The sequence below is a fragment of the Schistocerca serialis genome, chromosome 9 (genome assembly GCF_023864345.2).
Source record: "Schistocerca serialis cubense isolate TAMUIC-IGC-003099 chromosome 9, iqSchSeri2.2, whole genome shotgun sequence".
Classification (NCBI taxonomy): domain Eukaryota; kingdom Metazoa; phylum Arthropoda; class Insecta; order Orthoptera; family Acrididae; genus Schistocerca; species Schistocerca serialis.
The window spans coordinates 513423983-513568161 of record NC_064646.1 but is presented as its reverse complement, the minus strand read 5'-3'; the positions used below and the strand labels follow the sequence as shown (position 1 = coordinate 513568161).

Below are 144179 nucleotides of genomic sequence, written 5' to 3'. Positions count from 1 at the left end.
AATTGCATCGGAATTAAATACTAAATGCACAATGCCGACTAAAGAAGAAGAAGACTGACTCTTCTTACCGTCTATGTTTTGAACCTCTCCTGCGAGACAGGTTTTAGATTCCGATGCTTCACTTCTGGTTTACTCTATCCCTTGGTCCTTCGTATTGACGATAAAACACAGAAACAGCATCGGAATTATATACAAAATGCACAATGCCGACTTAATTACAAGAGGACTGACTTTTCTTACAGTTAATAATTAGAGCCTTTCCTGTGAGACCAGTTTTAGATATCGATGCTTCAATTCAGGTTTACTGTATCCCTTGGACCTTCTTATTAACGATGAAACACAGAAATTGCATAGGAATTAATAACAAAAGGCACAATGCCGACTTAAGTACAAGAGGACTGGCTCTTCTCACTTTCTATGGTTTGAGCCTTTCCTGTGAGACCAGATTTAGATATCGATGCTTCACTTCAGGTTTACTCTATCCCTCTGACTTTCTTATTGACGATCAAACACAGAAATTGCATCGGAATTAAATTCCAAAGGCACAATGCCGACTTAAGTACAAGATGCCTGACTCTCCTTACTGTCTATGTTTTGAACATTTCCTGTGGGACCAGTTTTAGATTCCGATGCTTCACTTCAGGTTTACTGTATCCCTTGGACCTTCTTTTTGACGATGAAACTCAGAAATTGCATCGGAATTAAATACAAAAGGCACAATGCCGACTTAAGTACAAGAGGACTCACTCTTCTTACATTCTATGATTTGAACCTTTCCGGTGAGACCGGATTTAGATATCGATGCTTCACTTCAGGTTAACTGTATCCCTCTGATTTTCTTATTGACGATAAAACACTGAAATTGCATCGGAATTAAATTCCAAAGCCACAATGCCGACTTAAGTACAGGATGCCTGACTCTCCTTACTGTCTATGCTATGAACGTTTCCTGTGGGACCAGTTTTAGATTCCGATGCTGCACTTCAGGTTTACTGTATCCCTTGGACCTTCTTATTGACGATGAAACACAGAAATTGCATCGGAATTAAATACAAAATGCACAATGCCAACTTAAGAAGAAGAAGACTGACTCTTCTTACCGTCTATGTTTTGAACCTCTCCTGTAAGACAGGTTTTAGATTCCTATGCTTCACTGTATCCCTTGATCCTTCTTATTGACGATGAAACACAGAAATTGCATCAGAATTAAATACAAAATGCACAATGCCAACTTAAGGGCAAGAGGACTGACTTTTCTTACAGTTAATAATTAAAGCCTTTCCTGTGAGACCAGTTTTAGATATCGATGCTTCACTTCAGGTTTACTCTATCCCTCTGACTTTCTTATTGACGATCAAACACAGAAATTGCATCGGAATTAAGTACAAAAGGTATAATGCCGACTTAAGTATAAGAAGACTGACTCTTCTTACTGTCTATGTTTTGAACCTCTCCTGTCAGACCAGTTTTAGATTCCGATGCTTCACTACAGGTTTACTGTATCCCTTGGACCTTCTTATTGACGATGAAACACAGAACTTGCATCGGTATTAAGTAGAAAAGGCACAATGCCGACTTAAATTCAAGAGGACCGACTCCTCTTACATTCTATGATTTAAGCCTTTCCTATGAGACCAGTTTTAGATACCGATCCTTCGATTCAGGTTTACTGCATCCCTTCGACCCTCTTATTGACGATGAAACACAGAAATTGCATCGGAATTAAATACAAAAGGCACATTACCGACTTAAGTACAAAAGGACTGAATCTTCTTACATTCTATGATTTGAGCATTTCCTGTGAGACCAGATTTAGATATCGATGCTTCATTTCAGGTTTACTGCATCCCTCTGACCTTCTAATTGGCAGTGAAACACAGAAATTGCATCGGAATTAAATTGCAAAGGCACAATACCGACGAAGTACAAGATAACTGACTCTACTTACTGTCTATGTTTTCAACCTTTCCTGTGAGACCGGTTTTAGATTCCGATGCTTCACTTCTGGTTTACTGTATCCCTTGGACCTTCTTAATGATGATGAAACACAGAAATTGCATCGGAATTAAATACAAAAGGCACAATGCCGACTTAAGTACAAGAGGACTGACTCTTAAAACATTCTATGATTTGAGCCTTTCCTGTGAGACCAGATGTAGATATCGATGCTTCACTTCAGGTTTACTTTATCCCTCTGACTTTCTTATTGACGATCAAACACAGAAATTGCATCGGAATTAAATTCCAAAGGCACAATGCCGACTTAAGTACAAGATGCCTGATTCTCCTTACTGCCTATGTTTTGAACCTTTACTGTGGGACGAGTTTTAGATTCCGATGATTCACTTCAGATTTACTGTATCCCTTGGACCTTCTTATTGACAACGAAACACAGAAATTGCATCGGAATTAAATGCAAAAGGCACAATGCCGACTTAAGTACAAGAGGACTGACTCATCTTACATTCTATGATTTGAGCCTTTCCTGTGAGACCAGATTTAGATATCGATGCTTCACTTCAGGTTTACTCTATCCCTCTGACTTTCTTATTGACGATCAAACACAGAAATAGCATCGGAATTAAGTACAAAATGCATAATGCCGACTTAAGTATAAGAAGACTGACTCTTCTTACTGTCTATGTTTTGAACCTTTCCTGTGAGACCAGTTTTTGATTCCGATGCTTCACTTCAGGTTTACTGTATCCCTTGGACCTTCTTATTGACGATGAAACACAGAAATTGCATCGGAATTATATAAAAAAGGCACAATGCCGACTTAAATTCAAGAGGACTGACTCCTCTTACATTCTATCATTTGAGCGTTTCCTATGAGACCAGGTTGAGATATCGATGCTTCACTGCAGGTTTACTGCATCCCTCTGACCTTGCTATGGACGATGAAAGACAGAAATTGCATCGGAATTAAATTCCAAAGGCACAATGCCGACTTAAGTATAAGATGACTGACTCTTCTTACTGTCAATGTTTTAAATCTTTCCTGTGATACGGGTTTTAGATTCCGATGCTTCACTTCTGGTTTACTGTATCCCTTGGACCTTCTTATTGACGAAGAAACACAGAAATTCCATCGGAATTAAATAGAAAAGGCACAATGCCGACCTAAGTACAAGAAGACTGACTCTTCTTACTGTCTATGATTTGAACCTTTCCTGTGAGACAAGTTTTAGATTTCGATGTTTCACTTCAGGTTTACTGTATCCCTTGGACCTTCTTATTGACGAATAAACACAGAAATTGCATCGGAATTAAATACTAAATGATCAATGTCGACTAAAGAAGAAGAAGACTGACTCTTCTTACCGTCTATGTTTTGAACCTCTCCTGTGAGACAGGTTTTAGATTCCGATGCTTCACTTTTGGTTTACTCTATCCCTTGGTCCTTCGTATTGACGATAAAACACAGAAACTGCATCGGAATTATATACAAAATGCACAATGCCGACTTAATTACAAGAGGACTGACTTTTCTTACAGTTAATAATTAGAGCCTTTCCTGTGAGACCAGTTTTAGATATCGATGCTTCAATTCAGGTTTACTGTATCCCTTGGACCTTCTTATTAACGATGAAACACAGAAATTGCATAGGAATTAATAACAAAAGGCACAATGCCGACTTAAGTACAAGAAGACTGACTCGTCTTATTGTCTATGTTTTGAACCTTTCCTGTGCGACCAGTTTAGGATTCCGATGCTTCACTTCAGGTTTACTGTATCCCTTGGACCTTCTTATTGACGACGAAACACAGAAATTGGATCGGAATTAAACACAAAAGGCACAATGCCGACTTAAGGACAAGAGGACTGACTTTTCTTTCAGTCTAGGATTAGATTTTTTCCTGTGAGACCAGTTTTAGATATCGATGTTTCAATTCAGGTTTACTTTATCCCTTGGACCTTTTATTGACGATGAAACACAGAAATCGCATCGGCATTAAATTCAAAATGCACAATGCCGACTTAGGTGCAAGAGGACTGACTCTTCTTACTGTCTATGATTTTAACCTTTCCTGTGATACCGGTTTTTGATTCCGATGCTTCACTTCTGGTTTCCTGTATCCCTTGGACCTTCTTATTGACGACGAAAGACAGAAATTGCATCGGAATTAAATTCCAAACGCAGAATGCCGACTTAAGTACAAGAAGACTGACTCTGCTTACTCTCTATCATTTGAACCTTTCCTGTGAGATCACTTTTAAATTCCGATGCTTCACTTCAAGTTTACTGTATCCCTTAGACCTTCTTATTAACGATGAAACACAGAAATTGCATCGGAATAAAATACAAAAGGCACAATGGCGACTTAAGGACAAGAGGACTGACTTTTGTTACAGTCTATGATTAGAGCCTTTCCTGTGAGACCAGTTTTAGATTTCGATGCTTCACTTCAGGTTTACTGTATCCCTTGGACCTTCTTACTGACGATGAAACACAGATATTGCATCGGCATTAAATACAAAAGGCACAATGCAGACCTAAGTACAAGAACACTGACTCTTCTTATTGTCCATGTTTTGAACCTTACCTGTGAGACCAGTTTTTTATTCCGATGCTTCACTTCTGGTTTACTGTACCCCTTGGACCTTCTTACTGACGATGAAACACAGAAATTGCATCGGAATTAAATACAAAAGGCACAATGGCGACTTAAGTACAAGAGGACTGACTCATCTTACATTCTATGATTTCAGCCTTTCATGAGAGACCAGATTTAGATATCGATGCTTCACTTCAGGTTTACTGTATCCCTCTAACCTTCTTATTGACAATGAAACACAGAAATTGCATCGCAATTAAATTCCAACGGCAAAAAGCCGACTTAAGTACAAGATGACTGACTCTTCTTACTGACTATGTTTTGAACTCTTACTGTGAGACCGGTTTTAGATTCCGATGCTTTACTTCCGGTTTATTGTATCCCTTGCACCTTCTTATTGACGACGAAACACAGAAATTGCATCGGAATAAAATACAAAAGGCACAATGGCGACTTAAGGACAAGAGGACTGACTTTTCTTACAGTCTATGATTAGAGCCAATCCTGTGAGACCAGTTTTAAATATCGAGGATTCAATTCAGGTTTACTGTATCCCTTGGACCTTCTTATTAACGTTGAACACAGAAATTGCAGCGGCATTAAATACAAACGGCACAATGACGACTTAAGTAGAAGAACACTGACTCTTCTTATTGTCTATGCTTTGAACATTTCCTGTGAGACCAGTTTTAGATTCGGATGCTTCACTTCAGGTTTACTGTATCCCTTGGACCTTCTTATTGACGATGAAACACAGAAATTGCATCGGCATTAAATACAAAATGCACAATACCGACTTAAGTACAAGAAGACTGAATCTTTATACTGTCTATGTTTCGAACCTCTCCTGTGAGACCAGTTTTAGTTTCCGATGCTTCACTTCAGGTTTACTGTATCGCTTGGACCTTCTTATTGACGATGAAACACAGAAATTGCATCGGAAATAAATGCAAAAGGCACAATGCCGACTTAAGTACAAGTGGAATCACTCTTCATACATTCTATGATTTGAGCCTTTCCTGTGAGACCAGTTTTAGATTCCGATGCTATACTTCAGGTTTACTGTATCCCTTGGACCTTCTTATTGACGATGAAACACAGAAATAGCTTCGGAATTAAGTACAAAAGGTATAATGCAGACTTAAGTACAAGAAGACCGACTCTTCTTACTGTCTATGTCTTGAACCATTATTGTTAGACCATTTTTCGATTTCGATGCTTCACTTCAGTTTTACTGTATCCCTTGGACCTTCTTATTGACGATGAAACACTGAAATTGCTTCGGAATTAAATACAAAAGGCACAATGCCGACTTAAGTACAAGTGGAATCACTCTTCATACATTCTATGATTTGAGCCTTTCCTGTGAGACCAGTTTTAGATTCCGATGCTTCACTTTAGGGGTACTGTATCCCTTGGACCTTCTTATTGACGACGAAACACAGAAATTGCATAGGAAATAAATAGAAATGGCACAATGCCGACATAAGTACAAGAAGACTGACTCCTCTTACTGTCTATGAATTGAACCTTTCCTGTGTGACCAGTTTTAGATCCCGAAGCTTCACTTCAGGTTTACTGTATCCCTTGGACCTTCTTATTGACGATGAAACACAGAAATTGCATCGGAATAAAATACAAAAGGCACAATGGTGACTTAAGTACAAGAGGACTGACTCATCTTACATTCTTTGATTTGAGCTTTTCCGGTGAGACCAGGTTAGAATATCGATGCTTCACTTCAGGTTTACTGTATCCCTCTGACCTTCTTATGGACGATTCAACAGAGAATTTGCATCGGAATTAAATTCCAAAGGCACAATGCCGACTTAAGTATAAGACGACTGACTCTTCTTACTGTCTATGATTTGAACCATTCCTGTGATACCGGTTTTTGATTCCGATGCTTCACTTCTGGTTTCCTGTATCCCTTGGACCTTCTTATTGCCGACGAAAGACAGAAATTACATCGGTTAAATTCCAAAGGCACAATGCCGACTTAAGTACAAGAAGACTGACTCTGCTTACACTCTATCATTTGAACCTTTCCTGTGAGACCACTTTTAAATTCCGATGCTTCGCTTCAAGTTTTCTGTATCCCTTAGACCTTCTTATTAACGATGAAACACAGAAACTGCATCGGAATTAAATTCAAAAGGCACAATGCCGACTTAAGGACAAGAGGACTGACTTTTCTTACAGTCTATGATTAGAGCCTTTCCTGTGAGACCAGTTTTAGATTTCGATGCTTCATTTCAGGTTTACTGTATCCCTTGGACCTTCTTACGGACGATGAAACACTGATATTGCATCGGCATTAAATACAAAAGGCACAATGGAGACCTAAGTACAAGAACACTGACTCTTCTTATTGTCTATGTTTTGAACCATTCCTGTGAGACCAGTTTTAGATTCCGATGCATTACTTCTGGCTTACTGTATCCCTTGGACCTTCTTATTCACGACGAAACACAGAAATTGCATCGGAATTACACACAAAAGGCACAATGCCAACTTAAGGACACGAGGACTGACTTTTCTTACAGTCTCTGATTAGAGCCTTTCCTGTGAGACCAGTTTTAGATATCGATGCTTCAATTCAGGTTTTCTATATCCCTTGGACCTTTAATTGACGATGAAACTCAGAAATCGCATCGGCATTAAATTCAAAAGGCACAATGCCGACTAAAGTACAAGAACACTGACTCTTCTTATCGTCTATGATTTGAATCTTTCCTGTGAGACCAGTTTTAGATTCCGATGCTTCACTTCAAGTATACTGTATCCCTTGGACCGTCTTATTGACGATGAAACACAGAAATTGCTTCGGAATTAAATACAAAATGCACAATGCCGACTTAAGTACAAGAAGACTTACTCTTCATACTGTCTATGTTTCGAACCTTTCTTGTGAGACCAGTTTTAGATTCCGATGCGTCACTTCATGTTTACTGTATCCCTTGGACCTTCTTATTGACGATGAAACACAGAAATTGCATCGGAATTAAGTTCAAAAGGCATAATGCCGACTTAAATACAAGAGGACAGACTAATCTTACATTCTATGATTTGTGCCTTTCCTGTGAGACCAGGTTTAGATATCAATGCTTCACTTGAGGTTTACTGTATGCCTCTGACCTTCTTATGGACGATTCAACAGAGAATTTGCATCGGAATTAAATTCCAAAGGCACAATGCCGACTTTAGTAAAAGACGACTGACTCTTCTTACTGTCTGTGTTATGAACCTTTCCTGTGAGACCGGTTTTAGATTCCGATGTTTCAGTTCTGGTTTACTGTATCCCTTGGACCTTCTTATTGACGATGAAACACAGCAATTGCATCGGAATTAAATACAAAAGGTACAATGCCGACTTAAGTACAAGAGGAATGACTCTTCTTACATTGTATGTTTTGAGCCTTTCCTGTGAAACCAGATTTAGATATCGGTGATTCACGTCAGGTTAAATGTATCCCTCTGACGTTCTTATTGACGATGAAACACAGATATTTCTTCAGAATTAAATTCCAAAGGCACAATGCCGACGTAACTGCAAGGTGGCTGACTCTTCTTACTGTCTATGATTTGAACCTTTCCTATGAGACCGGTATTAGTTTCCGATGCCTCCCTTCTGGTTCACTGTATCCCTTGGTCCTTCTTATTGACGACAAAACACAGAAATTGCATCGGAATTAATTAGAAAAGGCACAATGCCGACTTAAGCACAAGAAGACTGACTCTTCTTACTGTCTATGTTTTGAAGCTTTCCTATGAGACAATTTTTATATTCCGATGCTTCACTTCAGGTTTACAGTATCCCTTGGACCTTCTTATTAATGCTGAAACAAAGAAATTGCATCGGAATTAAATACAAAAGGCATAACGCCGACTTAAGTGCAAGAGGACTGACTCTTCTTACATCCTATGATTTGAGCCTTTCCTGTGAGACCAGATTTAGATATCGATGCTCACTTCAGGTTTACTGTATCCCTCTGACCTTCTTATTGACGAAGAAACACAGATATTGCATCGGAATGAAATTCCAAAGGCACAATGCCAAGTACAAGATGACTGACTCATCTTACTGTCTATGTTTTGAACCTTTCCTGTGAGACCGGTTTTTGATTCCGATGCTTCACTTCTGGTTTACTATATCCCTTGGACCTTCTTATTGACGACGACACACAGAAATTGCATCGTAATTTAAAAAAAAAAGGCACAATGCCGACGTAAGTACGGGAAGACTGACTCTTCTTACTGTCTATGTTGTGAACCTTTCCTCTGAGATTAGTTTTAGATTCCGATGCTTCACTTCTAGTTTACTGTATCCCTTGGACCTTCTTATTCACGTTGAAACACAGAAATTACAACATAATTAAATACAAAAGCCACAATGGCGACTTAAGGACAAGAGGACTGACTTTTCTTACAGTCTATGATTAGAGCCATTCCTGTGAGACCAGTTTTAAATATCGAGGCTTCAATTCAGGTTAACTGTATCCCTTGGACCTTCTTATTGACGATGAACCACAGAAATTGCAGCGGCATTAAATACAAATGGCACAATGACGAGTTAAGTACAAGAGTACTGACTCTTCTTATTGTCTATGCTTTGAACATTTCCTGTGAGACCAGTTTTAGATTCGGATGCTTTACTTCATGTTAACTGTATCCCTCTGACCTTCTTATTGACGATGAAACACAGAAATTGCATCGGAATTAAATTCCAAAGGCATAATGACAACGAAAGTAAAAGATGACTGACTCTTCTTACTGTCTATGTTTTGAACCTTTCCTGTGAGACCGATTTTAGATTCCGATGCTTCACTTCTGGTTTACTGTATGCCTTGGACCTTCTTATTGACGACGAAACACAGAAATTGCATCGGAATTAAATAGAAAAAGGACAATGCCGACTTAAGTACAAGAGCACTGACTCCTCTTACATTCTATGATTTGAGCCTGACCTGTGAGACCAGGTTTCAATATCGATGCTTCACTTCAGGTTTACTGTATCCCTCTGACCTTCTTATGGACGATGAATCAGAGAAATTGCATCGGAATTAAATTCCAAAGGCACAATGCCGACTTAAGTATAAGATGACTGACTCTTCTTACTATCTACGTTTTGAACCTTTCCTGTGATACCGGTTTTAGATTCCGATGCGTCACTTCTGGTTTACTGTATCCCTTGGACCTTCTTATTGACGACGAAACACAGAAATTGCATCAGAATGAAATAGAAAAGTCACAATGCCTACGTAAGTACAAGCAGACTGACTCTTCTTACTGTCTATGATTTGAACCTTTCCTGTGAGACCAGTTTTAGATTCCGATGCTTCACTTCAGGTTTACTGTATCCCTTGGACCTTTTTATTGACGATGAAACACTGAAATTGCTTCGGAATAAAATACAAAAGGCACAATGCCGACTTAAGTACAAGAGGACTGACTCATCTTACATTCTTTGATTTGAGCTTTTCCGGTGAGACCAGGTTAGAATATCGATGCTTCGCTTCAGGTTTACTGTATCCCTCTGACCTTCTTATGGACGATGAAACAGAGAAATTGCATCTGAATTAAATTCCAAAGGCACAATGCCGATTTAATTATAAGATGACTGACTCTTCTTACTGTCTATGATTTGAACCTTTCCTGTGGGACGAGTTTTAGATTCCGTTGCTTTACTTTAGGTTTACTGTATCCCTTGGTCCTTCTTATTGACGATGATTCACATAAATTGCATCGGCATTCAATACAAAAGGCACAATGCCGACTTAAGTACAAGAACACTGACTCTTACTATTGTCTATGTTTTGAACCTTTCCTGTGAGACCAGTTTTAGATTTCGATGCTTTACTTCAGGTTTACTGTATCCCTTGGACCTTCGTATTGACGATGAATCACAGAAATTGAATCGGAATTAAATACAAAATGCACAATGCCGACTTAAGTAAAAGAAGACTGACTCTTCTTACTGTCTATTATTCGAACCTTTCCTGTCAGACGAGTTTTAGATTCCGATGCTTCACTTCAGGTTTACTGTATCCCTTGGACCTTCTAATTGACGGTGAAACACAGGAATAGCATCGGAATTAAGTACAAAAGGCATAATGCCGACTTAAGTACAAGAAGACTGGCTCTTCTTACATTCTATGTCTTGAACCTTCCCTGTGAGACCAGTTTTAGATTCCGATGCTTCACTTCAGGTTTACTGTATCCCTTGGACCTTTTTATTGACGATGAAACACTGAAGTTGCTTCGGAATTAAATACAAAAGGCACAATGCCGACTTAAGTACAAGTGGACTCACTCTTCATACATTCTATGATTTGAGCCTATCCTGTGAGACCAGATTTAGATATCGATGCTTCACTTCCAGTTTACTGTACCCCTCTGACCTTCTTATTGACGATGAAACACTTAAATTGCAGCGGAATTAAGTTCCAAAGGCACAATGCCGACTTAAGTACAAGATGACTGACTCTTCTTACTGTCTATGTTTTGAACCTCTCCTGTGAGACAGGTTTTAGATTCCGATGCTTCACTTTTGGTTTACTCTATCCCTTGGTCCTTCGTATTGACGATAAAACACAGAAACTGCATCGGAATTATATACAAAATGCACAATGCCGACTTAATTACAAGAGGACTGACTTTTCTTACAGTTAATAATTAGAGCCTTTCCTGTGAGACCAGTTTTAGATATCGATGCTTCAATTCAGGTTTACTGTATCCCTGGGACCTTCTTATTAACGATGAAACACAGAAATTGCATAGGAATTAATAACAAAAGGCACAATGCCGACTTAAGTACAAGAAGACTGACTCGTCTTATTTTCTATGTTTTGAACCTTTCCTGTGCGACCAGTTTAGGATTCCGATGCTTCACTTCAGGTTTACTGTATCCCTTGGACCTTCTTATTGACGACGAAACACAGAAATTGGATCGGAATTAAACACAAAAGGCACAATGCCGACTTAAGGACAAGAGGACTGACTTTTCTTTCAGTCTATGATTAGAGCTTTTCCTGTGAGACCAGTTTTAGATATCGATGTTTCAATTCAGGTTTACTTTATCCCTTGGACCTTTTATTGACGATGAAACACAGAAATCGCATCGGCATTAAATTCAAAATGCACAATGCCGACTTAGGTGCAAGAGGACTAACTCTTCTTACTGTCTATGATTTTAACCTTTCCTGTGATACCGGTTTTTGATTCCGATGCTTAACTTCTGGTTTCCTGTATCCCTTGGACCTTCTTATTGACGACGAAAGACAGAAATTGCATCGGAATTAAATTCCAAAGGCAGAATGCCGACTTAAGTACAAGAAGACTGACTCTGCTTACTCTCTATCATTTGAACCTTTCCTGTGAGATCACTTTTAAATTCCGATGCTTCACTTCAAGTTTACTGTATCCCTTAGACCTTCTTATTAACGATGAAACACAGAAATTGCATCGGAATAAAATACAAAAGGCACAATGGCGACTTAAGGACAAGAGGACTAACTTTTGTTACAGTCTATGATTAGAGCCTTTCCTGTGAGACCAGTTTTAGATTTCGATGCTTCACTTCAGGTTTACTGTATCCCTTGGACCTTCTTACTGACGATGAAACACAGATATTGCATCGGCATTAAATACAAAAGGCACAATGCAGACCTAAGTACAAGAACACTGACTCTTCTTATTGTCCATGTTTTGAACCTTTCCTGTGAGACCAGTTTTTTATTCCGATGCTTCACTTCTGGTTTACTGTACCCCTTGGACCTTCTTACTGACGATGAAACACAGAAATTGCATCGGAATTAAATACAAAAGGCACAATGGCGACTTAAGTACAAGAGGACTGACTCATCTTACATTCTATGATTTCAGCCTTTCATGAGAGACCAGATTTAGATATCGATGCTTCACTTCAGGTTTACTGTATCCCTCTAACCTTCTTATTGACAATGAAACACAGAAATTGCATCGCAATTAAATTCCAACGGCAAAAAGCTGACTTAAGTACAAGATGACTGACTCTTCTTACTGACTATGTTTTGAACTCTTACTGTGAGACCGGTTTTAGATTCCGATGCTTTACTTCCGGTTTATTGTATCCCTTGCACCTTCTTATTGACGACGAAACACAGAAATTGCATCGGAATAAAATACAAAAGGCACAATGGCGACTTAAGGACAAGAGGACTGACTTTTCTTACAGTCTATGATTAGAGCCAATCCTGTGAGACCAGTTTTAAATATCGAGGCTTCAATTCAGGTTTACTGTATCCCTTGGACCTTCTTATTAACGTTGAACACAGAAATTGCAGCGGCATTAAATACAAACGGCACAATGACGACTTAAGTACCAGAACACTGACTCTTCTTATTGTCAATGCTTTGAACATTTCCTGTGAGACCAGTTTTAGATTCGGATGCTTCACTTCAGGTTTACTGTATCCCTTGGACCTTCTTATTGACGATGAAACACAGAAATTGCATCGGCATTAAATACAAAATGCACAATACCGACTTAAGTACAAGACGACTGACTCTTCTTACTGTCTATGATTTGAACCATTCCTGTGATACCGGTTTTTGATTCCGATGCTTCACTTCTGGTTTCCTGTATCCCTTGGACCTTCTTATTGACGACGAAAGACAGAAATTACATCGGTTAAATTCCAAAGGCACAATGCCGACTTAAGTACAAGAAGACTGACTCTGCTTACACTCTATCATTTGAACCTTTCCTGTGAGACCACTTTTAAATTCCGATGCTTCACTTCAAGTTTTCTGTATCCCTTAGACCTTCTTATTAACGATGAAACACAGAAACTGCATCGGAATTAAATTCAAAAGGCACAATGCCGACTTAAGGACAAGAGGACTGACTTTTCTTACAGTCTATGATTAGAGCCTTTCCTGTGAGACCAGTTTTAGATTTCGATGCTTCATTTCAGGTTTACTGTATCCCTTGGACCTTCTTACGGACGATGAAACACTGATATTGCATCGGCATTAAATACAAAAGGCACAATGGAGACCTAAGTACAAGAACACTGACTCTTCTTATCGTCTATGATTTGAATCTTTCCTGTGAGACCAGTTTTAGATTCCGATGCTTCACTTCAAGTTTACTGTATCCCTTGGACCGTCTTATTGACGATGAAACACAGAAATTGCATCGGAATTAAATACAAAATGCACAATGCCGACTTAAGTACAAGAAGACTTACTCTTCATACTGTCTATGTTTCGAACCTTTCTTGTGAGACCAGTTTTAGATTCCGATGCGTCACTTCATGTTTACTGTATCCCTTGGAGCTTCTTATTGACGATGAAACACAGAAATTGCATCGGAATTAAGTTCAAAAGGCATAATGCCGACTTAAATACAAGAGGACAGACTAATCTTACATTCTATGATTTGTGCCTTTCCTGTGAGACCAGGTTTAGATATCAATGCTTCACTTCAGGTTTACTGTATGCCTCTGACCTTCTTATGGACGATTCAACAGAGAATTTGCATCGGAATTAAATTCCAAAGGCACAATGCCGACTTTAGTAAAAGACGACTGACTCTTCTTACTGTCTGTGTTATGAACCTTTCCTGTGAGACCGGTTTTAGATTCCGATGTTTCAGTTCTGGTTTACTGTATCCCTTGGACCTTCTTATTGACGATGAAACACAGCAATTGCATCGGAATTAAATACAAAAGGTACAATGCCGACTTAAGTACAAGAGGAATGACTCTTCTTACATTGTATGTTTTGAGCCTTTCCTGTGAAACCAGATTTAGATATCGGTGATTCACGTCAGGTTAAATGTATCCCTCTGACGTTCTTATTGACGATGAAACACAGATATTTCTTCAGAATTAAATTCCAAAGGCACAATGCCGACGTAACTGCAAGGTGGCTGACTCTTCTTACTGTCTATGATTTGAACCTTTCCTATGAGACCGGTAATAGTTTCCGATGCCTCCCTTCTGGTTCACTGTATCCCTTGGTCCTTCTTATTGACGACAAAACACAGAAATTGCATCGGAATTAATTAGAAAAGGCACAATGCCGACTTAAGCACAAGAAGACTGACTCTTCTTACTGTCTATGTTTTGAAGCTTTCCTATGAGACAATTTTTATATTCCGATGCTTCACTTCAGGTTTACAGTATCCCTTGGACCTTCTTATTAATGCTGAAACAAAGAAATTGCATCGGAATTAAATACAAAAGGCATAACGCCGACTTAAGTGCAAGAGGACTGACTCTTCTTACATCCTATGATTTGAGCCTTTCCTGTGAGACCAGATTTAGATATCGATGCTCACTTCAGGTTTACTGTATCCCTCTGACCTTCTTATTGACGAAAAAACACAGATATTGCATCGGAATGAAATTCCAAAGGCACAATGCCACGTACAAGATGACTGACTCATCTTACTGTCTATGTTTTGAACCTTTCCTGTGAGACCGGTTTTTGATTCCGATGCTTCACCTCTGGTTTACTATATCCCTTGGACCTTCTTATTGACGACGACACACAGAAATTGCATCGTAATTTAAAAAAAAAGGCACAATGCCGACGTAAGTACGGGAAGACTGACTCTTCTTACTGTCTATGATGTGAACCTTTCCTCTGAGACTAGTTTTAGATTCCGATGCTTCACTTCTAGTTTACTGTATCCCTTGGACCTTCTTATTCACGTTGAAACACAGAAATTACAACATAATTAAATACAAAAGCCACAATGGCGACTTAAGGACAAGAGGACTGACTTTTCTTACAGTCTATGATTAGAGCCATTCCTGTGAGACCAGTTTTAAATATCGAGGCTTCAATTCAGGTTAACTGTATCCCTTGGACCTTCTTATTGACGATGAACCACAGAAATTGCAGCGGCATTAAATACAAATGGCACAATGACGACTTAAGTACAAGAGTACTGACTCTTCTTATTGTCTATGCTTTGAACATTTCCTGTGAGACCAGTTTTAGATTCGGATGCTTTACTTCATGTTAACTGTATCCCTCTGACCTTCTTATTGACGATGAAACACAGAAATTGCATCGGAATTAAATTCCAAAGGCATAATGACAACGAAAGTAAAAGATGACTGACTCTTCTTACTGTCTATGTTTTGAACCTTTCCTGTGAGACCGATTTTAGATTCCGATGCTTCACTTCTGGTTTACTGTATGCCTTGGACCTTCTTATTGACGACGAAACACAGAAATTGCATCGGAATTAAATAGAAAAAGAACAATGCCGACTTAAGTACAAGAGCACTGACTCCTCTTACATTCTATGATTTGAGCCTGACCTGTGAGACCAGGTTTCAATATCGATGCTTCACTTCAGGTTTACTGTATCCCTCTGACCTTCTTATGGACGATGAATCAGAGAAATTGCATCGGAATTAAATTCCAAAGGCACAATGCCGACTTAAGTATAAGATGACTGACTCTTCTTACTGTCTACGTTTTGAACCTTTCCTGTGATACCGGTTTTAGATTCCGATGTTTCACTTCTGGTATACTGTATCCCTTGGACCTTCTTATTGACGACGAAACACAGATATTGCATCGGAATTAAATAGAAAAGGCACAATGCCGACGTAAGTACAAGATGACTGACTCTTCTTACTGTCTATGATTTGAACCTTTCCTGTGAGACGAGTTTTAGATTCCGTCGCTTTACTTTAGGTTTACTGTATCCCTTGGTCCTTCTTATTGACGATGATTCACTGAAATTGCATCGGCATTCAATACAAAAGGCACAATGCCGACTTAAGAAAAAGAACACCGACTCTTCTTATTGTCTATGTTTTGAACCTTTGCTGTGAGACCAGTTTTAGATTCCGATGCTTCACTTCAAGTTTACATTACCTTTGGACCTTCTTATTGATGATGAGACGCAGATATTGCATCGGAATTAAATACAAGATGCACAATGCCGACTTAAGTACAAGAAGACTGACTCTTCTTACTGTCTACGTTTTGAACCTTTCCTGTGATACCGGTTTTAGATTCCGATGCGTCACTTCTGGTTTACTGTATCCCTTGGACCTTCTTATTGACGACGAAACACAGAAATTGCATCAGAATGAAATAGAAAAGTCACAATGCCTACGTAAGTACAAGCAGACTGACTCTTCTTACTGTCTATGATTTGAACCTTTCCTGTGAGACCAGTTTTAGATTCCGATGCTTCACTTCAGGTTTACTGTATCCCTTGGACCTTTTTATTGACGATGAAACACTGAAATTGCTTCGGAATAAAATACAAAAGGCACAATGCCGACTTAAGTACAAGAGGACTGACTCATCTAACATTCTTTGATTTGAGCTTTTCCGGTGAGACCAGGTTAGAATATCGATGCTTCGCTTCAGGTTTACTGTATCCCTCTGACCTTCTTATGGACGATGAAACAGAGAAATTGCATCTGAATTAAATTCCAAAGGCACAATGCCGATTTAATTATAAGATGACTGACTCTTCTTACTGTCTATGTTTTGAACCTTTCCTGTGAGACGGGTTTTAGATTCCGATGCTTCACATCTGAAGTACTGTATCCCTTGGACCTTCTTATTGACGACGAAACACAGAATTTGAAGCGGAATTAAATAGATAAGGCACAATGCCGACATAAGTACAAGATGACTGACTCTTCTTACTGTCTATGATTTGAACCTTTCCTGTGGGACGAGTTTTAGATTCCGTTGCTATACTTTAGGTTTACTGTATCCCTTGGTCCTTCTTATTGACGATGATTCACAGAAATTGCATCGGCATTCAATACAAAAGGCACAATGCCGACTTAAGTACAAGAAAACTGACTCTTACTATTGTCTATGTTTTGAACCTTTCCTGTGAGACCAGTTTTAGATTTCGATGCTTTCCTTCAGGTTTACTGTATCTCTTGGACCTTCGTATTGACGATGAAACACAGAAATTGCATCGGAATTAAATACAAAATGCACAATGCCGACTTAAGTAAAAGAAGACTGACTCTTCTTACTGTCTATTATTCGAACCTTTCCTGTCAGACCAGTTTTAGATTCCGATGCTTCACTTCAGGTTTACTGTATCCCTTGGACCTTCTTATTGACGATGAAACACAGGAATAGCATCGGAATTAAGTACAAAAGGCATAATGCCGACTTAAGTACAAGAAGACTGGCTCTTCTTACATTCTATGTCTTGAACCTTCCCTGTGAGACCAGTTTTAGATTCCGATGCTTCACTTCAGGTTTACTGTATCCCTTGGACCTTTTTATTGACGATGAAACACTGAAATTGCTTCGGAATTAAATACAAAAGGCACAATGCCGACTTAAGTACAAGTGGACTCACTCTTCATACATTCTATGATTTGAGCCTATCCTGTGAGACCAGATTTAGATATCGATGCTTCACTTCCAGTTTACTGTACCCCTCTGACCTTCTTATTGACGATGAAACACTTAAATTGCAGCGGAATTAAGTTCCAAAGGCACAATGCCGACTTAAGTACAAGATGACTGACTCTTCTTACTGTCTATGTTTTGAACCTTTCCTGTGAGACCGGTTTCAGATTCTGATGCTTCACTTCTGGTTTACTGTATCCCTTGGACCTTCTTATTGACGACGAAACACAGAAATTTTATAGGAAATAAATAGAAATGGCACAATGCCGAACGTAAGTACAAGATGACTGACTCTTCTTACTGTCTATGAATTGAACCTTTCCTGTGAGACCAGTTTTAAATTCCGATGCGTCACTTCAGGTTTACTGTATCCCTTGGACCTTCTTATTGACGATGAAACACAGAAATTGCATCGGAATAAAATACAAAAGGCACAATGCTGACTTAAGTACAAGAGGACTGACTCCTCTTACATTCTATGATTTGAGCTTTTCCTGTGAGACCAGGTTTAAATATCGATGCTTCGCTTCAGGTTTACTGTATCCCTATGACCTTCTTATGGACGATGAAACAGAGAAATTGCATCGGAATCAATTTCCAAAGGCACAATGCCGACTTAAGTATAAGATGACTGACTCTTTTTACTGTCTATGTTTTAACCCTTTCCTGTGAGACCGGTTTTAGATTCCGATGCTTCACTTCTGGTTTACTATATCCCTTGGACCTTCTTATTGACGACGAAACACAGAATTTGCATCGGAATTAAATAGAAAAGGCACAATGACGACTTAAGTACAAGAAGACTGACTCTTCTTACTGTCTGTGGTTTGAACCTTTCCTGTGAGACCAGTTTTAGAATCCGAAGCTTCCATTCAGGTTTACTGTACCCCTTTGTCCTTCTTATTGACGATGAAACACAGAAATAGCATCGGAATTAAGTACAAAAGGCACAATGCCGACGTAAGTACAAGATGACTGACTCTTCTCACTGTCTATGTTTTTGAACCCTTCCTGTGAGACCGATTTTAGATTCCGATGCTTCACTTCGGGTTTACTGTATCACTTGGACCTCCTTATTGACGATGAAACACAGAAATTGCATCGGAATTATATACAAAAAACAAAATGCCGACTTAAGTACAAGAGGACTGACTCTTCTTACATTCTATAATTTGAGCCTTTCCTGTGAGACCAGATTTAAATATCGATGCTTCACTTCCGGTTTACTGTATCCCTTGGACTTTCTTATAGACGATGAAACACAGAAATTGCATCGGAATTAAATACAAACGGCACATTGCCGACTTAAGGACAAGAGGACTGACTTCTCTTACAGTCTATGATTAGAGCCATTCCTGTGAGACCAGTTTTAGATATCGATGCTTCGATTCAGGTATACTGTATCCCTTGGACCATCTTATTAACGATGAAACACAGAAATTGCACCGTCATTAAGTACAAAAGGCATAATGCCGACTTAAGTACAAGAAGACTGACTCTTCTTACTGTCTATGGCTTGAACCTTTCCTGTAAGACCAATTTTAGATTCCGATGCTTCACTTCAGGTTTACTGTATCCCATGGACCTTCTTATTGACGATGAAACACAGAAATTGAATCGGAATTAAATAGAAAAGGCACAATGCCGACTAAATTACAAGAAAACTGACTCTTCTTACTGTCTATGTTTCGATCCTTTCCTGTGAGACCAGTATTGGAATCCGATGCTTCACTTCAGGTTTACTGTTTCCCTCTGACCTTCTTATTGACGATGAAACACAGAAATTGCATCGGAATAAATTCTAAAAGCACAATGCCAACGTAAGTAAAAGATGACCGACTCTTCTTACTGTCTATGTTTTGAACCTTTCCTGTGAGACCGATTTTAGATTCCGATGCTTCACTTCTGGTTTACTGTATGCTTTGGACCTTCTTATTGACGACGAAACACAGAAATTGCATCGGCATTCAATACAAGAGGCACAATGCCGACTTAAGAACAAGAACACCGACTCTTCGTATTGTCTATGTTTTGAACCTTTCCTGTGATACCGGTTTTAGATTCCGATACGTCACTACTGGTTTACTGTATCCCTTGGACCTTCTTATTGACGACGAAACACAGAAATTGCATCAGAATTAAATAGAAAAGTCACAATGCCTACGTAAGTACAAGCAGACTTACTCTTCTTACTGTCCATGATTTGAACTTTTCCTGTGAGATCAGTTTTAGATATCGATGCTTCAATTCAGGTATACTGTATCCCTTGGACCTTCTTATTGACGGTGAAACACAGAAATTGCTGCGGCATTAAATACAAAAAGCACAATGCCAACTTAAGTACAAGAAAACTGACTCTTCTTATTGTCTATTTTTTGTACCTTTCCTGTGAGACCAGTTTTAGATTCCGATGCTTCACTTCAGGTTTACTGTATCCCTTGGACCTTCTTATTGACGATGGAACACAGAAATTGCAACGGAATTTAATACAAAATGCACAATGCCGACTTAAGTACAAGAAGGCTGACTCTTCTTACTGTCTATGTTAAGAACATTTCCTGTGAGACCAGTTTTGGATTCCGATGCTTCACTTCAGGTTTACTGTATCCCTTGGACCTTCTTGTTGACGACGAAACACAGAATTTGCATCGGAATTAAACAGAAAAGGCACAATGCCGACTTAAGTACAAGAAGACTGACTCTTCTTATTGTCTGTGCTTTGAACCTTTCCTGTGAGACCAGTTTTAGAAACCGAAGCTTCAATTCAGGTTTACTGTATCCCTTTGTCCTTCTTATTGACAATGAAACACAGAAATTGCATTTGAATTAAGTACAAAAGGCACAATGCCGACGTAAGTACATGATGACTAACTCTTCTTACTGTCTATGTTATTGAACCCTTCCTGTGAGACCGATTTTAGATTCCGATGCTTCACTTCGGGTTTACTGTATCACTTGGACCTCCTTATTGACGATGAAACACAGAAATTGCATCGGAATTATATACGAAAAACAAAATGCCGACTTAAGTACAAGAGGACTGACTCTTCTTACATTCTATAATTTGAGCCTTTCCTGTGAGACTAGATTTAGATATCGATGCTTCACTTCCGGTTTACTGTATCCCTTGGACTTTCTTATTGACGATGAAACACAGAAATTGCATCGGAATTAAATACAAACGGCACATTGCCGACTTAAGGACAAGAGGACTGACTTTTCTTACAGTCTATGATTAGAGCCTTTCCTGTAAGACCAGATTTAGATATCGATGCTTCACTTCAGGTTTACTGTATCCCTCTGACCTTCTGATTGACGAATAAACACAGAAATTGCATCGGAATTAAATTCCGATGGCACAATGCCGACTTAAGTACAAGATGACTGACTCTTCTTACTGTCTACGTTTTGAACCTTTCCTGCGATACCGGTTTTAGATTCCGATGCGTCACTTCTGGTTTACTGTATCCCTTGGACCTTCTTATTGACGACGAAACACAGAAATTGCATCGGAATTAAATAGAAAAGTCACAATGCCTACGTAAGTACAAGTAGACTGACCATTCTTACTGTGTATGATTTGATCCTTTCTTGTGAGACCAGTTTTAGATTCCGTTGCTTTACTTTAGGTTTACTGTATCCCTCTGACCTTCGTATTGACGATGAAACACAGAAATTACATCGGAATTAAATTCCAAAGGCACAATGCTGACGTAAGTACAAGATCACTGACTCTTCTTACTGTCTATGTCTTCAACCTTTCCTGTGAGACCAGTTTTAGATTCCGATGCTTCACTTCAGTGTTACTGTATCCCTTGGACCTACTTATTGACGATGAAACACAGAAATTGCATCGCAATTAAATACAAAAGGCACAATGCCGACATAAGGACAAGAGGACTGACTTTTCTTACAGTCTATGATTAGAGCCTTTCCTGTGAGACCAGTTTTAGATATCGATACATCAATTCAGGCTTCATGTATCCCTTGGACCTTCGTTTTGACGATGAAACACAGAAATTGCATCGGCATTTAATACAAATGGCACAATGCCGACTTAAGTACAAGAACACTGACTCTTCTTATTGTCTATGCTTTGAACCTTTCGTGTTAGACCAGTATTAGATTCCGGTGCTTTATTTCAGGTTTACTGTATCCCTTAAACCTTCTTATCGACGATGAAACACAGAAATTGCATCGGTAATAAATACAAAAGGCACAATGCTGACTTAAGTACGAGAGGACTGACTCCTCTTACATTCTATGATTTGAGCTTTTCCTGTGAGACCAGGTTTAAATATCGATGCTTCGCTTCAGGCTTACTGTATCCCTATGACCTTCTTATGGACGATGAAACAGAGAAATTGCATCGGAATCAATTTAAAAAGGCACAATGCCGATTTAAGTATAAGATGACTGACTCTTTTTACTGTCTATGTTTTGAACCTTTCCTGTGAGACCGGTTTTAGATTCCGATCCTTCACTTCTGGTTTACTGTATCCCTTGGACCTTCTTATTGAAGACGAAACACAGAATTTGCATCGGAATTAAATAGAAAAGGCACAATGGCGACTTAAGTACAAGAAGACCGACTCTCCTTACTGTCTCTGCTTTGAACCTTTCCTGTGAGACCAGTTATAGAATCCGAAGCTTCAATTCAGGTTTACTGTATCCCTTTGTCCTTCTTATTGACGATGAAACACAGAAATAGCATCGAAATTAAGTACAAAAGGCACAATGCCGACTAAAGTACAAGAACACTGACTCTTCTTATCGTCTATGATTTGAACCTTTCCTGTGAGACCAGTTTTAGATTCCGATGCTTCACTTCAAGTTTACTGTATCCCTTGGACCGTCTTATTGACGATGAAACACAGAAATTGCATCGGAATTAAATACAAAATGCACAATGCCGACTTAAGTACAAGAAGACTTACTCTTCATACTGTCTATGTTTCGAACCTTTCTTGTGAGACGAGTTTTAGATTCCGATGCGTCACTTCATGTTTACTGTATCCCTTGGACCTTCTTATTGACGACGAAACACAGAAATTGCATCGGAATTAAATAGAAAAAGGACAATGCCGACTTAAGTACAAGAGCACTGACTCCTCTTACATTCTATGATTTGAGCCTGACCTGTGAGACCAGGTTTCAATATCGATGCTTCACTTCAGGTTTACTGTATCCCTCTGACCTTCTTATGGACGATGAATCAGAGAAATTGCATCGGAATTAAATTCCAAAGGCACAATGCCGACTTAAGTATAAGATGACTGACTCTTCTTACTGTCTACGTTTTGAACCTTTCCTGTGATACCGGTTTTAGATTCCGATGTTTCACTTCTGGTATACTGTATCCCTTGGACCTTCTTATTGACGACGAAACACAGATATTGCATCGGAATTAAATAGAAAAGGCACAATGCCGACGTAAGTACAAGATGACTGACTCTTCTTACTGTCTATGATTTGAACCTTTCCTGTGAGACGAGTTTTAGATTCCGTCGCTTTACTTTAGGTTTACTGTATCCCTTGGTCCTTCTTATTGACGATGATTCACTGAAATTGCATCGGCATTCAATACAAAAGGCACAATGCCGACTTAGGAAAAAGAACACCGACTCTTCTTATTGTCTATGATTTGAACCTATGCTGTGAGACCAGTTTTAGATTCCGATGCTTCACTTCAAGTTTACAGTACCCTTGGACCTTCTTATTGATGATGAGACGCAGATATTGCATCGGAATTAAATACAAAATGCACAATGCCGACTTAAGTACAAGAAGACTGACTCTTCTTACTGTCTACGTTTTGAACCTTTCCTGTGATACCGGTTTTAGATTCCGATGCGTCACTTCTGGTTTACTGTATCCCTTGGACCTTCTTATTGACGACGAAACACAGAAATTGCATCAGAATGAAATAGAAAAGTCACAATGCCTACGTAAGTACAAGCAGACTGACTCTTCTTACTGTCTATGATTTGAACCTTTCCTGTGAGACCAGTTTTAGATTCCGATGCTTCACTTCAGGTTTACTGTATCCCTTGGACCTTTTTATTGACGATGAAACACTGAAATTGCTTCGGAATAAAATACAAAAGGCACAATGCCGACTTAAGTACAAGAGGACTGACTCATCTTACATTCTTTGATTTGAGCTTTTCCGGTGAGACCAGGTTAGAATATCGATGCTTCGCTTCAGGTTTACTGTATCCCTCTGACCTTCTTATGGACGATGAAACAGAGAAATTGCATCTGAATTAAATTCCAAAGGCACAATGCCGATTTATTTATAAGATGACTGACTCTTCTTACTGTCTATGTTTTGAACCTTTCCTGTGAGACGGGTTTTAGATTCCGATGCTTCACATCTGAAGTACTGTATCCCTTGGACCTTCTTATTGACGACGAAACACAGAATTTGCATCGGAATTAAATAGATAAGGCACAATGCCGACATAAGTACAAGATGACTGACTCTTCTTACTGTCTATGATTTGAACCTTTCCTGTGGGACGAGTTTTAGATTCCGTTGCTATACTTTAGGTTTACTGTATCCCTTGGTCCTTCTTATTGACGATGATTCACAGAAATTGCATCGGCATTCAATACAAAAGGCACAATGCCGACTTAGGAAAAAGAACACCGACTCTTCTTATTGTCTATGATTTGAACCTATGCTGTGAGACCAGTTTTAGATTCCGATGCTTCACTTCAAGTTTACAGTACCCTTGGACCTTCTTATTGATGATGAGACGCAGATATTGCATCGGAATTAAATACAAAATGCACAATGCCGACTTAAGTACAAGAAGACTGACTCTTCTTACTGTCTACGTTTTGAACCTTTCCTGTGATACCGGTTTTAGATTCCGATGCGTCACTTCTGGTTTACTGTATCCCTTGGACCTTCTTATTGACGACGAAACACAGAAATTGCATCAGAATGAAATAGAAAAGTCACAATGCCTACGTAAGTACAAGCAGACTGACTCTTCTTACTGTCTATGATTTGAACCTTTCCTGTGAGACCAGTTTTAGATTCCGATGGTTCACTTCAGGTTTACTGTATCCCTTGGACCTTTTTATTGACGATGAAACACTGAAATTGCTTCGGAATAAAATACAAAAGGCACAATGCCGACTTAAGTACAAGAGGACTGACTCATCTTACATTCTTTGATTTGAGCTTTTCCGGTGAGACCAGGTTAGAATATCGATGCTTCGCTTCAGGTTTACTGTATCCCTCTGACCTTCTTATGGACGATGAAACAGAGAAATTGCATCTGAATTAAATTCCAAAGGCACAATGCCGATTTAATTATAAGATGACTGACTCTTCTTACTGTCTATGTTTTGAACCTTTCCTGTGAGACGGGTTTTAGATTCCGATGCTTCACATCTGAAGTACTGTATCCCTTGGACCTTCTTATTGACGACGAAACACAGAATTTGCATCGGAATTAAATAGATAAGGCACAATGCCGACATAAGTACAAGATGACTGACTCTTCTTACTGTCTATGATTTGAACCTTTCCTGTGGGACGAGTTTTAGATTCCGTTGCTATACTTTAGGTTTACTGTATCCCTTGGTCCTTCTTATTGACGATGATTCACAGAAATTGCATCGGCATTCAATACAAAAGGCACAATGCCGACTTAAGTACAAGAACACTGACTCTTACTATTGTCTATGTTTTGAACCTTTCCTGTGAGACCAGTTTTAGATTTCGATGCTTTACTACAGGTTTACTGTATCCCTTGGACCTTCGTATTGACGATGAAACACAGAAATTGCATCGGAATTAAATACAAAATGCACAATGCCGACTTAAGTAAAAGAAGACTGACTCTTCTTACTGTCTATTATTCGAACCTTTCCTGTCAGACCAGTTTTAGATTCCGATGCTTCACTTCTGGTTTACTGTATCCCTTGGACCTTCTTATTGACGATGAAACACAGGAATAGCATCGGAATTAAGTACAAAAGGCATAATGCCGACTTAAGTACAAGAAGACTGGCTCTTCTTACATTCTATGTCTTGAACCTTCCCTGTGAGACCAGTTTTAGATTCCGATGCTTCACTTCAGGTTTACTGTATCCCTTGGACCTTTTTATTGACGATGAAACACTGAAATTGCTTCGGAATTAAAAAAAAAAGGCACAATGCCGACTTAAGTACAAGTGGACTCACTCTTCATACATTCTATGATTTGAGCCTATCCTGTGAGACCAGATTTAGATATCGATGCTTCACTTCCAGTTTACTGTACCCCTCTGACCTTCTTATTGACGATGAAACACTTAAATTGCAGCGGAATTAAGTTCCAAAGGCACAATGCCGACTTAAGTACAAGATGACTGACTCTTCTTACTGTCTATGTTTTGAACCTTTCCTGTGAGACCGGTTTCAGATTCTGATGCTTCACTTCTGGTTTACTGTATCCCTTGGACCTTCTTATTGACGACGAAACACAGAAATTTTATAGGAAATAAATAGAAATGGCTCAATGCCGAAAGTAAGTACAAGAAGACTGACTCTTCTTACTGTCTATGAATTGAACCTTTCCTGTGAGACCAGTTTTAGATTCCGATGCGTCACTTCAGGTTTACTGTATCCCTTGGACCTTCTTATTGACGATGAAACACAGAAATTGCATCGGAATAAAATACAAAAGGCACAATGCTGACTTAAGTACAAGAGGACTGACTCCTCTTACATTCTATGATTTGAGCTTTCCTGTGAGACCCGGTTTAAATATCGATGCTTCGCTTCAGGTTTACTGTATCCCTATGACCTTCTTATGGACGATGAAACAGAGAAATTGCATCGGAATCAATTTCCAAAGGCACAATGCCGACTTAAGTATAAGATGACTGACTCTTTTTACTGTCTATGTTTTAACCCTTTCCTGTGAGACCGGTTTTAGATTCCGATGCTTCACTTCTGGTTTACTATATCCCTTGGACCTTCTTATTGACGACGAAACACAGAATTTGCATCGGAATTAAATAGAAAAGGCACAATGACGACTTAAGTACAAGAAGACTGACTCTTCTTACTGTCTGTGGTTTGAACCTTTCCTGTGAGACCAGTTTTAGAATCCGAAGCTTCAATTCATGTTTACTGTATCCCTTTGTCCTTCTTATTGACGATGAAACACAGAAATAGCATCGGAATTAAGTACAAAAGGCACAATGCCGACGTAAGTACAAGATGACTGACTCTTCTCACTGTCTATGTTTTTGAACCCTTCCTGTGAGACCGATTTTAGATTCCGATGCTTCACTTCGGGTTTACTGTATCACTTGGACCTCCTTATTGACGATGAAACACAGAAATTGCATCGGAATTATATACAAAAAACAAAATGCCGACTTAAGTACAAGAGGACTGACTCTTCTTACATTCTATAATTTGAGCCTTTCCTGTGAGACCAGATTTAAATATCGATGCTTCACTTCCGGTTTACTGTATCCCTTGGACTTTCTTATAGACGATGAAACACAGAAATTGCATCGGAATTAAATACAAACGGCACATTGCCGACTGAAGGACAAGAGGACTGACTTATCTTACAGTCTATGATTAGAGCCATTCCTGTGAGACCAGTTTTAGATGTCGATGCTTCGATTCAGGTATACTGTATCCCTTGGACCATCTTATTAACGATGAAACACAGAAATTGCACCGTCATTAAGTACAAAAGGCATAATGCCGACTTATGTACAAGAAGACTGACTCTTCTTACTGTCTATGGCTTGAACCTTTCCTGTAAGACCAATTTTAGATTCCGATGCTTCACTTCAGGTTTACTGTATCCCATGGACCTTCTTATTGACGATGAAACACAGAAATTGAATCGGAATTAAATAGAAAAGGCACAATGCCGACTAAATTACAAGAAAACTGACTCTTCTTACTGTCTATGTTTCGATCCTTTCCTGTGAGACCAGTATTGGAATCCGATGCTTCACTTCAGGTTTACTGTTTCCCTCTGACCTTCTTATTGACGATGAAACACAGAAATTGCATCGGAATAAATTCTAAAAGCACAATGCCAACGTAAGTAAAAGATGACCGACTCTTCTTACTGTCTATGTTTTGAACCTTTCCTGTGAGACCGATTTTAGATTCCGATGCTTCACTTCTGGTTTACTGTATGCTTTGGACCTTCTTATTGACGACGAAACACAGAAATTGCATCGGCATTCAATACAAGAGGCACAATGCCGACTTAAGAACAAGAACACCGACTCTTCGTATTGTCTATGTTTTGAACCTTTCCTGTGATACCGGTTTTAGATTCCGATACGTCACTACTGGTTTACTGTATCCCTTGGACCTTCTTATTGACGACGAAACACAGAAATTGCATCAGAATTAAATAGAAAAGTCACAATGCCTACGTAAGTACAAGCAGACTTACTCTTCTTACTGTCCATGATTTGAACTTTTCCTGTGAGATCAGTTTTAGATATCGATGCTTCAATTCAGGTATACTGTATCCCTTGGACCTTCTTATTGACGGTGAAACACAGAAATTGCTGCGGCATTAAATACAAAAAGCACAATGCCAACTTAAGTACAAGAAAACTGACTCTTCTTATTGTCTATTTTTTGTACCTTTCCTGTGAGACCAGTTTTAGATTCCGATGCTTCACTTCAGGTTTACTGTATCCCTTGGACCTTCTTATTGACGATGGAACACAGAAATTGCAACGGAATTTAATACAAAATGCACAATGCCGACTTAAGTACAAGAAGGCTGACTCTTCTTACTGTCTATGTTAAGAACATTTCCTGTGAGACCAGTTTTGGATTCCGATGCTTCACTTCAGGTTTACTGTATCCCTTGGACCTTCTTATTGACGACGAAACACAGAATTTGCATCGGAATTAAACAGAAAAGGCACAATGCCGACTTAAGTACAAGAAGACTGACTCTTCTTATTGTCTGTGCTTTGAACCTTTCCTGTGAGACCAGTTTTAGAATCCGAAGCTTCAATTCAGGTTTACTGTATCCCTTTGTCCTTCTTATTGACGATGAAACACAGAAATTGCATCGGAATTAAGTACAAAAGGCACAATGCCGACGTAAGTACATGATGACTGACTCTTCTTACTGTCTATGTTATTGAACCCTTCCTGTGAGACCGATTTTAGATTCCGATGCTTCACTTCGGGTTTACTGTATCACTTGGACCTCCTTATTGACGATGAAACACAGAAATTAAATCGGAATTATATACGAAAAACAAAATGCCGACTTAAGTACAAGAGGACTGACTCTTCTTACATTCTATAATTTGAGCCTTTCCTGTGAGACTAGATTTAGATATCGATGCTTCACTTCCGGTTTAGTGTATCCCTTGGACTTTCTTATTGACGATGAAACACAGAAATTGCATCGGAATTAAATACAAACGGCACATTGCCGACTTAAGGACAAGAGGACTGACTTTTCTTACAGTCTATGATTAGAGACTTTCCTGTAAGACCAGATTTAGATATCGATGCTTCACTTCAGGTTTACTGTATCCCTCTGACCTTCTGATTGACGAATAAAGACAGAAATTGCATCGGAATTAAATTCCGAAGGCACAATGCCGACTTAAGTACAAGATGACTGACTTTTCTTACTGTCTACGTTTTGAACCATTCCTGTGATACCGGTTTTAGATTCCGATGCGTCACTTCTGGTTTACTGTATCCCTTGGACCTTCTCATTGACGACGAATCACAAAGATTGCATCGGAATTAAATAGAAAAGGCACAATGCCGTCGTAGCTACAAGATGACTGACTCTTCTTACTGTCTATGATTTGAACCTTTCCTGTGAGACCAGTTTTAGATTCCGATGCTTCATTTCAGGTTTACTGTATCCCTTGGATTTTCTTATTGACGATGAAACACAGAAATTGCATCGGAATTAAATACAAAAGGCACAATGCCGACTTAAGTACTAGAGGACTGACTCTTCTTACATTCAATGATTTGAGTCTTTCCTGTGAGACCAGATTTAGTTATCGTTGCTTCACTTCAGGTTTACTGAATCCCTCTGACCTTCTTATTGACTATGAAACACAGAAATTGCATCGGAATTAAATTCCAAAGGCACAATGCCGACTTAAGTACGAGAGGACTGAATCTTCTTACATTCTATGATTTGAGCCTTTCCTGTTAGACCAGATTTAGATATCGATGCTTCACTTCTGGTTTACTGTATCCCTCTGATCTTCTTATTGACGATAAAACACAGAAATTGCATCGGAATTAAATTCCAAAGGCACAATGCCGACTGAAGTACAAGATGACTGACTCTTCTTACGGTCTATGTTTTGAACCTTTCCTGTGAGACCGGTTTTAGATTCCAATGCTTCACTTCTGATTTACTGTATCCCTTGGACGTTCTTATTGACGACGAAAAACAGAAAGTGCATCGGAATTAAATAGAAAAGGCACAATGCCGACATAAGTACAAGAAGACTGACTCTTCTTATTGTCTATGATTTGAACCTTTCCTGTGAGACCAGTTTTGGATTCCGAAGCTTCACCTCAGGTTTACTGTATACCATGGACCTTCTTATTGACGATGAAACACAGAAATTGCATGGGAATTAAATACAAAAAGCACAATGCCGACTTAAGTACAAGATGACTGACTCTTCTTACATTCTATGATTTGAGCCTTTCCGGTATGACCAGATTTAGATATCGACGCTTCACTCAGGTTTACTGTATCCCTCTGACCTTCTTATTGACGATGAAACACAGAAATTGCATCAGAATTAAATGCCAAAGCACAATGCCGACCTAAGTACAAGATAACTGACTCTTCTTACTGTCTATGTTTTGAACCTTTCCTGTGATACCGGTTTTAGATTCCGATGCTTCACTTCTGGTTTACTGTATCCCTCGGACCTTCTTATTGTCGAAGAAACACAGAAATTGCATCGGAATTAAATACAAAAGGCAAAATGCCGACTTAAGTACAAGAGGACTGACTCTTCTTACATTCTATGATTTGACTCTTCACTGTGAGACCAGATTTAGATATCGATGCTTCACTTCGGGATTACTCTATCCCTCTGACCTTCTTATTTACGATGAAACACAGAAATTGCATCGGAATTAAATTCCAAAAGCACAATGCCGACATAAGTACAAGATGACTGACTGTTCTTACTGTCTATGTTTTGAACCATTCGTGTGAGACCGGTTTTAGATTCCGATGCTTCACTTCTGGTTTACTGTATCCCTTGGACCTTCTTATTGACGACGAAACACAGAAATTGCATCGGAATTAAATACAAAAGGCACAATGCCGACTTAATAACAATAAGACTGACTCTTCTTACTGTCTATGTTTTGAACCATTCCTGTGAGACCAGTTTTAGATTCCGATGCTTCACTTCAGGTTTACTGTAAACCTTGGACCTTCTTATTGACGTTGAAACACTGAAATTGCATCGGAATTAAATAGAAAAGGCACAATACCGATGTAAGTACAAATGGACTGACTGTTCTTACTGTCTATGATTTGAATCTTTCCTGTGAGACCAGTTTTTAGATTCCGATGCTTCACTTCAGGTTTACTGTATCCCTTGGACCTTGTTATTAACGATGAAACACAGAAATTGCATCGGAATTAAATACAAAAAGCTCATTGCCGACATAAGTACAAGAGGACTGACTCCTCTTATTGTCTATGACTTGAACCTTTCCTCTGAGACCAGTGTTAGATATCGATGCTTCACTGCAGGTTAACTGTATCCCTCTGACTTTCTTATGGACGATGAAACAAGAAATTGCATCGGAATTAAATTCCAAAGGCACAATGCCGACTTTAGTACAAGATGACTGCCTCTCCATACTGTCTATGTTTTGAACCATTCCTGTGAGACCGGTTTTAGATTCCGATGCTTCACTTCTGGTTTACTGCATCCCTTGGACCTTCTTAATGACGACGAAACACAGAAATTGCATCGGAATTAAATAGAAAAGGCACAATGCCAACGTAAGTACAAGAAGACAGAGTCTTCTTACTGTCTATGTTTGATCCATTCCTGTGAGGCCAGTTTTAGATTCCGATGCTTCACTTCTGGTTTGCTGTATCTCTCGGACCTTCTTATTGTCGATGTAACACAGAAATTGCATCGGAATTAAATACAAAAGTCACAAGTCAAGTACAAGAGGACTGACTCTTCTTACATTCTATGATTTGACTCTTCACTGTGAGGCCAGAATTAGATATCGATGCTTCACTTCGGGTTTACTCTATCCCTCTGACCTTCTTATTTACGATGAAACACAGAAATTGCGTCGGAATAAAATTCCAAATCCACAATGCCGACCTAAGTACAAGATGACTGACTCTTCTTACTGTCTATGTTTTGAACCTTTCCTGTGGGACCGGTTTCAGATTCCGATGCTTCACTTCTGATTTACTCTACCCCTTGGACATTCTTATTGACGACCAAACACAGAAAGTGCATCGGAATTAAATAGAAAAGGCACAATGCCGACGTAAGTACAAGAAGACTGACTCTTGTTACTGTCTATGATTTGAACCTTTCCTGTGAGACCAGTTTTGGATTCCGAAGCTTCACTTCAGGTTTACTGTATCCCTCTGACCTTCTTATTGACGATGAAACACAGAAATTTTATCGGAATTAAATGCCAAAGCACAATGCCGACCTAAGTACAAGATAACTGACTCTTCTTACTGTCTATATTTTGAACCTTTCCTGTGATACCGGTTTTAGATTCCGATGCATCACTTCTGGTTTACTGTATCCCTTGGACATTCTTATTGACGACGAAACACAAAAATTGCATCGGAAATAATTAGAAAAGGCACAATGCCGACGTTAGTACAAGAAGACTGACTCTTCTTACTGTCTATGATTTGAACCTTTCCTGTGAGACCAATTTTGGATTCCGATGCTTCACTTCAGGCTTACTGTATTCTTTGGACTTTGTTATTGACGATGAAACACAGAAATTGCATCGGAATTAAATACAAAAGGCACAATGCCGACTTAAGTACAAGAGGACTGACTCTTCTTATTGTCTATGACTTGAACCTTTCCATTGAGACCAGTTTTAGATTTCGATGCTTTACTTTAGGTTTACTGTTTCCCTACGACCTTCTTATTGACGATGAAACACGGAAATTGCATCGGAATTAAATACAAAACGCACAATGCCGACTTAAGTACAAGAGGACTGACTCTTCTTACATTCTATGATTTGAGCCTTTCCTGTGAGACCAGTGTTAAATATCGGTGCTTCACAGCAGGTTAACTGTATCCCTTTGACCTTGTTATGGACGATGAAACAGAGAAATTGGATCGGAATTCAATTCCAAAGGCACAATGCCGACTTTAGTACAAGACTGTACTGCGTCTTCTTACTGTCTATGTTTTGAACCTTTCCTGTGAGACCGGTTTTAGATTCCGATGCTTCACTTCTGGTTTACTGTATCCCTTGGACCTTCTTATTGACGACGAAACACATAAATTGCATCGGAATTAAATTCCAAAGCCACAATGCCGCCCTAAGTACAAGATGACTGACTCTTCTTACTGTCTATGTTTTGAACCTTTCCTGTGAGACTGGTTTTAGATTCCGATGCTTCACTTCTGGATCACTGTATCCCATGGACCTTCTTATTGACGATGAAACACAGAAATTGCATCGGAATTAAATACAAATGCACAATGCGAACTTAAGTACAAGAGGACTGATTCTTCTTACATTCTATGATTTGAGTCTTCTTTGTGAGACGGGATTAAGATATCGATGCTTCACTTCAGGTTTACTGTATCCCTCTGACCTTCTTATGGACGATGAAACAGAGAAATTGAATCGGAATTAAATTCGAAAGGCACAATGCCGACTTTAGTACAAGATGACTGCCTCTTCATACTGTCTATGTTTTGAACGATTCCTGTGAGACCGGTTTTAGATTCCGATGCTTCACTTCTGGTTTGCTGTATCTCTCGGACCTTCTTATTGTCGATATAACACAGAAATTGCTTCGGAATTAAATACAAAAGTCACAAGTCAAGTACAAGAGGACTGACTCTTCTTACATTCTATGATTTGACTCTTCACTGTGAGACCAGAATTAGATATCGATGCTTCACTTCGGGTTTACTCTATCCCTCTGACCTTCTTATTTACGATGAAACACAGAAATTGCATCGGAATAAAATTCCAAAGCCACAATGCCGACTTAAGTACAAGATGACTGACTGTTACTACTGTCTATGTTTTGAACTTTTCCCGTGAGACCGGTTTTAAATTCCGATGCTTCACTTCTGGTTTACTGTATCCCTTGGACATTCTTATTGACGACGAAACACAAAAATTGCATCGGAATTAAATAGAAAAGGCACAATGCCGACGTTAGTACAAGAAGACTGACTCTTCTTACTGTCTATGATTTGAACCTTTCCTGTGAGACCAGTTTTGGATTCCGATGATTCACTTCAGGCTTACTGTATTCCTTGGACCTTGTTATTGACGATGAAACACAGAAATTCCATCGGAATTAAATACAAAAGGCACAATGCCGACTTAAGTACAAGAGGACTGACTTTTCTTATTGTCTATGACTTCAACCTTTCCTTGGAGACCAGTTTTAGATTTCGATGCTTTACTTTAGGTTTACTGTTTCCCTAGGACCTTCTTATTGACGATGAAACACAGAAATTGCATCGGAATTAAATACAAAACGCACAATGCCGACTTAAGTACAAGAGGACTGACTCTTCTTACATTCTATGATTTGAGCCTTTCCTGTGAGACCAGTGTTAAATATCGATGCTTCACAGCAGGTTAACTGTATCCCTCTGACCTTGTTATGGACGATGAAACAGAGAAATTGGATCGGAATTAAATTCCAAAGGCACAATGCTGACTTTAGTACAAGATGACTGCGTCTTCTTACTGTCTATGTTTTGAACCTTTCCTGTGAGACCGGTTTTAGATTCCGATGCTTCACTTCTGGTTTACTGTATCCCTTGGACCCTCTTATTGACGACGAAACACAGAAATTGCATCGGAATTAAATAGAAATGGCACAATGCCGTCTTATTAACAAGAAGACTGATTCTTCCTACTGTCTATGTTTTGAACCCCCCTCGGTGAAACCAGTTTTTGATTCCGATGCTTCACTCAAGGTTTACTGTATCTCTTGGACCTTCTTATTGACGATGAAACACAGAAATTGTATCGGAATTAAATACAAAAGGCACAATGCCGACTTAAGTACAAGGGGCTTGACTCTTCTTCCATTCTATGATTTGAGCCTTTCCTTTGAGACCACTTTTAGGTATCGATGTTTAACTGCAGGTTAAATGTATCCCTCTGACCTTCTTATGGACGATGAAACAGATTAATGGCATCGGAATTAAATTCCAAAGGCATAATGCCGATTTTAGTACAAGATGACTGCCTCTTCTTACTGTCTATGTTTTGAACCATTCCTGTGAGACCGGTTTTAGATTCCGATGCTTCACTTCTGGATCACTGTATCCCATGGACCTTCTTATTGACGATGAAACACATAAATTGCATCGGAATTAAATACAAAAGGCACAATGCCATCTTAAGTAAAATAAGACTGACTCTTCTTACTGCCTATGTTTTGAACCATTCCTGTGAGACCTGTTTTAGATTCCGATGCTTCAGTTTAGGTTTACTCGTAAACCTTGGACCTTCTTATTGACGATGAAACACTGAAATTGCATCGGAAATAAATACAAAAGGCACAATGCCGTCTTATGAACGAGAAGACTGACTCTTCCTACTGTCTATGCTTTGAACCCCCCTCGGTGAGACCAGTTTTAGATTCCGATGCTTCACTTAATGTTTACTGTATCCCTTGAACCTTCTTGTTGACGATGAAACACAGAAATTGTATCGGAATTAAATACAAAAGGCACAATGCCGACTTAAGTACAAGAGGACTGACTCTTCTTACATTCTACGATTTGACCCTTTCCTGTGAGACCAGATTTAGATATCGATGCTTCAGGTTTACTGTATCCCTCTGACCTTCTTATTGACGTCGAAACACAGAAATTGCATCGGAATTAAATAGAAATCGCACAATGCCGACTTAAGTACAAGAAGTCTGACTCTTCTTACTGTCTATGATTTGAACCTTTCCTGTGAGACCAGTTTTAGATTTTGATGCTTCACTTCAGGTTTACTGTATCCCTCGGACCTTCTTGTTGACGATGAAACACAGAAATTACATCGGAATTAAATTCAAAAGGCAAAATGCCGACTTAAGTACAAGAGGACTGATATGTCTTACATTCTATGAATAGAGCCTTTCCCGTGAGACCAGATTTAGATATCGATGCTTCACTTAAGGTTTACTGTATCCCTTTGACCTTCTTATTGACGATGAAACACAGAAATTGCATCGGAATTAAATTCCAAATGCACAATGCCGACTTAAGTACAAGATGACTGACTTATCTTACTGTCTATGTTTAGAGCCCTTCCTGTGAGACCGGTTTTAGATTCCGATGCTTCACTTCTGGTTTACTGTATCCCTTGGACCTTCTTATTGACGACGAAACACAGAAATTGCATCGGATTTAAATAGAAAAGGCACAATGCCGACGTAAGTACAAGAAGACTGACTCTTCTTACTGTCTATGAATTGAACCATTCCTGTGAGACCAGATTTAGATTCCGATGCTTCACTTCAGGTTTACTGTTTCCCTTGGACCTTCCTATTGACGATGAAACACAGAATTTGCATCGGAATTAAATAGAATAGGCACAATGCCGACTTAAGTACAAGAAGACTGATTCTTCTTACTGTCTATGTTTTGAACCATTCCTGTGAGACCAGTTTTAGATTCCGATGCTTTACTTCAGGTTTGCTGTATACCTTTTAGATTGTTATTGACGATGAAATACAGAAATTGCATCGCAATTAAATACATAAGGCACAATGCCGACTTAAGTACAAGAGAACTGACTCTTCTTACATTCTATGATCTGAGCCTTTCCTCTAACACCTGTTTTAGATACTGATGCTTTACTTTAGGTTTACCTTATCCCTTGGACCTTCTTATTGAGGATGAAACACAGATATTGCATCGGATTTAAATACAAAAGGCACAATGCTGACTGAAGGTCAAGAGGACTGACTTTCCTTACAGTCAATGAATAGAGCCTTTGCAGTGAGACCAGTTTTAGATATCGATGCTTCAATTCATGTTTAATATATGCCTATGACCATCTTATTGACGATGAAACACCGAAACTGCATCGGAATTAAATACAAAAGGCACAATGCCGACATAAGTACAAGAAGACTGACTCTTCTTATTGTCTATCTTTTGAACCTTTCCTGTGAGACCAGTTTTTGATTCCGATGCTTCACTTCAGGTTTACTGTATCCCTTGGACCTTCTTATTGACGATGAAACACAGAAATTGCATCGGAGTTAAATACAAAATGCACAATGCCGACTTAAGTACAAGAATACCGACTCTTCTTACTGTCAATGTTTTGAACCTTTCCTGTGAGACCAGTTTTAGATTCCGATGCTTCACTTAAGGTTTACTGTGTCACTTGGACCTTCTTATTGACGATGAAACACAGAAATGGCATCGGAATTAAGTACAAAAGGCATAATGCCCTCTTAAATACAAGAAGACTGACTCTTCTTACTGTCTATGTTTTGAAACCTTTCCTGTGAAACCAGTTTTAGATTCCGATGCTTCACTTCAGGTTCACTGTATCCCTTGGACCTTCTTATTGACGATGAAACACAGACATTGCATCGGAATTAAATACAAAATGCACAATGCCGACCTAAGTACAAGAAGACTGACTCTTCTTACTGTCAATGTTTTGAACCTTTCCTGTGAGACCAGTTTTAGATTCCGATGCTTCACTTAAGGTTCACTGTATCCCTTGGACCTTCTTATTGACGATGAAACACTGAAATTGCATCGGAATAAAATACAAAAGGCACAATGCCGACTAAAGTACAAGAAGACTGACTCTTCATACTCTCTATGCTTTGAACCTTTCCTGTGAGACCAGATTTAGATTCCGATGCTTCACTTCAGGTTTACTGCATCCCTTGGACCTGGTTATTGACGATGAAACACAGAAATTGCATCGGAATTAAATACAAAAGGCACAATGCCGACTTAAGAACAAGAGGACTGATTCCTCTTACATTCTATGATTTGAAACTTTCCTGTGAGACCAGATTTAGATTCCGATGCTTCGCCTCAGGCTTACTGTATCCCTTGGACCTTCTTATTGACGATGAAACACAGATATTGCATCGGAATCAAATACAAAAGGCACAATGAAGACTTAAGTACAAAACGACGGACTCCTCTTACTGCCTATGTTTTGAACCTTTCCTGCTAGACCAGTCTTAGTTTCCGATGCTTCACTTCAGGTTTACCGTATCCCTTGGACCTTCTTATTGACTTTGAAACACAGAAATTGCATCGGAATAAAATACAAAAGGCACAATGCCGACTTAAGAACAAGACTGACTCTTCTTACTGTCTACGCTTTGAACCGTTCCGGTGAGACCAGTCTTAGATTCCGATGCTTCACTTCAGGTTTACTGCATCCCTTGGACCTCGTTATTTACGATGAAACACAGAAATTGCATCGGAATTAAATACAAAATGCACAATACCGACTTAAGTACAAGACGATAGACTCTTCTTACTGTATATGTTTTGAACCTTACTTTTGAGACCCGATTTAGATTAAGATGCTTCACTTAACGTTTACTGTATCCCTTGGACTATCTTATTGACGTTGAAACACAGAAATAGCATCGGCATTAAATACAAAAGGCACAATGCCGACTTAAGTACAAGAAGGCTCATTCTTATTACTGTCTATGATTTGAACCTTTCCTGTGAGACCAGTTTTAGATTCCGATGCTTCACTTCAGGTTTACTCTATACCTTGAACCTTCTTATTGACCATGAAACACTGAAATTGCAACAGAATTAAACACATAAGGCATAATGCCGTCTTATGATCAAGAAGACTGACTCTTCCTACTGTCTATGCTTTGAACCTTTCCGGTGAGACCAGTTTTAGATTCCGATGCTTCACTTCAGGTTTACTGTATCCCTTGGAACTTCTTATTGACGATGAAACACAGAAATTGCATCGGAATGAAATACATAAGGCACAATGCCGACTTAAGTACAAGAGAACTGACACTTCTTACATTCTATGATTTGTGCCTGTCCTCTAAGACCAGTTTTAGATACTGATGCTTCACTTTAGGTTTACTGTATCCCTGGGACCTTCTTTTTGACGATTAAACACAGAAATTGGCTCGGAATTAAATAGAAAAAGCACAATGCAGACTTAAGTACAAGAGAACTGACTCTTTTTACATTCTATGGTTTGACCCTTTCCTCTGAGACCAGTTTTAGATATCGATGCTTCACTTTAGGTTTACTGAATCACTTGGACCTTCATATTGACGATGAAACACAGAAATTGCATCGAAATGAAATACAAAAGGCACAATGTCGACTTAAGGACAAGAGCACTGGCTTTTCTTACAGTCCATGATTAGAGCCTTACCTGTGAGGCCACTTTTAGATATCGATGCTTCTATTCAGGTTTACTGTATCCCTTGGACCTTCTTATTGACGATGAAGCACAGAAATTGAATCGGAATTAAATACAAAATCACAATGCTGACTTAAGTACAAGAGGACTGACTCTTCTTACATTCTATGATTTGAACCTTTCCTGTGAGACCAGATTTAGATTCCGATGCTTCACTTCAGGTTTACTGTATCCCTTGGAACTTCTTATTGACGATGAAACACAGAAATTGCATTTGAATTAAATACAAAAGTAACAATGCTGACTTAAGTACAAGAAGACTGACTCTTCTTACTTTCTATGTTTTGAACCATTCCTGTGAGACCAGTTTTGGATTCAGATGCTTCACTTCAGGTGTACTGATTCCCTGTATCTTGTTATTGACGATGAAACACATAAATTGCATCGGAATTAAAATTCAAAAGGCACAATGCCGACTTAAGTACAAGAGGACTGACTCTTCTTACTGTCTATGTTTTGAACCTTTCCTGTGAGACCAGTTTTAGATTCCGATGCTTCACTTCAGGTTTACTGTATCTCTTGGATCTTCTTATTGACGATGAGACCCAGAAATTGCATCGGAATTAAATACAAAGGCACAATGCCGACTTAAATACAAGAGGACTGACTCTTCTTATATTCTACGATTTGAACCTTTCCTGTGAGACCAGTTTTACATTCCGATGCTTAACGTCAGGTTTACTGTATCCCTTGGACCTTCTAATGACGATGAAACACAGAAATTGCATCGGATTTAAATACAAAAGGCACAATGCCGACGTAAGTACAAGAAGACTGACTCTTCTTACTGTCTATGTTTTGAACCTTTCCTGTGAGACCAGTTGTAGATTCCGATTCTTCACATCATGTTTACTGTATTCGATGGACTTTTCCATTGACGATGAATCACAGAAATTGCATCGGAATTAAATACAAAAGACTCAATGCCGACTTATATACAAGAGGACTGACTATTCTTAGTGTCTATGTTTTGAGCGTTTGCTGTGTCACCAGTTTTAGATTCCGATGCTTCACTTCAATTTAATGTGTACCTTGGACCTTCACTTTGACGATGAAACACAGAAATTGCATCGGAAATAAGTACAAACGGCACAATGCCGACTGAAGTACAAGAAGATTGAGTCTTCTTACCGTCTTTGTTTTGAGCCTTTCCTTGAGACCAGTTTTAGATTCCGATGCTTCACTTCCGGTTTACTGTACCCCTTGGAAATTCACATTGTCGATGAAACACAGAAATTGCTTCGGAATTAAATACAAAAGGCACAATGCCGACATAACTACAAGAAGACTGACTTTTCTTAGTGTCTATGCTTTGAGTCCTTCCTGTGTCACCAGTTTAAGGTTGCGATGCACAACTGTAGGTTTACTGTAACCCTTGGATGTTCACATTGACGATTAAACACAGAAATTGAACCCGAATTAAAGACAAAAGGCACGATGCAGACATAAGTACAAGAAGACTGAGTCTACACACCGTCTATGTTATGAGCCTTTCCTGTGAGACCGGTTTTAGATTCCGATGCCTCACCTCTGGTTTATTGTTTCCCTTGGACCTTCACATTGACGATGAAAGACAGAAATTGCATCGGAAATAAAATCAAAAGTCACTATGCCGACTTAAGTACAAGAAGACAAACTTTTGTTAGTGTCAATTGTTGAGCCCTTCCTCTGTCACCAGTTTTGGATTGCGATGCACACCTGCACCTTTACTGTATCCCTTGGAACTTCACATTAACGATGAAACTCTGAAATTGCATCGGAAGTAAATACAAAAGTCACAATGCCGACTTAAGTACAATAAGACTGTATCTTCTTGCTGTCTATGATTGGAGTCTTTCCTGAGAGACAGGTTTTAGATTCCGATGCACACTTCTGGTTTACTGTTTCCCTTGCACCTTCACATTGACGATGAAACACTGAAATTGCATCGGAATTAAATACAAAAGGCACAATGCCGACTTAACTACAAGAAGACTGAGTCTTCACACCGTCTATGTTTTCAGCCTTTCCTGTGAGACCGGGTTTAGATTCCGAAGCCTCACTTCAGGTTTACTGTATGGCTTTGGCCTTCACATTGACGATGATACACAGAAATTGCATCGGAGATAAATACAAAAGTCACATTGCCGACTTAAGAACAAGAAGACTCATTCTTCTTACTGTCTATAATTGGAGCTTTTCCTGTGAGACAGGTTTTAGATTCCGATGCACACTTCTGGTTTACTGTTTCCCTTGCACCTTCACATTGACGTTGAAACTTAGAAATTGCATCGGAATTAAATACAAAAGGCACAATGCCGACTTAAGTAAAAGAAGATTGAGTATTCTTACCGTCTATGTTTTGAGCCTTTCCTTGAGACCAGTTTTAGATTCCGATGCTTCATTTCTGGTTTACTGTATCCCTTGGACCTTCACATTCTCGATGAAACACAGAAATTCCATCGGAATTAAATTCAAAAGGCACAATGCCGACTTAAGTACAAGAAGGCTGAATTTTATTAGTGACAATTTTTTGAGCCTCTCCTGTGTCACCAGTTTTGGATTGCGATTCACAACTGCAGGTTTACTGTATCCCTGGGACCTCCACATTGATGATGAAACACAGAAATTGAATCGGAATCAAATACAAAAGTCACAATGCCGACTTAAGTACAAGAAGACTGATTCTTCTTACTGTCTATGATTTTAGCCTTTCCTGGGAGACAGGTTTCAGATTCCGATGCACACTTCTGGTTTACTGTATCCCTTGCACCTTCACATTGACGATGAAACACAGAAATTGCATCGGAATTAAATACAAAAGTCACAATGCCGACTTAACTACAAGAAGACTGACTTTTCTTAGTGTCTATGCTTTGAGCCTTTCCTGTGTCACCAGTTTTAGGTTGCGATGCACAACTGCAGGTTTACTGTATCCCTTGCACCTTCACATTGACGATGAAACACAGAAATTTCATCGGAATTAAATACAAAAGGCACAATGCCGACATAACTACAAGAAGACCGACATTTCTTAATGTCTATGATTTGTGCATTTCCTGTGGCAACAGTTTTAGATTGCGATGCTTCATTTCCGGTTTACTGTGTCCCTTGGACCTTCACATTGACAGTGAAACACAAAAATTGATCCGAATTAAATACAAAAGGCACAATGCCACCTTAAGTACAAGAAGACTGAGTGTTCTTACCGTCTGTGCTTTGAGCCTTTCCTGTGAAACCAGTTTTAGAATCCGATGCTTCACTTCTGCTTTACTGGATCCCTTGGACATTCCTTTGACGATGAAACACAGAAATTGCAGCGGAATTAAATACAAAAGGAACAATGCCGACTTAAGTACAAGAAGACTGAGTCTTCACACCGTCTATGTTTTCAGCCTTTCCTGTGAAACCAGTTGTAGAATCTGATGCTTCACTTCTGGTTTACTGGATCCCTTGGACCTTCCTTTGACGATGAAACACAGAAATTGCAGCGGAATTAAATACAAAAGGCACAATGCCGACTTTAGTACAAGAAGACTGAGACTTTTTACCGTCTATGTTTTGAGCCATTACACTGTCACCAGTTTTACTTTTCGATGCAGAACTACAGGTTTACTGTATCCCTTGGACATTCACATTGACGATGAATAACAGAAATTGCATCGGAATTAAATACAAAAGACACAATGCCGACTTAACTACAAGAAGACCGACATTTCTTAATGTCTATGATTTGTGCATTTCCTGGGGCAACAGTTTTAGATTGCGATGCTTCACTTCCGGTTTACTGTGTCCCTTGGACCTTCACATTGACAGTGAAACACAAAAATTGCATCGGAATGAATTACAAAAGGCACAATGCCGACTTAAGTACAAGAAGACTGAGTATAATTACTGTCTATGCTTTGAGCCTTTCCTGTGAGACCTGTTTTAGAATCCGATGCTTCACCTCTGGTTTACTGGATCCCTTGGACCTTCACATTGACGATGAAACACAGAAACTGTATCTGATTTAAGTACAAAAGGCACAAAGCCGACTTAAGTACAAGAAGACTGAGTCACCTTACCGTCTATGTTTTGAGCCTTTCCTGTGAGACCAGTTTTACATTCCGATGCATCACTTCGGGTTTACTGAATACCTTGGACCTTCACATTACGAATAAACACAGAAATTGCATCGGCATTAAATACAAAAGGCACAACGCCGACTTAAATACAGGAAGACTGAGTCTTAACACCACCTATGTTTTCAGCCTTTCCTGTGAGACAGGCTTTAGATTCCGATGAACACTTCTGGTTTCCTGTATCCCTTGCACCTTCACATTGACGATGAAACACAGGAATTGCATCGAAATTAGATGCAAATGGTACATTCCCGACATAAGTACAAGAAGACTGACCTCTCATACTGTCTATGATTTGAGCCTTTCCTGTGTCACCAGTTTTAGATTGCGATGCACAACTGCAGCTTTACTGTATCGCATGCACCTTTACAATGCCGATGAAACACAGATATTGCATCGTAATTACATAAAAAAGGCACAATGCCGACTTAAGTTCAAGAAGACTCAGACTTCTTACCGTCTATGTTTTGCGCCATTCCTGTGAAACCAGTTTTAGATTCCGATGCTTCACTTCAGGTTTACTGTGTACATTAAACCTTCATTTTGAAGATGAAACACAGAAATTGCATCGGAATTAAATACAAAAGGTACAATACCGACTTACGTACAAGAAGACTTAGTAGTCTTCCTACTGTGTATGTTCTGAGCCTTTCCTGTGAGACAGGTTTTAGATTCCGATGCACACTTCTGGTTCACTCTATCCCTTGCACCTTCACATTGAGGATGAAACAAAGAAATTGCATCGGAAATAAATACAAAAGGCACAATGCCGACTTAACTAAAAGAAGACAGACTTTTCATAGTGTCTATGCTTTGAGCCTTTCCTGTGTCACCAGTTTTAGATTGCGACGCACAATTGCAGGTTTATTGTGTCCCTTGGACCTTCACATTGACGGTGAAACACACAAATTGCATCCGAATTAATTATAAAAGACAAAATGCCGACTTAAGTACAAGAAGACTGAGTGTTCTTACTGTCTATGTTTTAATCCTTTCCTTTGAGACCAGTTTTAGAATCCGATGTTTTACTTCTGGTTTACTTTATCCCTTGGACCTTCACATTGACGATGAGACACGGATATTGTATCAGAATTATGTACAAAAGGCACAAAGGCGACATAAGTACAAGAAGACTGAGTGATCTTACCGTCTATGATTTGAGCCTTTCCTGTGATACCAGTTTTAGATTCCGATGATTCACTTCGTTTTTACTCCACCGCTTGGACCTTTACATTGACGATGAAAGACAGAAATTGCAGCGGAATTAAATACAAAGGGCACAATGCCGACTTAAGTACAAGAAGATTGAGATTTCTTACTGTTTATGATTTGAGCCGTTCCTGTGAGACCAGTTTTAGATTCCAATGCTTCACTACAGGGTTACTGTATCCCTTGGACCTTCACTTTGATGAAGAAACACAGAAATTGCATCGGAATTAAATGCAAAAGGCACAATAACCGACTTAAGTACAAAAAGACTGAGTCTTCACTTCGTCTATGTTTTGAGCCTATCCTGTGAGTTCGGTATTAGATTCCGATGCCGCACCTCTGGTTTACTGTATCCCTTGGAGCTTCACGTTGACGATGAAACTCAGAAATTGCATAGGAATTAAATACAAAAGGCACAATGCCGACTTAAGTTCAAGAAGACTGAGACTTCTTTCCGTTTTTATTTTGAGCCTTTCCTGTGATACCAGTTTTAGATTCCGATGTTTCACTTCAGGTTTACTGTATCCCTTGTACCTTCACATAGGCGATGAAACACAGATATTGCAACGAAATTAAATACAAAAGGCACAACGCCGACTTAAGTACAAGAAGGCTGAGTCCTCTTACTGTCTATGCTTTCAGTCTTTCCGGTGAGACCGGGTTTAGATTCCGAAGCCTCACTTCAGGTTTACTGTATGGCTTTGGCCTTCACATTGACGATGATACACAGAAATTGCATCGGAGATAAATACAAAAGTCACATTGCCGACTTAAGAACAAGAAGACTCATTCTTCTTACTGTCTATAATTGGAGCTTTTCCTGTGAGACAGGTTTTAGATTCCGATGCACACTTCTGGTTTACTGTTTCCCTTGCACCTTCACATTGACGTTGAAACTTAGAAATTGCATCGGAATTAAATACAAAAGGCACAATGCCGACTTAAGTAAAAGAAGATTGAGTATTCTTACCGTCTATGTTTTGAGCCTTTCCTTGAGACCAGTTTTAGATTCCGATGCTTCATTTCTGGTTTACTGTATCCCTTGGACCTTCACATTCTCGATGAAACACAGAAATTCCATCGGAATTAAATTCAAAAGGCACAATGCCGACTTAAGTACAAGAAGGCTGAATTTTATTAGTGACAATTTTTTGAGCCTCTCCTGTGTCACCAGTTTTGGATTGCGATTCACAACTGCAGGTTTACTGTATCCCTGGGACCTCCACATTGATGATGAAACACAGAAATTGAATCGGAATCAAATACAAAAGTCACAATGCCGACTTAAGTACAAGAAGACTGATTCTTCTTACTGTCTATGATTTTAGCCTTTCCTGGGAGACAGGTTTCAGATTCCGATGCACACTTCTGGTTTACTGTATCCCTTGCACCTTCACATTGACGATGAAACACAGAAATTGCATCGGAATTAAATACAAAAGTCACAATGCCGACTTAACTACAAGAAGACTGACTTTTCTTAGTGTCTATGCTTTGAGCCTTTCCTGTGTCACCAGTTTTAGGTTGCGATGCACAACTGCAGGTTTACTGTATCCCTTGCACCTTCACATTGACGATGAAACACAGAAATTTCATCGGAATTAAATACAAAAGGCACAATGCCGACATAACTACAAGAAGACCGACATTTCTTAATGTCTATGATTTGTGCATTTCCTGTGGCAACAGTTTTAGATTGCGATGCTTCATTTCCGGTTTACTGTGTCCCTTGGACCTTCACATTGACAGTGAAACACAAAAATTGATCCGAATTAAATACAAAAGGCACAATGCCACCTTAAGTACAAGAAGACTGAGTGTTCTTACCGTCTGTGCTTTGAGCCTTTCCTGTGAAACCAGTTTTAGAATCCGATGCTTCACTTCTGCTTTACTGGATCCCTTGGACATTCCTTTGACGATGAAACACAGAAATTGCAGCGGAATTAAATACAAAAGGAACAATGCCGACTTAAGTACAAGAAGACTGAGTCTTCACACCGTCTATGTTTTCAGCCTTTCCTGTGAAACCAGTTGTAGAATCTGATGCTTCACTTCTGGTTTACTGGATCCCTTGGACCTTCCTTTGACGATGAAACACAGAAATTGCAGCGGAATTAAATACAAAAGGCACAATGCCGACTTTAGTACAAGAAGACTGAGACTTTTTACCGTCTATGTTTTGAGCCATTACACTGTCACCAGTTTTACTTTTCGATGCAGAACTACAGGTTTACTGTATCCCTTGGACATTCACATTGACGATGAATAACAGAAATTGCATCGGAATTAAATACAAAAGACACAATGCCGACTTAACTACAAGAAGACCGACATTTCTTAATGTCTATGATTTGTGCATTTCCTGGGGCAACAGTTTTAGATTGCGATGCTTCACTTCCGGTTTACTGTGTCCCTTGGACCTTCACATTGACAGTGAAACACAAAAATTGCATCGGAATGAATTACAAAAGGCACAATGCCGACTTAAGTACAAGAAGACTGAGTATAATTACTGTCTATGCTTTGAGCCTTTCCTGTGAGACCTGTTTTAGAATCCGATGCTTCACCTCTGGTTTACTGGATCCCTTGGACCTTCACATTGACGATGAAACACAGAAACTGTATCTGATTTAAGTACAAAAGGCACAAAGCCGACTTAAGTACAAGAAGACTGAGTCACCTTACCGTCTATGTTTTGAGCCTTTCCTGTGAGACCAGTTTTACATTCCGATGCATCACTTCGGGTTTACTGAATACCTTGGACCTTCACATTACGAATAAACACAGAAATTGCATCGGCATTAAATACAAAAGGCACAACGCCGACTTAAATACAGGAAGACTGAGTCTTAACACCACCTATGTTTTCAGCCTTTCCTGTGAGACAGGCTTTAGATTCCGATGAACACTTCTGGTTTCCTGTATCCCTTGCACCTTCACATTGACGATGAAACACAGGAATTGCATCGAAATTAGATGCAAATGGTACATTCCCGACATAAGTACAAGAAGACTGACCTCTCATACTGTCTATGATTTGAGCCTTTCCTGTGTCACCAGTTTTAGATTGCGATGCACAACTGCAGCTTTACTGTATCGCATGCACCTTTACAATGCCGATGAAACACAGATATTGCATCGTAATTACATAAAAAAGGCACAATGCCGACTTAAGTTCAAGAAGACTCAGACTTCTTACCGTCTATGTTTTGCGCCATTCCTGTGAAACCAGTTTTAGATTCCGATGCTTCACTTCAGGTTTACTGTGTACATTAAACCTTCATTTTGAAGATGAAACACAGAAATTGCATCGGAATTAAATACAAAAGGTACAATACCGACTTACGTACAAGAAGACTTAGTAGTCTTCCTACTGTGTATGTTCTGAGCCTTTCCTGTGAGACAGGTTTTAGATTCCGATGCACACTTCTGGTTCACTCTATCCCTTGCACCTTCACATTGAGGATGAAACAAAGAAATTGCATCGGAAATAAATACAAAAGGCACAATGCCGACTTAACTAAAAGAAGACAGACTTTTCATAGTGTCTATGCTTTGAGCCTTTCCTGTGTCACCAGTTTTAGATTGCGACGCACAATTGCAGGTTTATTGTGTCCCTTGGACCTTCACATTGACGGTGAAACACACAAATTGCATCCGAATTAATTATAAAAGACAAAATGCCGACTTAAGTACAAGAAGACTGAGTGTTCTTACTGTCTATGTTTTAATCCTTTCCTTTGAGACCAGTTTTAGAATCCGATGTTTTACTTCTGGTTTACTTTATCCCTTGGACCTTCACATTGACGATGAGACACGGATATTGTATCAGAATTATGTACAAAAGGCACAAAGGCGACATAAGTACAAGAAGACTGAGTGATCTTACCGTCTATGATTTGAGCCTTTCCTGTGATACCAGTTTTAGATTCCGATGATTCACTTCGTTTTTACTCCACCGCTTGGACCTTTACATTGACGATGAAAGACAGAAATTGCAGCGGAATTAAATACAAAGGGCACAATGCCGACTTAAGTACAAGAAGATTGAGATTTCTTACTGTTTATGATTTGAGCCGTTCCTGTGAGACCAGTTTTAGATTCCAATGCTTCACTACAGGGTTACTGTATCCCTTGGACCTTCACTTTGATGAAGAAACACAGAAATTGCATCGGAATTAAATGCAAAAGGCACAATAACCGACTTAAGTACAAAAAGACTGAGTCTTCACTTCGTCTATGTTTTGAGCCTATCCTGTGAGTTCGGTATTAGATTCCGATGCCGCACCTCTGGTTTACTGTATCCCTTGGAGCTTCACGTTGACGATGAAACTCAGAAATTGCATAGGAATTAAATACAAAAGGCACAATGCCGACTTAAGTTCAAGAAGACTGAGACTTCTTTCCGTTTTTATTTTGAGCCTTTCCTGTGATACCAGTTTTAGATTCCGATGTTTCACTTCAGGTTTACTGTATCCCTTGTACCTTCACATAGGCGATGAAACACAGATATTGCAACGAAATTAAATACAAAAGGCACAACGCCGACTTAAGTACAAGAAGGCTGAGTCCTCTTACTGTCTATGCTTTCAGTCTTTCCGGTGAGAACAGTTTTAGATTCCGAGTCTCCACATCAGGTTTACTGTATACGTTGGACCTTCCCATTGACGATGAAACAAAGAAAATTCACCGGAATTAAATACAAAAGATACAATGTCGCCTTATGTACAAGAAGAACGACTTTTCTTAGTGTCTTTGTTTTGAGCCTTTTCTGTGAGACCGGTTTTAGATTCCGATGCCTGTCCTCTGGTTTTCTGTATCCCTTTGACCTTTACATTGACGATGAAACACAGATATTGCATCGCAATTAAATACAAAAGTCACAATGCCAACTTAAGTTCAAGAAGAAGGAGTGCTCTTACCGTCTATGTTTTGGCCATTTTCTGTGAGACTAGTTTTAGATTCCGATGCTCCACTTCACGTATACTGTGTCCCTTAAACCTTCACTTTGAAGATGAAACACAGAAATTGCATCGGAATTAAATACAAAAGGCACAATGTCGACATAACTAAATAAAGACTGACTTTTCTTACTGTCTATGTTTTGAGCCTTTCCTGTGTCACCAGTTTTAGATTGCGACGCTCAATTGCAGGTTTATTGCGTCCCTTGGACCTTCACATTGACGGTGATACACAAAAATTGCATCCGAATTAATTACAAAAGGCAAAATAGCCGACTTAAGTACAAGAAGACTGAGTGTTCTTACTGTCGATGTTTAAGCCTTTCCTGTGAGACCAGTTTTAGAATCCGACGTTTCACTTCTGGTTTACTTTATCCCTTGGACCTTCACATTGACGATGAGACACAGATATTGTATCGGAATTAAGTACAAAAGGCACAAAGCCGACTTAAGTAAAAGAGGACTGAGTGATCTTACCGTCTATGATTTGAGCCTTTCCTGTGATACCAGTTTTGGAATCCGATGCTTCACTTCAGGGTTACTGTATCCCTTGGACCTTCACTTTGACGATGAAACACAGAAATTGCATCGGAATTAAATGCAAAAGGCACAATAACCGACTTAAGTACAATAAGACTGAGTCTTCACACAGTCTATGTTTTGAGCCTTTCCTATGAGACCGGTATTAGATTCCGATGCTTCACATCTGGTTTACTGTATCCCTTGGACCTTCACGTTGACGATGAAACTCAGAAATTTCATCGGAATTAAATACAAAAGGCACAATGCTGACTTAAGTTCATGAAGACTGAGACTTCTTACTATCTATGTTTTGCGCCTTTCCTGTGAGACCAGTTTTTGATTCCGATGCTTCACATCACGTTTACTGTATCCCTTGGACATTCTTATTGACGACGAAGCACAAAAATTGCATCGGAATTAAATAGAAAAGGCACAATGCCGACGTTAGTACAAGAAGAGTGACTCTTCTTACATTCTATGATTTGAGCCTTTCCCGTGAGACCAGTGTTAAATATCAATGCTACACAGCAGGTTAACTGTATCCCTCTGACCTTGTTATGGACGATGAAACAGAGAAATTGGATCGGAATTAAATTCCAAAGGCACAATGCCGACTTTAGTACAAGATGACTGCGTCATCTTACTGTCTATGTTTTGAACCTTTCCTGTGAGACCGGTTTTAGATTCCGATGCTTCACTTCTGGTTTACTGTATCCCTAGGACCTTCTTATTGACGACGAAACACAGAAATTGCATCGGAATTAAATAGAATAGGCACAATGCCTACGTAAGTACAAGAAGACAGAGACTTATTACCGTCTATGATTACAACCATTCCTGTGAGACCAGTTTTAGATTCCGATGCTTCACTTCAGGTTTACTGTATCCCTTGGACCTTCTTATTGACGATGAAAAACAGAAATTGCATCGGAATTAAATACAATAGGCACAATGCCGACTTAAGTACAATAAGACTGACTCTTCTTACTGTCTATGTTTTGAACCATTCCTGTGAGAGCAGATTTAGATTCCGCTGCTTCACTGCAGGCTTACTGTAAACCTTGGACCTTCTTATTGACGATGAGACACAGAAATTGCATCGGAATTAAATACAAAAGGCACAATGCCGACATAAGTACAAGAGGACTGACTCTTCTTATTGTCTATGACTTGAACCTTTCCTGTGAGAAAAGTGTTAGATATCGATGCTTCACTGCAGGTTAACTGTATCCCTCTGACCTTCTTATGGACGATGAAACAGAGAAATTGCATCGGAATTAAATTCGAAAGGCACAATGCCGACTTTAGTACAAGATGACTGACTCTTCATACTGTCTATGTTTTGAACCATTCCTGTGAGACCGGTTTTAGATTCCGATGCTTCACTTCTGGTTTACTGTACCCCTTGGACCTTCTTATTGACGACGGAACACAGAAATTGCATCGGAATTAAATAGAAAAGGCACAATGCCAACGTAAGTACAATAAGACTGACTCTTCTTACTGTCTATGATTTGAACCTTTCCTGTGAGACCAGTTTTAGATTCCTATGCTTCACTTCAGGTTTACTGTATCTCTTGGACCTTCTTAAGGTCGATGGAACACAGAAATTGCATCGGAATTAAATACAAATGCACAATGCCAACTTAAGTACAAGAGGACTGACTCTTCCTACATTGTACGATTTGAGCCTTTCCTGTGAGACCAGATTTAGATATCGATGCTTCAGGTTTACTGTATCCCTCTGACCTCCTTATTGACGATGAATTACAGAAATTGCGTCGGAATTATATTCCAAAGGCACAATGCCGACCTAAGTACAAGATGACTGACTCTTCTTACCGTCTATGTTTTGAAACTTTCCTGTGAGACCGGTTTTAGATTCCGATGCTTCACTTCTGGTTTACTGTACCCCTTGGACCTTCTTATTGACGACGAAACACAGAAATTGCATCAGAATTAAATAGAAAAGGCACAATGCCAACGTAAGTACAAGAAGACTGACTCTTCTTACTGTCTATGATTTGAACCTTTCCGGTGAGACCAGTTTTAGATTCCTATGCTTCTCTTCAGGTTTACCTTATCCTTTGGACCTTCTTATTGTCGATGAAACACAGAAATTGCATCGGAATTAAATACAAATGCACAATGCCAACTTAAGTACAAGAGGACTGACTTTTCATATATTCTATGATTTGAGTCTTCTTTGTGAGACCAGATTTAGATATTGATGCTTCACTTCAGGTTTACTGTATCCCTCTGACCTTCTTATTGACGAGGAAACACAGAAATTGCATCGGAATTAAATTCCAAATGCACAATGCCGACTTAAGTCCAAGATGACTGACTCTTCTTACTGTCCATGTTTTGAACTTTTCCTGTGAGACCGGTTTTAGATTCCGATGCTTCACTTCTAGTTTACTGTATCCCTTGGACATTCTTATTGACGACGAAACACAAAAATTGCAACGGAATAAAATAGGAGAGGCACAATACAGACGTAAGTATAAGAAGACTGACTCTTCTTACTGTCTATGATTTGAACCTTTCCTGTGAGATCAGTTTTAGATTCCGATGCTTCACTTCAGGTTTACTGTATCCCTTGGACCTTCTTATTGACGATGAAACACAGAAATTGCATCGGAATTAAATACAAAAGGCATAATGCCGACTTAAGTGCAAGATGACTGACTCTTCTTATTGTCTATGACTTGAACCTTTCCTGTGAGACCAGTTTTAGATTCAGATGCTTTACTTTTGGTTTACTGTATCTCTTGGACTTTCTTAATGACGATGAAACACAGAAATTGCATCGGAATTAAATACAAAAGGCACAATGCCGACTTAAGTACAAGAGGCTTGACTCTTCTTACATTCTATGATTTGAGCCTTTCCTTTGAGACCACTTTTAGATATCGATGTTACACTGCAGGTTAAATGTATCCCTCTGACCTTCTTATGGACGATGAAACAGATTAATTGCATCGGAAATAAATACAAAAGGCACAATGCCGTCTTATGAACGAGAAGACTGACTCTTCCTACTGTGTATGCTTTGACCCCCCCTCGGTGACACCAGTTTTAGATTCCGATGCTTCACTTAAAGTTTAATGTATCCCTTGAACCTTCTTATTGACGATGAAACACAGAAATTGTATCGGAATTAAATACAAAAGGCACAATGCCGACTTAAGTACAAGAGGACTGACTCTTCTTAAATTCTACGATTTGAGCCTTTCCTGTGAGACCAGATTTAGATATCGATGCTTCACTTCAGGTTTACTGTATCCCTCTGACCTTCTTATTGACGATGAAACACAAAAATTTCATCGGAATTAAATTCCAAAGGCACAATGCCGACATAAGGACAAGATAGCTGACTCTTCTTACTGTCTACGTTTTGAACCTTTCCTGTGAGACCGGTTTTAGATTCCGATGCTTCACTTCTGCTTTACTGTATCCCTTGGACCTTCTTAATGACGACGAAACAATGAAATTGCATCGGAAATAAATTGAAAAGTCACAATGCCGACGTAAGTACAAGAAGACTGACTCTTCTTACTGTCTATGATTTGAACCTTTCCTGTGAGACCAGTTTTAGATTCCGATGCTTCACTTCAGGTTTACTGTATCTCTTGGATCTTCTTATTGACGATGAGACCCAGAAATTGCATCGGAATTAAATACAAAGGCACAATGCCGACTTAAATACAAGAGGACTGACTCTTCTTATATTCTACGATTTGAACCTTTCCTGTGAGACCAGTTTTACATTCCGATGCTTAACGTCAGGTTTACTGTATCCCTTGGACCTTCTAATGACGATGAAACACAGAAATTGCATCGGATTTAAATACAAAAGGCACAATGTCGACGTAAGTACAAGAAGACCGACTCTTCTTACTGTCTATGTTTTGAACCTTTCCTGTGAGACCAGTTGTAGATTCCGATTCTTCACATCTTGTTTACTCTATTCGATGGACTTTTCCATTGACGATGAAACACAGAAATTGCATCGGAATTAAATACAAAAGACTCAATGCCGACTTATATACAAGAGGACTGACTATTCTTAGTGTCTATGTTTTGAGCGTTTGCTGTGTCACCAGTTTTAGATTCCGATGCTTCACTTCAATTTACTGTGTACCTTGGACCTTCACTTTGACGATGAAACACAGAAATTGCATCGGAAATAAGTACAAACGGCACAATGCCGACTGAAGTACAAGAAGATTGAGTCTTCTTACCGTCTTTGTTTTGAGCCTTTCCTTGAGACCAGTTTTAGATTCCGATGCTTCACTTCCGGTTTACTGTACCCCTTGGAAATTCACATTGTCGATGAAACACAGAAATTGCTTCGGAATTAAATACAAAAGGCACAATGCCGACATAACTACAAGAAGACTGACTTTTCTTAGTGTCTATGCTTTGAGTCCTTCCTGTGTCACCAGTTTAAGGTTGCGATGCACAACTGTAGGTTTACTGTAACCCTTGGATGTTCACATTGACGATTAAACACAGAAATTGAACCCGAATTAAAGACAAAAGGCACGATGCAGACATAAGTACAAGAAGACTGAGTCTACACACCGTCTATGTTATGAGCCTTTCCTGTGAGACCGGTTTTAGATTCCGATGCCTCACCTCTGGTTTATTGTTTCCCTTGGACCTTCACATTGACGATGAAAGACAGAAATTGCATCGGAAATAAAATCAAAAGTCACTATGCCGACTTAAGTACAAGAAGACAAACTTTTGTTAGTGTCAATTGTTGAGCCCTTCCTCTGTCACCAGTTTTGGATTGCGATGCACACCTGCACCTTTACTGTATCCCTTGGAACTTCACATTAACGATGAAACTCTGAAATTGCATCGGAAGTAAATACAAAAGTCACAATGCCGACTTAAGTACAATAAGACTGTATCTTCTTGCTGTCTATGATTGGAGTCTTTCCTGAGAGACAGGTTTTAGATTCCGATGCACACTTCTGGTTTACTGTTTCCCTTGCACCTTCACATTGACGATGAAACACAGAAATTGCATCGGCATTAAATACAAAAGGCACAACGCCAACTTAAATACAGGAAGACTGAGTCTTAACACCACCTATGTTTTCAGCCTTTCCTGTGAGACAGGTTTTAGATTCCGATGAACACTTCTGGTTTCCTGTATCCCTTGCACCTTCACATTGACGATGAAACACAGGAAATGCATCGAAATTAGATACAAATGGCACATTCCCGACATAAGTACAAGAAGACTGACTGCTCATACTGTCTATGATTTGAGCCTTTCCTGTGTTACCAGTTTTAGATTGCGATGCACAACTGCAGCTTTACTGTATCGCATGCACCGATGAAACACAGATATTGCATCGTAATTACATAAAAAAAACACAATGCAGACTTAAGTTCAAGAAGACTCAGACTTCTTACCGTCTATGTTTTGCGCCATTCCTGTGAAACCAGTTTTAGATTCCGATGCTTCACTTCAGGTTTACTGTGTACCTTAAACCTTCATTTTGAAGATGAAACACAGAAATTGCATCGGAATTAAATACAAAAGGCACAATACCGACTTACGTACAAGAAGACTTAGTAGTCTTCCTACTGTGTATGTTCTGAGCCTTTCCTGTGAGACAGGTTTTAGATTCCGATGCACACTTCTGGTTCACTGAATCCCTTGCACCTTCACATTAAGGATGAAACAAAGAAATTGCATCGGAAATAAATACAAAAGGCACAATGCCGACTTAACTAAAAGAAGACAGACTTTTCATAGTGTCTATGCTTTGAGCCTTTCCTGTGTCACCAGTTTTAGATTGCGACGCACAATTGCTGGTTTATTGTGTCCCTTGGACCTTCACATTGACGGTGAAACACACAAATTGCATCCCAATTAATTATAAAAGGCAAAATGCCGACTTAAGTACAAGAAGACTGAGTGTTCTTACTGTCTATGTTTTAATCCTTTCCTTTGAGACCAGTTTTAGAATCCGATGTTTTACTTCTGGTTTACTTTATCCCTTGGACCTTCACATTGACGATGAGACACGGATATTGTATCAGAATTAAGTACAAAAGGCACAAAGCCGACTTAAGTACAAGAAGACTGAGTGATGTTACCGTCTATGATTTGAACCTTTCCTGTTATACCAGTTTTAGATTCCGATGATTCACTTCGTTTTTACTCTACCCCTTGGACCTTTACATTGACGATGAAAGACATAAATTGCAGCGGAATTAAATACAAAAGGCACAATGCCGACTTAAGTACAAGAAAATTGAGACTTCTTACTGTTTATGATTTGAGCCGTTCCTGTGAGACCAGTTTTAGATTCCGATGCTTCACTACAGGGTTACTGTATCCCTTGGACCTTCACTTTGATGAAGAAACACAGAAATTGCAACGGAATTAAATGCAAAAGGCACAATAACCGACTTAAGTACAAAAAGACTGAGTCTTCACTTCGTCTATGTTTTGAGCCTATCCTGTGAGTTCGGTATTAGATTCCGATGCCGCACTTCTGGTTTACAGTATCCCTTGGACCTTCACGTTGACGATGAAACTCAGAAATTGAATCGGAATTAAATACAAAAGGCATATTGCCGAGTTAAGTTCATGAAGAGTGAGACTTCTTACCATCTATGTTTTGCGCCTTTCCTGTGAGACCAGTTTTTGATTCCGATGCTTCACATCACGTTTACTGTGTCCCTTGGACCTTCCCATTAACGAAGAAACACAGAAATTGCATAGGAATTAAATACATAACGCACAATGCCGACTTAAGTTCAAGAAGACTGAGACTTCTTTCCGTTTTTATTTTGAGCCTTTCCTGTGATACCAGTTTTAGATTCCAATGTTCCACTTCAGGTTTACTGTATCCCTTGTACCTTCACATAGGCGATGAAACACAGATATTGCATCGGAATTAAATACAAAAGGTACAATGCCGACTTAAGTAAAAGAAGATTGAATTTTCTTATTGTCTATGCTTTGAGCCTTTCCTGTGTCACCAGTTTTAGATTGCGATGCACAACTGCAGGTTCACTGTATCCCTGGGACCTTCACATTGACGATTAAACACTGAAATTGCAACGAAATTAAATACAAAAGGCACAATGCCGACTTAAGTACAAGAAGATTGAGTCCTCTTACTGTCTATGTTTTGAGTCTTTCCGGTGAGAACAGTTTTAGATTCCGAGTCTCCACATCAGGTTTACTGTATACGTTGGACCTTCCCATTGACGATGAAACAAAGAAAATTCACCTGAATTAAATACAAAAGATACAATGTCGCCTTATGTACAAGAAGAACGACTTTTCTTAGTGTCTTTGTTTTGAGCCTTTTCTGTGAGACCGGTTTTAGATTCCGATGCCTGTCCTCTGGTTTACTGTATCCCTTTGACCTTTACATTGACGATGAAACACAGATATTGCATCGCAATTAAATACAAAAATCACAATGCCAACTTAAGTTCAAGAAGAAGGAGTCCTCTTACCGTCTATGTTTTGGCCATTTTCTGTGAGACTAGTTTTAGATTCCGATGCTTCACTTCACGTATACTGTGTTCCTTAAACCTTCACTTTGAAGATGAAACACAGAAATTGCATCGGAATTAAATACAAAAGGCACAATGCCGACTTAACTAAAAAAAGACTGACTTTTCTTACTGTCTATGTTTTGAGCCTTTCCTGTGTCACCAGTTTTAGATTGCGACGCTCAATTGCAGGTTTATTGTGTCCCTTGGACCTTCACATTGACGGTGAAACACAAAAATTGCATCCGGATTAATTACAAAAGGCAAAAAAGCCGACTTAAGTACAAAAAGACTGAGTGTTCTTACTGTCGATGTTTAAGCCTTTCCTGTGAGACCAGTTTTAGAATCCGACGTTTCACTTCTGGTTTAATTTATCCCTTGGACCTTCACATTGACGATGAGACAAAGATATTGTATCGGAATTAAGTACAAAAGGCACAAAGCCGACTTAAGTAAAAGAGGACTGAGTGATCTTACCGTCTATGATTTCAGCCTTTCCTGTGAGACCAGTTTTTGATTCCGATGCTTCACATCACGTTTACTGCATCCCTTGGACATTCTTATTGACGACGAAACACAAAAATTGCATCGGAATTAAATAGAAAAGGCACAATGCCGACGTTAGTACAAGAAGACTGACTCTTCTTACTGTCTATGATTTGAACCTTTCCTGTGAGACCAGTTTTGGATTCCGATGCTTCACTTCAGGCTTACTGTATTCCTTGGACCTTGTTATTGACGATGAAACACAGAAATTGCATCGGAATTAAATAGAAAACGCACAATGCCGATTTAAGTACAAGAGGACTGACTCTTCTTACATTCTATGATTTGAGCCTTTCCTGTGAGACCAGTGTTAAATATCGATGCTTCACAGCAGGTTAACTGTATCGCTCTGACCTTGTTATGGACGATGAAACAGAGAAATTGGATCGGAATTAAATTCCAAAGGCACAATGCCGACTTTAGTACAAGATGACTGCGTCATCTTACTGTCTATGTTTTGAACCTTTCCTGTGAGACCGGTTTTAGATTCCGATGCTTCACTTCTGGTTTACTGTATCCCTTGGACCTTCTTATTGACGACGAAACACAGAAATTGCATCGGAATTAAATAGAAAAGGCACAATGCCTACGTAAGTACAAGAAGACAGAGACTTCTTACCGTCTATGATTTCAACCATTCTTGTGAGACCAGTTTTAGATTCCGATGCTTCACTTCAGGTTTACTGTATCCCTTGGACCTTCTTATTGAGGATGAAAAACAGAAATTGCATCGGAATTAAATACAAAAGGCACAATGCCGACTTAAGTACAATAAGACTGACTCTTCTTACTGTCTATATTTTGAACCATTCCTGTGAGAGCAGTTTTAGATTCCGATGCTTCACTTCAGGTTTACTGTATCCCTTGGACCTTCTTATTGACGATGAAAAACAGAAATTGCATCGGAATTAAATACAAAAGGCACATTGCCGACTTAAGTACAATAAGACTGACTCTTCTTACTGTCTATGTTTTGAACCATTCCTGTGAGAGCAGTTTTTGATTCCGATGCTTCACTCAAGGTTTACTGTATCTCTTGGACCTTCTTATTGACGATGAAACACAGAAATTGTATCGGAATTAAATACAAAAGGCACAATGCCGAGTTAAGTACAAGAAGACTGACTTTTCTTACATTCTACGATTTGAGCCTTTCCTGTGAGACCAGATTAAGATATCGATGCATCACTTCAGGTTTACTGTATCCCTCTGACCTTCTTATTGACGATGAGACACAGAAATTGCATCGGAATTAAATTCCAAAGGCACAATGACGACTTAAGTCCAAGATGACTGACTCTTCTTACTGTCCATATTTTGAACTTTTCCTGTGATACCGGTTTTAGATTCCGATGCTTCACTTCTGGTTTACTGTATCCCTTGGACATTCTTATTGACGACGAAACACAGAAATTGCATCGGAATTAAATCGAAAAGGCACAATACCGACGTAAGTACAAGGAGACTGACTCTTCTTACTGTCTATGATTTGAACCTTTCCTGTGAGACCAGTTTATAGATTCCGATGCTTCACTTCAGGTTTACTGTATCCCTTGGATCTTGTTATTAACGATGAAACACTGAAATTGCATCGTAATTAAATACAAAAGGCACAATGCCGACATAAGTACAAGAGGACTGACTCTTCTTATTGTCTATGACTTGAACCTTTCCTGTGAGACCAGTGTTAGATATCGATGCTTCACTGCAGGTTAACTGTATCCCTCTGACCTTCTTATGGACGATGAAACAGAGAAATTGCATCGGAATTAAATTCGAAAGGCACAATGCCGACTTTAGTACAACATGACTGCCTCTTCATACTGTCTTTGTTTTGACCATTCCTGTGAGACCGGATTTAGATTCCGATGCTTCACTTCTGATATACTGTACCCCTTGGACCTTCTTATTGACGACGGAACACAGAAATTGCATCGGAATTAAATAGAAAAGGCACAATGCCAACGTAAGTACAAGAAGACTGACTCTTCTTACTGTCTATGATTTGAACCTTTCCTGTGAGAGCAGTTTTAGATTCCTATGCTTCACTTCAGGTTTACTGTATCTCTTGGACCTTCTTAAGGTCGATGAAACACAGAAATTGCATCGGAATTAAATACAAATGCACAATGCCAACTTAAGTACAAGAGGACTGACTCTTCCTACATTCTACGATTTGAGACTTTCCTGTGAGACCAGATTTAGATATCGATGCTTCAGGTTTACTGTATCCCTCTGCCTTTCTTATTGACGATGAATTACAGAAATTGCGTCGGAATTATATTCCAAAGGCACAATGCCGACCTAAGTACAAGATGACTGACTCTTCTTACCGTCTATGTTTTGAAACTTTCCTGTGAGACCGGTGTTAGATTCCGATGCTTCACTTCTGGTTTACTGTATCCCTTGGACATTCTTATTGACGACGAAACACAGAAATTCCATCGGAATTAAATAGAAAAGTCACAATGCCAACGTAAGTACAAGAAGACTGACTCTTCTTACTGTCTATGATTTGAACCTTTCCTGTGAGACCAGTTTTAGATTCCTATGCTTCACTTCAGGTTTACTGTATCCTTTGGACCTTCTTATTGTCGATGAAACACATAAATTGCATCGGATTCAAATATAAAAGGCACAATGCCAACTTAAGTACAATAAGACTGACTCTTCTTACTGCCTATGTTTTGAACCATTCCTGTGAGACCTGTTTTAGATTCCGATGCTTCAGTTTAGGTTTACTCGTAAACCTTGGACCTTCTTATTGACGATGAAACACACAAATTGCATCGGAAATAAATACAAAAGGCACAATGCCGTCTTATGAACGTGAAGACTGACTCTTCCTACTGTGTATGCTTTGACCCCCCCTCGGTGAGACCAGTTTTAGATTCCGATGCTTCACTTAATGTTTAATGTATCCCTTGAACCTTCTTATTGACGATGAAACACAGAAATTGTATCGGAATTAAATACAAAAGCCACAATGCCGACTTAAGTACAATATGACTGACTCTTCTTACTGCCTATGTTTTGAACCATTCCTGTGAGACCTGTTTTAGATCCCGATGCTTCAGTTTAGGTTTACTCGTAAACCTTGGACCTTCTTATTGACGATGAAACACAGAAATTGCATCGGAAATAAATACAAAAGGCACAATGCCGTCTTATGACGTGAAGACTGACTCTTCCTACTGTGTATGCTTTGACCCCCCCTCGGTGAGACCAGTTTTAGGTTCCGATGCTTCACTTAATGTTTAATGTATCCCTTGGACCTTCTTATTGACGACGAAACAATGAAATTGCATCGAAAATAAATTGAAAAGTCACAATGCCGACGTACGTACAAGAAGACTGACTCTTCTTACTGTCTATGATTTGAACCTTTCCTGCGAGACCAATTTTAGATTCCGATGCTTCACTTCAGGTTTACTGTATCCCTTGGACCTTCTTATTGACGATGAAACACACAAATTGCTTCGCAATTAAATACAAAAGGCACAATGGCGACTTAAGTACAAGAGGACTGCCTCTTCTTACATTCTATGATTTGAGCCTTTCCTGTGAGACCAGTTTTAGGAATCGATGCTTCACTTCAGGTTTACTGTATCCCTCGGACCATCTTGTTGACGATGAAACACAGAAATTGCATCGGAATTAAATTCAAAAGGCAAAATGCAGACTTAAGTACAAGAGGACTGATATGTCTTACATTCTATGAATAGAGCCTTTCCCGTGAGACCAGATTTTGATATCGATGCTTCACTTAAGGTTTACTGTATCCCTCTGACCTTCTTATTGACGATGAAACACAGATATTGCATCGGAATTAAATTCCAAAGGCACAATGCCGACTTAAGTACAAGATGACTGACTTATCTTACTGTCTATGTTTAGAGCCCTTCCTGTGAGACCGGTTTTATATTCCGATGCTTCACTTCTGGTTTACTGTATCCCTTGGACCTTCTTATTGAGACGAAACACAGAAATTGCATCGGATTTAAATAGAAAAGGCACAATGCCGACGTAGGTACAAGAAGACTGACTCTTCTTACTGTCTATGAATTGAACCATTCCTGTGAGACCAGTTTTAGATTCCGATGCTTCACTTCAGGTTTACTGTATCCCTTGGACCTTCCTATTGACGATGAAACACAGAAATTGCATCGGAATTAAATACAATAGGCACAATGCCGACTTAAGTACAAGAAGACTGATTCTTCTTACTGTCTATGTTTTGAACCATTCCTGTGAGACCAGTTTTAGATTCCGATGCTTCACTTCAGGTTTACTGTATCCCTTGGACCTTCCTATTGACGATGAAACACCGAAATTGCATCGGAATTAAATACAAAAGGCACAATGCCGACATAAGTACAAGAAGACTGACTCTTCTTATTGTCTATCTTTTGAACCTTTCCTGTGAGACCAGTTTTTGATTCCGATGCTTCACTGCAGGTTTACTGTATCCCTTGGGCCTTCTTATTGATGATGAAACACAGAAATTGCATCGGAGTTAAATACAAAATGCACAATGCCGACTTAAGTACTAGAATACTGACTCTTCTTACTGTCAATGTTTTGAACCTTTCCTGTGAGACCAGTTTTAGATTCCGATGCTTCACTTAAGGTTTACTGTGTCACTTGGACCTTCTTATTGACGATGAAACACAGAAATTGCATCGGAATTAAGTACAAAAGGCATAATGCCCACTTAAATACAAGAAGACTGACTCTTCTTACTGTCTATGTTTTGAAACCTTTCCTGTGAGACCAGTTTTAGATTCCGATGCTTCACTTCAGGTTCACTGTATCCCTTGGACCTTCTTATTGACGATGAAACACAGACATTGCATCGGAATTAAATACAAAATGCACAATGCCGACCTAAGTACAAGAAGACTGACTCTTCTTACTGTCAATGTTTTGAACCTTTCCTGTGAGACCAGTTTTAGATTCCGATGCTTCACTTCAGGTTTACTCTATACCTTGAACCTTCTTATTGACGATGAAACACTGAAATTGAAACAGAATTAAACACATAAGGCATAATGCCGTCTTATGAACAAGAAGACTGACTCTTCCTACTGTCTATGCTTTGAACCTTTCCGGTGAGACCAGTTTTAGATTCCGATGCTTCACTTCAGGTTTACTGTATCCCTTGGAACTTCTTATTGACGATGAAACACAGAAATTGCATCGGAATGAAATACATAAGGCACAATGCCGACTTAAGTACAAGAGAACTGACTCTTCTTACATTCTATGATTTGTGCCTTTCCTCTAAGACCAGTTTTAGATACTGATGCTTCACTTTAGGTTTACTGTATCCCTGGGACCTTCTTTTTGACGATTAAACACAGAAATTGGCTCGGAATTAAATAGAAAAGGCACAATGCAGACTTAAGTACAAGAGAACTGACTCTTTTTACATTCTATGGTTTGACCCGTTCCTCTGAGACCAGTTTTGGATATCGATGCTTCACTTTAGGTTTACTGTATCACTTGGACCTTCATATTGACGATGAAACACAGAAATTGCATCGAAATGAAATACAAAAGGCACAATGTCGACTTAAGGACAAGAGCACTGGCTTTTCTTACAGTCTATGATTAGAGCCATACCTGTGAGACCACTTTTAGATATCGATGCTTCTATTCAGGTTTACTGTATCCCTTGGACCTTCTTATTGACGATGAAGCACAGAAATTGCATCGGAATTAAATACAAAATCACAATGCTGACTTAAGTACAAGAGGACTGACTCTTCTTACATTCTATGATTTGAACCTTTCCTGTGAGACCAGATTTAGATTCCGATGCTTCACTTCAGGGTTACTGTATCCCTTGGAACTTCTTATTGACGATGAAACACAGAAATTGCATTAGAATTAAATACAAAAGTCACAATGCTGACATAAGTACAAGAAGACTGACTCTTCTTACTTTCTATGTTTTGAACCATTCCTGTGAGACCAGTTTGGGATTCAGATGCTTCACTTCAGGTTTACTGTATCCCTTGGACCTTCTTGTTGACGATGAAAGACCGAAATTGCATCTCAATTAAATACAAAATGCACAATGCCGACTAAAGTACAAGAAGACTGATTCTTCTTACTGTCTATGTTTTGAACCATTCCTGTGAGACCAGTTTTACATTCCGATGCTTAACGTCAGGTTTACTGTATCCCTTGGACCTTCTAATGACGATGAAACACAGAAATTGCATCGGATTTAAATACAAAAGGCACAATGCCGACGTAAGTACAAGAAGACTGACTCTTCTTGCTGTCTATGTTTTGAATCTTTCCTGTGAGACCAGTTGTAGATTCTGATTCTTCACATCATGTTTACTGTATTCGATGGACCTTTCCATTGATGATGAAACAATGAAATTCCATCGGAATTAAATACAAAAGACTCAATGCCGACTTATATACAAGAGGACTGACTATTCTTAGTGTCTATGTTTTGAGCGTTTGCTGTGTCACCAGTTTTAGATTCCGATGCTTCACTTCAATTTACTGTGTACCTTGGACCTTCGCTTGGACGATGAAACACAGAAATTGCATCGGAAATAAGTACAAAAGGCACAATGCCGACTGAAGTACAAGAAGATTGAGTCTTCTTACCGTCTTTGTTTTGAGCCTTTCCTTGAGACCAGTTTTAGATTCCGATGCTTCACTTCCGGTTTACTGTACCCCTTGGAAATTCACATTGTCGATGAAACACAGAAATTGCTTCGGAATTAAATACAAAAGGCACAATGCCGACATAACTACAAGAAGACTGACTTTTCTTAGTGTCTATGCTTTGAGCCTTTCCTGTGTCACCAGTTTAAGGTTGCGATGCACAACTGTAGGTTTACTGTATCCCTTGGATGTTCACATTGACGATTAAACACAGACATTGAACCGGAATTAAAGACAAAAGGCACGATGCAGACATAAGTACAAGAAGACTGAGTCTTCACACTGTCTATGTTATGAGCCTTTCCTGTGAGACCGGTTTTAGATTCCGATGCCTCACCTCTGGTTTATTGTTTCCCTTGGACCTTCACATTGACGATGAAACACAGAAATTGCATCGGAAATAAAATCAAAAGTCACTATGCCGACTTAAGTACAAGAAGAAAGACTTTTGCTAGTTTCAATTGTTGAACCCTTCCTCTGTCACCAGTTTTGGATTGCGATGCACACCTGCACCTTTACTGTATCCCTTGGAACTTCACATTAACGATGAAACTCTGAAATTGCATCGGAAATAAATACAAAAATCACAATGCCGACTTAAGTACAATAAGACTGTATCTTCTTGCTGTCTATGATTGGAGTCTTTCCTGAGAGACAGGTTTTAGATTCCGATGCACACTTCTGGTTTACTGTTTCCCTTGCACCTTCACATTGACGATGAAACACGGAAATTGCATCGGAATTAAATACAAAAGGCACAATGCCGACTTAACTACAAGAAGACTGAATCTTCACACCGTCTATGTTTTCAGCCTTTCCTGTGAGACCGGGTTTAGATTCCGAAGCCTCACCTCAGGTTTACTGTATCCCTTTGGCCTTCACATTGACGATGAAACACAGAAATTGCATCGGAGATAAATACAAAAGTCACATTGCCGACTTAAGTACAGGAAGACTGATTCTTCTTACTGTCTATGATTGGAGCTTTTCCTGTGAGACAGGTTTTAGATTCCGATGCGCACTTCTGGTTTACTGTTTCCCTTGGACCTTCACATTGACGATGAAACTTAGAAATTGCATCGGAATTAAATACAAAAGGCACAATGCCGACTTAAGTAAAAGAAGATTGAGTATTCTTACCGTCTATGTTTTGAGCCTTTCCTTGAGACCAGTTTTAGATTCCGATGCTTCATTTCTGGTTTACTGTATCCCTTGGACCTTCACATTCTCGATGAAACACAGCAATTCCATCGGAATTAAATTCAAAAGGCACAATGCCGACTTAAGTACAAGAAGGCTGATTCTTCTTACTGTCTATGATTTTAGCCTTTCCTGGGAGACAGGTTTCAGATTACGATGCACACTTCTGGTTTACTGTATCCCTTGCACCTTCACATTGACGATGTAACACAGAAATTGCGTCGGAATTAAATACAAAAGTCACAATGCCGACTTAACTACAAGAAGACTGACTTTTCTTAGTGTCTATGCTTTGAGCCTTTCCTGTGTCACCAGTTTAAGGTTGCGATGTACAACTGCAGGTTTACTGTATCCCTTGCACCTTCACATTGACGATGAAACACAGAAATTGCATCGGAATTAAATACAAAAGGCACAATGCCGACATAACTACAAGAAGACCGACATTTCTTAATGTCTATGATTTGTGCATTTCCTGTGGCAACAGTTTTAGATTGCGATGCTTCATTTCCGGTTTACTGTGTCCCTTGGACCTTCACATTGACAGTGAAACACAAAAATTGATCCGAATTAAATACAAAAGGCACAATGCCGACTTTAGTACAAGAAGACTGAGACTTTTTACCGTCTATGTTTTGAGCCTTTACAGTGTCACCAGTTTTACTTTTCGATGCAGAACTACAGGTTTACTGTATCCCTTGGACATTCACATTGACGATGAATAACGGAAATTGAATCGGAATTAAATACAAAAGCACGATGCCGACTTAAGTACAAGAAGATTGAGTCTTCTTACCGTCTATGTTTTGAGACTTTCCTGTGAGACCAGTTTTAGTGTCCGATGCTTCACTTCAGGTTTACTGTGTCCCTTGGACCTGCACTTCGACGATAAAACACAGAAATTGCATCGAAATTAAATACAAGAGGCACAATGCCGACTTTAGTAAAAGAAGACTGGGACTTCTTACCGTCTATGATTTGAGCCATTACAGTGTCACCAGTTTTACTTTTCGATGCAGCACTACAGGTTTACTGTATCCCTTGGACATTCACATTGAAGATGAAAAACAGAAATTGCATTGGAATTAAATACAAAAGACACAATGCCGACTTAACTACAAGAAGACCGACATTTCATAATGTCTATGATTTGTGCATTTCCTGGGGCAACAGTTTTAGATTGCGATGCTTCACTTCCAGTTTACTGTGTCCCTTGGACCTTCACATTGACAGTGAAACACAAAAATTGCATCGGAATGAATTACAAAAGGCACAATACCGACTTAGGTACAAGAAGACTGAGTATTATTAATGTCTATGCTTTGAGCCTTTCCTGTGAGACCTGTTTTAGAATCCGATGCTTCACCTCTGGTTTACTGGATCCCTTGGACCTTCACATTGACGATGAAACACAGAAACTGTATCTGAATTAAGTACAAAAGGCATAAAGCCGACTTAAGTACAAGAAGACTGAGTCACCTTACCGCCTATGTTTTGAGCCTTTCCTGTGAGACCAGTTTTACATTCCGATGCATCACTTTGGGTTTACTGAATCCCTTGGACCTTCACATTGACGAAGAAACACAGAAATTGCATCGGAATTAAATACAAAAGGCACAACGCCGACTTAAATACAGGAAGACTGAGTCTTAACACCACCTATGTTTTCAGCCTTTCCTGTGAGACAGGTTTTAGATTCCGATGAACACTTCTGGTTTCCTGTTTCCCTTGCACCTTCACATTGACGATGAAACACAGGAATTGCATCGAAATTAGATACAAATGGCACATTCCCGACATAAGTACAAGAAGACTGACTTCTCATACTGTCTATGATTTGAGCCTTCCTGTGTCGCCAGTTTTAGATTGCGATGCACAACTGCAGCTTTACTGTATCGCATGCACCTTTACAATGCCGATGAAACACAGATATTGCATCGTAATTACATAAAAAAGGCACAATGAAGACTTAAGTTCAAGAAGACTCAGACTTCTTACTGTCTATGTTTTGCGCCATTCCTGTGAAACCAGTTTTAGATTCCGATGCTTCACTTCAGGTTTGCTGTGTCCCTTAAACCTTCACTTTGAAGATGAAACACAGAAATTGCATCGGAATTAAATACAAAAGGCACAATACACACTTACGTACAAGAAGACTTAGTAGTCTTCCTACTGTGTATGTTCTGAGCCTTTCCTGTGAGACAGGTTTTAGATTCCGATGCACACTTCTGGTTCACTGTATCCCTTGCACCTTCACATTGAGGATGAAACAAAGAAATTGCATCGGAAATAAATACAAAAGGCACAATGCCGACTTAACTAAAAGAAGACAGACTTTTCATAGTGTCTATGCTTTGAGCCTTTCCTGTGTCACCAGTTTTAGATTGCGACGCACAATTGCAGGTTTATTGTGTCCCTTGGACCTTCACATTGACGGTGAAACACACAAATTGTATCCCAATTAATTATAAAAGGCAAAATGCCGACTTAAGTAGAAGAAGACTGAGTGTTCTTACTGTCTATGTTTTAAGCCTTTCCTGTGAGACCAATTTTAGAATCCGATGTTTTACTTCTGGTTTACTTTATCCCTTGGACCTTCACATTGACGATGAGACACGGATATTGTATCAGAATTAAGTACAAAAGGCACAAAGCCGACTTAAGTACAAGAAGACTGAGTGATCTTACCGTCTATGATTTGAGCCTTTCCTGTGAGACCAATTTTAGATTCCGATGATTCACTTCGTTTTTACTCTACCCCTTGGACCTTTACATTGACGATGAAAGACAGAAATTGCAGCCGAATTAAATACAAAAGGCACAATGCCGACTTAAGTACAAGAAGATTGAGACTTCTTACTGTTTATGATTTGAGCCGTTCCTGTGAGACCAGTTTTAGATTCCGATGCTTCACTACAGGGTTACTATATCCCTTGGACCTTCACTTTGATGAAGAAACACAGAAATTGCATCGGAATTAAATGCAAAAGGCACAATAACCGACTTAAGTACAAAAAGACTGAGTCTTCACATCGTCTATGTTATGAGCCTATCCTGTGAGTTCGGTATTAGATTCCGATGCCGCACCTCTGGTTTACTGTATCTCTTGGACCTTCACGTTGACGATGAAACTCAGAAATTGAATCGGAATTAAATACAAAAGGCACAATGCCGAGTTAAGTTCATGAAGAGTGAGACTTCTTACCATCTATGTTTTGCGCCTTTCCTGTGAGACCAGTTTTTGATTCCGATGCTTCACATCACGTTTACTGTGTCCCTTGGACCTTCCCATTAACGAAGAAACACAGAAATTGCATAGGAATTAAATACAAAAGGCACAATGCCGACTTAAGTTCAAGAAGACTGAGACTTCTTTCCGTTTTTATTTTGAGCCTTTCCTGTGATACCAGTTTTAGATTCCGATGTTTCACTTCAGGTTTACTGTATCCCTTGTACCTTCACATAGGCGATGAAACACAGATATTGCATCGGAATTAAATGCAAAAGGCACAATAACCGACTTAAGTACAATAAGACTGAGTCTTCACACAGTCTATGTTTTGAGCCTTTCCTATGAGACTGGTATTAGATTCCGATGCCTCACATCTGGTTTACTGTATCCCTTGGACCTTCACGTTGACGATGAAACTCAGAAATTGCATCGGAATTAAATACAAAAGGCACAATGCTGACTTAAGTACAAGAAGACTGAGACTTCTTACCGTCTATGTTTTGCGCCTTTCCTGTGAGACCACTTTTAGATTCCGATGCTTCACTTCAGGTTTACTGTGTCCCCTAGACCTTCACTTTGACGATGAAACACAGAAATTGCATCGGAATTAAATACAAAATGCACAATCCCGACTTAAGTACAAGAAGACTGAGCCTTCTTACTGTCTATGATTTGAGCCTTTCCTGTGAGACAGGTTTTATTTTCCGATGGACACGTCTAGTTTCCTGTTTCCCCTGCACCTTCACATTGACGATGAAACACAGAAATTGCATCCGAATTAAATACAAATGGCCCAATGCCGACCTAAGTACAAGAAGACTGAGTGTTCTTACTGTCTATGCTTTGAGCCTTTCCTGTAAGACCAGTTTTAGAATCCTATTCTTCACGTCTGGTTTACTGTATCCCTTGGACCTTCACATTGACGATGAAACACAGATATTGCATCCGAATTAAATGCAAAAGGCACAATGCTAACTTAAGCACAAAAAGACTGGTTCTTCTTGCTTTCTATGCTTTGAAAATTCCCTTTGTGACCACTTTTAGATTCCGATGCTTCACTTGAGGTTTACTGTATCCTTTGTACCTTCACATTGGCGATGAAACACAGATATTGCATCGGAATTAAATACAAAAGGCACAATTCCGACTTAAGTCAAGAAGACTGGGTCTTCTTACTGTCTATGTTGTGATCCTTTCCTGTGAGACCAGTTTTAGATTCCAATGCTTTCTCTTCAGGTTTACTGTACCACCTGGACCTTAACATTGACGATGAAACACAGAAATTGCATCGGAATTAAATGCAAAAGGTACAATGCCGTCTTAAGTAAAAGAAGACTGAATTTTCTTAGTGTCTATGCTTTGAGCCTTTCATGTGTCACCAGTTTTAGATTGCGACGCACAATTGCAGGTTTATTGTGTCCCTTGGACCTTCACATTGACGGTGAAACACCAAAATTGCATCCGAATTAATTACAAAAGGCAAAATGCCGACTTAAGTACAAGAAGTCTGAGTGTTCTTACTGTCTATGTTGTAAGCCTTTCCTGTGAGACCAGTTTTAGAATCCGATGTTTCACTTCTGGTTTACTTTATCCCTTGGACCTTCACATTGACGATGAAAGACAGAAATTGCATCGGAATTAAATACAAAAGGCACAATGCCGACTTAAGTACAAGAAGACTGAGACTTCTTACTGTTTATGATTTGAGCCTTTCCTGTGAGACCATTTTGGATTCCGATGCTTCACTTCAGGGTTACTGTATCCCTTGGACCTTCACTTTGACGAAGAAACACAGAAATTGCATCGGAATTAAATGCAAAAGGCACAATAACCGACTTAAGTACAAAAAGACTGAGTCTTCACACCGTCTATGTTTTGAGCCTTTCCTGTGAGACCGGTATTAGATTCCCATGCCTCACCTCTGGTTTACGGTATCCCTTGGACCTTCACGTTGACGATGAAACTCAGAAATTGCATCAGAATTAAATACAAAAGGCACAATGCCGACTTAAGTTCATGAAGACTGAGACTACTTACCATCTATGTTTTGCGCCTTTCCTGTGACACCAGTTTTTGATTCCGATGCTTCACATCACGTTTACTGTGTCCCTTGGACCTTCCCATTGACGAAGAAACACAGAAATTGCATTGGAATTAAATACAAAAGGCACATTGCCGAATTAAGTACAAGAAGACTGAGTGTTCTTACTGTCTATACTTTGAGCCTTTCCTGTTAGCCCAGTTTTAAATCCGATGCTTCACTTCTGGTTTAGTGTATCCCTGGGACTTTCACATTGACGATGAAACACAGAAATTGCACCAGAATTAAATACAAAAGGCACAATGCCCACTTAAGTAGAAGAAGACTGACTTTTCTTAGTGTCTATGTTTTGTGCTTTTCCTGTGTCACCAGTTTTAGATTGCGATGCTTCACTTCTGGTTTACTGTATCCCTTGGACCTTTACTTTGAAGAATAAACACTGAAATTGCATCGGAATTATATGCAAAAGGCACAATGCCGACTTAAGCAAAAGATGTCTGACACTTCTTACTGTTTATGATTTGAGCCTTTCCTGTGAGACCAGTTTTAGATTCCTATGCTTCTTTTCAGGGTTACTGTATCCCTTGGACCTTCACTTTGACGAAGAAATAAAGAAATTGCATCGGAATTGAATACAAATGGCACAAAGCCAATTTTAGTACAAGAAGACTGAGACTTCTTACTGTTTATGATTTGAGCCTTTCCTGTGAGACCAGTTTTAGGATCCTATTATTCACTTCTGGTTTACTGTATGCCTTGGACTTTCACATTGACGATGAAACACAGAAATTGTATCGGAATTAAGTACAAAAGGAAGAAAGCCGACTTAAGTACAAGAAGACTGACTTTTCTTAGTGTCTATGCTTTGAGCCTTTCCTGTGTCACCAGTTTTTGATTGCGACGAACAACTGCAGGTTCACTGCATCCCGTGGACCATCACATTGACGATTAAACACAGAAATTGCACCGGAATTAAATACAAGAGGCACAATGCCGACTTAGGTACAAGAAGACTGACTTTTCTTAGTGTCTATGTTTTGAGCCTTTAATGTGAGACCAGTTTTAGATTCCGAGGCTTCACTTCTGGTTTACAGTATCCCTTGGACCTTCACATTGTCGATGAAACACAGATATTGCATCGGAATTAAATACAAGAGGAACAATGCCGACTTAAGTAGAAATAGACTGAGTCCTCTTACCGTCTACGTTTTCAGACATTCCTGTGAGATCAGTTTTAGATTCCGATTTTCACATCATGTTTACTGTATCCGTTGGACGTTCCCATTGACGATGAAACACACAAATTGCACCGGAATTAAATACAAAAGGCACAATGCCGACTTAAGTACCAGATACTGACTTTTCTTAGTGTCCATGTTTTGAGCCTTTCCTGTGTCACCAGTTTTAGATTTCGATGCACAACTGCAGGTTTACTGTGTCCCATTGACCTTCACATTGACGGTGAAGCACAAAAAATGCATCTGAACTAAATACAAAAGGCACAATGCCGAATTAAGTACAAGAAGTCTGAGTGTTCTTACTGTCTATTCTTTGAGCCTTTCCAGTTAGCCCAGTTTTAAATCCGATGCTTCACTTCCGGTTTAGGGTATCACTTGGACCTTCACATTGACGATGAAACACAGAAATCAACCCGAATTAAATACGAAAGGCACAATGCCGACTTAAGTACAAGTAGACTGCCTTTTCTTAGTGTCTATGCTTTTGAGCCTCTCCTGTGAGACCAGTTTTGGATTCCAATGCTTCACTTCAGGTATACGGTATCCCTTGGACCTTTACATTGACGATGAAACACAGAAATTGCGTCGGAATTATTTACAAAAGGAACAATGCCGACTTAAGTTCAAGAAGACTGAAACTTCTTACCGTCTATGTTTTGCGCCGTTTTTGTGGTACCAATATGAGATTCCGATGCTTCACTTCAGGTTTACTGTGTCCCTTGGACCTTCACTTTGACGATGAAACACAGAAATTGCATTGGAATTAAATTCAAAAGGCACAATGCCGACTTCAGTACAAGAAGTTTGAGTGTTCTTACGGTCTATGTTTTGAGCCTTTCCTGTGAGACCTGTTTTCGATTCTGATGCTTCACTGCTGGTATACTGTATCCCTTGGACCTTCACATTGACGATGAAACACAGAAATTGCATCGGAATAAATACAAAAGGCACAATGCCTACTTAAGTACAACAAGATTGAGTCTTCTTACCGTCTATGTTTTGAGCCTTCCTTTGACACCTGTTTTCGATTCCGATGCTTCACTACTGGTTTAATGTATCCCTTGGACCTTCACATTGTCGATGAAACACAGAAATTGCATCGGAATTAAATTCAAAAGGCACAATGCAGACCTCAGTACAAGAAGACTGACTTTTGTCAGTGTCAAATTTTTGAGTGTTTCCTGTGTCAACAGTTTTGGATTGCGATGCACAACTGCAGGTTTACTGTATCCCTTGGACCTTCACATTGACGATAAAACACAAAAATTGCATCGGAATTAAATATAAAAGTCACAATACCGACTTAAGTACAAGAAGACTGACTCTTATTACTGTCTATGATTTGAGCCTTTCCTGTGAGACAGGTTTTAGATTCCGATACTCACATCTGGTTTTGCTGTATCCCTTGAACCTTCACATTGACGATGAAAGACAGAAATTGCATCGGAATTAAATAAAAAAGGCACAATGCCGACATAAGTACAAGAAGACTGACTTCCTTAGTGTCTATGATTTGAGCTTTTCTTGTGTCACCAGTTTTAGAGTGCGATGCACAACTGATGGCTTACTGTATTCCTTGGACCTCCAGATTGACGATCAAACACAACAATTGCATCAGAATGAAATACAAAAGGCACAATGCCGTCTTAAGTACAAGAAGACTGACCGTTCTTAGTGTCTATAATTTGAGCCTTTCCTGTGTCACCAGTTTTAGATTGCGATTCACAACTGCAGGTTTGCTGTATCCCTTGGACCTTCACATTGGCGATGATACACAGATATTGCATAGGAATTAAATACAAAAGGCACAATGCCGATTTAAGATCAAGAAGACTGAGACTTCCTACCGCCTATGTTTTGCTCCATTCCTGAGAGACCAGATTTTGATTCAAATGCTTCACTTCTTGTTTACTGTATTCGTTGGACCATCACATTGACGATGAAACACAGAAATTGCATCGGAATAAAATGCAAATGCACAATGCCTACTTATGTACAAGAAGACTGACTTTTTTAGAGTATATGTTTTGAGCCTATCCTGTTCACCAGTTTTAGATTGCAATGCACAACTGCAGGTTTACTGTATCCCTTGGACCTTCACATTGTCGATGAAACACAGAAATACAAGGAGACTGTGTCTTCTTACCGTCAATGATTTGAGCCTTTCCTGTGCGACTAGTTTCAGATTCTGATGCTTCACTTCAGGTTAACTGTATCCCCTGCACCCTCACTTTGACGATGAAGCACAGAAATTGCATCGGAATTAAATTCAAAAGTCACAATGCCAACATAAGTACAAGAGGACTGAGCCTTCTTACCGTCTATTTTTGAGCCTTTCCTGTGTCACTACTTTTACATTTCAATGCAAAACTGCAGGATTACTGTATCCCTTGGACCCTCACATTGACGATGAAACACAAAAATTGCATCAGAGTTAAATACAAAAGGCCCAATTCCGACTTAAGTACAAGAAGACTGAGTCTTACTACCGTCTATTCTTTGAGCCTTTCCTGTGAGACCAGTTTTAGATTCCGATGCTTTCGTTCAGATTTACTGTATCCCTTAGACCTTCACATTGTCGATGAAACACAGAAACTGCATCGGAATGAAATACAAAAGGCACAAAGCAGACTTAAGTACATGAAGACTGAATCATCTTACCGTCTATGTTTTTGTGCCTTTCCTGTGATACCAGTTTTAGATTCCGATGCTTTACTACAGGTTTACTCTATCCCTTAGACCTTCACATTGACATTGAAACACAGAAATTGCATCGGAATTATATACAAAAGGCACAATGCCGACATATGTACAGGAAGAATGCGACTTCTTATCGTCTATATTTTGAGCCTTTCCTGTGTCACCAGTTTTACATTTCGATGCAAAACTGCTGGTTTATGTATCCCTTGGACCTTCACATTGACGATGAAACACAGAAATTGCATCGGGATTAAATACAAAAGCCAGAATGCCGACTTATGTACAAGAAGCCCGACTTTTGTTAGTGTCAATTTCTTGAGCCTTTCCTGTGTCACCAGTTTTAGATTGCGATGCACAACTGCAGGTTTACTGTATCCCTTGGACCTTCACATTGTCGATGAAACACAGAAATTGCATCGGAATAAAATACATTAGGCACAATGCCGGCTTAAGTACAAAGAGACTGTGTCTTCTTACTGTCTATGATTTGAGCCTTTCCTGTGAGACCTGTTTTAGATTCCGATGCACACTTCTCGTTTACTGTATCCCTTGTACCTTCACATTGACGATGTAACACAGATATTGCATCGGAATCAAATACAAAAGGCACAATGCTGACTGAACTACAAGTAGACTGACTTTTCTTAGTGTATATGTTTTGAGTCTTCCTGTGTCACCAGATTTAGATTGCGATGCACAACTGTAGGTTTACTTATCCCTTGGACCTTCTCATTGACGTTGCAACAAGGAAATTGCGTCGGAATTAAATACAAGAGGAACAATGCTGGCTTCAGTACATGAAGACTGAGTGTTCTTACTGTCTATGTTTTGAGCCTTTCCTCTGAGAGCAGTTTTAGATTCGGATGCTTCACATCTCGTTTACTGTATTCCTTGGACCATCACATTGACGATGAAATGCAGAAATTGCATCGGAATAAAATACAAATGCACAATGCCGACTTATGTAAGAGAAGACTGATATTGGTTAGTGTCAATTTTTTGAGCCTTTCCTGTGTCACCAGTTTTAGATTGCGATGCACAACTGTAGGTTTACAGTATCTCTTGCATTGACGACGAAACACAGAAATTGCATCGGAATTAAATTCAAAAGGCACAATGCCGACTTCAGTACAAGAAGTTTGAGTCTTCTTACGGTCTATGTTTTGAGCCTTTCCTGTGAGACCTGTTTTCGATTCTGATGCTTCACTGCTGGTATACTGTATCCCTTGGACCTTCACATTGACGATGAAACACAGAAATTGCATCGGAATAAATACAAAAGGCACAATGCCTACTTAAGTACAACAAGATTGAGTCTTCTTACCGTCTATGTTTTGAGCCTTTCCTGTGACACCTGTTTTCGATTCCGATGCTTCACTACTGGTTTAATGTATCCCTTGGACCTTCACATTGTCGATGAAACACAGAAATTGCATCGGAATTAAATTCAAAAGGCACAATGCAGACCTCAGTACAAGAAGACTGACTTTTGTCAGTGTCAATTTTTTGAGTGTTTCCTGTGTCAACAGTTTTGGATTGCGATGCACAACTGCAGGTTTACTGTATCCCTTGGACCTTCACATTGACGATAAAACACAAAAATTGCATCGGAATTAAATATAAAAGTCACAATACCGACTTAAGTACAAGAAGACTGACTCTTATTACTGTCTATGATTTGAGCCTTTCCTGTGAGACAGGTTTTAGATTCCGATACTCACATCTGGTTTTGCTGTATCCCTTGAACCTTCACATTGACGATGAAAGACAGAAATTGCATCGGAATTAAATAAAAAAGGCACAATGCCGACATAAGTACAAGAAGACTGACTTCCTTAGTGTCTATGATTTGAGCTTTTCTTGTGTCACCAGTTTTAGAGTGCGATGCACAACTGATGGCTTACTGTATTCCTTGGACCTCCAGATTGACGATCAAACACAACAATTGCATCAGAATGAAATACAAAAGGCACAATGCCGTCTTAAGTACAAGAAGACTGACCGTTCTTAGTGTCTATAATTTGAGCCTTTCCTGTGTCACCAGTTTTAGATTGCGATTCACAACTGCAGGTTTGCTGTATCCCTTGGACCTTCACATTGGCGATGATACACAGATATTGCATAGGAATTAAATACAAAAGGCACAATGCCGATTTAAGATCAAGAAGACTGAGACTTCCTACCGCCTATGTTTTGCTCCATTCCTGAGAGACCAGATTTTGATTCAAATGCTTCACTTCTTGTTTACTGTATTCGTTGGACCATCACATTAACGATGAAACACAGAAATTGCATCGGAATAAAATGCAAATGCACAATGCCTACTTATGTACAAGAAGACTGACTTTTCTTAGAGTATATGTTTTGAGCCTATCCTGTTCACCAGTTTTAGATTGCAATGCACAACTGCAGGTTTACTGTATCCCTTGGACCTTCACATTGTCGATGAAACACAGAAATACAAGGAGACTGTGTCTTCTTACCGTCAATGATTTGAGCCTTTCCTGTGCGACTAGTTTCAGATTCTGATGCTTCACTTCAGGTTAACTGTATCCCCTGCACCCTCACTTTGACGATGAAGCACAGAAATTGCATCGGAATTAAATTCAAAAGTCACAATGCCAACATAAGTACAAGAGGACTGAGCCTTCTTACCGTCTATTTTTGAGCCTTTCCTGTGTCACTACTTTTACATTTCAATGCAAAACTGCAGGATTACTGTATCCCTTGGACCCTCACATTGACGATGAAACACAAAAATTGCATCAGAGTTAAATACAAAAGGCCCAATTCCGACTTAAGTACAAGAAGACTGAGTCTTACTACCGTCTATTCTTTGAGCCTTTCCTGTGAGACCAGTTTTAGATTCCGATGCTTTCGTTCAGATTTACTGTATCCCTTAGACCTTCACATTGTCGATGAAACACAGAAACTGCATCGGAATGAAATACAAAAGGCACAAAGCAGACTTAAGTACATGAAGACTGAATCATCTTACCGTCTATGTTTTTGTGCCTTTCCTGTGATACCAGTTTTAGATTCCGATGCTTTACTACAGGTTTACTCTATCCCTTAGACCTTCACATTGACATTGAAACACAGAAATTGCATCGGAATTATATACAAAAGGCACAATGCCGACATATGTACAGGAAGAATGCGACTTCTTATCGTCTATATTTTGAGCCTTTCCTGTGTCACCAGTTTTACATTTCGATGCAAAACTGCTGGTTTATGTATCCCTTGGACCTTCACATTGACGATGAAACACAGAAATTGCATCGGGATTAAATACAAAAGCCAGAATGCCGACTTGTGTACAGGAAGCCCGACTTTTGTTAGTGTCAATTTTTTGAGCCTTTCCTGTGTCACCAGTTTTAGATTGCGATGCACAACTGCAGGTTTACTGTATCCCTTGGACCTTCACATTGTCGATGAAACACAGAAATTGCATCGGAATAAAATACATTAGGCACAATGCCGGCTTAAGTACAAAGAGACTGTGTCTTCTTACTGTCTATGATTTGAGCCTTTCCTGTGAGACCTGTTTTAGATTCCGATGCACACTTCTCGTTTACTGTATCCCTTGTACCTTCACATTGACGATGTAACACAGATATTGCATCGGAATCAAATACAAAAGGCACAATGCTGACTGAACTACAAGTAGACTGACTTTTCTTAGTGTATATGTTTTGAGTCTTCCTGTGTCACCAGATTTAGATTGCGATGCACAACTGTAGGTTTACTTATCCCTTGGACCTTCTCATTGACGTTGCAACAAGGAAATTGCGTCGGAATTAAATACAAGAGGAACAATGCTGGCTTCAGTACATGAAGACTGAGTGTTCTTACTGTCTATGTTTTGAGCCTTTCCTCTGAGAGCAGTTTTAGATTCGGATGCTTCACATCTCGTTTACTGTATTCCTTGGACCATCACATTGACGATGAAATGCAGAAATTGCATCGGAATAAAATACAAATGCACAATGCCGACTTATGTAAGAGAAGACTGATATTGGTTAGTGTCAATTTTTTGAGCCTTTCCTGTGTCACCAGTTTTAGATTGCGATGCACAACTGTAGGTTTACAGTATCTCTTGGACCTTCACATTGACGACGAAACACAGAAATTGCATCGGAATTAAATACAAAAGGCACAATGCTGACTTAAGTACAAGGAGACTGAGTCTTCTTACCGTCTATGATTTTGAGCCGTTCCTATGAGATTAGTTTTAGATTCCGATGCTTCACTTCAGGTTTACTGTATCCCCGGCATCTTCACATTGACGATGAAACACAGAAATTGTATCGGAATTAAATACAAATTGCACAAAGCCGACTTACGTACAAGAGGACTGAGTCATCTTACCGTCTATGATTTGAGGCATTTCCTGTGATACCAGTTTTAGATTCTGATGCGCAACTGCAGGTTTATTGTATCCCTTGACCCTTCACATTGTCGACGAAACACAGAAATTGCATCGGAATTAAATACAAAAGTCACAATGCTGACTTAAGTAAATGGAGACTAAGTCTTCTTACTGTCTATGTTTTGAGCCTTTCCTGTGAGACTAGTTTTAGATTCTCATGTTTCACTTCAGGTATACTGTATCCCCTGCACCTTCACTTAGACGATGAAACACAGATATTGCATCGGAATTAAATACAAAAGTCACCATGCCGACTTAAGTACAAGAAGATGGAGTCTTCTTACTGTCTATGATTTTAGCCTATCCTGTGAGACCAGTTTTAGATTCCGATGCACACTTCTCGTTTACTGTATCCCTTGAATCTTCACATTGACGATGAAACACAGAAATTGCATCGGAATTGAATACAAAAGTCACAACGCCGACTTAAGGTCAACAAGTCTAAGTCCTCTTACCGTCTATGTTTTGAGCCTTCCCTGTGAGAGCAGTTTTGGATTGCGATCCTTCACTTCTGGTTTACTGTATTCCTTGGACCACCACATTGACGATGAAACACAGAAATTGCATCCGAATGAAATATAAATGCGCAATGCCGACTTATGTACAAGAAGACTGACATTTATTACTGTCAATTTTTTGAGCCTCTCCTGTGTCACCAGTTTTAGATTGCGATGCACAACTGTAGCTTTGCAGTATCCCTTGTACCTTCACATTGACGATGAAACACAGAAATTGCACCAGAATTAAATACAAAAGGCACAATGCTGACTTAAGTACAAGGAGACTGAGTCTTCTTACCGTCTATGTTTTTGAGCTTTTCCTGTGAGACTAGTTTTAGATTCCGATGCTTCACTTCAGGTTTACTGTATCCCCTGCACCTTCACATTGACGATGAAACACAAACATTGTATCGGAATTAAATACAAATGGCACAAAGCCGACTTAAGTAAAAGAAGACTGAGTCATTTTACCGTCTATGCTTTGAGCCTTTCCTGTGATACCACTTTCAGATTCCAATGCTACACTTCTGGTTTAATCTACCTCTTGGACCTTCAGATTGACGATGAAACACAGAAATTGCATCGGAATTAAATACAAGAGGCACAATGCCGAATTAAGTACAAGAAGAGTGAGTGATCTTACCGTATATGATTTGAGCCTTTCCTGTGAGAATAGTTTTTCATCCCGATGCTTCACTTCTGGTTTACTGTATCCCTTGGACCTTCACATTGTCGATGAAACACAGAAATTGCGTCGGAATTAAATAAAAAAGGCACAAAGCCAACTTAAGTATAAGAAGTCTGAGTCCTCTTACCATCTATGTTTTGAGCCTTTCCTGTGATACCAGTTTTAGATTCCGATGCTTCACTTGAGGTTTACTCTATCCCTTGGACATTCACATTGAAGATGAAACAGAATTTGCATCGGAAGTAAACACAAAGGGCACAATGCCGACATATGTACAGGAAGACTGACTTTTCTTAGTATCTATGTTTTGAGCCTTTCCCGTGTCATCAGTTTCAGATTCCAATGTACAACTGCTGGTGTACTGTAACCCTTGGACTTTCACATTGACGATGAAACACAGATATTGCACCTGAATTAAATACAAAAGGCAAAATGCCGACTTAAGAACAAGAAGACTGAACCTTCTTACCGTCTCTGTTTTGAGCCATTCCTGTGAGAGCAGTTTTAGATTCCGATGCACACTTCTCGTTTACTGGATCCCTTGCACCTTCACATTGACGATGAAACACGGAAATTGCATCGGAATTAAATGCAAAAGGCGCAATGCCGACTTAAGTACAAGAAGACTGAGTGTTCTTACCGTCTATGATTTGCGCCTTTCCTGTGTCACCAGTTTTACATTTCGATGCACACTACTCGTTTTCTGCCTCCCTTGCACATTCACATTGACGATGAAACACAGAAATTGCTTCGGAATTAAATACAAAAGGCACAAAGCCGACTTGAGTACAAAGAGACGGAGTCATCTTAACGACTATGTTTTCAGCCTTTCCTGTGAGAACAGTTTTAGATTTTGATGCTTTCGTTCTGGTTACTGTATCCCTTAGACCTTCACACTAACGATGAAACACAGAAATTACATCGAAACTAAATACAAACGGAATAATGCCGACTTATGTACAAGAAGACTGACTTTTGCAGTGTCAATGTTTTGAGACTTTCCTGTGTCACCAGTCTTAGACTGCGATGCACAACTGCAGGCTTACTGTATCGCTTGGACCTTCACATTGAAGATGAAACACAGAAATTGCATCGGAATTAAATACAAAAGGCACAATGCCGACTTAGGTACAAGGAGACTGAGTTTTCTTACTGTCTATGTTTTGGCCTTTCCTGTGAGACTAGTTTTTGATTACGATGATTCACTTCAGCTTTACTATACCCCTGCACCTTCACATTGACGATGAAACACAGAAATTGCAACAGAATTAAATACAAATGTCACAATGCCGACTTAAGTACAAGAAGACTGAGTCTTCTTACCGTCTATGATTTGAGCCTTTCCTGTGAGACCAGTTTTAGATTCCGATGCACACTACTCGTTTACTGTATCCCTTGCACATTCACATTGACGATGAAACACAGAAATTGCTTCGGAATTAATTACAAAAGGCACAATGCCGACTTAAGTACAAGAAGACTGAGTGTTCTTACTGTCTATGTTTTGAGCCTTCCCTGTGAGCCCAGTTTTAGACTCCGGTGCTTCACTTGAGGACTACTGTATCCCTTGGACCGTCACTTTGACGATGAAACACAGATATTGCATCGGAATTAAATACAAAAGGCACAATGCCGTATTATGTGCAAGAAGACGGAGTCTTCTTACTGTCTATGTTTTGAGCCTTCCCTGTGAGATCAGTTTTAGATTCCAATGCTTCACTTCAGGTTTACTGTATCCCTTGGACCTTCACTTTCACGAAGAGGCTCAGAAATTGTAACGGACTTAAGTACAAAAGGCACAATGCCGATTTAAGTACAATAAGACTGACTTTTCTCAGTGTCTATGTTTTGAGTCTCTTCTATGTCACCAGTTTTAGATTCCGATGATCAACTGCAGGTTTACTGTATCCCTTGAACCTTCCCTTTCACGATGAAACACAGAATTTGCATCGTAATTAAATACAAAATGCACAATTCCGACTTAAGTACAAGAAGACTGACTTTTCTTAGTGTTTATGTTTTGAGCCTATCCTGTGTGACCAGTTTTAGATTGCGATGCACAACTGCAGGTTTACTGTATCCCTTGGACCTTCCCATTGACGATGAAACACAGAAATTGCATCGGAATTAAATATAAAAGGCACAATGCCGACTTAACTACAAAAAGTATGAGTCTTCCTACTGCCTATGATTGTAGCCTTCCCAGTGAGACCTGTTTTAGTTTCCGATGCTTCACTTCAGGTTTACTGTATCTCTTAGACCTTCCAACTGATGATGAAACACAGAAATTGCATCGGAATTAAATACATAAGACACACTGCCGACTTATGTACAAGAAGACTGACTTTTCTTAGTGCCTATTATTTGGGCCTTTCCTGTGTCACCAGTTTTAGATTCCGATGCACAACTGAAGGTTTACTGTATCCCTTGGACCTTCGCATTGACGATGAAACACAGAAATTGCATCGGAATTAAATACAATGCACAATGCCGACATAAGTACAAGAAGACTGAGTCTTCTAAACATCTATGTTTTGAGCCATTCCTGTGAGACCAGATTCAGATTCTGACGCTTACCTTTTGATGTACTGTATCCCTTGGACCTTCACATTGACGATGAAACACAGAAATAGAATAAAAATTAAATACAAATTCACAATGCCGACTTAAGTACCAGAACACTGACTTTTCTTAGTGTCTATGCTTTGAGTCTATCCTGTGTCACCAGTTTTAGATTTCGATGCGCAACTGCATATTTACTGTATCTCTTGGACATTGACGATGAAACACAAACATTGCATTGGAATTAAATGCAACAGGCAAAATACCGATTTAAGTACAAAAAGCCCTGAGTCTTCTTACTATGTATGTTTTGAGCCATTCCTGTGGGACCAGTTATCGAATCCGATGTTCCACTTCAGGTTACTGTATCCCTTGAACCTTCACTTTGACGATGAAATACAGAAATTGCACCGGAATTAAATACAAAACGCACAATGCCGACTTAGGTACCAGAACACTGACTTTTCTTAGTATCTATGTTTTGAGCCTTTCCTGTGTCACCAGTTTTGGATTCTGATGCTTCACTTCTGGTTTACTGTATCTCTTGGACCTTCACATTGATGTGAAACACAGAAATTGCATCGGAATTAAATACAATTGCACAATGCCGACTTAAGTACAAGAAGACTGAGACTTCTTAGCGTCTATTATTGGAGCCTTTCCTGTGTTACAAGTGTGGTGTCACCGCCAGACACCACACCTGCTAGGTGGTAGATTAAATCTGCCGCAGTCCATTTAGTTCATGTCGGACCCGCGTGTCGCCACTGTGTGATCGCAGACCTAGCGCCACCACAAGGCAGGTCTCCTGATACGAACAAGCACTCGCCCCAGTTGGACGGACGACGTAGCTAGCGACTAGATGTACGAAGCCTTTCACTCTCATTAGCCGAGAGACAGAATAGCCTTCAGCTAAGTAAATGGCTATGAACTAGCAAGGCGCCATTAGCCTTACAGTGATTGTAATTAAAGTCTCCTGTGTATAGTCAAGAGCGATGTACCACAATGATTGATTAAAGATAAGTATTAATCCAGCTACGTACTTTTCTTCATAGCATTAATTACGTAGCCTGTTCCAGTACTTGACGCCCGTCGGCGTGTGTGTGTACGCGTGCCTTTCTTTTGGCTACCCGTCACTGTGGACTGGCTGCCTTGTCAGTCCACTTCAACAAGTTTTACATTTCGATGCACAACTGCAGGTTTACTGTATCCCTTGGACCCTCTCATTGACGTTGAAACACAGAAATTGCATCGGAATTAAATACAAAAGGCACAATTCCGACTTAAGTACAAGAAGACTGAGTCTTCTTACCATCCATGCTTGAGCTATTCCTGTGAGAGCAGATTCAGATTCCGATGCTTCCCTTTTGGTTTACTGTATCCCTTGGACCTTCGCATTGACGATGAAATACTGAAATTGCATTGGAATTAAATACAAATGCACAATGACGACTTAAGTACCCGAACACTGACTTTTCTTAGTGTCTATGCTTTGAGGCTTTCCTGTGTCATCAGTTTTAGATTCCGAAGCGCAACTGCATATTTACTGTATCCCTTGGACCTTCACATTGACGATGATACACAAAAATTGCTTTGGAATTTAATACAACATCCAAAATGCCGACTTAATTACAAAAAGCGTGAGTCTTCTTACTGTCTATGTTTTGCGCCTTCCCTGTGAGCCCAGTTTTAGTTTCCTAAGCTTCACTTGAGGTTCACTGTAACCCTTGGACCTTCACATTGACGATGAAACACAGAAATTGCATCGAAATTGAATGCAAAAGGCACATTGCCGACTTGAGTACAAGAAGACTGACTTTTCATAGTGTCTATCATTTGAGCGTTTCCTGTGTCACCAGTTTTAGATTGCGAAGCACATCTGCAGGCTTACTGTATTCCTTGGACCATCAGATTGACGATGAAACACAAAAATCGCATAGGAATGAAATTCAAAAGGCACAATGCCGTCTTAAGTACAAGAAGACAGACATATCTCAGTGTCTATGATTTGAGCCTTTCCTGTGTCATCAGATAGAGATTGCCATGCACAACTGCAGGGTTACTGTATCGCTTGCACCTTCACAACGACGATGAAACACAGAAATTGCATCGTAATTACTTAAAAAAGGCACAATGCCGACTCAAGTACAAGAACACTGAGTCCTCTCACCGTCTATGTTTTGAGTCTTTCCTGTGAGAACAGTTTTAGATTCCGAGTCTTCATATCAGGTTTACTGTATCCGATGGACCTTCCCATTGACGATGAAACACGGAAATTGTGTAGCTATTAAATTCAAAAGGCATAATGGCGACTTAAGTTCAAGGAGACTGAGACTTCTTACCGTCTATGCTTTGCACCTTTCCTGTGAGACCAGTTTTGGATTCCGATGCTGCTCTTCCGGTTTGCTGTTTCCCTTGGACCGTCCCATTGACGATGAACCACAGACATTACATCGGAATTAAATACAAAAGGCACAATGCCGACTTTAGTAGAAGAAGACTGAGTCCTCTTACTGTCTATGCTTTGAGACATTCCTGTGCGATCAGTTTTAGATTCCGGTTCTTCACATCATGTTTACTGTAGCCGTTGGACTTCCCATTGACGATGAGACACAGAAATTGCATCAAAATTAAATACAAAAGCCACATTGCCGACTCAAGTACAAGAAGACTGACTTTTCATAGTGTCTATGCTTTGAGCCTTTTATGTGTCAACAGTTTTAGATTGCGATGCACAAGTGCAGGTTCACTGTATCCCTTGGACCTTCACATTGACGATTAAACACAGAAATTCAACCGGAATTAAATACAAAATTCACACTGCCGACTGAAGAACAAGAAGCCTGAGTCGTAGAACCGTCTATGATTTGAGTCTTTCCTGTGAGACCAGTTTTAGATTTCGTTGCTTCACTTCTGGTTTACTGTATTCCTTGGACCATCACATTGACGATGAAACACAGATATTGCATCGGAATTAAATACAAAAGTCACAATGCCGACTTAAGTACAAGAAGACTGATTTTCTTAGTGTCTATGTTTTGATCCTTTCCTGTGTCACCAGTTTTGGATTCTGATGCACAACTGCAGGTTTACTGTATCCCTTGGACCTTCACATTGACAATGAAACACAGAAATTGAATCGGAAGTAAATACAAAATGCACAACGCCGACTTAAGTACAAGAAGACTGAGTCTTGCTACTATCTATAATTTGAGCCATTCCTGTGAGACCTGTTATCGCTTCCGATGTTTTACTTCAGGTTGCTGTATCCATTGGACTTTCACATTGACGATGAAACACAGAAATCGCATCAGAATCAAATAAAAAAAGCACAATGTCGACTTAAGCACAAGAAGACTGAGTCTTCAAACCGTCTACGATGTGAGCCCTTCCGGTGAGACCAGTTTTAGATTCCGATGCTTCACTTCTGGTTTACTGTATCCCTTGGACCTTCACATTGACGATGAAACACAGAAATTGCATCGGAATTAAATACAAATGCACAATGCCGACTAAAGTACAAGAAGACTGGGACTTCTTACCGTCTATAATTTGAGCCTTTCCTTTGTTACAAGTTTTACATTTCGTTGCACAACTGCAGGTTTACTGTATCACTTGGTCCTTCTCATTGACGTTGAAACACAGAAATTGCATCGGAATTAAATACAAAAGGCACAATTCCGACTTAAGTACTAGAAGACCGAGTCTTCTTACTGTTTATGATTTGAGCCTTTCCTGTGAGACCTGTTTGAGATTCCGATGCCTCACTTCAGGGTTACGGTATCCCTTGGACCTTCACTTCGTTAAAGAAACACGGAAATTGCATCGGAATTAAATACAAAAGGCACAATGTCGACTTAAGTACAAGAAGACTGAGTCTTCTTACGGTCTATGTTTGAGCCATTCCTGTGAGAGCAGATTCAGATACCGATGCTTCCCTTTTGGTTTACTGTATCCCTTGGACCTTCACTTTGACAATGGAACACAGAAATTGCATCGGAATTAAATACAAATGCACAATGACGACTTAACTACCAGAACACTGACTTTTCTTAGTGTCTATGCTTTGAGGCTTTCCTGTGTCACCAGTTTTAGATTCCGATGCGCAACTGCATATTTACTGTATCCCTTGGACCTTCACATTGACGATGATACACAAAAATTGCTTGGGAATTAAATACAACATCCAAAATGCCGATTTAAGTACAAAAATCGTGGGTCTTCTTACTGTCTATGTTTTGCGCCTTCCCTGTGAGACCAGTTTTAGTTTCCTATGCTTCACCTGAGGTTTACTGTAACCCTTGCAACTTCACATTGACGATGAAAAACAGATATTGCATCGGAATAAAATACAAAAGGCACACTGCTGACTTAAGCACAAGAATACTGAGTCTTCTTACTTTCTATGTTTTGAGAATTCTCTGTGAGACCAGTTTTAGATTAAGATGCTTCACTTCAGGGTTACTGTATCCCTTGAACCTTCACTTTGACGATGAAACACAGAAATTGCATCGGAATTAAATACAAAAAGCACTTTGCCGACTTGAGTACAAGAAGACTGACTTTTCATAGTGTCTATCATTTGAGCCTTTCCTGCGTCACCAGTTTTAGATTGCGATGCACAACTGCAGGGTTACTGTATCGCTTGCACCTTCACAACGACGATTAAACACAGAAATTGCATCGTAATTACTTAAAATCGGCACAATGCCGACTTAAGTACAAGAACACTTAGTCCTCTTACCATCTATGTTTTGAGTCTTTCCTGTGAGAACCGTTTTAGATTCCAAGTCTTCACATCAGGTTTACTGTATCCGATGGACCTTCCCATTGACGATGATACACGGAAATTGCGTAGCAATTAAATCCAAAAGGCACAATGCCGACTTATTTCAAGAAGACTGTGACATCTTACTGTCATTGTTTGGGCCTTTCCTGTGAGACCAGTTTTGGATTCCGATGCTTCACTTCAGGTTTAATGTATCCGTTGGACCTTCACTTTCACTAAGAAACTCAGATATTGCATCGGAATTAATTACAAATGGCACAATACCGACTTAAGTACAAGAAGACTGACTTTTCATAGTGTCTATGTTTTGAGCCTTTCCTGTGTCACAAGTTTTAGATTGCGATGCACAACTGCAGGTTTACTGTATCGCTTGCACCTTCAAATTGACTATGAAACACAGATATTGTATCGGAATTAAATGTAAAACGCACAATGACAACTTAAGTAGAAGAAGACTGAGACCTCTTACCGTCTATGCTTTGAGTCTTTCCTGTGCGATCAGTTTTAGATTCCGGTTCTTCACATCATGTTTACTGTAGCCGTTGGACCTTCCCATTGACGATGAAACACAGAAATTGCATCAAAATTAAATACAAAAGGCACATTGCCGATTTAAGTACAAGAAGACTGACTTTTCTTAGTGTCTATGCTTTGAGCCTTTTATGTGTCAACAGTTTTAGATTGCGATGGACAACTGCAGGTACACTGTATCCCTTGGACCTTCACATTGACGATTAAACACAGAAATTGCACCGGAATTAAATACAAAAGGCACAATATCGACTTAAGAACAAGAAGCCTGAGTCCTCTTACCGTCTATGATTTGAGCCTTTCCTGTGAGACCAGTTTTAGATTGCGTTGCTTCACTTCTGGTTTCCTGTATTCCTTGAACCATCACATTGACGATGAAACACAGATATTGCATCGGAATAAAATACAAATGCACAATGACGACTTAAGTACCGGAACACTGACTTTCCTTAGTGTTTATGCTTTGAACCATTCCTGTGTCACCAGTTTCAGATTCCAATGCACAACTGCAGGTTTACTGTATCCCTTGGACTCCTCACATTGACGATGAAACACAGAAATTGCATTGGAATTAAATACAAAATGCAAAATGTCGACTTATGTACAAGAAGACTGACTTTTCTTAGTGTCTATGTTTTGAGCCTTTCCTGTGTCACCAGTTTTGGATTCTGATGCACAACTGCAGGTTTATTGTATACCTTGGACCTTCACATTGACAATGAAACACAGAAATTGCATCGGATGTAAATACAAAATGCGAAACGCCGACTTAAGTGCAAGAAGACTGAGTCTTACTACTATCTATGTTTTGAGCCATTCCTGTGAGACCTGTTATCGATTCCGATGTTTCACTTCGGGTTACTGTATCCATTGGACCTTCACAATGACGATAAAACACAGAAATTGCATCGGAATTAAATACAAAAGTTCACAATGCCGAATTAAGTACAAGAAGACTGAGTCTTCTTACTGTTTATGATGTGAGCCTTTCCAGTGAGACCAATTTTAGATTCCGATGCTTCACTTCAGGGTAACGGTATCCCTTGGACCTTCACTTCGTTGGAGAAACACGGAAATTGGATCGGAATTAAATACAAAAGGCACAATGCCGACTTAACTACAAGAAGACTGAGTCATCTTACCATCTATGTTTGAGCCATTCCTGTGAGAGCAGATTCAGATTCCGATGCTTCCCGTTTGGTTTACTGTATCTCTTGGACCTTCACATTGACAATGAAACACAGAAATTGCATCGGAATTAAATACAAATGCACAATGACGACTTAAGTACCGGAACACTGACTTTTCTTAGTGTCTATGCTTTGAGGCTTTCCTGTGTCACCAGTTTTAGATTCTAATGCGCATATTTACTGTATCGCTTGGGCATTCACATTGACGATGATACACAAAAAATTGCTTGGGAATTAAATACAACATCCATAATGCAGACTTAAGTACAAAAAGCGTGAGTCTTCTTACTGTCTATGTTGTGCGCCTTCCCTGTGAGACCAGTTTTAGTTTCCTATGCTTCACTTCAGGTTTACTGTAACCCTTGGACCTTCACATTGATGATGAAACATAGATATTACATCGGAATAAAATGCAAACGGCACAATGCTGTCTTAAGCACAAGAATACTGAGTCTTCTTACTTTCTATGTTTTGAGAATTCTCTGTGAGACCAGTTTTAAATTCTGATGATTCACTTCAGGGTTACTGTATCCCTTGAACCTTCACTTTGACGATGAAACACAGAAATTGCATCGGAATTAAATACAAAAGGCACACTGCCGACTTGAGTACAAGAAGACCGACTTTTCATAGTGTCTATCATTTGAGCTATTCCTGTGTCACCAGTTTTAGATTGCGATGCACAACTGCAGGCTTACTGTATTCCTGGGACCTTCAGATTGATGATGAAACACAAAAATTGCATCGGAATGAAATTCAAAAGTCACAATGCCGTCTTAAGTACAAGAAGACAGACATTTCTTTTTGTCTATGATTTGAGCAATTCCTGTGTCACCAGATTTAGATTGTGATGCACAACTGCAGTGTTACTGTATCGCTTGCACCTTCACAACGACGATGAAACACAGAAATTGCATCGTAATTACTTAAAAAAGGCACAATGCCGACTTAAGTACAAGAACACTGAGTCCTCTTACCATCTATGTTTTGAGTCTTTCCTGTGAGAACAGTTTTAGATTCCGAGTCTTCACATCAGGTTTACTGTATCCGATGGACCTTCCGATTGACGATGAAACACGGATATTGCGTAGCAGTTAAATCCAAAAGGCACAATGCCGACTTAACTTCAAGAAGACTGAGACTTCTTACCGTCTATGTTTGCGCCTTTCCTGTGAGACCAGTTTTGGATTCCGATGCTTCACTTCAGGTTTGCTGTTTCCCTTGGACCTTCACATTGACGATGAACCACAGAAATTACATCGGAATTAAATACAAAATGCACAATGCCGACTTAAGTAGAAGAAGACTGAGTCCTCTTACCGTCCATGCTTTGAGTCTTTCCTGTGCGATCAGTTTTAGATTCCGGTTCTTCACATCATGTTTACTGTAGCCGTTGGATCTTCCCATTGACGATGAAAAACAGAAATTGCATCAAAATTAAATACAAAAGGCACATTTCCGACTTAAGTACAAGAAGACTGACTTTTCATAGTGTCTATGATTTGAGCCTTTTATGTGTCACCAGTTTTAGAGTGGGATGCACAACTGCAGGCTTACTGTATTCCTTGGACCCCCAGATAGACGATCAAATACAAAAATTGCATCGGAATGAAATACAAAAGGCACAATGTCGTCTTAAGTACAAGAAGACTGACTTTTCTTAGTGTCTATGATTTGAGCCTCTTTTGTGTCACCAGTTTCAATTTCCGATGAGCAACTGCAGGTTTCCTGTATCCCTTGACCCTTCACTTTGACGATGAAACACAGAAATTGCATCGGATTTAAATACAAAAGGCACAATGCCGACTTAAGTACAAGAAGACTGACTTTTCTTAGTGTCTATGTTTTGAGCCTTTCCTGTGTCACCAGTTTTAGATTCCGATGCATAACTGCAAGTCACTGTATCGCCTGCACCTTCTTACTGACGATGAAACACAGTAATTGCATCGGAATTAAATACAAAATGCACAATGCCGACTTAAGTACAAGAAGACTGAGTCTTCTTACTGTCTATGTTTTGAGCCTTCCCTGTGAGACCAGTTTTAGATTCCGATGCTTCACTTCAGGTTTACTGTATCCCTTGGACCTTCACTGTCACTAAGAAAGTCAGATATTGCATCGGAATTAATTACAAATGGTACAATACCGACTTAAGTACAAGAAGACTGAGTCTTCTTGCCGTCTATAATTTGAGATTTCCTGTGAGCCCAGTTTTAGATTCCGATGCTTCACTTCTATCTTACTGTATCCCCTGGACCTTCACTTTGACGATGAAACACAGAAATTGCATCGGAATTAAATACATAAGGCACAATGCCGACTTAAGTCCAAGAAGTCTGACTTTTCTCAGTGTCTATGTTTTGAGCCTCTTCTGTGTCACCAGTTTTAATTTCCGATGAGCAACTGCAGGTTTACTGTATCCCTTGAACCTTCACTTTGACGATCAAACACAGAAATTGCATCGGAATTAAATACAAAAGGCACAATGCCGACTTAAGTACAAGAAGACTGACTTTTCTTAGTGTCTATGTTTTGAGCCTTTCCTGTGTCACCAGTTTTAGATTCCGATGCATAACTGCAAGTTTACTGTATCGCCTGCACCTTCTTATTGACGATGAAACACAGAAATTGCATCGGAATTAAATACAAAATGCATAATGCCGACTTAAGTACAAAAAGACTGAGTCTTCTTACTGTCTATTTTTTGAGCCTCCCATGTGAGACCATTTTTAGTTTCCGATACTTCACTTCAGGTTTACTGTATCCCTTGGACTTTCATTTTGTTGCAGAAACACAGAAATTCCATCGGAATTTAATACAAAAGGCACAATGCCGACTTAAGTACAAGAAGACTGAGTCTTATTACCGTCTATGTGTTTTGCCATTCCTGTGAGACCAGTTTCAGATTCCGATGCTTCCCTTTTGGTTTACTGTATCCCTTGGACCTTTACACTGACGATGAAACACCGAAATTGCATCGGAAATTAATACAAATGCTCAATGCCTTCTTAAGTACTAGAACACTGACTTTTCTTAGTGTCTATGCATTGAGCATTTCCTGTTATAACGACTCCTTTTCTTACTAGGCTAATTACTGTTTAGCTCTACAGGACCATTATACTGAAATGTTTCCCCACACCACCTAGTATTGTCTTTCTATTTGTGTGAGTAACTGTATGTTCACTGTTGTGGGTAAATACATACAGCGTACACAGGGCGGTGTGTGAAACTGATGGCGATTACACGCTTCCGCTGTTGTAGAAATCTGCTCCAGATGCTGCAGATACCGTGTTGAGCTGGAAGTGGTAACCAAAATACGGAGAAATATTCTTCGGAGGTCTGTTGCATAGCAATCAGATTGCTTTCAGTTCTGAGAAATGTCCAGTTACTATTGTGGATTTGAATGATCCATGAAGTGACTTCTTTTCCGAAGAAAACATCGAACTATTTCGCTAGAACTGAACGCTCCCGTCGGAACTGTTCTCAACTGGTGTTTATTAGTAAATCACAATAGTAGTAGTTCGCTGGGTGTATAATAAGACGTACCTTCTTGAAATGAACAATATTTTATTGTTCTATTAACTGATTTCCTTCCATATGCACTTATATTTTACAATGTGAATCAAAAACTCGCAATGGCGTCGCTTTTTAACATCACAAGAATGGCCCTCCTCTACTAAAATTACTCTTAACCAGAACAAACAAAAACTATATCCTAAGAATAATTATGTGAGCGCTGTCCGCCACAGAGTAATAAACAATACCTTTGTCTCTCACTCGCACTGTCACAGCAAGTTACGCTGCATGATACATCATATATGCCCCTCTTGTGGACGAACGTTTTTGGGCAAAAACAAACACGAGCGTTCACACAACACTATATCGGTGATTGTTTATGACGCTGTATTAAAGTCCACTAGAGTATTAATGTCCACTGTATTTCTTATGATATTTTGGTATTATTGAATAACTATCTAAATGTAAATTATAGATTTGGGTGCATATACTGCTGACAAAGGCTGTGCTGAATTCCTGATGCAGCATATATGCATAGCTTACATGCTTGCTTTTATTCATTTGTCGAGGATGGCATGAGATGTGATCAGAAACCTTTTTTATCATCATTCAAAGCTTCTTTCACTCGCCTTGGGATGTCTCAAATGGATAATCTAGCCATTCGGCCAAGCCCCACAAAGGAAAACCAAGGAAAACCTCGGGGTAGATTTACCATCCTCGTATTTCTCATTTGCAAGGATAATTAATTGAATTACAATGGAAAATAAAAAAAAAAATATTTACAATATGGATCTTTTTTTTGAATGAATTTAAACACTGTTCACAAAAGAAACACAACACTGTTAATCTTCTGTGTCTTGAGGTGAACCGTCGACGCGTTGGTTTACGTCCATCTACGATTCCCTTCTATCAGTCATCTCCGGGTAACTGATTGAATTCTATTCCCATTTCACCGTCTCCTCGTGGGTATTATGGTTTTCCGCATATGGTTAACATGAAAATAAGAGTCAGTGTAAGTTCCGTGGAAAAGGTGTTTGATCTATGCTGAGCTGAAATAGAATCTAATGTAAAGTTCTTTCTAATTCTCTGTCCTGAATTCGAAATATTCGGAAGTCGTAAGGTGTTCTTCATTTCTATCAACAACCCTAGATTGCACTATACACAAATCCAACTGGAGCTGCCGTGTCAACTTATGCTCGTCATCTTTCAGATGGACTTTAACACTTGTTGATGGGCTTATAACTGAAAGGCATTCACTCAGTTGGTAACTTCGCGAGCAACAATTGATATAACATAATTTACATACACAGGTATGTTACAACAATAGTACAATTCTAAAGACAATGTTCATCACAAAAGATTTAAACAAAGTAATAGGCGTCCTTTTAAAACTGAGGACGGGTTACCCCTTCCGAACAGCATGACTTCAGCTCAGCGAGTAAAAAAAGCAAATACAAACATACATTGAGATTCCAGAATGAGATTTTCACTCTGCAGCGGAGTGTGCGCTGATATGAAACTTCCTGGCAGATTAAAACTGTGTGCCCGACCGAGACTCGAACTCGGGACCTTTGCCTTTCACGGGCAAGTGCTCTACCAACTGAGCTACCGAAGCACGACTCACGCCCGGTACTCACAGCTTTACTTCTGCCAGTATCTCGTCTCCTACCTTCCAAACTTACAGAAGCTCTCCTGCGAAACTTGCAGAACTAGCACTCCTGAAAGAAAGGATATTGCGGAGACACGGCTTAGCCACAGCCTGGGGGATGTTTCCAGAATGAGATTTTCACTCTGCAGCGGAGTGTGCGCTGATATGAAACTTCCTGGCAGATTAAAACTGTGTGGCCGACCGAGACTCGAACTCGGGACCTTTGCCTTGTTTTTGGAAGGTAGGAGACGAGATACTGGCAGAAGTAAAGCTGTGAGTACCGGGCGTGAGTCGTGCTTCGGTAGCTCAGTTGGTAGAGCACTTGCCCGCGAAAGGCAAAGGTCCCGAGTTCGAGTCTCGGTCGGGCACACAGTTTTAATCTGCCAGGAAGTTTCATACATTGAGATTGTTAAGTTGACATAAGAAAAAATATCTTGCCATAGACCAGATTCATTTGAGTCACTAACCCATGGTCATTATGCATTGTGAAACCTGATTGAAATTACTATCTACTAAATAAAAATTTTTTAAAAGAAATCATTCATACTATAGCTAAATTCTCTGCATACTGAAAAGAAAACTTATCCTTACAGTGGAAAACCTATACATAATGTCTGCATATCTCTCATACAGTATGCCTGAAAAGAAAAACTAACTACTAAATTGCAAAAAAAAAAAAAACTATCCTAAGTATGATTCACAAGTTTAATGAAAATTCTCTAATCAATATTATTTGATAAGAATAGTATTTTCAATATTCAGAATCTTCAGTCATCATGAAATTGCTTTAACAAGTGATGAGGATACATTCCTTTCACCATTCCATTCTTCATATCCTTCAAAACATAAGTTCCTGGATGGGGTATTTTGGTAATCACAAATGGTCCTTGATACAATAATTGCCATTTTGTGTTCTTCCTCTGTATAAGTGAAGCCTTAGGATGAGTTTTTACTAAAACTTGGTCTTTCACTTTATATGTTTTTATTTTTCCAAGTCAATTGTCAAAATATATTTTCCTTTTTCTTGCCTTGTCCATTATATTGAGTAAGGATTGTCGTACTTTATTTTGTAGGTCTATTTTGTTAATAGCTACTTTAGGAATTGGTCAAATCCAGTCATTCTGTTCCTGTTTTCCAAACATCAGTTCGTATGGGGTGTATTCTGTCGTAGTATGTGGCATATTGTTTACAATTTCCTGAAAATCGTGAAGATAATCGATCCATTTGGGTTGCTGGTTGTGGCAATATGTTCTCATGAACCGGTTTAATTCACGAAAAATTCGTTCCACGGGATTCGCTGAAGGGTGGTACACTGATGTTAGAATTTGTTTTATACCACAACTGGCTAACGTTTGCCTCCAACGAAATCCAGTGAACATAGACCCATTGTCAGAAAGAATAGCCTCTGGTTTGCCTACTTTGACTATATAATCTTTGACCAGCTTCTTGGCTATGGATGCAGCAGTAGCTGATTTTAATGGATAAAGTTTGACATACTTAGTGAATATATCAGGAAAAGCTACAATATATTTGCATCCTCCCCTTGATGATGGTAGAGGACCACAGACGTCGACCGAAATGATTGACAGCGGTTTAGTGGGTATAATAGGATGTAGGAAATCTTTCACACAAAAATTTCCTGGTTTGGCTAGCTGACAAATTTTACATTTCCTTAACTGTCTGTGCACTTTCCTGCGAATGTTTGGGAAGTAGCAATATGCTTGAATCTTCCGATCACACTTTAATACTCCAAAATGTCCCCAAGTGATGTGCGTGTGCAAAATTAAGTCATTCTCATTCTTCTCGGGAATACACACCTTCCAATTATCTGAATCAAGATGCCCTTTGAAAAATAAGACATCGTCCTCAACTTTGTACAGTCTCTTCAGATCATAGTTTCCAGGCTTTGCTAAAGTTTCCTTTATTGAATGCCAACGAGGATCTTCATTCTGTAGTTTTTCCATGTTCTTACACATGTCAAGAAAATGTTTCCTATATATTCTATCAGTCATTATAAGAACATTAAATTCGGACGGATTGCCGGTGATGTTGATAGTTGACAAATCTCCATCTGGCATTCTAGACAGTGCATCAGCAATGAAATTATCCTGTCCGCTTAGGTATTTAATTTCAAATTGAAACTCTTGGAGTCAGAGCGTCCATCTTGCTAATCTTGGATGTAATAATTTACATGTTTGCAAAAAACTTAACGCTTTGTGGTCACAGTATACTGTTGTCTTCACTCCATATAAGTAATAGTAAAATTTCTTAAATGACCAGACTACGGCCAATGCTTCCCTTTCGGTAGTCGTATATGTTCTTTCACAAGCAGTTAAGTGTCGGCTAGCAAAAGCTATTGGGCAGAAAGTTGATTTCCTATCTATCATCTTTACTTGGAAGAGGCATGAACCTATTCCAATTTCCGAAACATCTGCCATTAAAACGAATTCTTGGCTCATATCCGGATGATATAATATTTGTGAATTGACTAAGGCATGTTTTATTGCTTCAAATGCATTCTGACATTGTTGCGTCCACACCCACGGAGTATTTTTGCGCAACAAGCTGTACAACGGTTCTGCATTAATAGAGTGGTCGTGAATGAAACGCCTGAAAAAAGAGACAACTCCGAGGAAGCCCTTTAACTGTCTTTTTGTTGTTGGAACTGCAAAGTTTTTGATTGCCTTTAGTTTCTCGGAGTCCGGTAAGATGCCTTTTTCATTTATAAGATGACCCAAAAATTTGATTTTATCTCGAGCAAAATGGCACTTTTGCAGATTTGCGGTTATGCCTGCTTCCTTGAAACGTTCTAACACTCTTCTCAATAAATCAACGCGCTCCTCCCATGTGCTCGTAGCTATGAGCATGTCGTCCACAAATAAAGTTAAATTGCTTCGAAGTACAGGTCCCAATGCATGATCTAGAGCATTTATAAAAACTCCTGAGCTCACGTTTAGCACAAAAGGTAAAACCTTAAATTGATAGCTTCTACCTACATGTACAAATGCGGTGTACTTTTTTGATGGTTCGTCTAGAGCCACCTGCCAAAATGAACTTCTCAAATCAATATTTGTTAAGTATTTCATCAAATCGAACTTTTGAATTAGCTGATCGATGTTTTCCGGGTGAGTTCGCACGGGCATGATAATCTTATTTATCTGCCGTGCGTCTAGCACGAGACGAACTTTTCCTCCCTTTTTCGAGACAACATGAAGCGGACTACAGTATGGACTCGTCGAAGGTTCGATCAGATCCCATTCAAGCATCTGGTGGATTTCCGCATCAACTGCCTTTCGTTGGTGCCACGCTACTGGATAAAAAATACGGCAGAAAACTTGGTGTGGTATCACATCTAAATGGCATGTGTATCCCTTGATTACACCAGGTCTTTCTTGAAAGACTTCATGATATTCCTGTAGAAGATCATATAATTGCTTTCTTTGGTGTTGTTGCAAATATTCAGGTTCTTGCACCTTTTCATATACCACAACTTCAGGGTTTAAAACTGGTTGCAAATAATTAATTTGGTAATACCATACAGATTTGCTATGTATCCACTTTATTTGCAGCTTTCGTCCCTGACAATACTTTCCATGGGTACTATATTCCCTGAGAAAATTCAGTTGATGTTTCTGATCCATTATTGTAAAACTGGCACGACCTAGAGAAAAATCGATATGCCAATTTCTCTCTCTAAATTCATCTATACCGAGGATACAGTCCACAACCAATTTTTCTATTACAAGGAACGTGCAATTTATAGCTACATTTCCTATATCTAACTGGAGTTGAGTCTGCACTTTAACCTGAGAAGACTTATGACCAGTAGGACCTACAATTCTACAACACTGAACCGGAAAAATTGGTGGATTTGCTTTCTGAAGTATTCTTTCAAATAACTTCTCAGAAACGACAGTTACTGCTGCTCCTGTATCTAAAGTAACTTGCACAGTAATGCCTTCAATCGCCGCCTGAATTTTCGCAACAGGTACAGTGATATGTTCCTCTTGACAAGGCATCATATCCTGCTGAAGTTCTTCTATTAATAATTTGCCATCATTGTACCGAAAGAAATTGACGCTTGAATTTTCGCCCCTGAAAACTTCCTCGACTGCACCGTCGGGGCTTCTGACAGTCGAGTTTAGTTTGACGATTGTCCATTATTAGTAGATGTCTACTCCGTTACGTCGGTTATTATTGGTGGTTGATTTCTCCATTCATTTGCATTATCATTTGGTATCCAACCTGAAGGTTGTGGTTGGTTGTGATATTCTTGGGTTGGTTGCTGACATCGGCGTTTTTGCTGATAATTCCCTTCTTGATAGTATCCTTTCCTCTTCTTATTATTCTTCCTCCATTTCCGTTTATATGTTTGTTCACATTGTTGGTCATGATTACACTTGTCGGGATTTTCGTTACCAAATTTCACGTTTTTCTGGAAATAATTCACCTGTGGGATTGGTGAATTGTGTGCAAAAGGTTTGTTTCCATACTGTTTGTTGTTACTATTGTATTTGTTAGGTTGGTAACTTGGCTGGTTACAGTGCACACGTGATTCTTCGAACAGAATGTCTATTGAATCCAATGTGGCTAGAAAATCTTCCACATGTTGTTCAGGCACATGTAGAAGATTTTCCTTAACTTCAAGTGGAAGTTTGCCCTTTAATATTCGAATGATATCCTGCGTCGGGATTGGTTCATCCCAGTATTTGCTTTTATTTATATACTTCTCGAAATACTTTCTTAAAGATCCATTTTTGAAAGAAAAAGGTTGTGGATCAAAAACTTCCTTACGTAGTCTTTCTTGTACTCCCTTATTCCAGTATTTGTGCAAGAAAACGCGTTCAAATTGGTCATAATCTTGACACCAATCGGATGCTTCTGACGCTCACATCGATCCATCTCCATGTATGAATCCTGCAACGTACATAATTTTTTGTTGCTCAGTCCACATTCGCGGCAATATCCCTTTAAATTGCTTGATAAATACCACGGGATTGATCGACTTCCTTTCGGGAATAAATATCTGGAATTGACGATATTTAAGCATTTTTTCTTCATTCATAGTCACAGGTGTATTCTGGTGGCTACTACGCGGTGAATGATAATCTCGATAATTTGTTTCTGGTTGATTACGTAAATATGCACCAGTACATGGATATTGTTGCATGGATTCGATTTCACTGGTTTCATCAGGAATAATGTCTGCTTTTGATAAACTGCAAGTAGTATGTGCCCCTCTAGTATTAACTAGACCCTGCTGGCATGCTTTTAATGTATTTTCTATCTTTGCTTTCCAAGCAGGAAATTCATCTCCTATATTCTCCTTAATCTCTTTAACTTCTGCTTTAAGTTGTTCTTGTGCAGCTTCGTTGTTAACTTGCACGTTAGAAACCGTTTCTTTCAAGGTTTTGTCAACATAATTTCGCACTGTCTCGGTTTGCTCTTTCGCCCAATCTTCAATGTCCTTAGAAAATGCGATCTTATGTTCATTGAAAAGTTTCTCTATGTGTTTCTCGCCTTCGAGACTGAGAGTGTCTATCCTCCGAGTAAGTTCAATGACAGCTTGCTCGTTATCGTGCTTAATTGTATTCACGTATTGCGCAATAGTGTTCTGTACATGAATAACTTCTTGCACTTGATGATTTAGTGTATCTTGACGACATAAGATGTCTTTGTATTTGTTTGTTAATTCCTGATACTGTTGTTCTTGTGTAACTATGAGTTGTGCCTGACTGGTAATCAAGTGACTCTGCTTTGTTTCCAAACTCTGGAATTTTTCAGTAATCTTATCATTTATTTCTTTTAGTTTATTAGATTGCTCCTGAGCCAAATTAAATTGCGCACTCTCCAATGCCTGGAATCTACGATTCATGTCGTTTGCAAACGTGGATTGTGCCGTTGCGAGATTATATTGCGTGGTTTCCAATGCTTTAATCCCTTGTGTTATGACAGTCAAACTTGACATCAGCTGGGATAACAAATCGGTATTCTCAGCAATTGGCGATTGCACTGGGCTTAATCAGGATTGTACCGGCACAATTTTCGGTACAGTCATTTCGTTTTCGCACGCGTCTGTGTCAGAGATGAAATTCATGTTGTTTGTTGGTTGCTGCATATTTCTCTGGACTTCTTTCGACATATGAATGTCGGAACTAGCAACCGTTTGTGTCGACGGCATGAGCGCATTAATTATTGCTGGTTGCTCAGCCGTAATCGACATATCGCTAACTACGGCGGTATTAAATTCTGTGGCACTAGTTGACGATCCATTCACACTATTTAATTCATTTTGTGGCATTGTGATGCGTGCTTGTTTATTGGCTTTGAACATAGATCTAGTTATCACCATGTAAATGAGCAATTAACAGTTTCTCCTCTAAATAAGTTCTACAAAAGTGACTATTAAACTTTTACACAGGCAAAAACGTTAATGTCCTAATGCTGTTAATGTACACTTTACAATGTGACACAAAAACAGTGCATAGATAACACATAAAATGTTGTCTTACTATATCTACTGAAATACTGGAATTCTAGTAAAAGTAATATAGCAACTCTATTTATATTTAGAAAATTTCTACATGAGGGGTCACTACAATGCATAAATGCTCAAGAAAGCCAGTAATTCAAATGTTCTGGCCTTTTTGAAGTTTCCGCTGGGCTGCTGGGACGGCGCACTCGTTCTCTTCACAAGATACTCCCGCACGTTAGCGTTAGCATGAAACATACAAAAGACCATAATGTAGTTACTCTATAAGACTTGACATATATACACACAATGAAACATTACTGACTAAATTACTAACATATTTATATTACAGGTTCACTTTGATTGTTGTATCAGGATCGTGTCCTGTCTAACGGTAGACATTTATAACGACTCCTTTTCTTACTAGGCTAATTACTGTTTAGCTCTACAGGGCCATTATACTGAAATGTTTCCCCACACCACCTAGTATTGTCTTTCTATTTGTGTGAGTAACTGTATGTTCACTGTTGTGGGTAAATACATACAGCGTACACAGGGCGGTGTGTGAAACTGATGGCGATTACACGCTTCCGCTGTTGTAGAAATCTGCTCCAGATGCTGCAGATACCGTGTTGAGCTGGAAGTGGTAACCAAAATACGGAGAAATATTCTTCGGGGGTCTGTTGCATAGCAATCAGATTGCTTTCAGTTCTGAGAAATGTCCAGTTACTATTGTGGATTTGAATGATCCATGAAGTGACTTCTTTTCCGAAGAAAACATCGAACTATTTCGCTAGAACTGAACGCTCCCGTCGGAACTGTTCTCAACTGGTGTTTATTAGTAAATCACAATAGCAGTACATCGCTGGGTGTATAATAAGACGTACCTTCTTGAAATGAACAATATTTTATTGTTCTATTAACTGATTTCCTTCCATATGCACTTATATTTTACAATGTGAATCAAAAACTCGCAATGGCGTCGATTTTTTACATCACAAGAATGCCTCTCCTCTACTAAAATTACTCTTAACCAGAACAAACAAAAACTATATCCTAAGAATAATTATGTGAGCGCTGTCCGCCACAGAGTAATAAACAGTATCTTTGTCTCTCTCTCGCACTGTCACAGCAAGTTACGCTGCATGATACATCATACTCTGTCACCAGTTTTAGATTCCGATGCGCAACTGCGTATTTACTGTATCCCTTACACCTTCACATTGACGATGAAACACAAAAATTGCATTGGAATTAAATACAACTGGCAAAATGCCGACTTAAGTACGAAAAGCCTGAGTCTTCTTACTGTCTATGTTTTGCGCCTTCCCTGTGATACCAGTTTTAGTTTCCGATGCTTCACTTGAGGTATACTGTATCCCTTGGACCTTCACATTGACGATGATCACAGATATTGCATCGGAATTGAATACAAAAGGCACAATGCTGACTTGAGCACAAGAGGACTGAGTCTTCTTACTTTCTATGTTTTGAGAATCCTCTGTGACCTCATTTTTAGATTCCGATGCTTCACTTCAGGATTACCGTATCCCTTGGACCTTCACTTTGACGATGAAACACAGAAATTGCATCGGAATTAAATACAAAAGGCACAATGCCGTCTGAAGTACAAGAAGAATGAGTCTTCACACCATCTATGTTTTGAGCCTTTCCTGTGAGACCGGTTTTGGATACCGTTTCCTCCCCTCTGGTTTTCTGTATCCCTTGGACCTTCACATTGACGATGAAACACAGAAATTGCATCGGAATTAAATACAAAGGGCACAATGCCGACTTAAGTAGAAGAAGACTGAGTCATCTTACCGTCTATGTTTTGAGTCTTTCCTGTGAGATCAGTTTTAGATTCCGATTCTTCACATCATGTTTACTGTAACCGTTGGACCTTCCCATTGACGATGATACACAGAAATTGTATCGGAATTGTATACAAAAGACACAACGCCGACTTATGTACAAGAAGACTAATTATTCTTAGTGTCTATGTTTTGAGCTTTCCTGTGTCACCAGTTTTAGATTCCGATGCACTACTGCAGGTTTACTGTATCGCTTGGACCTTTACATTGACAATGAAACTCAGAAATTGCATCGGAATTAAATACAAAAGGCACAATGCCAATTTAAGTACAAGAGGACTGAGTGTTCTTACCGCCAATGGTTTGAGCCTTTCCTGTGGACCAGTTTTAGATTCCGATGCTTCACTTCTGGTTTGCTGTATCCCTTGGACGCACACATTGACGATGAAACACAGATATTGCATCGGAATTAAATACAAAACGCACAATGTTGAATTAAGTACAAAAAGGATGAGTCTTCTTACTGTCTATGATTTGAGCCTTCCCTGTGAGACCTTGTAATATTAGTAATTTTCTCCTCACAATATAATATACGCTCAATAGTAAACGCCTGATGGCCTAGAGTTATCGAACAATTGTAAAGTAAAAGAAATGAACCATCGCATAGCAGTGACAGAATCTATTATTCTTTATCTTTGCCGTTCTTGCGCAGTGCCAGTAAATCTCTATGTACATGTATCGATTAATGGTATAAAAAAGAATTCTGTTCTTTCAAGACAAATGAGGCTTTTGGCGCCTCACCTTTTACTGTTTGTATTCCATGAGAGGCGGACGCAGACTTGCTGCGTTCCGCAACTGTATTTTATATTCTATGTGTAAATATTGAGTGAAAATGCTAAATGTTATTTCTTTTCAATCAGAAAGCATGTAGTTTCTTGTAACTGATTACGAACAGACAGCGTCAACAGGACATTTTGACTGTTATGTATAAATTATTTAACCACAATGGTCATCTATTGTAATTTAATATGAAAAGGTACGTAGCATTAAAAAAAAACGTGTGTTAAAGATAAGTGTGCTTATTTTCGTAAATTAACCTTGATGAGTCCATCTCCTTATTTACTTAACTGTTAAATATTTTGTGTTACTTCATCATCAGAAATTACGATCACGCTGATGAGCCGAACGCAGCATGAGGCCGAAGGAACATTATCGTTTTCCTATTATTTCTGATCCAACTTTTTTTTAAATTGTGTAGTGTTGCATTTCTTTTAAAGTCTATAAATCTTCTGGTCCCTTAGTGTTGATATGGGTATGACTACATCGCGACTATAAAAATGCACAGAAATGATAATGTTTCTTCCGAGCGATCTGAAATATATATATCAATATGCTGCTCTTATTCATGTATTTAATGGTCAACGTATGTTATTATAATAGCGTAATAAATCCCTGATTCTGTTGCCAAGTGGCCCACCAAAATATTCACTTTTTGACATTAAAAAAAAGTATCAATTCTTTTTATTTTCGTCCCCCAAGAGCAACGCTACACTTGGCGCCCGAACAGGGACTTGATCAAAAATCATTTCATGTATGTGTTTATTAATTTTTCAGTGCTTGTTCTAATATCTGTTTCATTTTTTCATGTGGATGCAATTCAACCGAGAAAGAGAAGTGAGAAAACCTTTTAATTAATTCAGAAGAACGATTGATGAAATTACCAAAAAACGCGAGTATCCAGCTGTATCATTATCAAGACAGCCATAGTAAGTCAAATTTTTATACGCAGTAGCCAAGCTTTCGTAGTGACGTAGCATCTTTCGAGTTGATCAGAACGTAAACCTGTCTTTCCTTGCCTTGAAACAGCTTTATTTCAATTTGTCCATAGTCCATTCTTATGTACTTAAATTCAGTGAAAGTGTACCATTGTTGTCAGTGCATAAAAAAATTACGATATGGCGGATAACTACGCTCAAAACTGGTAAAACGTGTGATATTTCATTTGTTTGTAATTAGTAGGAACCATCTTGTCTTCTTGGCGTAAATGAACGTCAGTTGTTACCCAGAGTTAAAATTTTATCTTAGGTCCCAGTAAGCCATAGCACTACGTCACAGACAAACGATTGACGGCAGTGACAAACAATATCTGTAGCATTTTGACGTTTGACAAATAATTCATGAACATGGCTGACGGTAAACAGCGGACACAAACGAAACCAGACGACAGCGGTGATGCGAATGGACCTCACTATCCATTACGATCACGCGCGATAGGTACACGAGCGGAGGCAGAAGCAGCCTCGACCGAAGTTTTAGAAGCCGGTCCTAGTGTGCAAACTATTCCCGCTTTTGAAAAAAATGACTTGGCCGTAATGATCGAAGCAATAATGGAACGCAAGTTCGAAAGTCAAAGACAGAGAGAAGCGCAAAGACAGGAACGTGAAAAGCAGGAAAAATTAGGTGAAAAGGCCCGCGAAGAAAAAGAGAAGGCCGAAAGACGGCATAATAAAAATCAGGTCCTTACAAATCTGTGCAACTCAGTAAAAGAAGACATAAATTCAGTAAAAACAGAAATAAATTCGGTAAAAACAGACATAAATTCAGTAAAAACAGATCTGCAAACGGAGATAAATGACCTAAATACACGGTTAAATTCGGTAAAGGCCGAACTAAAGGCAGACATAACAGCTGATTTAAATACCCTGTTGGGTAATGTCCAAAGCCAAATCAGTAGTCAGATCACGATCATGAGGCTAGAAATTGACACACAAGTAGAGTCAAAAATAGAGGATGTCTCAAAACGGTTAGATGAAAAAATCGAAGCAGCCAAGGGAGAGATAAATTCAAAAGTGATAGAATATCACAAACAAGCTGCGACCTTAAAAGAAGATTGTACTACAATCTCTGATGAGGTCAAAGGAGTTAAAACCGCAGTAGACACGATCGAGAATGTTGTTGATGATCTTTCCAAACATATTGAGACTCTTAATGTAGAGGATCAAATAAAGAATACTATTAAGGCACATGCTGAAGCATTGTCCGACCACTACCAAGAGTGGATTAAAAACAAAAACGGATTCATAGAAAACAAGGTGTAGAACGAACTCAGGGAAACGGTCAAAAACGTGACCTTTGAAATATTGGCAGCCCCTGGAAAAACAGGAGACACGGTAATGTCAGAATTAGGCCAGATAAGACGAACGTTAACTCAAGATTTACCTGAATGGTGTCAACAGATAGTTGATGAAGTTCGTACACTAAAATGTCAAGTTGAAAATTCCCCACCTCCAGTGTCAGGAAACTGGAATAATTCGCCACGAAGCAATGAACAACAGCAGGTACATTACCGTTCACCATTTGATAACGCTCGAACTCATAGTTCTATAGAAGCACAAGTTAACCAGACTACCAGCCCACCCACTTTTGTCAGTTTGATGCAAGAGGAAAGCGTGATCAAACATCGTATTTTTCCGACCTTTCACCCACAGAAAAGAGAAATTCATCCTATAGTGTTTCTCCGAAATTTTTCAGGAAATTTCCCAAGTAGCTGGAGTGACCGCCAGCGAATTCAATTCTTTAGTGGATTTATCGTAGGCGATGCTGCCTTATGGTGAACCGAAATGGTCGATTCTTGTAAAAGTTACAAAGAGTTTGAACAGATGTTTTTAGATGAATTCTGGATTTCTGGTGTGCAGCAGCGCCTGAGAAAAGAGGTTTACAACGCCGAAGTGTTTAACAGTAAGCGCGGTAGTTTGAGAACATATTTTGAAAAGTATTTAGCGAAAATCAAGTTCTGGGATTCGCCGATCACCGCCAAAGACGTTATTATGATTCTAAAAACTAAGCTACCGATTGCGATCAGAGAAAAGTTAGTAAACGTGTCTGAGGACGATACGGACACTTTCCTATCTGTGTTAGACTCGTTAGATCTGATTTACGAGGACGCTAGAGCTGATGTTGGCAACGCCCACTTCAGTGCAGGCGGCCAGCACAATACAGAATACGCAGGCAACAATGGTGGCCGAGCGAAAGCGCGTCACAGCGACAACCAGTACCAACCCCACAACGGTTTCAAAAATAAACACACTACGTACTCCAACAGCAAATACAAAAATAAGTACAATAACGGCCAGAGATACAATCCAATATATAATTCGTCACCACCTCAGTACGAAAATGCACATTATAACACACAGCCCCAGCAATATGGAAACACGCAACCGATCAACGGGAATTATCAAAACGATCAGTCTTACGAGTCAAATCGACAGTGGAAAAGAAATAAATGGCATAATCAAGGTGGAGACCAATGTACACCTTTCACTAACGGTTACAATCAACACAAGCCACAGCAAAATACTTTTCAGCCACAAGCGAACGGACCTTCGGGAACTCTGAAGCCTAAACGCCCGCATAATACGCAAATTTATTATGCGCAAGCGAATCGCCAGGTCAACAAGATCCGTTTCCAACCGAGTTCGTACCACAAAACCAACACCAGTTCCAGACGGAAGAAACATTAAGAAATATAAATCAGCAGGAAAGTAAGCGTCTAGCGGAAAATTAAAAGCAGCACCTTTGAGCCTCCTAGAGGATGCTGCAAGTTTGAATGGGGGCACCCTGTCCCATAGTCCACACGAAATTAAAGCAATTAGGTATGACAAAGAGACAAACTTACGGGATGATCTAGTAGCAGACACTGAGACGAAAGACAATGATGACGTATGGGACGAACAAGTTCAAGCTTCCATAAGAGTATAAATTGCCAACATACCAGTAACAGCCATTGTAGATACAGGAGCTAATATAAATGTCTTATCTTTATGTTTATTTAAGCAAATATCCTCTGTATTCAAAGTTTTATCACTTCCAATTCAAGGTTGCACCGTATCGGGAGCAATTGGTCCACTAACACAACGTGTAAATCTTCAGACTCAGCTTCAAATCCAGATAGAGTCTATTTCAGTAACGTGCATTTTTCTTATTGTTAAAAACCTATCAGTGCCATGTATCCTGAGTATGGAATTCTTGAGGCAGACGAAAGCTAAAATTGACATCGAGTGTGGAATCTGTACTCTAGTAGCGAACCAGCAACAAGTAATTGTAAATTTGTTAAGAAGTAAGGTGAAGACAAACTTTGGGGTGCTTCAAATAGCAGTACGGCCATGGACTAAAAGACAACAGTACAGTCAGACAGAAGACATGACAGATCTTGAAAGTGTTAATGATGATGAGTATAAAGACCTAATTCCAGGTCAGAATGAATTATACTGTAAAGCTAGTGAGTCCATTGAATTATCCAAACAACAGAAGAATGAGCTTTACAATTTGTTAACAGATTACGTTCAAGTATTTTCTAAGAAACCTGGACTAATAAAAGGCTTTGAATATCGAATGGATGTCCTGCCCCATTCAACCTACTGTAGAACAAGCTATTCCATTCCATATGCGAGACGCGAAGCTGTCAAGTGCGAGATCAGGAAAATGTTACGCTGGAATCTGATAGAAGTATCTCATTCACCTTATTCGAGTCCTTTGTCTGTACTAAAATCAGATGGTAGCGTAAGGCTAGTCCTAGATGCAAGATTAATCAATAAAATTATAGTACCCATAAGATCGTGACCAGAGGCTCTTGAAGAGCATCTGCAATAGTTTCTTGGAGTTAGTTATTAGTCAGGACTCACTTTAAACCATCCCTGTTGTTAAAGAAGAATCGTAAGTGGCAACACATTTATGAAGGTCCCTTTGTGATAATGAGGAAACCACACATTGGTAGCTATTTGTTATCTGACCCTGCCACGAATAAAATCAAAGGATTGTTCCACCATCAAGATTTAAGAAAATTTTATAACGCCAGGAATTAAGTTAATTTAAGCTGTAAGAAAATTCTAAGGTATTGGAGATCAGGATTAACCAATGAGTAACAAGAACGGAACTGAACTGACTACGGACGTTAACCGGTGCTGAAAGGAAACCTTATGTATTAATACAACGCGTCTGGAAAATAAAATACAGAATAAGTTGTAGACAAGTATTTACATGAATAATCTTTATGCAAACAGGAGGACATGTCCTAGAGGCGATTTTCAATTTTAGTTATAAGTTAGTATGTAAGGAAAATGATGTACTCGAGAGGTATTAACTAGCCCCGAGGTACTAAAATGAGGAAAGAGGAAGGAGCGAATAATGCACTTCTCTCGCTAAATAGTAATTTGAGAATGAGCAGGAAGGAGCGAATAATGCACTTCTCTCACTAAATAGTAATATGAAGATGATGATTATATGTGCTTAGTATTAGTAAGTGAAATTTAATCGAGGACAAATTAATGACCTGTTTTAAAAGGAAATACTTAAACGTCCAGACAAAAGAGGAAAGTTATGAGAAAAGATTCGATTCCATGAGGTTATTCCCTATTTTCAAAGGTGACGTAAATAAGGCACCACCTGTTAGCGTAAAACAGTCGGTAGATTTAACTTGTAAATTCCAGCACAGTGCTGTGCCAGCGATAAAATAACATCTCTTTGAAGTGAACAGATACCTAGGATTAAGCATGAACAGATTGATAACGCAGTGCAATTGTTCTAAAAAGGCCTGACGTTAACCTTAAGTAAAAGCGTGATGGAATAAAAAGGAAGTTTATTATATAACGCAAAGTAAGATGAGTCCAGACTATAAACAAGCTGAGTAGAAGAACATATGAGTAACATGGTTTATTATGCCAACTTCACGGTACTATTGAGCATTAGCGATACTGCAAATTCACAAGCTATCAGCACATAGAATAAGGATCTCGCCCAAGCTTCACAGGTAGCGACAGCAGCAAACAACAACACTCTAGTGAGAGGCTTATATATACAAATGATAATTAATACCCAAATGCGTAATGCATAAACTTGACTTAGGCTAAGAAATGAGCAAAGAGTAGTAAGCAAGCTGCAGCAAGATACGTATTATATATAAATGCTTGAAGTGATAGATTTTATTTTAAGTGCGCACTGCGATATTTATTGTTTTCTCTGTGATTATTGAATCCCTTTCCTAAGTGCAAATCCTTTAAGATCCTTGATCCTATCCACTCCTCAGGATCAACTTGTAAAGATGCACGTGTGCTTAGGAAGTGAGGCACTACATATAAAAATGAGTAGGTTCGCGACGCGCATATTGCTTTTGTAATGCGCAATGTAAATTACATTTTCGACCTGGTTGAGGAGTAATTTAAATTCTGTCGACGATCCGCGAGTAGGCCCGCTTTTCCGACCTTTCTTTTTTCGACTGTTTGTATTTCTACACGAAACTCAGAGGCGGAATTGCTATTTTCAAATCTGTCCTCGAACTTTCTTTAAAGACAAGCACATACGAGAAAAACTTTTGACATAAATGAAGCTCCCCTCACAAGTCACTAAATAAGACGAGCACTAAAAGAAAAAAAAAAAGAAAAAGTATTGGTCCTACAAAATGAATAAGCAAGCGTGATAAAGATTACTATGAATGAAATTAATTTGTAAAGGAGATTGGAATGGATTTGGTCAAAGAAAAAGTACTTATAATAACCTACCTGTGACCGTAGGCATAAATTAAAAAAAAGACTAATTAAGAAACAATTGTTTTGATTCAAAGTGGTCAATTAGATTATTTATCGATTTAAATGAACTCTTGTAAATATTAGTATGTAAATCAACTTGTAAACACCGTGTGATGTTATGACGCGAGAATTTCTGTTAATACACCGTTCACGCAGACGCTCACCACAGTGCAAGTGAAGTTTTAAAGTTCGACGGTTTTCAGTGGCAGTATTCTACTGCACCATATGTGTGAAAATTTCGTTGATGTGTGCAGTGTGTAATAATCAGTGTCATTCCACACATGCAGTTGCAGCGGTAGCTACCACTTTCCTGTGAATCCGTAACTGGATAGTGGACAGGAAGTGATGTGAGGCAGTTTCGGTGGCAGAAGCTCCCTCCAGCAATCTAAAAAGCACAAAGCCACGATCCGCCGAACAAAAGCGACGCACGGCACCTCAAGCGCGAAATCAACGCTCTGCAAGAAAGCTCCGGTCACGTGCGCGCGCACAGACTGAATTTCAAGATTGCTCGCAACAGTGGAGGCGGACAGCCACCACGTGACGAAATAATGTAAACGTTCAACCGCCAACACAGTTGCTGTGCGCTACATTCTGTAGCAAAAACATTCACATCCAGTACTGAAAACATTTTGTATGTATCATAAACCTTCTGAGAGACTCTAAGATAGAGAAGTTAACGTAATTATTATAATGACTGATTGTACCCAGAGACAAGTCACAAGGTCACCTCTGAACACTGTTGAAATGTAAACTTTAACGAGAGGTCACGATACGAATGAAAATAAGCACACGAAAATACGTCAAAGGATCCGATCCTTCCTATATCCCATCCCACATGTATATAAAATTAGTTTTGTAAGCTATTCTAATATAAGATATTTTATCTGTTTCATATGTGAAATAATTCGGAGAGCCACACTCGAGCCCTGAAAGTGAAAGATATGGACTTCCTTGTCGAAGCCATCACGAGTGGCGCTCTACAATCCAAGTCTATCATAAATAGTGTATGTGCGACAAAAATAAACGTATAATTAAGTGCGACAACGGACAAGGCAATCAATCGACAAGACGATGACAATATAATGAATACAGTCAAAACAGAAAGTTGTGTACCAGTTGTGATAGTCAAATTACTTTTGCAACGATGAGAAATGAAGTGTGACTCTATTTCCTTATAAATTTTGTAAATAAGTGTACTTATAGCCGTAATTTTAAGAATCATCAAGATAGACTGAATCCATACAAACACTGATAGAAACACAGAACAAATTCACAATGATCCACCGTCAGTAATTACAAATTGAAATGTTAATTCTTTTGTTAAGGAATTAATATGAAATGAGACTTTTAATAACCTGTATGTTACATCCGAAAATTACAAATATTCCAGTGGGCATGAGGATGAAAGTAATACCTTCGGTATTCCTTCCCTCCTCATGGGAGGCAGTGTAATATTAGTAATTTTCGCCTCACAAACATTAATATACGCTCAATAGTAAACGCCTGATGGCCTAGAGTTATCGAACAATTGTAAAGTAAAAGAAATGAACCATCGCATAGCAGTGACAGAATCTATTATTCTTTATCTTTGCCGTTCTTGCACGGTGCCAGTAAATCTCTATGTGCATGTATCGATTAATGGTATAAAAAATAATTCTGTTCTTTCAAGACAAATGAGGCTTTTGGCGCCTCACCTTTTACTGTTTGTATTCCATGAGAGGCGGACGCAGACTTGCTGCGTTCCGCAACTGTATTTTATATTCTATGTGTAAATATTGAGTGAAAATGCTAAATGTTATTTCTTTTCAATCAGAAAGCATGTAGTTTCTTGTAACTGATTACGAACAGACAGCATCAACAGGACATTTTGACTGTTATGTATAAAGTATTTAACCACAATGGTCATCTATTGTAATTTAATATGAAAAGGTACGTAGCATTAAAAAAAAAACGTGTGTTAAAGATAAGTGTGCTTATTTTCGTAAATTAACCATGATGAGTCCATCTCCTTATTTACTTAACTGTTAATTATTTTGTGTTACTTCATCATCAGAAATTACGATCACGCTGATGGGCCGAACGCAGCTTGAGGCAGAAGGAACATTATCGTTTTCCTATTATTTCTGATCCAACTTTTTTTTAATTGTGTAGTGTTGCATTTCTTTTAAAGTCTATAAATCTTCTGGTCCCTTAGTGTTGATCTGGGTATGACTACATCGCGACTATAAAAATGCACAGAAATGATAATGTGTCTTCCGAGCGATCTCAAATATATATATCAATATGCTGCTCTTATTCATGTATTTAATGGTCAACGTATGTTATTATAATAGCGTAGTAAATCCCTGATTCTGTTGCCAAGTGGCCCACCAAAATATTCACTTTTTTGAAATTAAAAAAAGTAACAATTCTTTTTATTTTCGTCCCCCAAGAGCAACGCTACAACCTGTTGTTGTTTCTGATGCTTCACTTCAGGTTTACTGTATCCCTTGGACCTTGACTTTGACGATGAAACACAGATATTGCTTAGGAATTAAATACAAAAGTCACAATGCCGACTTACGTAGAATAAGACTGAGTCTTCTTACTGTCTATATTTTGAACTTTCCCTGTGAGACCAGTTATAGAATCCGATGCTTCACTTCAGGATTACTGTATCCCTTGAACCATCATTTTGACGATGAAACACAGAAATTGCATCGGAATTGTATACAAAAGGCACAATGCCGACTTAAGTACAAGAAGACTGAATTTTCATAGTGTCTATGATTTGAGCCTTTTCCGTGTCACCAGTTTTACATTGCCATGCACAACTGCAGGCTTACTGTATCACTTGGACCTTCACATTGATGTTGAAACACAGAAATTGCATCGGAATTAAATACAAATGGCACATTTCCGACTTAATTACAGGACGACTGAGTCTTCTTACCGTATATGGTTGAGCCTTTCCAGTGTCACCAGTTTTACATTTCGATGCACAACTGCTGGTTTACTGTTTCCCTTGTACCTTCACATTAATGTTGAAACAAAGAAATAGCATCGGAATTAAATACAAAAGGCCCAATTACGACATTAGTACAAGAAGACTGAGTCTTCTTTCTGTCTATGTTTTGAGCCATCCCTGTGAGACCATTTTTAGAGTCAAATACTTCACTTCAGGTTTACTGCATCCATTGAACCTTCACTTTGACAAAGAAACACAGAAATTGCATCGCAATATAATGCAAAAGTTACAATGTCGACTTAAGTACAAGAAGGCTGAGTTTCCATAGTGTCTAAGTTTTGAGCCTTTCCTGTGTAAAGATTTTTAGATTGCGATGCACAACTGCAGGTTTACTGTATCGCTTGCACCTTCACATTGACGAAGAAACACAGAAATTGCATCGGAACTAAATACAAAAGACACAGTGAGGACTTAAGTACAAAAAGACTGAGTCTTCTTACTGTCTATGTTTTGAGCCTTCCCTGTGAGACCTGTTTTAGCTTCCGATGCTTCACTTCAGGTTTACTGTATCCCTTGGACCTTCCCACTGATGATGAAACACAGAAGTTGCATCGGAATTAATTACATATGACACAATGACCGACTTATGTACAAGAAGACAGACTTTTCTTAGTGTCTATGTTTTGAGCCTTTCCTGTGTCACCAGTTTTACATTGCGATGCACAACTGCAGGCTTACAGTATCCCTTGGACCTTCACATTGACGATGAAACACAAAAATTGCATTGGAATTAAATACAAAAGGCACAACGCCGAATTATTTACAAAGAGAATGAGTCTTCTAACTGTCTGTGATTTGAGCCTTGCCTGGGAGACCACTTTTAGTTTCCGATGCTTCACTTCAGGTTTACTGTATCCCTTGGACCTTCACTTTGACGATGAAACACAGATATTGCATCGGAATTAAATTCAAATGCACAATGCCGACTTATGTACAAGAAGCCTGGCTTTTCTTAGTGTCTGTGCTTTGAGCCTTTCCTGTGTCACCAGTTTTAGATTCCGATGCACAACTGCAGGTTTATTGTATCCCTTGGTCCCTCACATTGAAGATGAAACACAGATATTGCTTCGGAATTAAATGCAAAAGGCACAATGGCGACTTAAGGACAAGAAGATCGAATCCTCCTACTGTCTAAGTTCGAGCTTTCCCTGTGACACCAGTTTTAGAATCCGATGCTTCACTACGGGGTTACTGTATGCCTTGAACCTTCGCTTTGACGATGAAACGCAGAAATTGCATCGGAATTATATACAAAAGGCACAATGCGAACATAACTAAAAGAAGACTAAATTTTCATAGTGTCTATGTATGATTTGAGCATTTTCTGTGTCACCAGATTTACATTGCGATGCACAACTGCAGTCTTACTGGTTCCCTTGGACCTTCACATTGACGATGAAATACAGAAATTGCATCGGAGTTAAATACAAAAGTCACAATGCCGACTTCAGAACAAGAACACTGAGTGTTCTCGCCGCCTACGTTTTAAGCCTTTCCTGTGAGACCAGTTTTCGATTCCAATGCTTCACATCTGGTTTACTGTATCCCTTGGACATTCACTTTGGCGAAAAAACACAGAAATTGCATCGGAATTAAATAGAAAATGCACAATGTCGACTTAAGTACAAGAAGACTGAGGGTTTTTACCATCTATGTCTCGAGCATTTCCTGTGAGACCAGTTTTAGATTCCGATGCTTCACTTCTGGTTTACTGTATCCCTTGGACCTTCACATTGACGATGAAACACAGAAATTGCTGCGGAATTAAATATAAATGCACAATGCCAACTTAAGTACAAAAAGTCTGACTTTTCTTAGTGTCTATGTTTTGAGCCTTTCCTGTGTCACCAGTTTTAGATTCCGATGCACAACTTCAGATTTCTTGTATCCCTTCGACCTACACTTTGACGAAGAAACACAGAAATTGCATCGGAATTAAATACAAAAGGCACAATGTCGACTTAAGTACAAGAAGACTGAGTCTTCTTATCTTCTATGTTTCGAGCCTTCCCTGTGAGACCAGTTTTAGTTTCCGACACTTCACTTCGCGATTACTGTATCCCTTGAACCTTCAGTTTGACGATGAGACACTGAAATTGCATTGGAAATAAATACAAAAGACACAATGAGAACTTATGTACAAGAGGACTGACTTTTCTTAGTGCCCATGTTTAGAGCCTTTCCTGTGTCATCGGTTTTAGATTCCGATGCACATCTGCAGGTTTACTGTATCGCTTGGACCTTCACACTGACGATGAAACACAGAAATTGCTTTGGAATTAAATACAAAAGGCACAATACCGATTTAAGTTCAAGAAGACTGAGTCTTCTTACTGTCTATGTTTTGAGACTTCCCTGTGAAGCCAGTTTTAGTTGTTGATGCTTCACTTCAGGTTTACTGTATCCCTTGGACCTTCACTTTGACGATGAGACCCAGATATTGCTTCGGAATTAAATACAAAACGCACAATGCCGACTTAAGTTCAAGATGACTGAGTCTTCTTACTGTCTATGTTTTGAGCCTTCCTAATGAGACCAGTTTTAGATTTCGATACTTCACTTCAGGATTACTGTATCCCTTGAACCTTTATTTTGACGATGAAACACAGAAATTGCATCGGAATTATATACAAAAGGCACAATGTCGACTTAAGTACAAAAAGACTGAGTCTTCTTACCGTCTATGTTTTGAGTCTTTCCTGTGTCACCATATAATGGATTATACTGTAAATGATGAAAGTATGTGAATGCAGCTTACCACTAACTTGGTGTAATGTCTCTCACACATATACCTGTACAGTAAAGTAAGGTCCTCCTGTTTTATCTTTAGGCTGATCTGTGATAAGACACTCAAACAATTATACTAATGGAGGATTCTGCGTATTTTCTCTAATTTCATTCGCTCTCTCTCTCTCTGTCTCTCTCTCTCTGTCCTTTATCTATATACAGTTTTAAATATAATATTTCATTACGTGAACTCAGTCCAATAGAATCTCTGGTGGAGCCCTTCGTCTTAATATTCAGCGGCTCACTTGCTGTAAAAGACCTTTATATCTATTATTATTGTTAAGCGCTGCATATAGTTGGGAAAATCGATCGTTTGAACAATTCGTTCATTTTACGACAGATTTAGAATTTCAGATGTGTCCGAAGCCTTTTTGGACGATTTTATAAATTCTTGGTGATTACAGGCTCTCTTCGTCACAACTGAAACTTCCCCACTAATTACAGGGCCAAGACAATCATCAATGATTCAGACAGAGAACTCATTCGTCATTCACTTTAGAATAAAAGGGTCACAAACCTTATTTCTGAGGAAAATTGTATATTCAATCCATCTCCATTACATGTTCCGTTTTCTGTTGATTCCAAGTCTTACTTAATTTGCGTTTACAGTTTTTCTCTCTCTTAAAATAACCCGCTAGTGGCACAAACGTTAATAGCTCGGTTTAGCGAGAAGAAGAGCAAATATGTCTCTTTTAGCAACCCGACAATCTTCCAACAGATACTTCCGAAGCTGTCCTAGTTATCCGTCTATAATAACCATGGAGAATACATATATGTATCTCTGTTATCCCCCCCATGAACCATGGACCTTGCCGTTGGTGGGGAGGCTTGCGTGCCTCAGCGATACAGTTGGCCGTACCGTAAGTGCAACCACAACGGAGGGGTATCTGTTGAGAGGCCAGACAAACATGTGGTTCCTGAAGAGGGGCAGCAGCCTTTTCAGTAGTTAGAAGGGCAACAGTCTGGATGATTGACTGATCTGGCCTTGTAACATTAACCAAAACGCCCTTGCTGTGCTGGTACTGCGAACGGCTGAAAGCAAGGGGAAACTACAGCCGTAATTTTTCCCGAGGACATGCAGCTTTACTGTATGATTAAATGATGATGGCGATCTCTTGGGTAAAATATTCCGGAGGTAAAATAGTCCCCCATTCGGATCTCCGGGCGGGGACTACCCAAGAGGATGTCGTTATCAGGAGAAAGAAAACTGGCATTCTACGGATCGGAGCGTGGAATGTCAGATCCCTTAATCGGGCAGGTAGGTTAGAAAATTTAAAAAGGGAAATGGATAGGTTATAGTTAGATATAGTGGGAATTAGTGAAGTTCGGCGGCAGGAGGAGCAAGACTTTTGGTCAGGTGATTACAGGGTTATAAATACAAAATCAAATAGGGGTAATGCAGGAGTAGGTTTAATAATGAATAAAAAAATTGGAGTGCGGGTTAGCTACTACAAACAGCATAGTGAACGCATTATTGTGGCCAAGATAGACACAAAGTCCATGCCTACTACAGTAGTACAAGTTTATATGCCAACTAGCTCTGCGGATGATGAAGAAATAGATGAAATGTATGACGAGATAAAAGAAATTTTTCAGGTAGTGAAGGGAGACGAAAATTTAATAGTCATGGATGACTGGAATTCGTCAGTAGGAAAAGGGAGAGAAGGAAACATAGTAGGTGAATATGGATTGGGGGGAAGAAATGAAAGAGGAAGCCGCCTTGTAGAATTTTGCACAGAGCATAACTTAATCATAGCTAACACTTGGTTCAAGAATCATGAAAGAAGGTTGTATACCTGGAAGAATCCTGGAGATACTAAAAGGTATCAGATAGATTACATAATGGTAAGACAGAGATTTAGGAACCAGGTTTTAAATTGTAAGACATTTCCAGGGGCAGATGTAGATTCTGACCACAATCTATTGGTTATGAACTGCAGATTGAAACTGAAGAAACTGCAAAAAGGCGGGAATTTAAGGAGATGGGACCTGGATAAACTGAAAGAACCAGAGGTGGTACAGAGTTTCAGGGAGAGCATAAGGGAACAATTGACAGGAATGGGGGAAAGAAATACAGTAGAAGAAGAATGGGTAGCTCTGAGGCATGAAGTAGTGAAAGCAGCAGAGGATCAAGTAGGTAAAAAGACGAAGGCTAATAGAAATCCTTGGGTAACAGAAGAAATATTGAATTTAATTGATGAAAGGAGAAAATATAAAAATGCAGTAAATGAAGCAGCCAAAAAGGAATACAAACGTCTCAAAAATGAGATCGACACGAAGTGCAAAATGGCTAAGCAGGGATGGCTAGAGGACAAATGTAAGGATGTAGAGGCTTGTCTCACTAGGGGTAAGATAGATACTGCCTACAGGAAAATTAAAGAGACCTTTGGAGAGAAGAGAACCACTTGTATGAATATCAAGAGCTCAGATGGCAACCCAGTTCTAAGCAAAGAAGGGAAGGCAGAAAGGTGGAAGGAGTATATAGAGGGTTTATACAAGGGCGATGTACTTGAGGACAATATTATGGAAATGGAAGAGGATGTAGATGAAAATGAAATGGGAGATAAGATACTGCGTGAAGAGTTTGACAGAGCACTGAAAGACCTGAGCCGAAACAAGGCCCCGGGAGTAGACAACATTCCATTAGAACTACTGATGGCCTTGGGAGAGCCAGTCATGACAAAACTCTACCATCTGGTGAGCAAGATGTATGAGACAGGCGAAATACCCACAGACTTCAAGAAGAATATAATAATTCCAATCCCAAAGAAAGCAGGTGTTGACAGATGTGAAAATTACCGAACAATCAGTTTAATAAGTCACAGCTGCAAAATACTAACGCGAATTCTTTACAGACGAATGGAAAAAGTGGTAGAAGCGGACCTCGGGGAAGATCAGTTTGGATTCCATAGAAATGTTGGAACACGTGAGGCAATACTAACCTTACGACTTATCTTAGAAGAAAGATTAAGAAAAGGCAAACCTACATTTCTAGCATTTGTAGACTTAGAGAAAGCTTTTGACAATGTTAACTGGAATACTCTCTTTCAAATTCTGAAGGTGGCAGGGGTAAAATACAGGGAGCGAAAGGCTATTTACAATTTGTACAGAAACCAGATGGCAGTTATAAGAGTCGAGGGGCATGAAAGGGAAGCAGTGGTTGGGAAAGGAGTGAGACAGGGTTGTAGCCTCTCCCCGATGTTATTCAATCTGTATATTGAGCAAGCAGTAAAGGAAACAAAAGAAAAATTCGGAGTAGGTATTAAAATCCATGGAGAAGAAATAAAAACTTTGAGGTTCGCCGATGACATTGTAATTCTGTCAGAGACAGCAAAGGACTTGGAAGAGCAGTTGAACGGAATGGACAGTGTCTTGAAAGGAGGATATAAGATGAACATCAACAAAAGCAAAACGAGGATAATGGAATGTAGTCAAATTGAATTGGGTGATGCTGAGGGGATTAGATTAGGAAATGAGACACTTAAAGTAGTAAAGGAGTTTTGCTATTTAGGGAGTAAAATAACTGATGATGGTCGAAGTAGAGATGATATAAAATGTAGACTGGCAATGGCAAGGAAATCGTTTCTGAAGAAGAGAAATTTGTTAACATCGAGTATAGATTTAAGTGTCAGGAAGTCGTTTCTGAAAGTATTTGTATGGAGTGTAGCCATGTATGGAAGTGAAACATAGACGATAACCAGTTTGGACAAGAAGAAAATAGAAGCTTTCGAAATGTGGTGCTACAGAAGAATGCTGAAGATAAGGTGGGTAGTTCACGTAACTAATGAGGAGGTATTGAATAGGATTGGGGAGAAGAGAAGTTTGTGGCGCAACTTGACTAGAAGAAGGGATCGGTTGGTAGGACATGTTTTGAGGCATCAAGGGATCACAAATTTAGCATTGGAGGGCAGCATGGAGGGTAAAAATCGTAGAGGGAGACCAAGAGATCAATACACTAAGCAGATTCAGAAGGATGTAGGTTGCAGTAGGTACTGGGAGATGAAGAAGCTTGCACAGGATAGAGTAGCATGGAGAGCTGCATCAAACCAGTCTCAAGACTGAAGACCACAACAACAACAATCTCTGTTATTCCAAAGAATAAACGTACTAGAAAAATACCTTGGCGTCGACGAGCTGTCGGCGCATATATTACTAGAAAATCCGATCAGATACTTTTCAAAAGTGAATAAATGTGGATGATTTGATTGACCATTATTAATTATTGTGTGGTAGAGGGTAATTTTCCGTGGGGAGATTACAATGCCCCTCGCAGCGAGCGAAGTTTGTGAGCTCATTTTTTATTTACCGAACACACTTCGCGAGCTATCTATTAGTGTGGATAGCCCGGAAGTGATGATTGTCAGTCCTCCGACTGAAAAAGTATATTATGTTTAAGACAGACGAAGAAAAGAAATGTTGAAAAGAGACAGTTACCGCGGCTGTATTGCTTTTACGTGCATCTAGGTGTTATGTTTGCTGTGCACAACCAAGGAAGATGATCTTTCATGAAACTGTTATCAGGGTCTACCCATTCGGGAACTTTCTTAAGCAGGGAAACCTTGGAAAACCTCTTAGGCCTAGACCCCCAGCCTATGGTACATAGAAGATAGGAAAGCCTATAGAAGAAAAAAATAATTTTGAAATAGATCTCTAAAGGAAAGACAGGGATCAATTTATATCACGATTTGGAGAAGAGTGATTTGTGCCTCTAGCAAAAAAAAAAAAAAAAAAAAAAGAAACATTTTACAATAAATAACGTGATTTTCGTTTTACAATCTTTTTCCTAGGACAATATCTTGAGGTGCTAAAACTCCCCCGGGTCTTGCATGCCCCCAACGTCCACATTTGTAGTCGGTCTTCTACGCGGCCCACTTTGTAGTCGGTCTTCTACGCGGCCCACAATGGGAAGAGTAGAAGGGACAGGGATACTCGAATTCACATGCAACATTCATTCCAAAAGAATTAGCAATGACCAAAAGGGAAACTCTTCCTGTAGGAGAACTGGTTAGGTTGCACCGTCCAAGATTCTCCTTTTTGAAAGCAAAATCCTTATGGCTTCATGCATCCTTTTTCTTATGACGTACTTCAAGGAATTTCACCATTAACTAATGCTGTTGCCAAAACATCCTCGTATTTATTCTAGTTTGAATACTCTTTCGGACTTTGCATCTCCACTTGTGCTTATAAGTCCGAAAATTCTGACACATTTCTGTCAGTGATTTGTTCTTCGTAATTTAAAGGATTCATGCAACTTACAGTAGATTTTGGATTCAAATCATCGAATAATGGAAAGTGTGGTTCATTTTATACAAAGACATAATTAATCGTTTCCTTGAAACGTCATATAATTTATCTATACTCAAAAACTTTTTATTCTAAATACATACATTTCTCCGCTTGATTGCTGTAATATAAAAGTTATTAGCATTGAGGAATGCGGATTCACTTCTTTCATTTATTCTCTGGTTCATACGGCGTTCATACATGCACATATATGGAAATGGATTTTTCAAACAAAATTCCCAAACGAACACGAACCATTAAATAACTACTAATTCTATGAATATTACTTTCTTTAATCATTCATTAATAAATTAAAAACTCTTAACTTCTAATTATAACACCTTTTCTTTTTAAAGTTCAACATGAATCAGTTTACCCTCGCGTTTGATGCGAATCTCTTACAAAGCATATCTGTGTCGCCTATATCGATCTTAACTCTCGCGCCGACGTCAACTGTTTTGTGCGGGAAATTATCTTTGCGGCGTTAACCGTCACTCACGATTCACTGCCTCAACACACCCCTTCACACGTTTACACATCTAAGCGTGCACTTGAGATTATATATGAACATTCACTCGGAACCTCTTTTGATTATTCATCGTCATTTGCGGGAAACATTTCATTCTTCTTGAAGGTCAGTTAGATCCTTTATAAATCTTGATGACATTAGCAATGCTAAAGTTCCATGTTCACCCAAACCACAGGTGAAGCCTATCTCCACTATCTTCTTTACAACACTCGATAGTAATAGTTAGTCACTATTTCTATAATCTATGTCACTGATTAACTATTTCAATTTAAAGTTTTCTAACACTACACACACAGTTTATTGTTATGTTTTTTACGAGCGTTCATCTCTGTCACTCGCAACACCATTCCTCCCTATCTTCTAATCTTCATTAAATTTTTTCAAGTCGTTATGGGAAAATAATCCTTTTATTTTGTTCGATCCTGGGTATGCTAATAGATAAGCCCCAGGATTCGGAATTTGTAGGATAATGTATGGGCCAGTATATAGTAACTCCCATTTCTTTATACTTTTCTTTATTAAGGATGATTTGGTACGTCTTTTGACTAATACCTTTTTTCCGACCCGGTATGTCTGTACCCTCTTGATTAATTTGTCAAATTGTTGTTTTCTCTGATCAGCTTTTTTCGTCATATTTATGATGGCTTGTCTTACTTTTTCTTCCCAAGGCATCTCAGTTTCCTGAGTTTTGGGCATATGGTCAGTCCAGAAGTTTTCCTCTTTTGCTTCGAACATCAATTCACGAGGTGTATATCCAGTTGAGGAGTGGGGCATGTTATTGTATATCTGCTCAAATTCTTCCACATAATTTGCCCACGCAGTTTGCTTATTATGGCAATACGTCCTCATAAATCGATTGAATTCTCTAAAAATTCTCTCAACCAAATTGCCTTGTGGGTGGTAAAATGATGTTAGTATGTGTTTCACACCGACTTGAGACAAAGTCTGTTTCCATCGGAGTCCCGTGAATATTTTAGCATTGCCTGTTATGATCGCCTTAGGTGTACCAACATGTGGAAGATAATCCCTTATCAATCTTAATACAATTACTTTGGCTGTAGCCGCCTTTATCGGGTATAGCTTTATGTATTTCGTACACACATCGAGAAATGCCAACACATATTTAACACCACCTCTTGAAGTAGGTAACGGTCCACACAGATCGCACGAAATTAATTCTTTTGGTTCTTGGACTAATACAGAGCATAAAGGGTGCTTAGTCCCTTTTGAATCCGGCTTTGTTTTTTGACAGATTATGCATCTCTTTAAGACCTCATGCACTCTGCGCTTTATGTTGGGAAAATAACAGTACCCACTTATCTTGTCTGCACATTTTGTAGCACCGAAATGTCCCCAGGTTAAATGAGTGAACCATACAAGTTTCTCTATTTGCGCCTCTGGTATACAAACACACCAACGGACTTTGTTTTGCCTTCCACAGCGGAAAAATAATACGCCATTTACCAGTTTGTAATAATTTGCCATCTGATCCGAAGGTTGGTGTTGTAACCTTTGAATGACACTTCCCCATTGAGCATCTCTTTTCTGTAACTGTGCCATATGCGCACACAAACTGACGTAGTACGTCTTAAATGGATTTTCCTGCAGCAGCAATACAGGGAATTCAGAGTTATTATTTGCTTCAATCTCTTTAGTCAAACCCTGCGGTGACCTTGATAGAGCGTCAGCAATAATGTTTTGCTGTCCTGAGACATGCACGATCTTAAATTGGTATTGTTGAAGAGCGAGAGTCCATCTAGCCAATCTGGGGTGTAACAGTTTACACGTTTGTAAAAACGTTAATGATTGATGATCGCAATATACGATAGTCTTTGACCCATATAGATAATAATGAAATTTTTTAAAACCCCAGACGACTGCAAGAGCCTCTAATTCTGTCGTCGTGTAAGTTCGTTCACAGTTGGACAAAACACGACTGGCAAACGCAATAGGACAGAAGGTGAGTTGTCCATTTATCTTGCGTACTTGCAAAAGGCACGCTCCAAGACCCACATTCGACGAATCTGTTGACAAGTAAAATTCTTCCTGCATGTCCGGATGGTACAAAAGCGGTGCATTTACTAATTGCTTCTTTATCTCCTCGAATGCTTCTTGACACTCTAATGTCCAGAGCCAGGGCACATCCTTCTTCAGCAAACTATTTAGAGCTGCTGGCCTGATTTGTTATAAATCTTCTAAAAAATGAGGCAAGACCCATAAACCCTTTTAAGTGCCTCCTATTTCTGGGTGTTGGAAACTTACTAATCGCAATTAGCTTCTCCTTGGTTGGTAAAATTCCCTTTGCGTCAATTATATGCCCCAGGAACTTGATTCTGTTTACTGCAAAATGGGATTTCTGTAGGTTAGCAGTTGTTCCCATGGTTTTGAACATGTCCAACAAGCGTCTCAGTAAGGTAATATGCTCCTCCCAAGTCTTCGATGCAATAAGCAAATCATCAACAAACACTGTTATCCTGGTTCTTAGTTCTGGGCCTAGTGCATAATCTAGAGCTGCTATAAAGATTCCAGCACTAATGTTGAGTCCGAAAGGAACTACAGTAAATTGGTAACATCTTCCGGAATAAATGAAAGCCGTATATTTCCTTGATGACTCATCCCACTTGACTTGCCAATAAGAACTCCGCAAATCAATGCTCGTCAAATATTGGACATCCTGGAACCGTTGTATAAGTTCGTCTATGTTTTCCGTATGTGTGTTCTCACTGGAATTATGATTTTATTTATTTCTCTGGCGTCGAGTAGCAGTCTCACAGTCCCATTTGCTTTTGGCACGACCAACAATGGGGAGCAATACGGACTTGTAGAGGGTTCGATCAAACCCCATTTTAACATGCGATCTATTTCTTTCTGAACTTGAGCCTTTAACCTCCACGGAACAGGATAAAAAGTTCTACAATACGTTTCGTGCGGCTTAACGTAGAGATGGCATATGTATCCCTTAATAACTCCTGGCCTTTCATCAAACACGGTTTTATACGCTAATAATAATTCTTTTAGCTGCTTCTTCTGATCTTCAGTAATGCATTCGGATTCATTTAACTTCTCATACACTAATTGACCGAAATCTCCTTTGACTTGGAACTCATTAATTACGTGAGGTTTAGAATTTTGTGCCGTCCTGATTACTTGCACACTGATCCCACTATTATATTTTCTGGTAAGGCTTTCTTTTTTCAACAAGTCCAACTCAATTTCTTGTTTATTTACAATTAACCAAATTTTTCCTGTTTTAAAATCTATTCTGCATCCGTATGGACGTAGGCTGTCGACTCCGATAATGCAATCTACCACCAAATTTTTCACAACAAGGAATGTGCTTAATATTGCTACATTTCCGACTTCTACACTAAGTAGTGACTGCACTTTTACATTAGCCGATCTAGCCCCAACAGCGCCTATTATTCTGCAATTTTGAACTGGAAAAATGGGTTCTCGTCTTATATTTCTGATCTTGTTGAATAGTGCCTCCGAAATAACGTTTGTGGTTGCAGCTGTGTCTAAAACCGCCACTATAGGTACAGTCTCCAAAATGACTTGCACTTCGGCTACTGCCACCTGTTCCTTATCCTCAACCTGTGGTTCTAAGTCCTCGGTCAGTTCATCTGCCAGTAATCGTCCATCATTATACGTTAGCATGGGTACACATATCCTGTTGCCCCTCAACCAATTGTTGACCACTCCTCCGGGGCACGAGTGGGTCCTTACAAGTTTGTTGGATTTTGATTTGCCTGCTGGTTGACATCATCCGTCACTTCGGTAATTACCGGTTGATTCGTAGATGTCCGTCCCCACTGATGTTGATTATTTGAATTCATTCCCCCCGGTTGATTCCACTTTCTATTATTGTTATTATTCCAAGCTTGGGGTCTGAAATTCCTTTCGTTCCCCCACACGGGATTGTATCTTTTCCCATTCCTGTTGTTCCTTGGATAGCCCCTCGCAAGCCTATTGCCGGTATTACTATTGAGATTTTGAGGGGTTTCTCCGCTACTTAACGATCTCTGTCCATTCCCTTGCCTACCGTTGGGCGGAGGTTCTGTCTCCCTATATTGGAATCTGCTATTACGGGCTTTCTGGTTGTTCTCTTCAATAATATGTATATGGTCCAACGTCGTGAGGAACGACTCCAAGTCTTTATCATTGCCATAAATCAATTGATTCCGGATGCTAATTGGTAGTCTCGCCTTAAGTATGTTTATTATGTCTGGCAAGGGCATAGGTCTGTCCCAGGATCTAGTTTTATTTATATATTTTTCAAAATACTTCCTAAGGCTTCCTTTTGAAAAGGATAAAGGCTCTGGGTAGAGCACCTCCTGCCTTAGGCGTTCCTGTACCCCTTCTGACCAGAACTTTGCTAAAAACGCCTTCTCAAAATCGTCATATGTCGAGCAAACAGAAGTCATGTCCGAGGCCCAAATCGCCCCCGAACCTTGTATATATCCTGTAACGAAACTGATCTTCTGCCACTCCGACCAATTTCTGGGTAGCACTACTCTGAAACTTCGAATAAAAACAATTGGATGGACCCCCCTTTTGTCAGTGTTAAAAATCTGGAATTGCCGATGCTTTATCATCTTTTCTTCGGCATGGCAAAGGCTTTCGTAATCTCCGTTAGATAAGACTTTATGCGAACAACTAGCTCGAGGCAATTTAATGTTTGAGTTACTTACACAAGTCGGTATCGTGTGCAAATGTGCAGTAACTGGCTCTATAGTCGCTGCCAACTTCTGCTGCTGGCCTGTATTCATTTGTTCTGAGCCTTGTTGTGAAATGCGTATCGACTCTTCTATCGTTTGTTTCCAATGCTCGAAATCAGCACCTAACTGCTGTCGCACTTCCTCAAGTCCTTTCGCAAACAAATTCTCTTCCTGTTTGCCAAATAGACTCTGGAATGCTGCCTCAACATTTTGCTCAACGTTTTCACACATTAGCCTTTTGTTTTCTAATGTGATTTCGGATAATTTACCCGTTAATACATTAATTTGGTGGTCTATAACATCTTGACGCTCTGTCAGATGTTCAACACTTTCCTTTAGATTAGTCTGCGTACGTGCCAATTCAGGAAGTTGCGCAATTGCACATGACATGGCATCTTGCTTTTGTTCTAATTGCGGAACCATTTCCACCTTTTCCCGTACGGTCAGATGTTCAACACTTTCCTTTAGGTTAGTCTGCGTACGTGCCAATTCAGGAAGTTGCGCAATTGCACATGACATGGCATCTTGCTTTTGTACTAATTGCGGAACCATTTCCACCTTTTCCCGTACGGTATCTATGTTAATAGCCACATAGTCCTTAATTTCTACACGTACGCGGTGAGTAGATTCCTCACATTGAGCTTTCACCAATTCTATTTGTGCAGTTAATTTTCGTTCTGTCTCTTCGGCCTGATCTTTAAGTTCCTTTGTCTTCGCCTCTATCCGCTGCTCTAATTCGGAAAAACTGTCTTGTAACTGCTGTTTAATCTCAGTTTTCAAATTTTCCTGCCCTTCCGTAACTGAGGCTAATTTCGCGTTAATGTCGATTTTCTGATTTTCCTGCCCTTCAGTAACTGAGGCTAATTTTGTATTCATATTATTCATGCTCTCGGTTATCATCTGCATCTGTCTCATGATAATGACCAATGGATCTAACCCATGTTGCGTACTTGCCGTTTCATCTCCAGCCGTGTCTACAGGGCGTTCTCTTGCGCTATCTGTAGCGAACGGTTCTACAACACTTCTTACTACATCATTATTATCAGTGCTAACAGCTGAAGGCTGTTGCGTGCTACTCTGCTCTGCTTGACTCATCTTAAACATTGCCCTAGTTAAAACCATATAAATGTTCTACCGTCAATATATATATCTCTCCCTTCTACTGTCACTATATGTAACTCCGTTCACACAAGAGTACTTCTGTGGCTAGTTTCTTACTGTACTTATACAAATAAATGCAACTGGGGCAAGTCAATCAAAATACATCTAGCATGAACACAATTAATCAATGTTCAAATATCCAATAATCAATGTTCAAATATCCAATAATACTAAATAGAAAAGCGTATACTTCATCTACACTAGCAAGCTTTAATAATAATATTATAGATTTGGCCTTTTCTCTGCGGCCAGCGTGTTCTTTTATGTTTTATTTGTAGATCCACTTAATGTGACTGCGAGTATTTCTTCTCTTTTCCAAGCGTCAGTTAAGTTGGCTCGTCATAGTTCACATGAAACAGAGAACAAAATTATTTTAACAACGTCCAAAAACGTGACCTGTCACGGATTGGCCATAATAATGGATTATACTGTAAATGATGAAAGTATCTGAATGCAGCTTGCCGCTAACTTGGTGTAATGTCTCTCACACATATACCTGTACAGTAAAGTAAGGTCCTCCTGTTTTATCTTTAGGCTGATCCGTGATAAGACAGACAAACAATTATACTAATGGAGGAATCGGCGTATTTTCTCTAATTTCATTCGCTCTCTATCTCTCTCTGTCTCTCTCTCTCTGTCCTTTATCTATATACAGTTTTAAATATAATATTTCATTACGTGAACTCAGCCCAATAGAATCTCTGGTGGAGCCCTTCGTCTTAATATTCAGCGGCTGGCTTGCTGTAAAAGATCTTTATATCTATTATTATTGTTAAGCGCTGCATTCAGTTGGGAAAATCGATCGTTTGAACAATTCGTTCATTTTACGACAGATTTAGAGTTTCAGGTGTGTCCGAAGCCTTTTTGGACGATTTTATAAAATCTCGGTGATTGCAGGCTCTCTTCGTCACAACTGAAACTTCCCCACTAATTACAGGGCCAAGACAATCATCAATGATTCACACAGAGAACTCATTCGTCATTCACTCTAGAATAAAAGGGTCACAAACCTTATTTCTGAGGAAAATTGTATATTCAATCCATCTCCATTACATGTTCCGTTTTCTGTTGATTCCAAGTCTTACTTAATTTGCGTTTACAGTTTATCTCTCTCTTAAAATAACCCGCTAGTGGTACAAACGTTAATAGCTCGCTTTAGCGAGAAGAAGAGCAAATATGTCTCTTTTAGCAACCCAACAATCTTTCAACAGATACTTCCGAAGCTGTCCTAGTTATCCGTCTATAATAACCATGGAGAATACATATATGTATCTCTGTTATTCCAAAGAATAAACGTACTAGAAAAATACCTTGGCGTCGACGAGCTGTCGGCGCATATATTACTAGAAAATCCGATCAGATACTTTTCAAAAGTGAATAAATGTGGATGATTAGATTGACCATTATTAATTATTGCGTGGTAGAGGGTAATTTTCCGTGGTGAGATTACAACCAGTTTTACGTTTCGATGCACAACTGCAGGTTTACTGTATCCCTTGGATCGTCACATTGACGATGAAACACAGAAATTGCATCGGAAATAAATACAAAAGGCACAATGCCGACTTAAGTACAAGAAGACTGAGTCTTCTTACCGTCTATGTATTTAAGCCTTTCCTGTGAGACCAGTTATAGATTCCGAAGCTTCATTTCAGGTTTACTGTACCCCTTGGATCTTCACATTGACGATGAAAAACAGAAATTGCATCGGAATTAAATACAAATGCACAATAACGACTTATGTACAAGAAGACTGACTTTTCTTAGTGTCTATGCTTTGAGCCTTTCCTATGTCACCAGTTTTAGATTCCGATGCACAACTGCAGGTTAACTGTATCCCTTGGACCTTCACATTGACGATGAAACACAAAAATAGCATTGGAATTAAATACGAAAGGCACAACGCCGAATTAAGCACAAGAAGACTGAGTCTTCTTACTGTCTATGATTTGAGCTTTCCCTGTGAGACCAGTTTTAGAATCCGATACTTCACTTCAGGGTTACTGTATCCCGTGAACCTTCATTTTGACGATGAAACAAGGAAATTACATCGGAATTATATACAAAAGGCACAATGCCGACTTAAATACAAGAAGACTGAATTTTCATAGTGTCTATGATTTGATCCTTTTCTGTGTCACCAGTTTTACATTGCGATTCACAACTGCAGGCTTACTGTATCCCTCGGACCTTCACATTGACGTTGAAACACAGAAATTGCATCGGAATTAAATACAAAAGTCACAATTCCGACTTAAGTACAATAAGACTGAGTCTTCTTACTGTTTATGTTTGAGCCTTTCCTGTCAGACCGGTTTTAGATTCCGATGCTTCACTTCAGGTTTACTGTATCTCTCGGACCATCAATTTGACGAAGAAACACAGAAATCGCATCGGAAAAAAATACAAAAGTCGTAATGCCGACTTAAGTACAAGAAGACTGAGTCTTCTTACCGTCTTTGTTTTGAGCCTTTCCTGTGAGACCAGTTTTAGATTTCGATGTTTCACTTCTGGTTTACTGTATGTTGACATTGACGATGAAACACAGTAATTGCATCGGATTTAAATACAAAATGCACAATGCCGACTTAAGTACAAAAGGAATGAGTCTTCTTACTGTCAACGTTTTGAGCCTTCCCTGTAAAAACAGTTTTAGTTTCCGATGCTTCACTCCAGGTTTACTGTATTCCTTGGACATTCACTTTGACGATGAAACACAGATATTGCATCGGAATTAAATACAAAATGCACATTTCCGACTTAATTACAAGAAGGCTGAATCTTCTTACTGTTTATGCTTTGACCCTTTCCTGTGAGACCAGTTTTAGATTCCGATGCTTCACTTCAAGTTTACTGTATCCCTTGGACATTAACTTCGACGAAGAAACACAGAAATTGCATCAGAATTAAATACAAAAGGCACAATGTCGACTTAAGTACAAGAAGACTGAGTCTTTTTCCCATCTACGTTTTGAGCATTTACTGTGAGACCAGTTTTAGATTCCGATGCTTCACTTCTGGTTTACTGTATCCCTTGGACCTTCACATTGACGATGAAACACAGAAATTGCATCGGAATTAAATACAAAACGCACAAAGCCGACTTAAGTACAAGAAGCCTGAGTCATTTTACCGTCTATGTTTTGAGCCTAACCTGTGATACCAGTTTTAGATTCCGATGCTTCAGTTCAAGTTTACTGTTTCCCTTGGACCTTCACATTGACGATGAAGCACAGATATTGCATCGTAATTAAATTAAAAAGGCAAAATGCCGACTTAAGTACAAGAAGACTGAGACTTCATACCGTCTATTTTTTGAGCCTTTCCTGTGTCACCAGTTTTACATTTCGATGCGCAACTGCAGGTTTACTGTATCCCTTGGACCTTCACATTGACGATGAGACACAGATATTGCATCGGAATTAAATACAAAAGACACATGCCGACTTAAGTACAAGAACATTGAGTCTTCTTTCCGGTTATGTTTTGAGCCTTTCCTGTGAGACCAGTTTTAGATTCCGATGCTTCACTTCGGGTTTACTGTATCCCCTGCACCTTCACTTTGACGATGAAACACAGAAATTGCATCGGAACTAAATACAAAAGGCACAATACCGACTTGAGTACAAGGAGACTGAGTCTTCTGACCGTCAATCATCTGAGCCTTTCCTGTGAGACCAGTTTTAGATTCCGATGCTCACTTAACGTTTACTGTATCCCTTGGACCCTCACATTGACGATGAAATACAGAAATTGCATCGGTATTAAATACAAAAGGCACATTGCCGACATAAGTACAAGAAGACTGACTTTTCTAAGTGTTTATGTTTTGAGCCTTTCCTGTGTAACCAGTTTTAGATTCCGATGCCTCACTTCTGGTTAACTGTGGCACTTTTACCTTCACATTAACGATGACACACAGAAATTGCATCGGAAATAAATACAAAAGGCACAAAGCCGACTTATGTACAAGAGGACTGAGTCTTCTTACCGTCTATGTTTTGAGTCTTTCCTGTCATACCAGTTTTAGATTCCAATGCTTCACTTTAGGTTTACTGTATTCTTTGGACCTTCACATTGACGATGAAAGACAGAAAATGCATAGGAGTTAAATACAAAGTGCACAATGCCGACTTAAGTACAAGAAGACTGAGTCTTCTTACCGTCTAAGTTCTGAGCCTTTCCTGTGAGATCAGTTTTATATTCCGATGCTTCACTTCAGGTTTACTGTATCCCTGGGACCTACACTTTGACGATGAAACACAGATATTGCATCGGAATTAAATTCAAAAGGCACAATGCTGACTTAAGTACAAGAAGACTGAGTCTTCTGACCGTCTATGCTTTGAGACTTTCCTGTGAGACCAGTTTTAGATTCCGATGTTCCACTTCTGGTTTACTGTAGCACTTGGCCCTTCACATTGACGATGAAACACAGAAATTGCATCGGAATTAAATGCAAATGGCACAAATCCGACTTAAGGGCAAGAAGACTGAGTCATCTTACCGTCTATGATTTCAGTCTTTCCTGTGATACCAGTTTTAGATTCGGATGCTTCACTTCAAGTTAACTGTATCCCTTGGACCTTCACATTGTCGATGAAACACTGAAATTGCATCGGAATTAAATACAAAAGGCACAATGCCGACTTAACTACAAGAAGACTGACTTTTCTTAGTGTCTATCTTTGGAGCCTTTCCTGTGTCACCAGTTTTAGATTGCGATGCACAACAGCAGGTTTACTGTATCCCTTGGACCTTGTCATTGACGATGAAACACTGAAATTTGATCGGAATTAAATACAAAAGGCAGAAAGCAGACTTAAGTACAGGGAGACTGAGTCAGTTTACCGCCAATGATTTGAGCATTTCCTGTGAGACCAGTATTAGAATCTGATGCCTCACTTCTGGTTTACTGTATCCCTTGGACCTTCACATTGACGGTGAAACACAGAAACTGCATCGTAATTAAATACAAAGGGCAGAATGCCGACTTAGGTACAAGAAGGCTGAGTCCTCTTAACGTCTATGTTTTGAGTCTTTCCTGTGTGACCAGTTTAAGATTCCGATTCTTCACTTCAGGTTTACTGTATCCCTTGGACCTTCCCATTGACGATGAAACACAGAAATTGCATCGTACATAAATATAAAAGGCACAATGCCGACTTAAGTACAAGAAGACTGAGGCTACTTTCCGTCTATGCTTTGAGCCTTTCCTGCGTGATCAGTTTTAGATTCCGATGCTTCACTTCAGGTTCACTGTATCCTCTGCACCTTAACTTTGACGATTAAACACAGAAATTGCATCGGAATTAAATGCAAATGGCACATATCCCACTTAAGGACAAGAAGACTGAGTCATCTTACCGTCTATGTTTTGAGTCTTTCCTGTGATACCAGTTTTAGATTCCGAAGCTTCACTTCAAGTTAACTGTATCCCTTGGACCCTCACAATGACGATGAAGCACAGAAATTACATCGGAATTAAGTACAAATGGCACAATGCCGGAATTACTATAAGAAGACTGAGTTTTCTTAGTGTCTATGCTTTGTGCCTTTCCTGTGTCACCAGTTTTATATTACGATGCACAACTGCAGGTTTACTGTATCCCTTGGGCTTTCACATTGACGAAGAAACACGGAAATTGCATGGGAATTAAATACAAAAAGCACACAGCCGACTTTAGTACAATAAGACTGGGTCTTCTTACCGTCAATTCTTTTAGCCTTTCCTGTGCGATCAGTTTTAGATTCCGATGCTTCATTTACGGTTTACTGTATCCCTTGGACCTTCACGTTGTCGATGAATTACGGAAATTGCATCGGTATTAAATACAAAAGGCACAATGCCGACTTAAGTACAAGAAGACTGAGTCGTCTTTCCGGTGATGTTGTAATCCTTTCCTGTGCGATCAGTTTTAGATTCCGACGCTTCACATCGTGTTTACTGTATCCCCTGCAAATTCACATTCACGATGAAACACTGAAATTGCATCGGAATTAAATACAAAAGGAACAATGCCGACTTAGGAGCAAGAAGACTGAGTTCTCTTAACGTCTATGTTATGACTCTTTTCTGTGAGATTAGTTTTAGACTCCGATTCTTCACATCAGGTTTACTGTATCCTTTGGACTTTCCCATTGACGATGAAACACAGAAATCGCATCGGAATTAAACCCAAATGACACAATGCCGACTTATGTACAACAAGACTGACTTTTCTTAGTGGCTATGTTTTGAGCCTTTCCTGTGTCACCAGTTTTAGATTGCGATGCACGACTGCAGGTTTACTGCATCCCTTGGACCTTCAAATTTACGATGAAACACAGAAATTGCATCGTAATTTAATACAAAAGACACATGCCGACTTAAGTACAAAAACACTGAGTCTTCTTTCCGGTTATGTTTTGATCCTTTCCTTTGAGACCAGATTTAGATTCCGATGCTTCACTTCGGGTTTACTGTATCCCCTGCACCTTCACATTGACGATGAAACACTGAAATTGCATCGGAATTAAATACAAAAGGAACGATGCCGACTTAACTACAAGAAGACTGACTTTTATTAGTGCCTATGTTTTGAGATTTTCCCGTGTCACCAGTTATAGATTGCGATGCACGACTGCAGGTTTACTGTATCCCTTGGACCTTCACATTGACGATAAACACTATAAATGCATCGGAATTAAATACAAAAGGCACGATGCCTACTTAAGTACAAGGAGTCTGAGACATCTTTCCGTCTATGTTTTGAGCCTTTCCTGTGTCACCAGTTTTACATTTCGATGCACAACTGCAGGTTTACTGTATCCCTTGTACCTTTACATTGACGATGAGACATAGAAATTGCATCGTAATTAAATACAAAAGGCACAATGCCGACTTAGGAACAAGAAGACTGAGTTCTCTTAATGTGTATGTTATGACTCTTTTCTGTGAAACCAGTTTTGGATTCCGATTCTTCACTTCAGGTTTACTGTATCCCTTGGACCTTCCCATTGACAATGAAACACAGAAATCGCATCGGAATTAAACACAAATGACACAATGCCGACTTATGTACAACAAGACTGACTTTCCTTAGTGGCTATGTTTTGAGCCTTTCCAGTGACACCAGTTTTAGATTGCGATGCACGACTGCAGGTTTACTGCATCCCTTGGACCTTCAAATTGACGATGAAACACAGATATTGCATCGTAATTTAATACAAAAGGCACAATGCCGACTTATGTACAAGAAGACTGAGTCTTCTTTCCGTCTATGTTACGAGTCTTTCCTGTTAGATCAGTTTTAGATTCCGAAGCTTCACTTCAGGTTTACTGTATTTCCTGCACCTTCACATTGACGATGAAACACAGAAATTGCATCGGAATTAAATTCAAAAGGCACAATGCAGACTTAAGTATAAGAAGACTGAGTCTTCGTACTGTCTATCTTTTGAGCCTTGCCTGTGAGACCTGTTTTTGATTGCGCTGCTTCACTTCTGGTTTACTGTAGCACTTGTACCTTCACAATGACGATGAAACGCAGAAATTGCATCGGAATTGAATACAAAAGGCACAAAGCCGCCTTAAGTGCAAGAAGACTGAGTCATCTTACCGTCTATGTTTTGAGCCTCTCCTGTGATACCAGTTTTACATTCCGAAGCTTCAGTTCAGGATAACTGTATCCCTTGGACCGTCACATTGACGATGAAACATAAAAATTGCATCATAATTAAATACAAAAGGCACAATGCCGACGTAGGTGCAAGAAGACTGAGTCCTCTTAACGTCTATGCTTTGAGTCTTTCCTGTGAGACCACTTTCAGATTCCGATGCTTGACTTCAGGTTTACTGTATCCCTTGGACGTTCACATTGACGATGAAGCACAGAAATTGCATCGGAATTAATTACAAAAGACACAATGCCGACTTAAGTACAAGAAGACAATTCTGTTTGTGTCTATTCTTTGAGCCTTTCCTGTGTCACCAGTTTAACATTGCGATGCACATCTGCAGGTTTACTGTATCTCTTGGACCTTCACATTGACGATGAAACACATAAATTGCATCGCAATTAAATTCAAAAGGCACAATACCGACTTAAGTACAAGAAGACTGAGTCTTCTAACCGTCTATGATCTGAGCCTTTCCTTTGAGAATACTTTCAGATTCCGATGATCACTTCTCGTTTACTGTATCCCTTGGACCCTCACAACGACGATGAAACACAGAAATTACATTGGAATTAAATACAAATGGCACAATGCCGGATTTACTATAAGAAGACTGAGTTTTCTTAGTGTCTATGCTTTGGGCCTTTCCTGTGTCACCAGTTTTATATTGCGATGCACAACTGCAGGTTTACTGTATCCCTTGGGCTTTCTCATTGACGAAGAAACACGGAAATTGCATGGGAATTAAATACAAAAAGCACACAGCCGACTTTAGTACAAGGAGACTGAGACCTCTTACCGTCTATCTATTGAGCCTTTCCTGGGAGACCAGTTTTAGATTACGATGCGTCACTTCAGGTTTACTGTATTTCCTCCACCTTCACTTTGACGATGAAACACAGAAATTGCATCGGAATTAAATTCAAAAGGCACAATGCTGACTTAAGTACACGAAGACTGAGTCGTCTGACCGTCTATGATCTGAGCCTTTCCTGTGAGACCAGTTTTAGATTCCTTTGCTCGCTTCTCGTTTACTGTATCCCTTGGACCCTTACTTTGACGATGAAACAAAGAAATTGCATCGGAATTAATTACAAAAGGCACAATGCTGACTTAAGTACAACAAGACTGACTCTTCTTACCGTCTATGTTATGATCCTTTCCTGTGAGACCAGTTTAAGATTCCGATGCTTCACTTCTGGTCTACTGTAGCACTTGGACCTTCACATTGACGATGAAACACAGAAATAGCATCGGAATTAAATACAAAAGGCACAATTCCGACTTAAGTACAATAAGACTGAGTCTATTTACCGTCTATGTTTGGAGCCTTTCCTTTGAGATCAGTTTTAGATTCCGATGCTTCACTTATGGTTTACTGTATCCCTTGGACCTTCACTTTGACGATGAATTACGGAAATTGCATCGGAATTAAATTCAAAAGGAACAATGACGACATAACTACAAGAAGACTGAGTCTTCGTACTGTCTATCTTTTGAGCCTTGCCTGTGAGACCAGTTTTTGATTGCGCTGCTTCACTTCTGGTTTACTGTAGCACTTGTACCTTCACAATGACGATGAAACACAGAAATAGCATCGGAATTAAATACAAAAGGCATAAAGCCGCCTTAAGTGCAACAAGACTGAGTCATCTTACCGTCTATGTTTTGAGCCTTTCCTGTGATACCAGTTTTACATTCCGAAGCTTGAGTTCAGGATTACTGTATCCCTTGGACCGTCACGTTCACGATGAAACACAAAAATTGCATCATAATTGAATACAAAAGGCACAATGTCGACCTAAGTGCAAAAAGACTGAGACCTCTTAACGTCTATGTTTGAGTCTTTCCTGTGAGACCACTTTCAGATTCCGATGCTTGACTTCAGGTTTACTGTATCCCTTGGACGTTCACATTGACGATGAAACACAGAAATTGCATCGGAATTAAATACAAAAGGCACAATACCGACTTAAGTGAAAGAAGACTGAGTCTTCTGACCGACTATGATTTGAGCCTTTCCTGTGAGGCCAGTTTAAGATTCCAATGCTTACTTCTGGTTTATTGTATCCCTTGGACCGTCACAATGACGATGAAACACAGAAATTGCATTGGAATTAAATACAAAAGGTACAATTCCGGCTTTACTGCAGGAAGACTGATCTTTCTTAGTGTCTGAGCTTTGAGCCTTTCCTGTGTCACCAATTTTAGATTGCGATGCACAACTGCAGGTTTACTGTATCCCTTGGACCTTCACATTGACGAAGAAACATAGAAATTGCATCAGAATTAAATACAAAAGGCACAAAGCCGACTTATGTACAAGAGGACTGAGTCTTCTTACCGTCTATGTTTTGAGTCTTTCCTGTCATACCAGTTTTAGATTCCAATGCTTCACTTTAGGTTTACTGTATTCTTTGGACCTTCACATTATCGATGAAAGACGGAAAATGCATCGGAGTTAAATATAAAGTGCACAATGCCGACTTAAGTACAAGAAGACTGAGTCTTCTTACTGTCTAAGTTCTGAGTCTTTCCTGTGAGATCAGTTTTATATTCCGATGCTTCACTTCAGGTTTACTGTTTCCCTGGGACCTACACTTTGACGATGAAACACAGATATTGCATCGGAATTAAATTCAAAAGGCACAATGCTGACTTAAGTACAAGAAGACTGAGTCTTCTCACCGTCTATGAACTGAGCCTATCCTGTGAGACCAGTTTTAGATTCCGATGCTCACTTCTCGTTTACTGTATCCCTTGGACCCTCACTTAAGGATGAAACACAGAAATTGCATCGGAATTAAATACAAAAGGCCCAATGCTGACTTAAGTACAACAAGACTGATTCTTCTTACCGTCTATGCTTTGAGACTTTCCTGTGAGACCAGTTTTAGATTCCGATGTTCCACTTCTGGTTTACTGTAGCACTTGGCCCTTCACATTGACGATGAAACACAGAAATTGCATCGGAATTAAATGCAAATGGCACAAATCCGACTTAAGGACAAGAAGACTGAGTCATCTTACCGTCTATGATTTCAGTCTTTCCTGTGATACCAGTTTTAGATTCGGATGCTTCACATCAAGTTAACTGTATCCCTTGGACCTTCACATTGTCGATGAAACACTGAAATTGCATCGGAATTAAATACAAAAGGCACAATGCCGACTTAACTACAAGAAGACTGACTTTTCTTAGTGTCTATCTTTGGAGCCTTTCCTGTGTCACCAGTTTTAGATTGCGATGCACAACAGCAGGTTTACTGTATCCCTTGGACCTTGTCATTGACGATGAAACACTGAAATTTGATCGGAATTAAATACAAAAGGCAGAAAGCAGACTTAAGTACAGGGAGACTGAGTCAGTTTACCGCCTATGATTTGAGCATTTCCTGTGAGACCAGTATTAGAATCTGATGCCTCACTTCTGGTTTACTGTATCCCTTGGACCTTCACATTGACGGTGAAACACAGAAACTGCATCGTAATTAAATACAAAGGGCAGAATGCCGACTTAGGTACAAGAAGGCTGAGTCCTCTTAACGTCTATGTTTTGAGTCTTTCCTGTGTGACCAGTTTAAGATTCCGATTCTTCACTTCAGGTTTACTGTATCCCTTGGACCTTCCCATTGACGATGAAACACAGAAATTGCATCGTACATAAATACAAAAGGCACAATGCCGACTTAAGTACAAGAAGACTGAGTCTACTTTCCGTCTATGCTTTGAGCCTTTCCTGCGTGATCAGTTTTAGATTCCGATGCTTCACTTCAGGTTCACTATATCCTCTGCACCTTAACTTTGACGATTAAACACAGAAATTGCATCGGAATTAAATGCAAATGGCACATATCCCACTTAAGGACAAGAAGACTGAGTCATCTTACCGTCTATGTTTTGAGTCTTTCCTGTGATACCAGTTTTAGATTCCGAAGCTTCACTTCAAGTTAACTGTATCCCTTGGACCCTCACAATGACGATGAAGCACAGAAATTACATCGGAATTAAGTACAAATGGCACAATGCCGGAATTACCATAAGAAGACTGAGTTTTCTTAGTGTCTATGCTTTGGGCCTTTCCTGTGTCACCAGTTTTATTTTACGATGCACAACTGCAGGTTTACTGTATCCCTTGGGCTTTCACATTGACGAAGAAACACGGAAATTGCATGGGAATTAAATACAAAAAGCACACAGCCGACTTTAGTACAAGGAGACTGACTTTTGTAAGTGTCTATACTTTTAGCCTTTCCTGTGTCACCAGTTTTAGATTGCGATGCACAACTGAAGGTTCACTGTACCCTTTGGACCTTCACATTGACGATGAAACACAGAAATTGCATCGGAATTAAATACAAAAGGCACAATGCCGTCTTAAGTACAATAAGACTGGGTCTTCTTACCGTCAATTCTTTTAGCCTTTCCTGTGAGATCAGTTTTAGATTCCGATGCTTCATTTACGGTTTACTGTATCCCTTGGACCTTCACGTTGACGATGAATTACGGAAATTGCATCGGTATTAAATACAAAAGGCACAATGCCGATTTAAGTACAAGAAGACTGAGTCTTCTTTCCGGTTATGTTGTAATCCTTTCCTGTGCGACCAGTTTTAGATTCCGACGCTTCACATCGTGTTTACTGTATCCCCTGCAAATTCACATTCACGATGAAACACTGAAATTGCATCGGAATTAAATACAAAAGGAACAATGCCGACTTAGGAGCAAGAAGACTGAGTTCTCTTAACGTCTATGTTATGACTCTTTTCTGTGAGATTAGTTTTAGATTCCGATTCTTCACATCAGGTTTACTGTATCCTTTGGACTTTCCCATTGTCGATGAAACACAGAAATCGCATCGGAATTAAACCCAAATGACACAATGCCGACTTATGTACAACAAGACTGACTTTTCTTAGTGGCTATGTTTTGAGCCTTTCCTGTGTCACCAGTTTTAGATTGCGATGCACGACTGCAGGTTTACTGCATCCCTTGGACCTTCAAATTTACGATGAAACACAGAAATTGCATCGTAATTTAATACAATAGACACATGCCGACTTAAGTACAAAAACACTGAGTCTTCTTTCCGGTTATGTTTTGATCCTTTCCTTTGAGACCAGATTTAGATTCCGATGCTTCACTTCGGGTTTACTGTATCCCCTGCACCTTCACATTGACGATGAAACACTGAAATTGCATCGGAATTAAATACAAAAGGAACGATGCCGACTTAACTACAAGAAGACTGACTTTTATTAGTGCCTATGTTTTGAGATTTTCCCGTGTCACCAGTTATAGATTGCGATGCACGACTGCAGGTTTACTGTATCCCTTGGACCTTCACATTGACGATAAACACTATAAATGCATCGGAATTAAATACAAAAGGCACAATGCCTACTTATGTACAAGGAGTCTGAGACATCTTTCCATCTATGTTTTGAGCCTTTCCTGTGTCACCAGTTTTACATTTCGATGCACAACTGCAGGTTTACTGTATCCCTTGTACCTTTACATTGACGATGAGACATAGAAATTGCATCGTAATTAAATACAAAAGGCACAATGCCGACTTAGGAACAAGAAGACTGAGTTCTCTTAATGTGTATGTTATGACTCTTTTCTGTGAAACCAGTTTTGGATTCCGATTCTTCACTTCAGGTTTACTGTATCCCTTGGACATTCCCATTGACAATGAAACACAGAAATCGCATCGGAATTAAACACAAATGACACAATGCCGACTTATGTACAACAAGACTGACTTTCCTTAGTGGCTATGTTTTGAGCCTTTCCTGTGACACCAGTTTTAGATTGCGATGCATTACTGCAGGTTTACTGCATCCCTTGGACCTTGAAATTGACGATGAAACACAGATATTGCATCGTAATTTAATACAAAAGGCACAATGCCGACTTATGTACAAGAAGACTGAGTCTTCTTTCCGTCTATGTTACGAGCCTTTCCTGTTAGATCAGTTTTAGATTCCGAAGCTTCACTTCAGGTTTACTGTATTTCCTGCACCTTCACATTGACGATGAAACACAGAAATTGCATCGGAATTAAGTTCAAAAGGCACAATGCAGACTTAAGTATAAGAAGACTGAGTCTTCGTACTGTCTATCTTTTGAGCCTTGCCTGTGAGACCTGTTTTTGATTGCGCTGCTTCACTTCTGGTTTACTGTAGCACTTGTACCTTCACAATGACGATGAAACGCAGAAATTGCATCGGAATTGAATACAAAAGGCACAAAGCCGCCTTAAATGCAAGAAGACTGAGTCATCTTACCGTCTATGTTTTGAGCCTCTCCTGTGATACCAGTTTTACATTCCGAAGCTTCAGTTCAGGATAACTGTATCCCTTGGACCGTCACATTGACGATGAAACATAAAAATTGCATCATAATTAAATACAAAAGGCACAATGCCGACGTAGGTGCAAGAAGACTGAGTCCTCTTAACGTCTATGCTTTGAGTCTTTCCTGTGAGACCACTTTCAGATTCCGATGCTTGACTTCAGGTTTACTGTATCCCTTGGACGTTCACATTGACGATGAAGCACAGAAATTGCATCGGAATTAATTACAAAAGACACAATGCCGACTTAAGTACAAGAAGACAATTCTGTTTGTGTCTATTCTTTGAGCCTTTCCTGTGTCACCAGTTTAACATTGCGATGCACATCTGCAGGTTTACTGTATCTCTTGGACCTTCACATTGACGATGAAACACAGAAATTGCATCGCAATTAAATTCAAAAGGCACAATACCGACTTAAGTACAAGAAGACTGAGTCTTCTAACCGTCTATGATCTGAGCCTTTCCTTTGAGACCACTTTTAGATTCCGATGATCACTTCTCGTTTACTGTATCCCTTGGACCCTCACAACGACGATGAAACACAGAAATTACATCGGAATTAAATACAAATGGCACAATGCCGGATTTACTATAAGAAGACTGAGTTTTCTTAGTGTCTATGCTTTGGGCCTTTCCTGTGTCACCAGTTTTATATTGCGATGCACAACTGCAGGTTTACTGTATCCCTTGGGCTTTCTCATTGACGAAGAAACACGGAAATTGCATGGGAATTAAATACAAAAAGCACACAGCCGACTTTAGTACAAGGAGACTGAGACCTCTTACCGTCTATCTATTGAGCCTTTCCTGTGAGACCAGTTTTAGATTCCTTTGCTCGCTTCTCGTTTACTGTATCCCTTGGACCCTTACTTTGACGATGAAACAAAGAAATTGCATCGGAATTAATTACAAAAGGCACAATGCTGACTTAAGTACAACAAGACTGACTCTTCTTACCGTCTATGTTATGATCCTTTCCTGTGAGACCAGTTTTAGATTCCGATGCTTCACTTCTCGTCTACTGTAGCACTTGGACCTTCACATTGACGATGAAACACAGAAATAGCATCGGAATTAAATACAAAAGGCACAATTCCGACTTAAGTACAATAAGACTGAGTCTATTTACCGTCTATGTTTTGAGCCTTTCCTTTGAGATCAGTTTTAGATTCCGATGCTTCACTTATGGTTTACTGTATCCCTTGGACCTTCACTTTGACGATGAATTACGGAAATTGCATCGGAATTAAATACAAAAGGCACAATGACGACATAACTACAATTAGACTGAGTCTTCGTACTGGCTATCTTTT

General features: G+C 39.3%; 1 non-coding gene across 1 annotated transcript; it reads right to left on the bottom strand.

Moving 5' to 3' along the window:
• Window positions 1–95379: 95379 nt before the first annotated feature.
• Window positions 95380–95454, bottom strand: Trnas-uga (transfer RNA serine (anticodon UGA)). Its single transcript has one exon. It is a non-coding gene; the product is annotated as a tRNA-Ser (tRNA).
• Window positions 95455–144179: the final 48725 nt, after the last annotated feature.